We start from the raw sequence: 144,179 nt of genomic DNA, 5'->3' as shown, positions 1-144,179 counted from the left end.
CAGCTCACTAGCCTCTGCCTTTACCCCCTGCCCCTTTCCAGCCCACTACTCTGTCTCTACCCGCCTGCCCCCTTACCCCTTCACCAGCCCACTAGCCTCTGCCTCACCTGACTACTTAATTCTCATATGTGGGGCATGTGACTGTTTGTTTTTATATGGAGGCACATGGTGGTAATGTTAAAATGTCTTTTTCAGGCCATATTATTAATTTTTAATGGAATTATTGAGCTCCTGTACGTGTGTGTGTGTGTGTGTGTGTGTGTGTGTGTGTGTGTGTGTGTGTGTGTGTGTGTGTGTGTGTATATGTGTGTGTGTGTATATGTGTGTATGTGTGTATATGTGTGTGTGTGTGTGTGTGTGTGTGTGTGTGTGTGTGTATATGTGTGTGTGTGTATATGTGTGTATGTGTGTATATGTGTGTGTGTATATGTGTGTATGTGTGTATATGTGTGTGTGTGTGTGTGTGTGTGTGTGTGTGTGTGTGTATATATGTGTGTGTGTGTGTGTGTGTGTGTATATATGTGTGTGTGTGTATATGTGTGTGTGTGTGTGTGTATATATATGTGTGTGTGTGTGTGTGTATATGTGTGTGTGTGTGTGTGTGTATATATGTGTGTGTGTGTGTGTGTGTGTGTGTATATATGTGTGTGTGTGTGTGTGTGTGTGTGTGTGTATATGTGTGTGTGTATGTGTGTGTATATGTGTGTGTGTGTGTGTGTGTGTGTGTATATGTGTGTGTGTGTGTGTATGTGTGTGTGTGTGTGTGTGTGTGTGTGTGTGTGTGTGTGTGTGTATATATGTGTGTGTGTGTGTATGTGTGTGTGTGTGTGTGTGTGTGTGTGTGTGTGTGTATATATGTGTGTGTGTGTGTGTGTGTGTGTGTATATGTGTGTGTGTGTGTGTGTGTATATGTGTGTGTGTGTGTGTGTGTGTATATGTGTGTGTGTGTGTGTGTGTGTGAAGTTGAGTTGGAAAGAAGAGATGGGACGGGGCCCAGGTCCAAATTCCGCGTTGGGCCCAGAGGTTTGTAGCTATGCCACTGGTGACTGCTGTTTGCTGCAGGGGGGAGAGTGGCATCTGCTGTGGTTGAGAATGTTGCCATTGCGTGCCACTTTACAAAGCCGGCAGTTTGCCCTGGTGCTGGCATCCCTTTCCATGGTTGTACTGCATGTGTACAGTGAGTGTGTGTTAAAGATTTGCTGCTTTTTACATGTCGTCGAGCTCCATGTTTTATGTGGGGTAATGACTGCTGCATGTATTATTTTATGGTCTTAGTGGTTTCATTTGATATTTTGGAGTGATATTTGCAGCATTTGGCATTTTGGGGGCTCATGATTACTAAATACCATGTTAATACATGAACCAAAAGAAACGTGTGGGTTTCTTTCTAGGGGAGGGGAGAATGTTGTCTAATTACTTGTCTAATTACTTTAAGGCTGCTTTCACAGTGGGACGTTACAGGCGCACGTTAGAGCAGCCTGTAACGCACCCCCACCGCACAGTAATGAAAACTCAATGGGCTGTTCACAGTGTCCACATTGCGTTACACAGTAACGCTGCACCTCAAGATAACGTACTGCATGCAGTACTTTATACGTGGCTAAGCCGCGTTAGACTGTGCGCACATGCTCAGTAATGTTGGGGAGGAGGGGAGAGCGGCCAGACACATGGCTAATTAATATTCACTGCACGCTGTGACGTGCAGTGTTTACTTCCTGAAGCGCCGCTCTGTGCGACGATTGGCCGGCGGGACCACGTGATGCCACATGCGTCCAAGAGTACGCATCACGGACGCCAGAATGAGCTGCACAACGCGGCTCACTCTGACGTTCACATCCAAGAGCACCAGTCGTTGCGTTAGGGTCACGTTATGCGACCATAACGTCCCCTAAAACGCAACGTCTTGGTGTGTAACTAGCCTAAGGGACACTTTGCCTAACTAACTGTGTTATAGGAGGAAACTCAGACTCACACCCTGTCATTACCACATGCCACTTTTTTTTTTTTGGGGGGGGGGGGGGGGGGGCGCTACAGGTTTTCTTGCCTGGAGTGACAAAAGGGCTAGAAGCGCCTCTGCATTGTATAGTCATACAGGCACATGGTCGGGACCTGAGAATACTACTGTATATCAGGATTGGTCATACATTGTATAGTCATACAGGCACATGGCCGGGACCTGAGATTTATACTGTATAACAGGATTGGTTATACATTGTATAGTCATACTGGCGCATGGTCGGGACCTGAGGTTACTACTGTATATCATGATTGGTTATACATTGTATAGTCATACAGGCACATGGTCGGGACCTGAGATTACTACTGTATATCAGGATTGGTCATACATTGTATAGTCATACAGGCGCATGGTCGGGACCTGAGATTTCTACTGTATAACAGGATTGGTCATACATTGTATAGTCATACAGGCGCATGGTCGGGACCTGAGATTTCTACTGTATATCAGGATTGGTCATGCATTGTATTGTCATACAGGCGCATGGCTGGGATCCACAGACTGAGATTTTTACTATATCCAGAGGTTTACTATATCAGAGTTTAGGCAAAAAAAAAAAAAACAATCCTAGCAGGTTTAAGTGTAGCAGCAAGCAGAACCTTCAAAGTAGTGCAATTAGTAAACAGGTGCAGATTGCAAAGATATGGCCGATTGTTACAGGAGGACAATGCTTACACTATAGGTCACATGTAGTGTACTTGTACCAGGCTACAATCTCCTAAGAGCAGACCGTGACGTGGCCCTCTCGGGGAAAACGAGAGGTGGGGGCATCTGCTTTTATATCAACACCTCCTGGTGCTCCAACATATCCACCCTCAACAAGACCTGTACCCCAGAAGTTGAGTTTCTGGCCATAAACTGCAGGCCTCAATACTCCCCCAGGGAGTTCTCTTCCCTTGTCCTCGTTGGGGTCTATATACCTCCCGATGCATGTTCCAAGACTGCACTGCAAGCCCTCAGTGACTATATCTCGCGGTGGGAAACATCCTTCCCTGAGGCTCTAATCATCATCCTGGGCGACTTCAACAAGGCGAACCTAAGACATAAGCTGCCCCGCTACAAGCAGCACATAACCTGCCCTACCAGAAACTGTAACACCCTGGACCACTGCTACACGGTCCAGAAGAACGCATACAAGGCCACCCTAGGAGCCCCTGTGGGAAACTCCGACCACAACACAATCCACCTGATCCCTACTTACAGGCGGCTCCTGGAGACCTCAAAGCCCACTGTCAAAACCATCAAAAAATGGACAGCAGAAGCAAAACTGGAACTCCAAGCCTGTTTTGACACCACCGACTGGTCGACGCTGGAGGCACCCTCCCTTGATGAATGGGCCGAGAATGTCACCTCCTACATTAGCTTCTGCGAAGAGGTGTGTATCCCATCCAAGACCTTCAGGATTTTCCCCAACAACAAGCCTTGGTTTAACGACAAGCTCCGCCGACTTCGGAAATGCAAAGAGGAAGCGCACAGGTCCGGCTCCCCTGAGGAATATAGAGAGGCCAGGTACGCACTGAAAAGAGAACTGCGATCAGCAAAAAGGGGCTACTCCGACAAGCTGGGGCTCTGCCTCCAATCAAACAACACACGGGAGGTATGGAAGGGTCTGAGAGCAGCCACAAACTTCAAACCCGCACCTCAGCCTGCGACCCCGAGCCTTCAGCTGGCGGAGGAGCTCAATGAGTTCTACTGCAGGTTCGAGCAACTACCTAACCAGCAGGGGGACCAAACAGCCACGGCCAAGGTGAACCCCCCCTCGGATGAACTCGGCACCCTGGCTCCTGTTGCTGTCCATGAATTAGAGGTACTTCGGCACCTCCGTAAGCTGAATCCCAGGAAGTCTTCTGGCCCGGATGGAGTGTCATCGATCTGCCTGAGAACCTGTGCTGATCAGTTAGCTCCTGTGCTCACCACCTTATTCGAGCGGTCACTATCGGACGGTACAGTCCCCTCCTGTTTCAAGCGGTCTGCAATTGTACCAGTCCCCAAAAAACCTGGCAGCACTGAGCACAACAACTTCCGATCAGTGGCCCTAACCTCCAACATTATGAAGCTCCTTGAGCGGCTGGTCCTTGCCCACTTGAAGAGACACACGGACGCTCACCTCGACCAGCTCCAATTTGCTTATAGGGCAAACAGATCCGTGGAGGATGCCATCAATGCCAGCCTGGCATACAGCATGGAGCACCTAGACAACCCTGTCTCCAATGCTAGGATCTTGTTTCTGGATTTTAGCTCGGCGTTTAACACGATCTGCCCAGATATCCTGCTCACCAATCTGGTGCAGCTCGGAGTAGATCCCACGCTCCGAGCATGGATCAAGGACTTCCTGACCAACAGAACGCAACAAGTGAAGCTCGGCAGCTGCTACTCCAGCGTCAGAACCACCAATACTGGGGCTCCACAAGGCTGTGTATTGTCACCACTACTGTTCTCCCTCTATACCAACAATTGCATATCATCTGCTGACTCTGTGAAAGTCATCAAATTTGCAGACGACACCACCATCATTGGCTTAATTGGCAGCAACGGCGAGCAGGAGTACCGCAGCGAAGTTGAGCGAATCTGCAACTGGTGCAGAGCAAATAACCTAGTTCTCAACGCCGCAAAGACTGTTGAACTAGTCGTAGACTTCCGGAGGAACCCTCCCCCCCTCCTACCTATCCTCATTGGGGGTACCGAAGTCTCTAGGGTGACATCGGTGCGGTTCCTCGGCACGACTCTCACTAACAACCTGAAGTGGGGGCAGAAAACCTCCATAATACAGAAGAAATCACAGCAGAGGTTGTTCTTCCTGCGCCAGCTGAAGAGATTCGGCATGCCCAGGGAACTGCTGACCAGCTTCTATACTTCCACTATAGAGTCCATTCTCTGCTCCTCAGTCATTGTCTGGTATGCGGGCGCAACGGCCAGCGACAAACACAAACTGCAGAGAGTCATAGCTGATGCAGAGAGAATCATCGGGTCCCCTCTTCCACCTCTTGACTTCCTCCACTCCACTAGGATGAGAAAGAGGGCCACTGTGATCTCCCGTGACCCGTCCCACCGAGGCAGTCGCTACTTCAAGCTGCTCCCACTGGGCCGCCGCTACAGGTCCATACCATGCAAAACCACCAGACGGATGAACACCTTCTTCCCCCAAGCGGTTCGGCTGCTCAACTCCAACCTTCCCCCACCGGGTCCGCCTACCGGCATGCCCTAGCGGGGTCTCTCCATCAGCTCACACCCCTGCACGCCCTTGTTCTCACTGCCCAGAGACTGTACTGGGGCCACCATCACCATCATCTTTATTATTACTATTATTAGTATTATTGTTGGACTGCTCCTGCACGGCAGGAACGAACCCCTACCGTCGACCCAGTTTGTCATGTATATCATTACTGTAGTTGTAAATTGTCTGTGTTTGTGCTTCTTGTCCTCCTGTACTATGTCTATGCCATGTGTACCACAAAAAATTCCGAATATAGCATGCGCTGTATTTGGCGAAATAAATCTGATTCTGATTCTGATGTAATGAATAATCATTTTATTGCACAAATACTGCCTGTCAGGGAGTCCTCTCACCAGTCACCAGAGTCTGGGCTTTGCAATCCTCTGTGTTATTGCCAGTGTCCCTGGATAGGTCTGCAGAGCCTGTTACATGCACAGCAGGCTGCACAGAGGAGAGGAGGGTTGCACTGGCATCCCTTCAGCCCTCCCTATCAATTCAGACCCCAGTCAGAAAAGCAGCAGCCCCAGTCTCACCCATCCTCCTCCTGTCCCCACGCTGGTTCCCTGTTTGAAATGATGCTGCCGCTCTTCTTCCTTCTTCCTCCCCTCACCAGCGTGACTCAGCCAATCATCACGCAGCACAACAGAGGGGAGGAGTTGGAAGAGGAAGCAGCATGTAGCTGCCCCCCGTGCTGTCTCTTCTCCTCTCAGGTTTTTAACAGAAGAGGGGTGAGCAGACATATTCAGGCAATAAAGTTTGCTAATATAAGCACAATTGTGTTCTATGTAAGGGGGTAAGGTCTTCGACCTAGCTATGAAACTATACAATTAAAAGAGAAAGCACCACCTAAACAGTGGGAATGTTACAGGAACAAATAACTGGTGCAAAAATCCAAAGTATATGCAAATACTACTTTTATTGAGCCAATTACATAAAAAATATATAAAAACAATTTAAAAACAAGGCAACGCCGTGCCCAGCCAGCACATCCCTTGCATAATATAAATAACAAAATTTGTATGCTCTGCTATGAATGGTGAGACTGCGCAAACAGTGACTAATTGTTTATGGTTATGTCAATAGCATTATGCTAGATGTAGCATGTATAACCCGATAAGCAACACCAGTGTCATAATAATGGTATCTAGATAAATAATTGTGTAATAGACACTGTGCTGCTAAAGTCCACAGGATACACATGCAACAACAGCAAAACGCAGTTCAGATAGTAACAACTCCTGTACAGAGCATTGGTTCAAAAACGTGTGCTACCCAATCTGTGAATCATCATATACAATAGGACCTCATGGAGGATAATTAAAGTTTGATACAAACAACAATAGTGCAACTGACAATGGGTCAGAGACCACTACTATAAAGTGCAATGAAGTGAGTGGTGAAAAACGTGAAATAGAGCCGAGTAGAGGAGAAAGATCGCAGAGCTTACCGAGTAAATGGTATAAAGAGGGCTGGGGACGGCTGCAACGGCGCTCCTGCGCCCGTCCGACTAGTTCCGCCGAAGCTGCTGTGGGTCCCAGGATAGGTAGCCAGGGGGTATATGCGCCCAGGATAGGTAGCCAGGGGGTATATGCGCCCAGGATAGGTAGCCAGGGGGTATATGGGCCCAGGATAGGTAGCCAGGGGGTATATGGGCCCAGGATAGGTAGCCAGGGGGTATGTGCACCCAGGATAGGTAGCCAGGGGGTATGTGCGCCCAGGATAGGTAGCCAGGGGGTATGTGCGCCCAGGATAGGTAGCCAGGGGGTATGTGCGCCCAGGATAGGTAGCCAGGGGGTATGTGCGCCCAGGATAGGTAGCCAGGGGGTATGTGCGCCCAGGATAGGTAGCCAGGGGGTATATGGGCCCAGGATAGGTAGCCAGGGGGTATATGGGCCCAGGATAGGTAGCCAGGGGGTATGTGCGCCCAGGATAGGTAGCCAGGGGGTATGTGCGCCCAGGATAGGTAGCCAGGGGGTATGTGCGCCCAGGATAGATAGCCAGGGGGTATGTGCGCCCAGGATAGGTAGCCAGGGGGTATGTGCGCCCAGGATAGGTAGCCAGGGGGTATGTGCGCCCAGGATAGGTAGCCAGGGGGTATGTGTGCCCAGGATAGGTAGCCAGGGGGTATGTGCGCCCAGGATAGGTAGCCAGGGGGTATGTGCGCCGAGGATAGGTAGCCAGGGGGTATGTGCGCCCAGGATAGGTAGCCAGGGGGTACGTGCACCCAGGATAGGTAGCCAGGGGGTATGTGCGCCCAGGATAGGTAGCCAGGGGGAATGTGCACCCAGGATAGGTAGCCAGGTGGTATCTGTGCCCAGGATAGGTAGCCAGGGGGTATGTGCGCCCAGGATAGGTAGCCAGGGGGTATGTGCGCCCAGGATAGATAGCCAGGGGGTATGTGCGCCCAGGATAGGTAGCAAGGGGGTATGCGCGCACAGGATAGGTAGCCAGGGGGTATGTGCGCCCAGGATAGGTAGCCAGGGGGTATGTGCGCCCAGGATAGGTAGCCAGGGGGTATGTGCGCCCAGGATAGGTAGCCAGGGGGTATGTGCGCCCAGGATAGGTAGCCAGGGGGTATGTGCGCCCAGGATAGGTAGCCAGGGGGTATGTGCGCCCAGGATAGGTAGCCAGGGGGTATGTGCGCCCAGGATAGGTAGCCAGGGGGTATGTGCCCCCAGGATAGGTAGCCAGGGGGTATGTGCGCCCAGGATAGGTAGCCAGGGGGTATGTGCGCCCAGGATAGGTAGCCAGGGGGGATGTGCGCCCAGGATAAGTAGCCAGGTGGTATCTGTGCCCAGGATAGGTAGCTAGGGGGTATGTGCGCCCAGGATAGGTAGCCAGGTGGTATCTGTGCCCAGGATAGGTAGCCAGGTGGTATCTGTGCCCAGGATAGCTAGTGAGTGACAGGAGCGCGCCCCGCCGCCGACGCTCCCTCCTCCGCTCCCCCCTCACCTTTCAGCAGCTTCAGTCAGACCTCAATCAGCGGGCGACCCGACCAGGAAAAGGGCGCCGGACGCACCCGCTCTATATGCGGAAGTGATGTCACTTCCGCATATCAGTGCGGCGTGCTAGGTCCTAGCGCCCGCCCGCCTGATCGAGGTCTGATGACGCGGCGGCTAGAGGGAGGGATCTTGAAGCGGCGGCGGCCACAGGGGGAGAGCGGGGCCGGGCAGCGCCGGGCGGCGCCTCTCAGAGGCAGGCGCCTGGGTGCCTTGCACCCGCAGCACCCGCCCAGGCTCGGCCCTGTACAAAACATTCCAAAAATTAAAAAAAATTCATAAAGTATATCCCACCTCAGTGATAATAATTACAAATACCCTAGTTGCACAAGAGGCGTAGGCATTACATGTTAATATATCCAAGAGGGAATGTTCATACTCATTATGAGAATCTAATCATTACTCAAAAAACATACCAAATCGATGTCTGCATTCATACCCCCAGGTCTTAAAGAACCCATGTGGTGAATCCACCACATTTCTCTTCTAGACACTTCCCTAACCATGTCCCCCCCCCCCCCCCTCCTGTGCTGCTTTACCTTTTCTAAGCCACAGAACGATAATAAGGCCGGATTGGATTGGTGTACCGTGTACACCACGATACTGTGGGCCGATACTGTGTGTCCCACCAGACCCCTAGCCACATTGCGCAAATGTTCACCTATGCACTCTTTTAGGGGCCTGGTGGTCCTGCCCACATATTGGAGGCCACAAGGGCACCATAACATGTATACCACATTTTTTTCGTTGCATGATATAAATTGCCTTATCTTAGTAACCCTCCCGTTCACATTACTAACCACCTGTTTCGTTCTAACTGATGTCGCTTCTCGGCACCCCTTACACCTTCTACAGGGAAAGAAACCAGGTTCCTGCCACCCCTGGAATGTTGTGCCCCTATTCTCATCCCTCACACAACTAGGTGCAAGTATGTTCCTCAGATTGGGACCCTTCCTGTATATGAACTTTGGTCTGTCAGGCAGTATGGTTTTAAGATCCCTATCCGCCATCAATATATGCCAATACTTTTTGATTATTTCCTGCATGGACCGATATTGATTGCTATAATCAGAGATAAAGGCCAATTCATTGGATTGTTATTCCCCTCCATCACCCCTTCGTGTAGTGATAAGTGACCCCCTATCCAGACTCTTAACTTTATTCAATTCACCTTCTAAAAAAGAATCACTATAACCCTTTTCAGTGAATCTTTCCATCAATATATGCGATTGAGACTCAAACTCACTCTCATTGGTGCAATTACGCCTAAGGCGTGTAAATTGCCCCCTAAGGTACATTTTAATCCAATTAGGATGGTGCCCACTAGTGACTGATATATATCCATTACCATCAGTGCTCTTAAAGTGATTCTTAGTAACCAACACCCCTTCTTCAACCTGTATTGTGAGATCCAAGAAATGTACCTCCGTTTTACTCACTTCAAAAGTTAACCTAATATTCCAATCATTATTATTCAAAAATATCGAAAAAACTGTTAAGTGAATCCATAGTGTCCTCCCAAATAATAAAAAGATCGTCAATGTATCTTTTCCAAGTGACCACACCCCGTGCCTCAGTGCTGGCCAACACCCCTTCTTCCCACATACCCATAAAGGGCTCTTCTTAGTGTCCAGGAAGTTGTAGATAACAGTGGCAGATAGTTCAGCAACTCTGGAACTTTTGCATTATAGGTGACAGGTAATTTATTATGCAATATGGAGTGTAAAAGGGGATATTTGTCACCAGCTCATTGTCCTCCTGATGAAGCACCGATCAGTGTTGCTCGGATACCCCCAATCACAAATTCGCGTAAATCCGGCCATGGCAGTATCGAAATCCGGATATGCTGTGATCGCGATCTGGGTTTAAACTGGAGCTCCGAATTCGACTCGGATTTTAGCCATGATCGCATGTAGAATTTGACTTGACTTTAATGTTAGAACAACAAGTAGATTCCCAAATTAAAGAATATAGATATATAAAATATAACTTTTATTAGTCTATTCTAAAACCACATTTAGTATATTTCCTATATGAACTAAATGAGGTAGGTGTATTTATAATAGTAATCAATATATGACCTGCAGGTCCATATAATACTTGATTTCACCTAGTCCTCACTAGAGATTGCTTAACGTGCTATTTACAATTCCCCCCACCACAAATCCAACATGTTTCAACCCCCTCTAATGGGGCCGTCGTCAGGGACAAAAAGTGCTAAGTGCTAGGGTATAAGGTGCATAAAGACATCACATTGCAATCATTATATACAGAAAATAAAAAAAGAGAGCTGTGCTCTCAAGCTCAGTCAAGCATCAACTGAGACGTGGTGCTCTGCAGCCTTTTATACTAGTCAGGTGGGTGGGACTGTATGAATTTGTATCCACCCCCTAAGAAGATCCTTCTATTGGCTGCAGCATCAATCCATCAACCATTCCATTTCACTCATTGGCTGTCATATCCGTCGCAATGATGCGGAAAATTGCTATTTACAGATGCGTCACAGTTCCCAAAAGGCCAGGGTAGGATGAGCGCAGCTTCAAGATTCATATATCTTACCCCCACGCGTATTCCCCTAAAATCAGCCTATATCGGTAGACGCCGTCCTTTTCCCCATAGGGATTCATTGAACGCCTCCTATTGGTCAGGAGCTTATCGGTAGCCTCCTACGCCGCTGACGTCACAGGGCTACGCTCACCTCTCATAGGGTCACTCATAATCAGTTTCTATTGGAGTATTTCACTCCCTCTCTCCGCCCCTCCACCAATCAAAAAGCATTCCGCTCGTAGCTGTAATATTTGTAAACAAAGCCAATCTTCTTATGAACCCAATAGCTGATAGCCAGATAGAATAGGACCATTTGGGGGAATGATGCTTAACCACTTGAGGACCCACCCTTTACCCCCCCTTAAGGACCAGCGCTGGTTTGATTGATCTGTGCTGGGTGGGCTCTGCAGCCCCCAGCACAGATCAGGGTGCAGGCAGGGAGATCAGATTGCCCCCCTTTTTTCCCCCCTATGGGGATGATGTGCTGGGGGGGTCTGATCTCTCCTGCCTGCTGTGGGTGGCGGGGGGGGCACCTCAAAGCCCCCCTCCGCGTTGAAATTCCCCCCTCCCTCTCCTACCTGCTGCCTCCCCCGGTGATCGGGGCTGCACAGGACGGCTATCCGTCCTGTGCAGCCTGTGACGGGACGTCCCCTGTCACATGGCGGCGATCCCCGGCCGCTGATTGGCCGGGGATCGCCGATCTGCCTTACGGCGCTGCTGCGCAGCAGCGCCGTACAAATGTAAACAAAGCGGATTATTTCCGCTTGTGTTTACATCTAGCCTGCGAGCCGCCATCGGCGGCCCGCAGGCTATTCACGGAGCCCCCCGCCGTGATTTGACAGGAAGCAGCCGCTCGTACGAGCGGCTGCTTCCTGATTAATTAGGCTGCAGCTGGCGACGCAGTACTGCGTCGCTGGTCCTGCAGCTGCCACTTTGCCGACGCACGTTATGAGTGTGCGGTCGGCAAGTGGTTAATGCAGCCGCAGTATCCCATATTTTACAAGTAAAATCCACGCGCAGTGCATATATTCTTTATCATTAAGGTCTATACGCAATCCTAGATCATACCAATATTGATTCACAAATACAGTCAATAGGTTCATGCAGATAGACTATATTATACTACACTGAGCACTGATGATACATTCTGTTATAGCATCTCTATATATTAAACGGTGGTCATTATCATCCATCCACTCATTACATATGGTATGATGAGTAATACTGTGTGTTATTGTTTATCTTCTCCACATCACAATTATTACCAGTTCCGTTCATAGATCTAAGACTATATAGAGAGCTTATATTAGTAAATCACTACACACTTTAAATTAGTGGATGGTTGACAAACACTAATCTTTCTATCCTTACTGATCATTCTTACAGATTGTTATATTATTATATTGTACGGTGCCTGAGATATAGAGCCAACACTTAGTATGTATATATACTTATGACCACACATCTTTTTCAAGGTCCCTCCACAGGACTACCAGTCCCCTCGTCTCCTGCGTCTACCATTAAATAAAGGGAGTATATGTAAACCCCTCATTTAGACCCCTTGGGTTCAAAGTTCCAAGACGATATATCCACTTGGCTTCTAGCTGCCGAAGTTTTTGATCCAGATTTCCACCTCTAGGTCCCAACCTCCACTGTTGAATTACAAAGTATTTTAAACATGAGGTATCCCCCCCATGTTTCTCTCTAAAGTGGCGGGCTACGGGGGTATCTTTGGGGTTCTTTTTTATGTTTCCAACATGTTCCAGAATCCTCTGTTTTACCTGGCGAGTTGTCTCGCCTATATACATCATTGGGCATGGACATACAATCGCATAAACTACTCCCTCTGTTTCACAGTTATAGAAGTCCAATATCTCAAAATTCCTCCCATCTTTCGGAGCCACAAAGTTCCTGCAGCTGTTGACATTTACACATGCTTTGTATTTTCCACATTTAAACATACCCTTCAGGGGCGTATTTAACCATGTCTTTTTTACTGGTTTATTGGATATTGGTAAGTATGAATGTACCAGTTCATCTCCAATATTTCTCCCACGTCTGTATGTAAATCTAGGGTTGTTTGGCAGTATCTCACTTAATTGAGTATCAAGTTTCAAAATGGACCAGTGTTTTTTAACTATCCTTTTTATATCATCAGCCTGTGTGAAGAAGGTGTTAACAATACGCATTGTTGCCTCTTTTTGGATTTGATCCCTTTTCTTAGGGGTCATTAGATCATCTCTTGCAGTTTGCTTTGCCTTTTCTTCTGCCTCATTAATAATATTCTCTGGGTAGCCTCGTTCTTTGAATCTTTTATGCAAATTTGTACATCCAGACTCAAAATCCTCGGGGCTTGAACAATTCCTCCTTGCTCGTAAGAATTGACCCCTGGGGATTCCCTTTTTTAGGGGGAATGGGTGATGGCTTGACTTTAATGTTAACAGCAAAGTCCCTATACATGCTACAATCCCCAAAATTGCATGTATTATAAAGGTAAGAAGTGGCTACAACGTAAAAAAAAATTAAAAATAACTTTTAGTTTTTGAGAAAATCGATTTTAAAGTTTCAAACGAAAAAAAAGTATTCGTAATTAAAAACCTGCCAAAACCTGCCGACTTTAGCGGTTAATAGCAAAGCCCCCTTACATGCTAGAAACACCAAATTTGCAGGATATGTTAAAAAGAACAGTGGGAACAAGAGGAAGAAAAATCGATTTTAAAGTTTCAAAGGGAAAAAGTATACATGTAAACGTGGTAAATACATTAACTGTCATTTACCGCATTTAAATGTATATTTTTTTCCTTTGAAACTTTAAAATCGATTTTCTCAAAAACTATAAGGTCTTTTTGAACTTTTTTTTCTTCTTGCTCCCACTGTTCTTCTTAACATATCTGGCAAATTTGGTGTTTCTAGCATGTAAGGGGGCTTTGCTATTAACCACTAAAGTCGGTGGGTTTTCAGGTAATAATCACGGCCCGTGATAATGGCTAAATCCGTGATCATGAGCCGAATTTGGACCATGATCACGGGTGCATTCGGAACTAAATCCGTGATCGAGAGGCAAACACGAATTCGGAATCCGACCTCGTGATCAGGAAAAACAGCTCGTGATCACGGGTTTAAAAATTACTCTGGTTTTAATGATAAGAACGAATTTGCTGTATTTTTGGAAGAATATTAATATGATGCTTGCTCTGTCTCCTTCACCTTCCTCTGGGTTGTTTGGGTCACTCTACTAGGGTGTGATATGCTCCTTCCCTTTTACTGTTTTCATAATATTTCTCTTTCCACTTTCACATCCTCAGATTATTGTATACCTCTGAATGTAATATTGAAATATGTATATCTTTATGTAACAGCCTATGCTCCAGTCGGCTCGGTCTGTCCCCTCACCTCTGGCGGCGTATTCCTCGACTCCGGGGTATTTCCGTAAACACGGAGCCTCTCCTAGGTTACGCACCACCGCGTGATGATGCGCGATGTGTGCGCCTGGAGACATAGAGTCCTGGATGCGACGGAAGTATAGAGATGCGCTCCACTCTGGAGCGCGGATGTACTTACGCTTTATGCTGCGGGAGAAGGAGGGGGCAGGCCGGAAGAGTGGAGGATGGCCTGGCGTCCTTTTAACACCGGGCAGATCTACATGGCGGCGAGCTTCTCCCCGCCATGGAGCGTGTCTAAGAAAAAGCGCCAGAGAGCGCAAAACAATTGTCGACCACCTCACCATCTTCTCTGTAACCAACTGCTGCTACCTTGGAACGGTGATGTATTGCTAGTTCCATCATCTTTATTGTAATTGTAATACGTTTGGATTGAATGAAGCTTCATGATCTGGTGCCCACGTACTCTTTTCTATTTTGAATCAATGTATTGTCTTGCTAACGTGGAGGCACAGTAGTAGGAGCTTTTCCAGCATACATTTGGTTATCCCAGCGGAGGTTCATTGTGTGCGGAGCACTGGTCTTGTCTTGGTGAAAATTAACCACTAAAGTCGGTGGGTTTTCAGGTAATAATCACGGCCCGTGATTATGGCTAAATCCGTGATCATGAGCCGAATTTGGACCATGATCACGGGTGCATTCGGAACTAAATCCGTGATCGAGAGGCAAACACGAATTCGGAATCCGACCTCGTGATCAGGAAAAACAGCTCATGGTCACGGGGTTTTCTCTGATCACGAGCTCGTAAAGAGCAACACTAGCCCCGATCTGTGTGGTTCAAAACAGCTGTCAAACCTGCACCTGTCTGTATGCTTTCCTCTCCACTAAAAGCATGAGTTGCCTGTAATATTTTCAATTGCCTGTTAATTTTAACTGGATTTCAACAAATAGTCATTTAAGCAGAGAATGTGCACTTCTGCTCTTTATATTTGCTTATCTTCAGCTCTAAAACCTAATAAGCATTGTTTCCTCAGTTAGATAAAAATGTTTTGACTTCTATTATCAGGACATCGGGCCATATTCAACACGCTGTTTCGATTGGCTTATTTGTTTGCTTTAAGAACCATTATTGGGTGCTAGATCCCTGAGAAATGGTGAGGATGGTGAGGTATTATAAAGTGTTTACCTCTACTCTAGGACTCATAATTGCATGACATTCGTTACATCCACCTAGATATGCTTGAGGTATCCAGTTCAGTATGTAATCATCCAATTAGGTCAAGACACAAGAGTATTATTCTGAATGAATCTGTTAATATGTAGAAAGTTGACTGGCCTGTCTATAGAGGTATTCGAAGTAATTCTTGTTCTTATGGCAGTACATGGTACCGAGCGTGGTCTACAGTGGCTAATTGAAGGGTCCATATAATAATAGTATTTGACCACCATAATCAGGCTGGATGGAATCAAAGAAAAAGAAATATTGAGCAGAATCACACTTAAAGCTTTGGCAGTCTTCTTTGGTCGTTATGCTTTAGTGGGGAAGTATCAAATATTCCAGATATAATATGATAGCCTGGGGAATGGTGGAGGGGGGAATTAGTGGGATGAAGTAAGGGGGGCAGAGAAGCCATGCCCTAAATTATGCAATTATGAGTCGGCTGCGGGGCTTACCAGCTCCCTTCTTCCACTTGTAGGACATCACTGGTTCAGTTGAGGGTTCCTATGCTAGATGCCCCTGGAATCGGATGAGTGCATGGCACTGTGGGCCACTTGGGTGAAGAGGGAGCTTGGAGCTATGCGTCTAGTGGTATCAACTCCAGTTGTCATACACAGTCAACGCCTGTGTATGACTAGCTTTAGTCAGAGATTCTCAAATAATAATAGGAAATGAACAGCAAAAAGCCAAGCATAATAACAGGAAGTCAATGGCCCTCTCCATATTTCTCCCACTTCAAGTTTTCTTTAAACGACAACTGAAGTGAAAGGGATATGGAGGCTGACATATTTATTTCCTTCTAAACAATGCAGATTGCCTGGTTGTCCTACTGATCATCTGCCTCTAATACTTTTAGGCATAGACCCTGAACAAGCATATGTAGATCAGGTGTTTCTGACTCGGCAAAGGTAACCCCCTACACCATCCCTCGCAGCAAGTTCAGCCTCTGAGTGCTGCCAGCCTAGGCCCCCATGCTGCTGGTACCCCCCTCCCCCGATCACCCTGCTAAACTCTACTGTGCTCTCTGGGCCCCTGCATGATCGGCTTTGCATCTCACCTATCCCGGTACTCTGCTGCATTCCTGCTCCCCATTGTTATCCTGCTGCCTGCCTGTTCCGAGTGACCCAGTGCATGTTATTGTGTAATAGCAGGCAACGGGTCATAGAGAAGAGGCAGCTAGTGGGGATGAAGATGGAAAGCACAGGTGTAGCAGCACGCCGGGACAGGTAAGTCGCAATGCTGATCATGCAAAGGCCCAGAGAGCACAGTAGTGTTAAGGGGGCCGATCAAGGATGGGGGATGACAGTGGGGAGGGTGGGGACGGCAGCCCTCGGGGGACTTCGGGCAATTGTCCCCCTTGGCTCAATGGTGGCACCGGCCCTGAGCAATAGACCAGCAGGACAGCCAGGCAACTGATATTATTTAAAAGAAAAAAACATATGGCAGCCTCCACATTCTTCTCACTTTGGTTTTCCTTTAATTTCAAGAATGTGTAGAGGCAGGAGGTCAGTGCAGGAGATCAGTGCTGTATATCATGTAGTGTAGGCTCAGCACTGTGTAGAATGTCAAGAAGGGATATTAAACCGAAAGGAGCAGACCATGTGGTGGAGTGATTTTTAACATCAGCTGAAATGAGATACTAAAAGCTTTATACAACTGTTGAAAAAGCGCTATTTCTCCATTAAGATTATCCCTGGAGACTTTGTAAAAATGACATAATGTAAAGTATCCTCTGAATTTATAGAACCAATTGAAAATGGATTCTTTTTTAAGTATTGTGTGATTTACATTAGAATACGTACTTAAAAAGAGAGCAGGCGAGAGCTTCAAACTTTGATCAGGTAATAGCAAAGAATTTTGAATATATATATATATAGGGCAGGCTGATGGGGTGACTTGTGTACTTTCATGTTCAGTCTTCAGCTATGCAGAACCTTAATCAATGCTTGAGATGGTCAGTGAGATGAGAGTTATAGCCACTTGCATGTAAATGAAATGCAAAAGGTATGCAGCTTGGTATTGGGCCAGTTAAAGTAAAACTAAAGCCACCTGAAAAAATAAAAAGTTAGATACTCACTTACGGAGTGGAAAGGGTCTGGAGAGTCCAGAGGCTTTCATTGTCCTCGCCTATTTACTGACCCTCTGAACATATCTGACTTGTAACGTTCTCGCGGCTGCTGGCTACGCTCCCCACCAAGTGCGAATGCATCCATACTGCGCCTGCACAGTAAGCCAAAGGTGCTCAGCCACGAGTAGTGGTGCTCATCACAACCTCATAATTACGGCTATCTCGTAATTACCGGCTAATATGAGCAATTACAGTGTTGCAATCGCCATCAGTGATCTGCCGTGATTACGGATGGCGATTCTAAATGCATGCTTAATTGCATCCATATTCGACCCGTTATTCTGGCTTATGAGCTGTAATTACGACAGCCATTATATATATAATTAGCAGTTAATAGCAAAGCCCCGTACGTGCTAGGAACACCAAATTTGTGGGGTGTGTTAAGGAGGACAGCCCTTGTAGTTTTAGAGAAAATCGATTTTAAAGTTCTTGTTCTGAGTGAGGGAAACGTTTCAGCAGCCACCGACTTTAGTGGTTAATAGCAAAGACCCTGTAGGTGGGAACAAGAGGGAAAAACAAGTGATACAAGCTACAAGTGATTCCCCCCCCCCCCTTCAGTTTCTGCCCACCAATAGAGCTTTCTGTTGGTGGGCTCTAATCCCTGCTGGGCTGTTAGTTTATTGTTTTCTTTCTTTTTTTTTTTTCTTAATACATTTTACTATTTTTTTTATAATTATTATTTTTTCATCCCCTCCCTCCCTCCCTCCACCAGCCAATGCCAGCGATCGGCTCTCATAGACTTCAGCCTATGAGAGCTGATCACTCACTGAGCCAGCCAGGGAGACAGCCGAGTGTCACGGCTGTCCCCAGTACAGTGCTGCAGTAGATCGTAGCGCTGTACAATGTAAATAGACAGCGGTCTGCCGTCTAACAGTCTCCTAGCAGTGATCACCGCTGGGAGACTGATGACGGAGAGGAGCTCTGTCATTCATGAGGAGATGCGAGCGCATGGGCACGCGCGATCTCCTGCAAAACCCCACCCCCAGGACTACATGCCAATGGCGTTAAGCGGTCCTGGGGCTGCCTCTGTGTTTACGCAGCTATTTGCTGGTGATCTCTGCAGTCTTCACCAGGACCATATCATCATATAAAATAAGTCAGCAGTGTGAGTACATATTACATAGGCGCTAGGCAGTTGGGCGCAGGGTGAGTCGTATGACAGCTCTCCCTGCTGCCGATAAACTCCCCGGTGGCGTTAAATACTATTCCCCCTCCAGGTTGTCATAACTCGGAGGGAGATGTAATTTGGGGTCTGGTGATCGCTGGATCCCTGAATTACTCTTACGCGGGACGCGCATCATAGCATTGCTGCTATGAAAGCGCCCAGCTTTGGCACTCGCCGATGGGCACCGAAATGAACTGCTTTGCTGCAGTGTGGCATTGCATAGTCACACACAGGCAGGCTTGCAGGCACTTTTTGGCCACACAGTGGGTTGCTGCTGAATGTGATTTTAGTGAATCAGGCCCACTTTTTAAAAAGAGGCAATAATATGCTGTATAGCATAATTTAATATTTTATGCTAAAAGAGATACAAATGTGCAGAATAGACAGGCATATGGAATAATACCTACCGGGGGCATGCATGACACTTTCTATTTTCACTTTAACCACTTGATGACCCAGCCTTTACCCCCCCCCCTTAAGGACCAGCGCTATTTTTTGTGATCTGTGCTGGGTGGGCTCTGCAGCCCCCAGCACAGATCATGTTACATGCAGAGCGATCAGATCGCCCCCCTTTTCCCCCCCTATGGGGATGATGTGATGTGAAATTCCCCCCTCCCTCTCCTAACTGCTCCCCACCCGGTGATCAAGGCTGCACAGGACGCTATCCGTCCTGTGCAGCCAGTGACAGGCTGTCCCCTGTCACATGGCGGCGATCCCCGGCCGCTGATTGGCCGGGGATCGCCGATCTGCCTTGCGGCGCTGCTGCGCAGCAGCGCCATACAATGTAAACAAAGGAGACAAATGTCTCCTACGTTTACATTTAGTCTGCGAGCCGCAATCAGCGGCTCGCAGGCTATTCAAGGAGACCCGATTCGTGATCTAACAGGAAACGGCCGCTCGCGCGAGCAGCCTTTCCTGATTAATTAGGGAGGCACCTGGCGACGCAGAGCTGCGTCGCTGGTCCTCCAGCTACCACTTTGCCGCCGCACGGTATGAGTGTGCGGTCGGCAAGTGGTTAAATACAGTATCCAATAAGTTTAACGCATTATCAGCTTCAAAGGAATTGTCTTGTTTGAGATAAGTACACTGCTTTTAACCTTATCTGGCAGAACTCTTTGTGCTGTAAATTATTGGAATGCTTTGATGTCTCTCTGCTAGCAGAGGATATAGAAACTGAAAGCAGAAGTCCTCTGTTATTGTCTCACACTGTTTCCTAGTGGCTATAAATATAGTGGCAAGGAAATGTAATACATACGAAAGAAAAAAAAAATGTGCTAAAATAAATTGGCCTGGAGAACTTTCAAGCCTCAAGGGTTAAAAGATCCATATGTAGAAAAAAAAAAAAGGAAACATAAGGATGCATTATATGAAGCTGTCGGATGTAAGCCAGGCATAGGCAACACTGCAATTTTCCATATTTAGAGAATGAGAGCCAACGAAACTTAATTAAACAAAATATACAGCAGTGTATACTTGGTAACTGTACAATAACTATAAAAGTACAATACAATTTTTTTCTCTATTTATGGATTATGTAAATGGTGCATTAATTTTACCCAGCAGACACTGATTTACTTACTCAGATATGCAAATGAATGCCTATTTTCTTACAGCCCAACTTTGAAATGTATATTAATTCGTAGAAAACTGCATTGTAGCCGTACGGAGTATTTCCTCCGCATTTAATCAAATCGACAGAAGTGATTTCTTTGAGCGCTGCCCAGCCATCTTTCTACCAGATGCTAAAGCAGGTAATTAAATATTTCCGCCGCGTATTAAACATGTATTACTTTTTCATTGTAAGCATTATATGTTGCCATATGTTGGAATAAATCGTACACATGGTTATTCCATTTCTAACATTTTTTCAGTTGCTTATCTCAGAGTTTCCATGAACAATTGTTATTGGCACTTCGTAGTTCTACTATAAGAAAGGAGGTAATTTTAGCTTGGAATGCTAGTTCACTGCAAAACCAGGAACACATTTCTACTATATTTATTCAGTAACACATTTGGATATCACAGCCATGAAGCTCAAACTGAGCTTGTAAGGACTACCTGTAAGCATGTGTCACCCGTATCACAAAAGTTTCTCAATCCAGTTTCTCTGCTTTTATTGAGGCTGGATGCATTCATAGTGGAACTGAAATGACTATAAAATGTGCTCATAAAGCAAACCTGGAGTGAAAATAAACTTATGAGTAGGGATGCTCTTTTGGAATCCGCGGAATTGAAATTTCTGCATTTCCGATCAGAAATCAGCATTTCCAATCGGAATTCGGAAAACGGAATTCCTCAGAAATCCAATAATTTTAGTCCAGTCATGAACTTGGAAGCATTGGACCAATCAAAGAATGCAGATTTTTTTCACAATACTAAATAAAAATTAGTAAAATTTAATAGCACTTGTCACAGAGTTGGAGAAGTACCCATGCGAAAAGACTTCAGTGTGCCTTAACTCACGGTCACAGTACCATATGGCCCAATAACGATAGAGTCCACAGAGCTGGCACCACCAGATGAAGTAAAAAATGTTCTTTACTCAAATGTCATTAAAATGACATTCAGTCAGTAATCATAGCAAGAAATTGATCTTTAGTAGTTCCCCATCAGGTCCTCATCCCTTGTCAGGCCTTCTCATTGGTGGCAAAGATTTTAAACTCATTGGTTGATTGTGTAACTGATCACTATTTAAGGAAGGTGTGTGTCACGGTCAGTGATAGCAGTATGGCTTGACAAAGGACGTCAAGCCCGAAACAGCGGGCTGTCGCCATTGCTACAATTTCTTGCTATGATTACTGACTGAATGTCATTTTAATGATGTTTGAATAAAGAGCATTTTTTACTTCATCTGGTGGTGCCAGCTCTGTGGAATCTATCGTAAAATTTAATAGAAAAATAATAAAATACATATTTATAAAAAAAAAACATTGGGGGAACAATCAGACTCCACCAACAGAGAGCTCTGTTGGTGGGGAGAAAATGGGGGGGGGGGGGAGGGGAGGAGGGAAATTGTGTGCTGAGTTGTGCGGCCCTGCAGCGAACCCTTAAAGCTGCAGTGGCCCAATTTAAGAAAAATGGCTTTAGGGGGTTTAACACCGCGGTCCTCAAGTTGTTAAACAAAGACTATAACCATCGGTGTTACAGGCTACAGCCAGAAAACTTTTATCTTTTTAGAAGGTGGCCCACAAAGGTATCTTCTATGTCACATGTGTCTTTTATACCGAGCCCTGGCCCCAAAATTACTGCCTAGGTTTGTCCATTACTGGACCATAGTAAGATGGTAAGAGGATGGAGCAGTGAAAGTGGCTAGTCAGGATCACACCTTTTCATTGTAGAGTCTTCTGAAACCATGCAATGTCTCATGAAATGGAGTCTAAAAAAAAAATGTAAATGTCATAGAAACACCGTACTCCCCACTGTTTATTCTGAGATTATTCATTTTTATACTGAAAGATCTTTTTTGAAGCAGAGGCAATGACATAGGTGCCACAGTCGCAGCGGTCACCACCGTGACCCGACCCGTGCTCCTGGGGGGCCCGCTTATCTTTTCCACATTGCTCTCCTGAAGAGCACAGCGGCAGTGGGGAAGATTAAAGGGAGCACACACGCACTTACCTCTAACAGGTTCCAGGCAGAGGAGGTCCCTTCTGTCTTCTCTGCACCACCACTGCTTCGTACTTCCTGCTTCTCAATTTGGGCCCTAGTGCCTGATCTGAGAAACAAGAAGTACAGAGCATCAGTGGTGCAGAGTGGACAGATGAGATCTCCAGCGCATGGAACCTATAAGAGGTGAGTGTGTGTGCTCCCTCTAATCTTCCTCACTGCACTTTGTAAAGCTCAGGTGGGGGAGTGGGGGGAGATGTGACGGAGGGGGGCACAACTACATAACAGAGGGGGGGCATATGTAGCTAACATACTGGGGTGAAAGCAGGGCAGTTTCTAGGCGAAATGCACCCAGGGCGAGGGTGAAAAAATTGTGCCCCCTTCCCCCCAACCCTGTGGACTCAAGAACCCTTACTCTTTAGGGACAGCCACAGGTCACAAGTAGATCTGCCTACTTACTAGTGACCAGCCGCTCATCTAGGAGGAAGCAGGGATCAGGAGAACACACAGGCAAAGAGAGCTCGGAAAGTCGACTCCTCCATGGGCGGCGCGCACTGACAGCCTGCAGTACCGCTACAGGACACCAGGTGTCATTACGCGGTGGTGACGTGATGATGACTTGACGTCTGAAGCAGGCAGCCCAGGAGGAGTCAAGGAAGGTGATCAAGCTGGTAATCTTCTTTCTTCTTCCATTTGGCTGCATCACGCATCACCAGCTCCCTGGGGGTTATGGCCTTCTGCCGGTGCCCCCCTTCTTCTACTTGCCGGTGTGCACCCAGGGCGGTCGCCCTGCCCGCAATGCCCAAGAAACGGCCCTGGGTGGAAGGGGGTACATCTAGCTACCATACTGCAGTGGGGGGGGGCACATCTAGTTACCATACTGGGGTGGGAGGGAAGGGAGGGGGACACGTCTAGCTACTATACAGGGTGGGAGGGGTTGTGAGGGAGGGGGGCATATTTAGCTACCATACTGGGGAGGGAGGAGGCACATCTAACTAGTAGGGGGTGGGGGATTGTCTCGGTCCAAATTCCACATTGGGGCCACGAGGTCTGTAGCTACGCCACTGAGCAGAGGGTTAAACAAAATTACCAATACTGGCCATCTCATCTAACTAACGTATCATGTCTGTGGTCTATGGTCTTGATGATTTAAGCAAGAAGACGTAAGAAAACAGAGGCAGATTATCAGTTCTGATATTTCCCTATTATGAGCACAGAGAGAATTCAGATATGAATTAAATAATTCATAATGTAAATCCTACCAAAGCAAAGACATGAGAACATCACAGCTCTCCCTTGATCTATAATGTAATCAATAAAATATATTTTTCATGCCCTTCTGAGGAAACAACCAATTTCACGACTAAATAGAAATATGTATACGCATTTAAATTTGACATTATTTCTGTGATTATGTATTTATGTTTTCAAATGTATAATCATATTTAAAGAATTGATATTAATTTATGCTCTCAATAATGTGAACCCTAACAAAGGAGAATGCACACACATCCCCCAAATAAAATAAAAAATCTGTATGTTTAGAATGTTATTTATTCCGAGAACATATTAACAAAATCTTGTTCTCAACAAACAACACAATTTCCTGATAGCAACCCTGTATAAAAAAAAAGCCCACTTCAAAAAGAACAATCACAAGCAGGATAAACAAAGTTTCTTAGAAACAAATACAGAATCTGGCTTATTAACCACTTCCCGACCGCCCACTACACAGGGGCGGCGGGGAAGTGGAGCCCTGCAGGACGGCCTCACCCACAGAGGCGGCGGTCCATTTAAGGGCATGGGCGGAGCGATCGCGTCATCCGTGACGCGATCCTCCGCCGGCGCCTGTCACCGCTCGCTCGCCGCAACATCCCGCCGGCTATACGGAAGCGCCGGCGGGATGTTAACCCCGCGATCGCCGCATACAAAGTGTATAATACACTTTGTAATGTTTACAAAGTGTATTATACAGGCTGCCTCCTGCCCTGGTGGTCCCAGTGTCCGAGGGACCACCAGGGCAGGCTGCAGCCACCCTAGTCTGCACCCAAGCACACTGATTTCTCCCCCCCCTGCCCCAGATCGCCCACAGCACCCATCAGACCCCCCCCCTGCCCACCCCCCAGACCCCTGTTTGCACCCAATCACCCCCCTAATCACCCATCAATCACTCCCTGTCACTATCTGTCAACGCTATTTTTTTTTTATCCCCCCCCCCCTGCTCCCTGCCCCCTCCTGATCACCCCCCACCCCTCAGATTCTCCCCAGACCCCCCCCCAGACCACCCCCCCCTGTTTACTGTATGCATCTATCCCCCTGATCACCTGTCAATCACCTGTCAATCACCTGTCAATCACCCATCAATCACCCATCAATCACCCATCAATCACCCCCTGTCACTGCCACCCATCAATCAGCCCCTAACCTGCCCCTTGCGGGCAATCTGATCACCCCCCCACACCAATAGATCGCCCACAGATCCGACATCAGATCACCTCCCAAATCCATTGTTTACATCTATTCTCTCCTCTAAACACCCACTAATTACCCATCAATCACCCATCAATCACCCCCTATCACCACTTGTCACTTTTACCTATCAGATCAGACCCTAATCTGCCCCTTGCGGGCACCCAATCACCCGCCCACACGCTCAGATTGCCCTCTGACCCCCCCTTATCAATTCACCAGTGCATTAATTACATCTGTTCTTCCCTGTAATAACCCACTGATCACCTGTCAATCACCTGCCAATCACCTATCACCCATCAATCACCCCCTGTCACTGCCACCCATCAATCAGCCCCTAACCTGCCCCTTGCGGGCAATCTGATCACCCACCCACACCATTAGATCGCCCGCAAACCCGCCGTCAGATTACCTCCCAAATGTATCGTTTACATCTTTTATCTTCTCTAAACACCCACTAATTACCCATCAATCACCCCCTATCACCACCTGTCACTGTTACCTATCAGATCAGACCCTAATCTGCCCCTTGCGGGCACCCAATCACCCGCCCACACGCTCAGATTGCCCTCTGACCCCCCCTTATCAATTCACCAGTGCATTAATTACATCTGTTCTTCCCTGTAATAACCCACTGATCACCTGTCAATCACCTGCCAATCACCTATCACCCATCAATCACCCCCTGTCACCCCCTGTCACTGCCACCCATCAATCAGCCCCTAACCTGCCCCTTGCGGGCAATCTGATCACCCACCCACACCATTAGATCGCCCGCAAACCCGCCGTCAGATTACCTCCCAAATGTATCGTTTACATCTGTTATCTTCTCTAAACACCCACTAATTACCCATCAATCACCCCCTATCACCACCTGTCACTGTTACCTATCAGATCAGACCCTAATCTGCCCCTTGCGGGCACCCAATCACCCGCCCACACGCTCAGATTGCCCTCAGACCCCCCCCCCCCCCCTTATCAATTCGCCAGTGCATTAATTACATCTGTCCTTCCCTGTAATAACCCACTGATCACCTGTCAATCACCTGCCAATCACCTATCACCCATCAATCACCCCCTGTCACTGCCACCCAACAATCAGCCCCTAACCTGCCCCTTGCGGGCAATCTGATCACCCACCCACACCAATAGATCGCCCGCAGATCCGACATCAGATCACCACCCAAGCGCAGTGTTTCCATCTATTCTCTCCTCTAAACACCCACTAATTACCCATCAATCACCCATCAATCACTCCCTATCACCACCTGTCACTGTTACCTATCAGATCAGACCCTAATCTGCCCCTTGCGGGCACCCAATCGACCGCCTACACGCTCAGATTGCCCTCAGACCCCCCCTTATCAATTCGCCAGTGCAATATTTACATCTGTTCTCCCCTGTAATAACCCACTGATTACCTGTCAATCACCTATCAATCACCCATCAATCACCCCCTGTCACTGCCACCCATCAATCACCCCCTGTCACTGCCACCCATCAATCACCCGCTGTCACTGCCACCCATCAATCAGCCCCTAACCTGCCCCTTGCGGGCAAACTGATCACCCACCCACACCAATAGATCGCCCGCAGATCCGACATCAGATCACCACCCAAGCGCAGTGTTTCCATCTATTCTCTACCCTAAACACCCACTAATTACCCATCAATCACCCCCTGTCACTGCTACCTATCAGATTAGACCCCTATCTGCCCCTAGGGCACTCAATCACCCGCCCATGCCCTCAGACCCCAGCCCTGATCACCTCGCCAGTGCATTGCTTGCATCCATTCCCCCCTCTAATCACACCTTGAGACACCCATCAATCACCTCCTGTCACCCCCTAGCACACCTACCCATCAGATCAGGCCCCAATTTGCCCCGTGTGGGCTCCTGATCACTCGGCCAAACCCTCAGACCCCCTTCCGATCACCTCCCCAGTGCATGGATTGCATCTATTTTCCCCTCTAACCACCCCCTGAGACACCCATCAATCACCTCCTGTCACCCCCCTAGCACTCCTATCCATCAGATCAGGCCCAATACAACCTGTCATCTAAAAGGCCACCCTGCTTATGACCGGTTCCACAAAATTCGCCCCCTCATAGACCACCTGTCATCAAAATTTGCAGATGCTTATACCCCTGAACAGTCATTTTGAGACATTTGGTTTCCAGACTACTCACGGTTTTGGGCCTGTAAAATGCCAGGGCGGTATAGGAACCCCACAAGTGACCCCATTTTAGAAAAAAAAGACACCCCAAGGTATTATGTTAGGTGTATGACGAGTTCATAGAAGATTTAATTTTTTGTCAAAAGTTAGCGGAAATTAATTTTTATTGGTTTTTTTTCACAAAGTGTCATTTTTCACTAACTTGTGACAAAAAATAAAATCTTCTATGAACTCGCCATACACCTAACGGAATACCTTGGGGTGTCTTCTTTCTAAAATGGGGTCACTTGTGGGGTTCCTATACTGCCCTGGCATTTTAGGGGCCCTAAACCGCGAGGAGTAGTCTAGAAAACAAATGCTTCAAAATGACCTGTGAATAGGACGTTGGGCCCCTTAGCGCACCTAGGCTGCAAAAAAGTGTCACACATGTGGTACCGCCGTACTCAGGAAAAGTAGTATAATGTGTTTTGGGGTGTATTTTTACACATACCCATGCTGGGTGGGAGAAATTTCTATGTAAATGGACAATTGTGTGTAAAAAAATCAAACAATTGTCATTTACAGAGATATTTCTCCCACTTAGCATGGGTATGTGTAAAAATACACCCCAAAACGCATTATACTACTTCTCCTGAGTACAGCGGTACCACATGTGTGGCACTTTTTTACACCCTAAGTACGCTAAGGGGCCCAAAGTCCAATGAGTACCTTTAGGATTTCACAGGTCATTTTGCGACATTTGGTTTCAAGACTACTCCTCACGGTTTAGGGCCCCTAAAATGCCAGGGCAGTATAGGAACCCCACAAATGACCCCATTCTAGAAAGAAGACACCCAAAGGTATTCCGTACGGAGTATGGTGAGTTCATAGAAGATTTTATTTTTTGTCACAAGTTAGCGGAAAATGACACTTTGTGAAAAAAAACTATTAAAATCAATTTCCGCTAACTTGTGACAAAAAAATAAAAACTTCTATGAACTCACCATACTCCTAACGGAATACCTTGGGGTGTCTTCTTTCTAAAATGGGGTCATTAGTGGGGTTCCTATACTGCCCTGGCATTTTAGGGGCCCTAAACCGTGAGGAGTAGTCTTGAAACAAAAATGACCTGTGAAATCCTAAAGGTACTCATTGGACTTTGGGCCCCTTAGTGCAGTTAGGGTGCAAAAAAGTGCCACACATGTGGTATCGCCGTACTCGGGAGAAGTAGTACAATGTGTTTTGGGGTGTATTTTTACACATACCCATGCTGGGTGGGAGAAATACCTCTGTAAATGACAATCTTTTGATTTTTTTACACACAATTGTCTATTTACAGAGGTATTTCTCCCACCCAGCATGGGTATGTGTAAAAATACACCCCAAAACACATTGTACTACTTCTCCCGAGTATGGCGATACCACATGTGTGGCACTTTTTTGCACCCTAACTGCGCTAAAGGGCCCAAAGTCCAATGAGTACCTTTAGGATTTCACAGGTCATTTTGAGAAATTTCGTTTCAAGACTACTCCTCACGGTTTAGGGCCCCTAAAATGCCAGGGCAGTATAGGAACCCCACAAATGACCCCATTTTAGAAAGAAGACACCCCAAGGTATTCCGTTAGGAGTATGGTGAGTTCATAGAAGATTTTATTTTTTGTCAAAAGTTAGCGGAAATTGATTTTAATTGTGTTTTTTCACAAAGTGTCATTTTCCGCTAACTTGTGACAAAAAATAAAATCTTCTATGAACTCGCCATACTACTAACGGAATACATTGGGGTGTCTTCTTTCTAAAATGGGGTCATTTGTGGGGTTCCTATACTGCCCTGGCATTTTAGGGGCCCTAAACCGTGAGGAGTAGTCTTGAAACGAAATTTCTCAAAATGACCTGTGAAATCCTAAAGGTACTCATTGGACTTTGGGCCCTTTAGCGCAGTTAGGGTGCAAAAAAGTGCCACACATGTGGTATCGCCGTACTCAGGAGAAGTAGTATAATGTGTTTTGTGGTGTATTTTTACACATACCCATGCTGAGTGGGAGAAATATCTCTGTAAATGGACAATTGTGTGTAAAAAAAATTAACAAATTGTCATTTACAGAGATATTTCTCCCACCCAGCATGGGTATGTGTAAAAATACACCCCAAAACACATTATACTACTTCTCCTGAGTACGGCAATACCACATGTGTGGCACTTTTTTGCAGCCTAACTGCGCTAAGGGGTCCAAAGTCCAATGAGCACCTTTAGGCTTTACAGGGGTGCTTACAATTTAGCACCCCCCAAAATGTCAGGACAGTAAACACACCCCACAAATGATCCCATTTTGGAAAGTAGACCCTTCAAGGTATTCAGAGAGGGGCATGGTGAGTCCGTGGCAGATTTCATTTTTTTTTGTCGCAAGTTAGAAGAAATGGAAACTTTTTTTTTTTTTTTTTTTCCTCACAAAGTGTCATTTTCCGCTTACTTGTGACAAAAAATAATATCTTCTATGAACTCACTATGCCTCTCAGTGAATACTTTGGGATGTCTTCTTTCCAAAATGGGGTCATTTGGGGGGTATTTATACTATCCTGGAATTCTAGCCCCTCATGAAACATGACAGGGGGTCAGAAAAGTCAGAGATGCTTGAAAATGGGAAAATTCACTTTTTGCACCATAGTTTGTAAACGCTATAACTTTTACCCAAACCAATAAATATACACTGAATGGGTTTTTTTTAATCAAAAACATGTTTGTCCACATTTTTCGCGCTGCATGTATACAGAAATTTTACTTTATTTGAAAAATGTCAGCACAGAAAGTTAAAAAAATCATTTTTTTGCCAAAATTCATGTCTTTTTTGATGAATATAATAAAAAGTAAAAATCGCAGGAGCAATCAAATAGCATCAAAAGAAAGCTTTATTAGTGACAAGAAAAGGAGCCAAAATTCATTTAGGTGGTAGGTTGTATGAGCGAGCAATAAACCGTGAAAGCTGCAGTGGTCTGAATGGAAAAAAAGTGGCCGGTCCTTAAGGGGTAGAAAGCCCTAGGTCCTCAAGTGGTTAATTGATTATTACAATGATATTCTACTCTAATTAAATAATTGCAATAAACATGTTTCAGTGCCAGTGGTGTAGCAAATTACAATGGGGGGTGCAGAGGTTGCAACTGCAACAGGGCTTCTGTACCTGAGGAATCTTGGAAACTGCCATGTTGCTAAAGGTGGCCACACAGAATACAATCATGTGCACCTCATATACAGTACATGGATAGAATGGTAGTTATTTGCACTGCCCCCTTCCCTGCACAACTCCCACTTTACGCTCTATGCCTTTTCTGTACTGCTGTGCGCCAATTTGCCAAGACAGCATCAAGCATTGGAGCTGTGCAGCTTTCTACATGAAGTGATGTGTCAGGCACTATCCTCTTTTGCATTGATCTCTTTGCTGAAGAATAGTTTGGGGGTGGGGCTTGCCAAATGGGCAGGGGCACAAAGGGTTTGCATTGTTGTGGAGCAAACCACTGACACCAATACTGTTATGCACTAAATGAGATCCTAATATACCGGTAATCTATAATTGCAGACATGACACCCAAGGCACAAGCCATGCTTGCTATTCCTTTAGATCATGTGGATGTGTTTGGATGTGGCAGCAAATTTACCCCCAGTAGAAAATGATGGAGACTGCCACAGTACTGCATAAGAATGAACAGGATCATTGTTTAAGCAGTTGGCTGATGGTGTAATGGTTAAGGGCTCTGCCTCTGACACAGGAGACCAGGGTTCGAATCTCGGCTCTGCCTGTTCAGTAAGCCAGCACTAATTCAGTAGGTGACCTTTGGCAAGTCTCCCTTACACTGCTACTGCCAATAGAGCGCGCCCTAGTGGCTGCTGCTCTGCTCTGGCGCTTTGAGTCCGCAAGGAGAAAAGCGCAATATAAATGTTATTTGTCTTGTCTTGTCTTGTCTAAGCCTGTTTCCTTCTGGGAAAGACAACTATGGCTCAGCAAATGCTGTGGTTGTATAAAATGCCCCAGAAACTAATCTGTAAGGTTGATATAAGAGTTTTATCACATATTCCAGACAGTAGACCATGAGTGTCAAACTCAATCATGTAAGTGGCCGAAATCTAAAACCTAGTCTAGTCTACACGATACGATTTGTTGTAAAATTTGATTATGATTCTATTTATGATTCGATAAAATCCGACCTGTCCGCTCGGGATTCAATTCGATGCAATTCGATTTGCCATTGTTTTGCAATTGCAAATCGAACCGAATCGAATCCCGATGGGACATGTCGGATTTAATCGAATCGTAAATCGAATCGTAAACGAATCGTACAACGAATCGTATCGTGTAGATTGGGCTTAAGTCGTGGGCTGAATTGTTTGTTAAGATTTAACATTTATTCAACAGTTTTAAGCTAAGTGGTTGTAACTATAGCAGCCATAGGGGGTCCCACTTCTCCCCCCTCTACAGAGTGTCACTGTGGATCAGTTTAATATTTACCTGCCCCAGTGCTGCTTCGAGTCTCCTCTGATCTCCTCAGCAGCCACATGCTGTATTTGGCATACCTCTGGCTCCTGAGGCGTGTCACATGATTGGGAAGAGGACTGCCAGGAAGAACAGAAGAGACATGTGGCATTGCTGGAGCAGGTAACTATAACACTCCTCCACTGTTCTACTCTGAAATGTGAGAAATGGGTGTCGGGGGAAGTAGATGGGTTCGGACCCTAGGAGGGTGTCCCATCCTAATTTAGCTCGGGAGGTCCTGTGGATTGTTGCTGCACCCCAGCTCAAACTGATGTTTCACTCACAAACTCTGTAACTATTGTGCTGCTCTGGATTGGAAGGCAACATACTGCTGTTCTTTTATTTCTTACAATGAGGCCCATTTGAAGCTCTCTAGGGCCGCATAATATGGCAAGGAGGGCCACATTTGTCCCGCAGGCCTTGTCTAGGATAACCTGTGTGTAGACCAATATTATTTTGGAGAAGGTAAAAGAGAGGTAGTAATAAACATTTGTATAGCGCTTTTCTCCTGTCGGACTCAAAGCGCTCAAGAGCTGCAGCCACTGGGACGAGCTCAAGAGGCCACCCTACAGTGTTAGGGAGTCTTGCCTTGAACTCCCTTCTGAATAGGAAGAGGTGCTATACGTGCTACCTGAGAGCTACTGTTTGTCCTCTGTTTTATTGCCTGATGAAGAGGGCTTGGTCCTGCAAAACGCGTTGCATCTATTGGGGTACTAATAAAGTGTTTATTTATGTCAGACAAGTAGTCTAGTCTGCTTTCGGAGGTATGTCCACCACTGCCTCCCCAGCATATTTTAAAACTTTTAATTATTGTTTTTATTCTGCTGGCACCTCTGTTCATCAAAGTCCTTACTGAATAGGTACTCACCTAACCAGTATTTAAACCCTGTTCTCCCATGTCAAAGGCAGTGTCCTTAACCAGTACACTAGGTAGAATGGTTACACAACTGGGGGGTTACTGAGATGAGTGTGAAACCTGGCAGACTGCCCTTCATGAATAGGTTTAAAAAGAATAGAAAGCCTATGTGAATAACTGCCATGTTACATGTTAGATGAATAGTTAATACTGTACTCTTTGTGGCTAAAGTTTTATCATTCTGTTTTATCTACTTTCTACCACGATCCACCTCTGTTCTTTAATAAAAGTACATTGATAGGAAAAAAAAGAAAAAGAATAGATAAAACCAAGGAATGTCTGCGGCATCAATCACATAGGATATGAGAGTATTCGGCAAGAGGAGGTAAATTGCTGGTCTGGATGGACATGGGATAGGCAGCCACACTCAATAGCCTTTATTCAATAATAGTTTTCTCCTGAGTTTTCTCCCAGGAGATGATTTTACCTCTTCTCTTTAAAGGGACCCTGAGCAGTAGCTAAAATAAAAAAATTCTTAATTATTTGGCGAGGTCCCCCGGCGTCCTCCTGGCTCCTCTCTGGGTCCCGCTGGTGGCATCATTACCGGCGACACTCGGGCTGAGTGTCGGACCATCACTTCCTTGTTTTAAATGGAGAGGAGGCACTCCTTCCTGAAGAAATAGCGATGTGCCCAGGCAATCCGTTAACCAAACGGAGATCATTGAGTAGAGGATGAAGCCGGCACCATCTATGTATTCAGTATGCTCTTTTATTCAATCATGAAAAGTTACAGGCTGTCACACAAAGTGCAACGTTTCGGGGGACATCCCCTTTATCAAGCAAGTGACAGTCTGACATTAAACATCAAATACAACATTTATATCCATCCACCAGTGTGATAACCAATCACTGGTCTGAATAGTCAGACCAATCACAGGGCCTAATACTGCCAGCGGACCTGATGGGGAACTGGGAGATGGCGGTGATATGTTCTGACAGTATGAGGGTTAGTACCCGATGTCCCCATTGGCCGCTTCCTTTCTGATATAGTTCCCCATCAGGTCCGCTGGCAGTATAAGGCCCTGTGATTGGTCTGACTATTCAGACCAGTGATTGGTTATCACACTGGTGGATGGATATAAATGTTGTATTTGATGTTTAATGTCAGACTGTCACTTGCTTGATAAAGGGGATGTCCCCCGAAACGTTGCACTTTGTGTGACAGCCTGTAACTTTTCATGATTAAATAAAAGAGCATACTGAATACATAGATGGTGCCGGCTTCATCCTCTACTCATCACTTCCTTGTTGGGGATGCTCTGCGTCATCACGCCGGCCACTACGCGTCATCAGCATGACAGTCCTGCGTGTAGCGGCCGGCCTGATGACGCGAAGCGTCTTGAACTCAGCTGATTCAGAGTACCTGATCTGCTGCATGCTTGTTCAGGATCTATGGCTAACAGTATTGTAGGCAGAGGATCAGGAGGACTGTCAAGCAACTGGTACTATTTTAATGGAAATACATACGGCAGCCTCCATATCCCTCTCACCTCGGGTTCCCTTCAAAAGGCTTTTGAGCAGACAAATTGATCTGTCATAATTGTTACTGTATGATGCACGTTTTTTTTAATAAAACACACAACCTTTAAAAAATGAACATATCAATTAAAAAAAATACATTGCAGCAAATGGAGTGCAGAAAGCCATTCTTGCACAAACACAATTTTAGGACAAAAATGAATAAAGCAGTTTTAGATTATATTAGAATTTCCAATCAAAATACAAAACAATTATCAAAAATGAATATACATAAATGCGCTTCAGGGTGGCTAATGTGGCGTGATTGCTCTAATTCCAGTTACACTGTCTTTTGTGATGCAAAGTCAATTGTAATTACTGGCCCAAGGGGTATGCAATGCTTTGCTAAAGATCAGCAAAGCTCAGAAAGTGTAATGTAGTGAACCTGTCAATGAATGTGTTTTAGGCCAATTTTACAGCACTGCCTTGCACCACAGAAACCTGCCTTCATATGACCCTGTGCCACCATGTGGTGAAGGAGTCATATGTATAGCTCCGCCCCCCACCTAGTGATTGACTCCCTGCTGGGCAGAAAGTACATCACTGGGATTCCGTCGGTCACAAACTTATTACAGAATGATTTTCAATGCCATTTTCACTCTAAGGTCGAATTTCACATATATTTTTGCAAAAATGTATGCAAAAAGAATATCTTCATTTTCACTCATTACTGAATGGGAACATATGTTCCCCAAGCCATTCTAAGTGCCTAAATTATGACTGATCTCTGCTGTAACGAACAAAACAGATTATTCTTTGAAAATCAGTAAAAAAAACAACAACTCACTTTCACTTTCTTTTTGTAAAGAAATCTGTGATTCAGGTTACTTAGCATTAAATATGCCATCTAGTGGCCAAAATGTAATAGTGCACTAAACCACTAAAAACAAACAAACAAAAAATCCTACACATGAATAACATTTCCATTTAATACCTTTCTTAATCCCTTTTACTCTATAGTTACCAAACTCAAAAAAACTTGTGATGGCATTTTATAGAGAATACGTAAATTATTACATTGGAACTTAGCTTTTTATATATATGTATGCTAAGAGGGTATATTATTGTCAGTTCAGCAAATTAGGGCTTGTAATTATTTATAGAGTTAAATGAGAAAACTAAAAACACAAAATGGAAAAAATACACCTTAATTTCCAAATAAAATATTTTTGCCATACATTGTACTAGTGTCATCATTTAAATGTTGTAGTAACTGGTCCCAATGGGCAAATACAATGTGTGGGTTTTCTTTACAGTAGCACATATTATTTTAAAACTGTAATGGTTTAAACCTGAGAAGTTTTTTTTACTTATTCTTCTTATTCCCTTTAAAATGCATATAAAAAGAAAACCTAATTGGATGGGGAAAAACAAGATATAGATCATTTAGGTGTGATAAGTAGTGATAACATTATTGGCAAATTAATAGGAGGAGCACTAAAATGTGAAAATGACTGTGGTCCATAAGGTGAGCACAACCTGTAGTGGTCAACTGAGAAATATTTTTTTTCTTATTCCCTTTAAAATGCATATAAAGCAAAATAATTATTTGCAAGGAGTATCACCATAAGAAAGCTTAATTGGTGATCATTTAGGTGTGATAAGTAGTGATAACATTATTGGTGAATTAATGGGAGAAGCGCTGAAATGTGAAAATTGCTTTGGTCCATGAGGGGAGCACAACCTGCAATTGGTTAAAACACGTGGAAGTTACAGCCAGTAGATTCCTACTTACAAAACTGGGTTGCTAAGAGCCAAACACAGTAATGAGTGGGTGGAGAATTCCATTTCCATGCAGATCTGTCAAAAAATCTTCCTATGGATGTTGTCGGTTGCTCTTCAATGAAAATGGACTAGCCGACTAATGTCACATCCGGAGCCCTGATTAGAGGAAAACACTGGGTGTTTTTTTATACCCTACCTCTCATCCAAGGGAAGATTAATTATTATAACAATCGTTGTCATAAGTTTTTGTTGGGCACCCCCTACCATCCATCCCAGTGAGAACCAAAGCTTGTATTAATTTTATATATGAATTTATTCAACTTACAACTGGACCAATCAAATGCAGTAGATTATGAATTTGATCAGTTCCAAGCTAAATATAGTTGCATAAAATTAACATAAAAATTTTGAATTAGCTCAAAATTATTAGCATGTGTACACTTGATCCAATATTATCATCTTATACTTTTTTTTATATGATTCTGGTATAAAATAAGGTATGATCAGCATCAAAACCGCACACTTCTGCCATCTTCTTAATGTCATATTATGCTCACACATAGAGATGTTTACATGTGAAAGTTCACTAAATAAACCAACAAGAATAACTTGCACACTTTTTTTGTGTGCAAAACCTTTAAACCTAAAAATAAGGGTTAAATGTGAAAAATAGGGTTGAGTCATCAATGTGGTTTTGGTGACTGTGCTCAGCCTCAGTTAAATGGTGGTTGCCAGCATTGAGGTGAATGGGCCAAATTCCACTGGAGCGGTTGCGATTACCAAAATCGCAAATGCAGGACATGCAGCATTTTTGAGCGTTAGTGTTTCTGCAATGTGAAGTATATAAACGCTGGCATTATCACTCATCAAAACCTACACAGAGCGATTTTGCTGGCGTTTTTACATTACTGCACACTGTAAGAAAGTTAAAATTAATGGAAAGGACCAATCAGAATTAAAAACGCTAATCGCTGATCGCTATACAACTGCCGGCAAATTGATTACACTTTTTAAAATCGCTACCGAAAATGCCCAGGAAATCGCTTACAAAATGCTCATCCAAAACGCTAGCGATTGCGTTTAGCGATAACGTTTTGTAGTGGGTTTCAGCCCGAAGACTGGGCGGCACCTGCTCTGCATAAGAAAACAGTTATCAATGAAGAAGCAGTATTATTATTATTATTATTATTATTTATTGTATTTATAAAGCGCCAACATATTACGCAGCACTGGTAGAAGCAGCACTGGTGAGTGACCCTGAAAATTGAGTATGAATAGTTTAAGGGTAATAAAGGAGGATTAGGAGGTGCCTCGTTTTATTGCCTAGGGTTAGCAAGTTAAAGTCATGCATTAGTAAAGGAAATCAGTTTGAACAGGGGGGAATGCACCTGCGCTGGACAGGAAAAGAGTTATCAATGAAGAAGCAGTAGGCTTCGTACTGGTGAATAACCCTGAAAGGGGAGTATGAATATTTTAGGGTTAGATATAGGAAGGTTAGGAGGTAGTTAGTTTTATCGCCCAGGTTCAGGAAGTTAAAGACATGCATTAGAGATGGGGCTAGGGATAGGCACCAATGAGGGAAATTCATCTGGGTTTGGAGAAGTGGAGTGGTTAGGGTTAGGGAACAACTGCAGTAAAAGCACTGAATCAACCAAGTCAACCAAGGAAAACAACATCGTAATCTAAAATCAAAACCAAACAGTGTTGCTAAAATCTGATGAAAAGGCCACCGACACAAAATCAAATTCTGTGCACAAGCGAGATGTGACCTTAGTATTTTTTTTCTTACAGAAAATTAAACAAATTCACATCTCATTTGTGCAATGTGCACATGATCCAATTCCAGAAATATGAAAAAAAAAAAGTAATGTAATTTTTTTTTATTTATTCACCTCTTGATCCCAGTGCTATGAATTTCAGATTGATAAAAAAAATGTTTCTCATGTGTAACTCGAGAATATTACACTTCTCCTGGTCTCTTTCCTTCTCCGTCTCTCCTTCTCTAAACAAACACAGTAATATCACCAGGGGAACAAATCCGAGAACTGTGGAAGTAAATGAAGTCGGTTACAGCAACCTCTTCTTTTTACAAGTCATCTTCCATGAAAATAGTGCAGCGTGGCCTAAAAACATCTCATCTCGCCAAAGCCCATCTACTCTACGTCCGGTATGTATTGTAAATCCTAACAAAATAATATTCTGCCATTGTAGTAACTTTTATTGGGACAGGCTGTCAGGTTTAATATACCGGCTGAAGACCATATTCTACAGGGATGGCTCTGTGCAAGATATTTCTCAGCTCATGACAATTAGGGGAAATTGCATTCTTTATGGATTGCCATGACATACAATATACCACCACGGATCCTTTCACAACGAGGTTTCTTTTGAAGCAAGCAGAGTATCCCGAGGCTCTTTCTGAGCACAGTGGTATCATTAAACCAGGAGCAGAAACGAGATGATGATTATCTGAACAATTTGCATTCCTAGCAGCCACACTTTTATACCGGGTCTGGACAAAGGTTCACTCTGAATATAAATATATACAATAGGACACAGTCCTTTGTTATCTCTCGTTGTTTTACGGCATAGGACCTGGCCCGGCTTAAATCTCAATACACATAAAACAATATTTTGGATTGTTGAAAAATAATTCGTAGTAAACAAAAATTTGGGGGCTTTTCTTTTTATAAATGCTAATGTGGTTTCTGGGGTGATTTCCTCAGGTTTCTTCTGTTCAGATTAAATTCGGGAGTTCAGCGGTATTCTAATACCGTCTTTGACAGCAGACCTGGTGTTTGTTGATTTGTGTCTATAATTGTCTTCCCAGTTATAGTAAAGGTAGAGGAAAGGGGGCATTGGTTTGGTTATAGAGAACCACCAGGACATTTTGTAGTGTTATTAAAGATCACCTGATGTGAGAGGGATACGGAGGCTGCCATATTTTTTTTTCCTTTTTAACAATACAATAATACAATACAATAACATTTCTATAGCGCTTTTCTCAGATTCAGTAATTGGTAGTAGGATGAAGTATTCACACAACACAAGTTATATTTCTGCAAATGCCAAACTGAACAGGTGGGTTTTCAGTCTGGATTTAAACACGTCCAGGGATGGAGCTGTCCTGATCTGCTGAGGTAAGGAGTTCCAAAACGTAAGAGCAGCATGACAGAAGGCTCTGGGACCAAAAGTTTCCAAGTGGACTCTGGGTATGACTAGATTATTAGAACCTGTGGATCTGAGATTGCAGGGATTGCTATGCAGCTGTAACATATCTTTCATGCATCCAGGGCCCAGATTATTTAGGGATTTAAATGTCAGTAGGCCGATCTTGAATAGGACCCTCCATTTTATAGGTAGCCAGATGCCTGGCAGTCCTGATAATCCTCTGCCTCTAATACTTTTAGTCATAGACCCCGAGCAAGCATATGCAGATGTTTCTGAAAAGAAACTGACAAGACACACTGCATGCTTGTTTTAGGTGTGGATTCAGATTGTACTGTAGTCAAAGAGATCAGCAGGACTGCCAGGCAACTGGTATTCTTTAAAATGAAATAAATATGGCAGTCTCCATATTCCTCTCATTTTAGGTATCCTTTAAAGTGAACCTGAACTCAGAGCTTCATCTCTGCTTTACAGCATAATAACCATTAAAGGAAAACATGTCTTTGTTACAGCTAATACAAATCTGGCAATAAATATGGTTTGTGTCTACTTCCTGCTTTCATGGAAGCAGACATATTGTTAATATCCTGTGTTTACAAATGAGCTCTCTACCGTGGCAGTCAGCTGACACAGGGGAGATCAAATTACAACTTATGACAACAGATGAGGGGGAATTAGTCAGGCTGAAATCTCTCCATATATAGAGGGTGCATTTCTCTCTGTTTTCCTTCTGTCCTGTGCAAGAGTTCAGGTCCACTTTAAAGGGGTTCTGTGGAGTCCTGCAATAAACAAAAACAGACACTTACCTGCGGCTTCTATAGACCCCCTACAGCTGTCATGTCCCACGCCGTCTTCCTCCGATCACCCGTTCCCAACCGCCGGCACCAGTCAATTATTCATCTAACAAGACGAATAATGCTTGCTCGTGTCTCTGGGAGCTTACTGCAGAAGCAGTACGAGGTTTTCTTGTACTGGAGATGCGAGTGGGAGCATGGACGCGCACAGCCACAGACGCGTGACACGCGTGATTAGACCGGGACCGGCGGCGGGGTACGAGTGATCACAGGAGGACGCCGCGGGACATAACAGCTACAGGGGGCTGATAGAAGCCCCAGGTAAGTGTCTATTTTTGTTTAGTGCAGGACTCCACAGAACCTCTTTGAAGGAACTAAACAGGAACTTGGAGACTCAAGCACTTGAAAGATATAGTTTTGCTTACATATTGTCCTGTCGCAAGTGAGCTGGGTGCAGGATGAGCTGAATGACAGCTCACCCTGCTCCCGCTCATATCTACGGCGACGTTAACCTATTTTGGTTCCTGGATGTAGTTTCTACGTCTAAGAACCATGCGAGCTACCGCGCGCTCCCGCGGCCGATCGCGCACGTGCACGCGCACTCCCGTCCGAGGAATCGGTAGCCACGGAATCAATGTATCGGGCTATGGTGCCCGATCACTGATTCCTCTCCCCCGCTGAAAAAGCGACAGCTTCCCTCGGAAGCTGTGCTTTTTCTGGCTGTTCCCTCCCCGATGCGTCACTCTAAGCATGTGCTACGCTTAGAGTGACGTCATGTAAACAAACTCATAGCCACCATCTTGTGGCCAAAAAGTAATACTACACCTGAAAAAAAAAATTAACACACATTTACATTATAAATCTATTGTTTACCTCCCACCCTCTCAAAACTACCCAAATAAAATGTTTACTATAAAAAAAAAAAAACCATTACAATAAAAAAAAAAAACATGTAAATATTTACCTAAGGGTCTAAACTTTTTAAATATCAATGTAAAGATGAAATATTTCTATATATTTTTTTTTTATTTTAAACTTGTAAATAGTGATAGATGCAAAATGGAAAAAATGCACCTTTATTTCCAAATAAAATATTTGCGCCATACATTGTGATAGGGACATAATTTTAACGGGGTAATAACCGGGACATATGGGCAAATACAATACATGAGTTTTAATTATGGAGGCATGTATTATTTTAAAACTATAATGGCTGAAAACTGAGAAATAATGAATTTTTCCATTTTTTTTCTAATTCTTCCTGTTAAAATGCATTTACAGTAAAGTGGCTCTTAGCAAAATGTACCCCCCAAAGAAAGCCTAATTGGTGGCAGAAAAAACAAGATATAGATCAGTGCATTGTGATAAGTAGTGATAAAGTAGTGATAAAGTTATAGGCTAATGAATGGGAGGTGAACATTTCTCACGTGAAAACGACTGAACGCGAATGGGTTAAAGAAGGGGAAAAACAATTATGATATAATGATTTGTATGTGTAGTACAACTAAGAAATAAAACATTAGGAGCAGAGACATAAGTCTAATATTGTTTCCAGTACAGGAAGAGTTAAGAAACTCCAGTTGTTATCTTTGCAAAAAAGCCATTGAGCTCCACGACTTTCAAAGTCGCAGAGAGCTCTGTCTTCTGAAGCTTATTATCTCAAGTGTCAGTCACTGTATTTTATTTTTCTTTCCAGAGGACAGGTCAATAGTTCACAAGACTGCTCTGTAAAAACATTTAGAATGCTGAGTAGTGTGTAAACTGCAAATATTAGAGAATGATTCAATGTTATAAAAAAAACACTATATAACGGAAAATAAAAATATGAGATTATTTTCTTTGCTACTAATCTTCTAGTAATTATCCGTACTACACATACAATTCATTATATCATATTTTTTTTTTCACTTCAGGGTCTCTTTAAATACTATTCCTCCTCTAAGTCGTAGCAACTCGGAGGGAGATGTAATTTGGGGTCCGGTGACCGCTATAGCGGTGCCAAGCTTCAGCACATGGCATAAAGGTTTTGCCTGTGAACGTTTGAGCACATGCACAAATTTGAATTCCTGATAAGCCTAGAACAGCCTGCATTTACATGCTTCCCAAAATCCACAAAGAGGGAAACCCATGCAGGCCCATAAGTTCAAAGAGTGTAACTCTCACAGAGAACATCTCAGGGTGGTTGGCAAACATCTTGAAACTTCTTGTCTGTGAAAGACCCAGCCATTGGCCCAGTGCCTGAGGGAACCCTCTGGCCACAACAGATGTGAAGTATCTGTACACGAACATTCCCCATGATGACGGCATTGCGGCCTGTCATAAATATATTCAGGGTTCGAGCATATCTGTAGAGTCAGTTGCTAGACTGATGGAATTCATTTTCACCCATAATTATTTCATTTTTGGACAGGACCTCTACTTACAGTAGATGGATGTGGCAATGATCGAAGAGGAATACCTTGATGCATGTCAAATAAAACTCATGGCCTACTTTTGTTTTATAGATGATATTTTAATCATCTAGTCAGCAAGTGACGATCTTCACCAGTTCTACAGGGCCTTCAATGACTTCCATCCCGCAATCAAACTGAATCTAAGCTACTCTCACACGGAGATTAATTTTCTGTATACCACCATATACATCAGGGAAAACAACCTACAAACATCTATGTACAGCAAGCCAGCGGACCATCCCACATGCTTCAGGTATGACAGTTCCCCCCTCGAGCACATAAAAAACTCTATAATCTACAGCCAAGCTATGAAATGCAACCGGATCTGTTCTGACAGGGTGGACAGAGAGAAACACTTGGATTGCCTTAAGAATATTTTCATTAAACAAGGTTACAGCCCTCTTATGACTGAGGCCCAATCAGGAAAGCTAACATCATCCTGAGGGCTCCGGTCCTGAAATATAACCAAAACCAGGAAGAGGGCCGTATCCCAATGGTTGTCACCTACAACCCACACCTGGAAATCTTAAGAAGGATTGCAAAGGAACTTCATTCCCTTCTACACAATGATTACAGAATGAAAAAGATAATCTTTGTAGTTCCCTTCCTGGCATATTGACTTCCGTCGTCATCCCTTGTTGATGGCAAAAAGACGAAACCTGGTGGGGAGAGAGTAGAGTGGGCTATATTTTAAAGTACCAGAAACTTTTTTTATGGCATAAGGTGAACTTTACCAAGTGGTTTATGCAATACCTTATGGGCATTTAAATGCAACCAGGGTCCAGTGTGCATGGACCCTCAATGTAGATTGTTAAAATCTGACAGGTTTTGGACTAGTCCATCTCCTATTGGGGAATTCTCAGGGTTGTCTTTATTTTCAAAAACACTTGCTGAATGACAGTTGCTCAATCAAATTGACAAAATAAATTGGCAGGCTGGCCAATGTCTTTGTATAGGTCCTTTTGAAAGAATCCCTCATAGGGAAATGGAGTAGTTCAATTTATAGTATATTTTAATTTGGAAAAATTTACTTGTGTGTATGTATTTAAAATTTTACTTTTTTTTTTTTTTTTTTTTTTATAATAGTGTCCTTTAAAGAATATATTAGGCCTTTTCTCAGAAATGAATTTGTTCAATTAGACTTTAAAGGAGCTAAGCAAATATTATTCATCATATAATTAGAGATGATATTGATGTAATATCCTGCTGAGATGAGCAGGGTATTGGAAAATGAATATGTATTTACAGTCTGTATGTCCCAGTAGCATGTTACATCAATATTATTTTCTGTTTCATATTGAATAATTTTTATCTAGACCAGGGGTCCCCAAACGTTTTGGGTCAAGGGCTGGGTCAACATACTTCAGACTGCTGGGGGGCCGGAGTATACATAAAATGATGTAGAAGTCTTTGTGGGCCAGACAGTGAAGCATACTCAGGTGACAACCTGCAGTCCGATTGGACAGCAGTGTCTGTCAACTGATGTGGAATTTTATTGGAAGCCAGCGAATTACTGCTTTCTGGCTTCCATGCGGATGGATGGTACCAGCACTTCTATGCTATATGCGGACCACCAATATTTAAAGATGTAGCTGAGCACATCTATAAGTAATATACTTTGTGTGTGTGGGGTCAGTAAAAAAACCCTCAGGGGGCCACATTCGGCCTGCAGACCTTAGTTTGAGGACCACTGATCTAGACCCTTCAAAGTGCTGTTGTCAAACAATTTATTTTTCTTAAGATGGAATAATTTGGGGACAAGGGGCCTTGATGGTGTACTGATATATGTGTTATTTTAGACTTTAACACCCTGGTCAATAATTAAAATACAGTGGGTTGCAAAAGTATTCGGCCCCTTGAAGTTTTCCACATTTTGTCATATTACTGCCACAAACATGAATCAATTTTATTGGAATTCCACATGAAAGACCAACACAAAGTGGTGTACACATGAGAAGTGGAATGAAAATCATACATGATTCCAAACATTTTTTTACAAATAAATAACTGCAAAGTGGTGTGTGCGTAATTAATCAGCCCTCTTTGATCTGAGTGCAGGCAGTTGCCTATAGACATTGCCTGATGAGTGCTAATGACTAAATAGAGTGCGCCTGTGTGTAATCTAATGTCAGTACAAATACAGCTGCTCTGTGAGGGCCTCAGAGGTTGTCTAAGAGAATATTGGGAGCAACAACACCGTGAAGTCCAAAGAACACAGAAGACTGGTCAGGGATCAACTTATTGAGAAATGTAAAGCAGGCTTAGGCTACAAAAAGATTTCCAAAGCCTTGAACATCCCACGGAGCACTGTTCAAGCGATCATTCAGAAATGGAAGGAGTATGGCACAACTGTAAACCTACTAAGACAAGGCCATCCACCTAAACTCACAGGCCGAACAAGGAGAGCGGAGATCTACAGCTCAGGTGGGAGACTCTGTCCATAGGACAACTATTAGTCATGCATTGTACAAAGTTGACCTTTGTGGAAGAGTGGCAAGAAGAAAGGCATTGTTAACAGAAAGCATAAGAAGTCCCGTTTGCAGTTTGCCACAAGCCATGTGGGGGACACAGCAACCATGTGGAAGAAGGTGCTCTGGTCAGATGAGACCAAAATGGAACTTTTTGGCCAAAATGCAAAACGCTATGTGTGGAATAAAACTAACACTGCACATCACTCTGAACGCACCATCCCCACTGTCAAATATGGCGGTGGCAGCATCATACTCGGGGGGTGCATCTCTTCAGCAGGGACAGGGAAGCTGGTCAGAGTTGATGGGAAGATGGATGGAGCCAAATACAGGGCAAACTTGGAAGAAAACCTCTTGGAGGCCTCTTGCACACTGCAAGCAATTCCGATTCAGATTCCGCTTTTTAATCTGTTTTTACATCTGATTCAGATTCCGATTTGCAGTGTGCAGGGAGCAAACTACAAATCTGAATCTGAATCGGATGTAAAAACTGATTAAAAAGCGGAATCTGAATCGGAATTGCTTGCAGTGTGCAAGAGGCCGGAGACTGCAAAAGACTTGAGACTGGGGCGGAGGTTCACCTTCCAGCAGGACAATGACCCTAAACATAAAGCCAGGGCAACAATGGAATGGTTTAAAACAAAACATATCTATGTGTTATAATGGCCCAGTCAAAGTCCAGATCTAAATCCAATCGAGAATCTGTGGCAAGATCTGAAACCTGCTGTTCACAAACGCTGTCCATCTAATCTGACTGAGCTGGAGCTGTTTTGCAAAGAAGAATGGGCAAGGATTCAGGGGGACGAATAATTATGCACACCCCACTTTGCAGTTATTTATTTGTAAAAAATGTTTGGAATGATGTATGATTTTCGATCCACTTCTCACATGTACACCACTTTGTATTGGTCTTTCACGTGGACTTCCAATAAATTTGATGCATGTTTGTGGCAGTAATGTGACAAAATGTGGAAAACTTCAAGGGGGCCAAATACTTTTGCAACCCACTGTAGATTGGTGTGCTATATGTTTTGCTATGGTACGCTATGATATGCTATACAATGCAATATTGCTCTCTATTATGTTATACTATAAGGTAGTATACTATAATGATATTCTGCTATGTGGTGTGTACATGTCCATATCACTTGCATACATTCATCATTTCGAGTATTGTTGATATTAATTTGATATCTGAAAGAAAGTGATTTAGTGGTTGCCCTTGGTAACCACCATTCGGCACCAGCAGCCAAAATGACAGCAGCTTGACATTCTCACAGCTGCAGCAGATATTGATGCAGACAACAGACATTCAAGCAGTTAAAGTACCACTATCGCGAAAAAAGTAGGCAATTAAAATCTGACAGAGCCGTCAGGTTTTGGGCCAGTCCATCTCCTCATGGGGGATTCTCGGGGGTTTCTTTGTTTTCAACAGCATTTCCTGAACAGCAGTTGCAAAGTCTAACTGACAAAATAGTGTTCAAGTGAGTTGGGAGGCTGGCTGGTATCTTACTATTTTGTCAGTTAAACTAGTGTTCAGGAAATGCTGTTGAAAGCAAAAAAAAAAATCTGAGAATCCTCCATGAGGAGATGGACTGGCCCAAAACCTGTCGATTCTATCAGATTTTAACTGCCTACTTTTTTCTCAATAACGGTCCTTTAAGGAATTTTTTTTGGCTTTAATCAGAAATACAAGGTGCATATCTCGTCGGCATTCTTTGTTAAATCAGCAAAGCAAGAACTAAAATATCGTTGCAGGTCTTAGCGTTGCATAAGTCATCACTAGGCAACTAACCTAGGTTCAGCTTTAATTAAACTACGTGAAGCAGAGAGAACCTACAACAAAAGTAGGACTGTTAAGATGGAAAGAAAGACAGCAAGAGGGTGAAGAACCCAGGAAACTACAGTATGAGTCTCTGTGATATACCCCTTAACCAAGGGTTACGCCTTAAAGAGAAACTCTGACCAAGACTTGAACTTTATCCCAATCAGTAGCTGATAGCCCCTTTTACATGAGAAATCTATTCCTTTTCACAAACAGACCATCAGGGGGCGCTGTATGACTGATATTGTGGTGAAACCCCTCCCACAAAGAAATTCTGAGTACGTACTCCTGGCAGTTTACTGTCTGTGAACCTTGTTGCATTATGGGAAATAGCTGTTTACAGCTGTTTCCAACTGCCAAAAAAAAACTATGCAGCAGCTACATCACCTGCCAACAGTAAAAATGTCACCATGTAATAAATGTCAGAATGTAAATCAGGGATTTAAAATATTTTACAATGGGAAAACACTGACTAAATCATTTGTACAAAATTATTGTAAAAATGAAGCACTTTTTTTATTACATTATTTTTATAATGTCACACTGTGTTGTGTCTGTCAATCACATTAGGAGCTTGCTATTGGCTTCCATGAGCATATGACTGACAGGACACACTGCGCAGCCGTGAATGTTCCGATCCTTATTTGGAACTTCCTTCCGTATTACCACAAAACGTTGTTTATGTTCTCTGGTGTACTGTTTACGGTACATTGTGTACATCAAAAAAGGGCGTCGGGAAAAAAGGGCGCGTGGTGTAAACGATAAACAGTATTATCGTTTATAGAAATATTGTGTAGAATTTCGTTTAGAAATAGTGTTTTAAGAATTTATAAATCACTAAATAATGTGTATGAGATCGGCAATTCTTAAAACGTTAATCTTCCCTGTTTCTAAACTGAAACTTATATTTACGTTTGTTAAAAACCCTCCCTGTACCTATCCCTAACCCCTAGACCCCCTGTTGGTGCCTAAACCTAAGACCCCCCTGTTGGTGCCTAAACCTAAGACCCCCCAGTTGGTGCCTAAACCTAAGACCCCCCTATTGGTGCCTAAACCTAAGACCCCCCTGTTGGTGCCTAAACCTAAGACCCCCCTGTTGGTGCCTAAAACTAAGACCCCCCAGTTGGTGCCTAAACCTAAGACCCCCCTGTTGGTGCCTAAACCTAAGACCCCCCTGTTGGTGCCTAAACCTAAGACCCCCCTGTTGGTGCCTAAACCTAAGACCCACCAGTTGGTGCCTAAACCTAAGACCCCCCTATTGGTGCCTAAACCTAAGACCCCCCTGTTGGTGCCTAAACCTAAGACCCCCCTGTTGGTGCCTAAACCTAAGACCCCCCTGTTGGTGCCTAAACCTAAGACCCCCCTATTGGTGCCTAAACCTAAGACTCCCCTATTGGTGCCTAAACCTAAAACCCCCCTGTTGGTGCCTAAACCTAAGACCCCCCTGTTGGTGCCTAAACCTAAGACCCCCCCCAGTTGGTGCCTAAACCTAAGACCCCCCAGTTGGTGCCTAAACCTAAGACCCCCCTGTTGGTGCCTAAACCTAAGACCCCCCAGTTGGTGCCTAAACCTAAGACCCCCCTGTTGGTGCCTAAACCTAAGACCCCCCTGGTGGTGCCTTAACCTAAGACCCCCTATGGATAATAATGTTTTACAGACATTAATAAATAAAAAATGTAAATAAAAAAATGTAAATAATTTTTTGGGGTGGATAATAATGTTTTAGAAATGTTTTAGAAATAGTGATTTAGTATCTTTATAAACGTTATTCGTCACGGGCTCATTTTGTAAAGTTCATCACAAACATAGTTATAAATCCTTAAAAATCTCCGGGCGCCGTTTGTTAAAACGTTAATAATCTCCAGCGCCTTTTTTTCCCTGTTCGGCGCCCATTAAACGATATTTATAATGGGAGTGAATGGGGCGCCCTTTTTGTCCACTTGTCTCATGCGCCCAAATCTGCTGCTTCCGTTTACATTAGTCCAGACAGAAAGTCTGCCCGGAAGTAAGATAAAGGCCCAGAGGACCTTTCCTACAAAGCACGATGTACCACTAAAAAATCCTCAGAATTATGTTTCTCTCTAGAATGTCTTAAAGGAGAACTCTGTATAGAGTCTTCTTCTAAAGCAATGGTCCTCTAACTTAAATGAAGGACTCTACAGTGCAAGAATCTGATCACTTACAACAAAGATGGATTCATCTAGGGACACGGGGCCTTGATGGTGCACTGATATACGTTTTATTTTAGTCTCTAACATCTAGGTCAATAATAAAAATAGACTGATATACTATATGTTTTAATATGCTATACACAAGGAAAGGCACTTGTCAGTTTGAAGTTACCTTTATTATGGACATGTCCTAAATACAAGTTCGGCAGGCATCAAGTAGCTGACATGTTTCGGACTCAACCGTCCTTAATCATAGCTCCAAGGACGGTTGATTCCGAAACATGTCAGCTACTTGATGCCTGCCGAACTTGGATTTTGGACATGCCCATAATAAAGGTAACTTCAAACTGACAAGTGCGGACCTTTCCTTGTGTGCTGCATTCTTTGGTCCTGCCAAACAGGTCGAGCACAGCAGTTCTAGTGGTGGAGTGGAGCGGTGCTCACTTTGCAACTGAACTTTTGATATGCTATGCTATAGAGTACAATGCAATATTGTACTCTATTATATTATGCTACACAGTACTATATTATATCCTTATACTATAATGATATTCTACTATGTGGTGTGTACATGTCCATATCACTTGCATACATCCATCATTTCCAGTATTGTGGTTGATATTAATCTGATATCCACATTGACTGATTTAGCAGATTAAATGGATTAATTAACCAGTTCCCTCCCAACACATCAGCTTCCTGAGGAAGAGAGATATATTGGCTTGTTGATAGCTTCTGGTAAGCTTAGTTTCTGTTTCAGAAAAAAATCACAGTGGGCATATTTTGTAACAGGAAACCGGAGTTGCTGATTTGTCAAAGTCCCATTTCGGTAAGGCCATGTCTCTCCCTAATATGAGGGTATTCAGTAACACATGGATCATTTTACAAGCCGCCTATGCGGCAAAGAGATATTGAGGAAATCAAAGATGAACAGCAACAAGGGCTATGCGTGATGTGCTATAAAACTGCACCCAGACAGAGAAAATAAAGTGCAAAGAAATACTCTGGGGTGCAGGTTCTTTGACTAAAAAAGAATTTTCTTCTATCCACCATTGACTGAATCCTTCTGTTTTAATAATACATGTATGAATAAGAATGAGGCAGATGCTGAACACCAAGGAGCACAGGAACTGCTCGTTCACATTGGGAAGAAGCAGCTAAAGTGATTTAGGCATCTAATATCAGAGCTTGCTTGTCAGTCTCCATCTGCTGCTCCTGCAGGCATGCTCCACCATGTGGCATCCCCCGGGCTGCCTCTGATTGCAAGCTCTTGAGGGCGGGCCCTCCTCTACTTTTTTTTTTTTCGTTAGTTAATTGCTGTATAATGATAATCTTTATGGGTTTGTTTTGTGATTTCCCCAGACTGTAACGTGCTGTAGAATATTCATATAAAGAATTAAATAATGACAAAGATATGGCGTAATAGAGCTATGGTTAAAGCGGAACTCCAGTGAAAATAATGTAATAAAAAAAGGGCTTCATTTTTACAATAATTATGTATAAATGATTTAGTCAGTGTTTGCCCATTGTAAAATCTTTCCTCTCCCTGATTTACATTCTGATATTTATTACATGGTGATGTCAGTGGAAGGAGATTCTGCTTGCTTTTTTGGCAGTTGGAAACAGCTACAAACAGCTATTTCCCACAATGCAATGAGGTTCACAGACAGGAAACTGTCGGGACCATGGTCCTGACAACCCACTGTGGCAGGGGTTTCACCACATTATCAGCCATACAGAGCCCCCTGATGATCACTTTGTGAAAAGGAATAGATTTCTCATGTAAAAGGGGGTATCAGCTACTGATTGGAATAAAGTTCAATTCTTGGTCGGAGTTTCTTTTTAAGGAGTAACCCTTGGTTAATGGGTATATCACAGAGACTCATACTGTAGTTTCCTGGGTACTTCACCCTCTTGCTGTCTTGTGGAGGCAGAGCTTTGCACAGTAGCTCTGCCTCCTATCCAGTCAATCTCCACCGATCTCCGCCTCTCCCCGCCACTCTCAGTGAAAGAAGACTGAGAGGGGTGGGGAGAGGTGGAGATCGGCGGAGAATGACTGGAGTAACGGCAGACCTACTGCGTACAGCTCTGCCTCTACTCGGATAGAGGAACTGCGAGCCCAGGAACTTTGCTGGGCTATTTCTCTGCTACAAAACACTCATTCTATCGTGGGAATACAGCATATTTATTTAGAATTGAATGCTGAACAGGACTAAATAAGAAAATCAGGTAAAAAAAAGACTTCAGAGTCTCTTATGCTGGGAATACACTATGAGATTTTTGGGCAGATAGATGGTTTGATAGATAATTTCCGACAGGTCCGATTTTACTTTTGATTGTTTTTCTGATCAATTTTTCATAAAAGTAAATGGAAATCGATTAGAAAAAATATCGGAAAATCAATCGGACAGTAAATCTGCTGAAGAATCTCATTGTGTATTCCCAGCAGTAAAAAAAAAAAGTAACGTCTCCAGAATGTAGGTGATTCAAAAGGAAGCACAATGCATTTCACTTGGTATGTATTCTGATGTAGTCCATTTTAGTTTGGCAATTTCATTTGACCAATGATTTTTGTCAAACATGGAAGTTTGCAATTCCAACCATTGCTGTTTAGAGATGGCCCGAACAGTTCCCTGGCAAACTGTTCCCGGCGAACTTCGGTGGTTCGCGGAGAACCGCGAACTTTATGGTGGTTCGATCCGCCTCCTATACTACAGCATTAGGGTCAACTTTGACCCTCTACATCACAGTCAGCAGGCACATTGTAGCCAATCAGGCTACACTCCTTCCTGGAGCCCCCCCCCCCCCCCTTATAAAAGGCAGGCTGCGTCAGGCATTGGACTCACTCGTGTGCCTGCAGTAATTAGAGAAGGGAGAGCTGCTGTGCAAAGACCTATAGGGAAAGTTTAGTTTAGGCTCTTGTAGGCTTCTTAGCTTGCTGCTTGCTGATTCTTATTGCTAAAAAAGCACCCCTCAATAGCTCTTTTGTGAGCTAATCTTGTTCTTGTGATCTTTTTTTTTTTTTTGTGTGTGTGGCCCACTTGCATTATATACAGCCCTGTCAGTCAGTCGCAGCTGACCTTTGGCACCTTCATTCCTACACCGCCACTGCCAGGCCCAGCACATTCAGTGACTACCTGTGTGTGTAACAGGCAGTTGCAGATTTGTAATCCCATCCCAATCACTGCACCTGTTCACTGTTCAGCACACCTACCTACCTATACCTACGTGAGTGCACGCATTGTTAATACCACCAGTCATTGCACCTGTTCATGGTGGTACCTGTGTGTGTGTGTGTGTGTGTGTGTGTGTGTGTGTGTGTGTGTGTGTGTGTGTGTGTGTGTGTGTGTGTGTGTGTGTGTGACAGGTGCACATTTGTAATACCCATCACTGCATATACCTACCTGTTGTGTTCAGTGCACCCACCTACCTACGTGAGCGCACGCAGTGTGATATTTAATACCACCAGTCACTGTACCTGTTCATGGTACGTGTGGGTGTGTGACAGCTGCACATTGTATTGATACCAGTCACTGCATACCTGTTCACTGCACCTTTGTGTGACTGCACATTGTATTAGTCAAGTCAGTGCATACCTTTCACTTCACCCCCCCCCCCCCCAATATGGGCAAAACAGGCAGAGCCAGAGGCAGGCCACCCAGCAGGTCTGTTCGATGTCATGCTGTTGTGATTTCGTGCAGCCCTCGACCAAAGTACAGTGTTCAGAAGGCGCGTGCCATCAACCCCCAAGATTGTCAGGACGTAGTTGACTATTTAACACCTCATCTTCCTCAGCTTCCGCATGGAAGCGTGACATATCTTCCTCCTCCTGCTCTGATTCTGGCACCCCACTTAACACTCAGTCGGCCGCCACCACCAAAGTGCCATCACCCCAGGGCTCAGCAGTGTGGATATTTTTTTGTGTGTCTGCCTTAGATGAGAGCAATGCCATCTGTACTCTCTGCCACCAAAAATTGAGCTGTGGAAAGACCAAGACCCGCGTAGGAACAACCTCCTTACGAAGGTACATGATGACAAAGCACACACTGCAATGGGATGACCACCTGAGGGAAAGCAGCACACAAAAGCAAATCCACACACCGCAGTGGAAGATATGCAATTATTTCTCAAATAAGGCGATACCCAAACTGTACCGTGATGTTGAAAGGCAAGTGGTGTCATCTCTTGCACACAGCGTTGGGTCAAGGGTCCATCTGACCATATGGTCTGCAAAGCACAGTCAGGCCTGCCCGAAGACAAAGTCAGTCCCCACACACAGCATCTCTGCCTGCAGGTCGCTTGACTGCCTTCTCAGCCACCACCAACAGGGTCCAGAACTCCAGGCGGATTCCTGAATTTTTAAGGCCGCTGCTAGCAGCGGCCGCTATAATAATTTTGTCTGGTGCGTGTACATGCCTGCCTAATTTTTCTGGCTGCACTGCGGCTGCAACAACAAAACAAAAGGCATGTACATGTGCCAATTTGCCCTTCGTGATCATTACCTTGCCACGGTGAAGGGGCTTGCATATCACAATGAAGCAATGACCGACGGCTATATGAGTGTCTCGGTGGGGGGGGGGGGGCACACCCATGATAATAAGGTCTTTGCTTCATTGTAGACAGACCAAATTCGATCTGCTGGACAGTCACTGTTGTTCCATCATTGAGCTAACACAGCCTGGCGACCATATGGGCTTGACTGGCGACCATATGGGCTTGAAAACCGCCACGGCCTGCACTCTGGCCATGGTGCGCACCAGTCCAGCACGGCCGTCACTACACAAACAGCTGTTTGCAGTGCGTCACACAGTGAGTTTGATGTGTCAGTGTGAAGCAGTACTCTAATTACACTCCCTGATTGATGTATACACATGCAAGATGTTTTAAAGCACTTTAGGCCTGCAATTTAGCATTCAATGTGATTTCTGCCCTTAAAACGCTTCTTTGCGTCAAATCCAGATTTTGCCCCGGGACTTTTGACGTCTATCCCACTCATCCATGCAAAAACTCAGATGTTAGACCCCTTGAAACATCTTTCCATCACTTTTCTGGCCAGCATAAGTGTTTCTAGTTTTCAAAGTTCTCCTCCCCATTGAAGTCTATTGCGGTTTGCGGAAGTTCGCGTGAACCGAACCAAATATTGGAGGTTCGGGCCATCTCTGTTGCTGTTGCACATACTGAGGAAAAAAAGTGGTTTAATTAGAAACCACTATCTTCTCTCTGCACATGTACAGATTTGTAAAATTTCAAAAATGAATGAATGTTTTTCAGCTTTCAGCTGGAGATTGTGAAAGATGATGAAATAAAAGCGCTACAGAAAAAGCACAAGGAAACAAAGACACAGCTTTGGAAAGCACACCAGACCTCTTTTCAAATGACAGGAAAGTCACTAATGGGAGTAATTTGTCAATTACTAACTTATCATATATCATCAGCTGCGCCCGTCTCGTTTTCACATCAGCGCTGCTAGTTTTAAACAATAATCCTTGTCATTCCGATATCGCGCTTTACTCAACTGCAATTTCACATCCTGAATAGGTATTTAATACTAAAAACCCAACTAATTGAAAAGAGTTCTATTTGTTAATCTGTGCAGTAGAAATTGATACAAAGACAGGCTCTTATAGTGCAGAGCTCTAAATGTGAACAGGTTATTTAATAGCATAAGCTGAATTATTAATTTCGGACTAGTTCACATGAGCATCTGCATTAACAGACAGAGATGAGCTGTACAGCAGAATTCATAGGTACTTTTATCACAGTCCCATACTCCTATGTAGTGAACACAAGCAGGCATGCAAAAACTCTCTGATGTGAAAGAGGGCTTGCGCTGGCATGTTAGCAGTGGGCGTACATCTACTACCCAGAATGCACTGCCCTGGTCCATCCCACTCCAGCCTCAAGTAAACTTCCCTATTTCTATTTACATTTTTTATTTGCCAATATTTAGGATATGTAGTGTTCATTTTTTCATGTATTGTTACAGTATATCTAAAATGATTTCATCGGAAGTGTGGAGTATACTATGTTAACTCAGAGTGATAAGTGTTGAATTGTTAATGCTAAACAGTTATTTGTTATCCACTGCTGTTGGAAAATATATTTCTCATTGTATTCTATACCGGTTATTGTTCCCTGTATCTACCAAACTAATTCAATGTCTACTTGTATGCTATATTAACCACTTGAGGACCACAGTGGAAAACCCCCCTAAAGACCATTTTTGTGAAAATGGCCACTTCAGCTTTAAGGCTAAGCTGCAGGGCCGCACAACACAGCACACAAGTGATTCCCCCCTCCTTTTCTCCCCACCAACAGAGCTCTCTGTTGGTGTGGTCATATCGCCCCTGGATGTTTATTTGTAAAAAATTGTTTGTTTTTTATAAATTTTGCTATTTTTTTAATTTCTATATATTTCCCCCTCCCTCCCCCCGCTGGCCAATCCATGTGATCAGCTGTCATAGGCTTCAGCCTATGACAGCCAATCACCACCGACAGTCAGGAGGGGACAGCTGTGTCACACGGGTGTCCCCAGTACAGTGCGGCTGCTGATCGCAGCACTGTACATGTCAATAGACGGCGATGATGCCGTCTAACAGTCTCCCAAGCGGCGATTGCCGCTTGGAAACTGAAGGCGGGGCGGAGCTCCACCCCTCGAGAAGGAGATGCACGCGATCTCCTTCAGTAGCCGGCTCCAGGACCTGATGCTAATTGACGTTGGGCGGTCCTGGGGCTGCCGCCGCAGCAACATCCGTTGGCGTGGAGCGGTCCTAGCATAGTAAATCCAATAAAAATTAATGTTGACAAAATACAATAGAATTGCTGTTACCTTTGGTTATTGTAGATGTTACCATTTCATTACCATCCTCTGGTCTGTTTTTGTTATTCTATTCTTTTTATTCCAGAAAGCAATCACACTTTTTCCCGTACCCCCATCCCAATCCTCTTTTTATCACCCATGCAGGCTGGTATGGCCAGAATTTGGAGAATGGACCCCGTGAGGCTCCGCACCAAGAGCTACACCCGTCTGCATGATGCAGTAAATAGCAGGTGGCATGCATGTAATTAAGGGGCCGGGAAATTTTGGTACAGGGCAAAGCCGAAAAATGACTCACCCTGCTCCTGCAAAAGTCTCGGCGGTGGTAAGTACTATTATCCCTCCAGGCGCCTTGGCTGTTTTACAGTAATCTGGGCTCCGCCTTTTGACAGAGCCCAAAATACTGTCTGTAATGGCTATACTGTAGCTGTAATTCACATCACAGCCTATGGCAGTGCATGGTGTGCCCACATTTCCTGTGCCATTTTTTTTGCCTGTCTAGGGCTGGTGGGCTATGGAAGAGAGGGGCAGCAAAGCCTCCTACTCTAGCCCAAAAGCCCTACCTCTGGTGGTCGGAAGAAGGTAGGGGTAACGTCTCCCTTGTGTGCATTTACTTTTCTACGCTAATGAGTTTGGATAGGGGAGGGCAAGGGAGAAAGTGTGATTGCAGTGGTGTAGCTAAGAAGCCGTGAGCCCCAGTGCAAGTTTAGCATTGGGCCCCTCCAAGCATGCTATAGATAACAATTGATAGAACACACCAAAACCAATCAAGGACAACCGCAGTGTCAGAGGTGCGAGAAGTGGGTGGGAAACAGTGTGTTAATGATTACTACTATTCAAATCAACTATAGAAGTGAATATTATCAGCACAGGACCAATAAAGAGCTAATACTGTGTTTGAGGGGTGGGCCCCTTGAGGCCCCTCTACCCCAAGGGCCCCGATGCGGTCGCTACTCGCTACCTCTGCACCCCCTATTGCTACAGCACTGTGTGATTGTTTTCTGGAATAAAATGAATAGAAATTCAAAAACAGACCAGGGGATGGTAATTAAATGGTAACATCTACAATAACCAAAGGTAACGGCAATTCTATTGTATTTTGTCTCATTATGAGGCTCTACACCACATGCCTGCTGCAGATCTGTAACAAAATATAATTATTTTAACCCATTAGCAGCTTCAGTAGTTATATTGTTTGAGATAAGTGGACTACTTTTGAACTCTTGGAATGCTTTGATCTCTCTCTACTAGCAGAAAATATAGAAGCTGAAAGCAGAAGTTCTCTATTACTGTCTCGCACTGCCCCCTTGTAATAAGTGGCCATAAATTTACATTACAGCAGTACTAATTAGAAGCAGGGAAATGTAACAAATAAGAAAGAAAAAAATATACTAAAATAAATTGGTCTGCATCACTTGCAAGCCTCTAAATAAATTGGCTGCTAAAGGGTTTTAATACAAAATAACAATCCTTCTTTTAAACATTCCGCCCTAGAAAGCTTTGAAACTTCCCATGTCTTGCAATTAGATGATGAAGTGGCCTCATCTTTCTTTCCCTTCCATCACATGCTCCCTTCCCCGAGAAAAAAACTCTCTACGATTATTATATTACATAACGTTTAATTATTGAATTTGGAAGCGTAAGGAAGATGGCTCAGAGCACAATTATCTGCATTTGTTGGAAATAAAAATTAATTAGCACTAAAGAATTTCATTTATAATATTTAATAGTCTGGTATTCTTGCGAGCTGGTGTCATCTCTGCAGAGGGCATTCTCACTTGCCCTTCAGTTAAGCCATCAATGGTTGTCTTCAGGAGACTTCATTTGTCATAATTACTATTATCGATTTATATACTTTCATCTTATTCCGTAGCACTGTATAAAATAAGGAAACATAAATGGGTGCATATTACAGACATCAGTACATAATACAGACCTGGTCAGCTACATACAAATGATCGATACAGTGAGTCTAAAAACGCATACACACATCTACCCTTGCAAGCTTACAATCTAAATAGAGAAAAATGAGGCATAAAGAAATGAGTACGGGAAGTTAGAAGATCCCAAGTACAGAAACAAAGCTTTGTCTGAGGGTCAAAGGACTGGCTTAGGTTAGATTAACCACTTCAGGGGTTTTTCCAGAGCAATTTTCATATTGTCATGCTCTTTCCATTCATTCACAAATACCGTTATTGCTACTTATCACACCAAAATGATCTACACCTTTTTTTGCCACAAATCGGGATTTCCTTGGGTGGAACTTTGCTACGAAAAATATTTTCTTTTATATGCATTTTAACAGGAATAAGAAGAAAAAAACATTATTTCTTAGTTTTTTTTAGGCATTATAGTTTAAAAATAAAAAGTGCTACTGTAAATACAGTAAAATCCACAATTTGTCCATTTGTCCTGGTTATTACAACATTTAAATTTTGTCCTTTGTACAATGTATAGTGACAATACTTTTGGGGAAATAAAGGTGCACTTTGTCTGTTTTATGTGTTTTACATTTTCACTGTACCTTATTAATAATATGCCCTCATGGCATGCATATTAAACAAGCTTAGTCCCTAAGGTAACTATTTTTTTTTAATCCTGTCACTTTTTTTTTCTTTTCCAAGTTTTATTTTGATAAATATGGGGAGGAGGGGGGGTTAATTACTAATGGAATTTTTTTTAATTTTTTCATTTTAACTTCTTAAAGACCACTCCACGCGGCGGCAGTCCCACCTAACGCAAATTGTCATGCAGTCCTGGGGGCGTGTTTTGCAGGAAAGCGTGCATCTCAGCTTGAATGACGGAGCTCTGCTCCGCCATCAGTCTCCCAGAGGTGATCGCCGCTAGGAGACTGTTTGACAGCGAAACTGCCGTCTATTTACATAGTACAGCGCTGCCCCCCGAGACACACAGGAATGATCCGCTGTCATAGGCTGAATCCTATGACACCTGAAGCACCTATTCAGCAAGGATACCTTGGGCAAGACTCCCTAACTTTGCTACTGCCTATAGAGCGTGTCCTATTGGCATCAGTTCTGGCACTTTGAACCTGCCAGGAGAAAAGCACAATATAAATGTTCTGTGTCTCATCTTGTCTGTTTCAGTTACTTGCTGAAGGATTCAAAAATATATCAGCCTCTTAGTGTGTCCCCATTCGGCAGCATCTGAGCTAATATTATTGTGATTCAACTCCAAGTTAATTAACGAGATTATTACAGCTACTGGAGTTTCACCTCTGCATAAGCCACAAGGCCAGCATGAACTACACGCAGTCGTGCACCTTGTACAAGGTGCTGTAAGTGCTAACCGCCCTTTGCTGGGGGTAAACTGTGCATTTTACAGTTCAAACCTCAGCTGAGATCATTTACCAGGCGTGCTTTGGATGCAGTGAGTGCCGGGTAATGGGCTTACAGCAATGTGCATCTGTCTACTTCAAATACCTTGTTTTACTTTCATTAATAAAAAGCTTATAGTGTCGTCTGGCCTCTGTCCAGTTTCAAACAAAGAATCCATAGTTGGAGCCGGACCCCGGGGTTAATCCAACATTACCTTGCTGAACAGAATGAATTTAAACAAAATCAGAGATGAATTTTCACGATAGCTTGGTCAAATATGATTAATAAAGCACATATTTTTTTGTTTAAGCACCACTGTACCTTGTCCCTTTAGCCTGAAGGTAAAATTTAGCTTAATGCTGCTTAGCATGCGCTATGTCTGAATTGTGTGTCCTTTCTTTGCCTTCCGTGCTCACGCTGTTTCATGGACATATATGGGCATATCTAGCCTCTATATTTTTCTTAGATCAGTCCATTATTTTAACCTACCTGTGACTGTGTCTATTTAAATGCAAACTACGGGATTACTTCTATATGAACCAATGTTTTAAAGAGGAACTCCAGTGAACATTTTACTGTTGGCAGGTGATGTAGCTGCTGCATGGTTTTTGACAGTTGGAAACAGCTATTTCCCACAAAAGTTCGAACTTTTCTTGTGGGAGGGGTTACTTGTGGGAGGGGTTTCACCACAATATCAGTCATACAGTGCCCACTGATGGTCTGTTTGTGAAAAGGAATAGACTTCTCATGTAAAAGGGGGTATCAGCTACTGATTGGGATGAAGTTCCATTTTTGGTCGGAGTTTCTCTTTAAGGTGTACCTGAGACAAATGGATAAAAGGATTTATACCTACCTGGGGCTTCTTCCAGCCCCTGTAGTCCATCTGCTTCCTCATCATCCTCCCTGTCCCTTTGGTTGCACCACTGTCAGCCCCATGTTTTTGACTCTGAGTGAGTTGAGGACTACTGCATGTGCGCAGTTCTGGCCAAGCGCACCACCCAATCGCGGTACTGGAGAGTTTGTTAAGGCTGTAACTGCGCTTGCACAGAACATTTTCGAATATGAAGGGTTTTGTGTGTGGCCAGGACTACGCTTAAGTAGTGGCCTGAAATCAGCTGCATCGCAGACTTAAAGTAAACCTCCAGGCTAAAAATCTACTCAGCAGCACTAAAAAGGCTTGGTGTTTCTTTAACAGTTTCACGGCATCAGAACTTTGTTTTTCTTACCCAAGCCTCATTTTTAGCTGCACAGAAGCTAAGCTCTACCCCATCAAATAAATCTGCCCAGGAATTTTTCCCCTGATGCTGTACAAAGCACGATGGGATTTCTGATGTTGTTGTTCTTGTTACCTAGCGCACGCAGCTGGGAGGGGTGATCAGGACACAGGACAGTTGGAACTGTGTCTCATGCACTTGTCACATCCTTTCAACCAAAAAGATGGCTGCCCCCATGAAATTACAAACATTTGCCTATTCTTTTAAACCAGGGTGGGTACGAGATTATATTACCTATCTATTTTAATTAACATAACTAATGTAACTTAATGAAAGTATGTATGTTTAGGCTGAAGTTCCTCTTTAGCAGCAGCACAACGGAAGCGACCAGGAGGATGGTGAGGGAGCAGATGGACTACAGGTGGACAGGAGGAAGCCCCAGTTAAGTACGAAACCTTTACTCCCAGTTGTCTCAGGTTTACTTAAAGCAGCAGGGCTGGCCATACTATACCAGGGGAAAAACACATATATAAGTAGATGAATACTTGTTATACATACATAACATATGTATTATACTGTCCACATTTTGAAGAGAAAACGGTTTCAGGCATTTTCCATCTTTACTGCCTCTGACTGAAGCCAATCCTGGTGTAATTTCCTCCCTTACTCATTTACTTTCTCCTAGAAACTGCACTGTTACATCTAGCTTGCTTTGTAAACACATGTGAGCACAGCATAGATTGTATTTCAGCAGTTTCTGCAGAGGAGTGAGGTGTATTCCCCTTCATAGCTTCATGTCACACTGAACTGCCCTCAGCCAATCAGTGAGGAGCAGGAATGTGGGAGGGGAGACAACAAGCTTCCCTCTCCTCACCAAATAGAGCCAGGAAGACCGAGATAAGATTTATTACAGCAGAAACCTTAATGATTTTATTGGAATGCTTGCAATGCAGGGTCAGGTTGTAGACTGCATAATAACCACAGGGCAGTGGGTAAATGGGATTTGATTTTATGGCTGACAATCCCACTTTAAAGTGATAAATATCCATCATTTATAGCATAAGTATATCAATTCCTGGTCGGCGTTAAGTGGAGAATTCACTGAAGATTCAAATCTCCACTAACATGAGAAGTGGAAGTGGCGGTAATCAAATCAAAGTGAACAATCATTTAGATTTAATAATTAATTGAGACATATTCTATTTATCTCTCACTGCATCCCTTCTCTTTCCCTCCCTGTCCATTTATTTCTGTGATTACTAATAAATAATAAGTAAAACATTTCTACTATTGATTGAACTCTGTAGATGCAGGGAAGAAATTAAATTCAGTCAAAGCCTCCAGCCTCTAGCTGATGATTATTCATTCATCTGCCACCTAAGTAATCAGCAGTTACCGTATTTTTTAGACTATAAGACGCTATCAGACACAGCACCAGCAGGCTCCATGTCCTGTCTTCTTGTTACTTTCTGGTCTAACACCCTCTCCGTTTGTAAAGGTGGCAGCTACTTTTATGGCAACTTCTAAGTCCCACCTGCAGAGGTATCGGATGCAATAGTCACGCAGGGTAGTTTTTCCATTATAGAAGTAGAGGCAGGGATACGGGAGAGCATAGACCACAAACTCAGTCCTACAGATTATATAGTCTTAAATCTGAAAATCTACTTTCCCCAGTTTCACATTTGTGGTCCTTCCTTACTATGTGGCAGCAAATGGGCAATGCCCACGTGGGAAGCACCCCCATAGTCCTCTGACCACCTAGCCATATTGTGGCCTGTGGTCTAATAAATGTGCTGTATGTTAGCATAGAGCCCACAGTGAAACCTCTGCGGAAGGCTAATACTGGTGATTGCAGCACCCTAGTGCCAGACCTGTATCTTGTTCGAGAATCTGCCAATTCCTACGTATTATTTCCTGAATCCTATCAGATTTAGGTGAGTAGTCAAACCATATTTTGTTTTTTCTCTTTGCTCTCTAGTAGATCTACCCTCTTTACTTATCTCACCCTTGCAAGTGACTTATCTAAATTATTATCTTCCTGTGCGGTATGCCTAACACTGTGTCAGGCAAAAAAAATTGAGCTGACAGCCATATGCCTGACACAGTGTCCAGATGCAGTTTGAGGCGCTTCCCATGTGTCTCACACTCCCCCATGTGTTTCCTCTGCCCTCGTTTATGCTCTGCTCCTCACATTTGTGCTCCGTTCCTGCCTCCCTCCCCGTGTGTTCTCCTCTGTGACCACCGCTGGAGCCGTTCATTAGGTGAGTCAAGCTGCCACTTATTACAATCGGAAGTGGCAGCTTGGCTCACCTAATGAACGGCTCCAGTGGTGATAACAGACCTCTCCTCTCCTTCACTGCACCTCTAGTGCTGGCTTCCACTGATGACGCGATCAAAAGAAGCCGGCAATAGAGGAGCATGCGGGAGAGGAGGGGTCTATGATGGCCATGGGAGCTGTTGATCAGATAAGCCAAAGTGCCGCTTCTGATTGTTATACATGGGGACAGAGGAGGACGCAAGGGGGGGGGGGGGGGATAGCACAAAAGGGCAGAGGAGGACACACAAGGAAAGAAAGGAACACACTGAAGACGGAAGGGGTCTCATGAAAATTAATCGGATCACTGTTTGTACAGAAATCCAGCAGAAACTGTACGTCAAGGAGGTTATAATAGCCAAAAGTGACTAGTTACTGCACCAGTGCCTATGTAGCTTTGGATCTGTGTCTTAATTTGTGGGCACAGTCACACAGAGGTGCTACATCCTTCTCAAAACGGTTGCAGTCTTGCTATAGCATTCAAAAAATCATTATAGGGAGCCTGAGATATATCAATAGTATCAAATGTATTAATCACTTATAAAAAAAACACAATAATCTCCACAGGGTTAAAACCAATTAAAACTCAAATTACTATAGCCACAGCTACCAAACAGGATACAAAGATTAGGCATATTGACTAGGCCCCCTATAATGATTTTTTGAATGCTCTATATATTTGATAGGTGAGACAGAGATTAAATTAAGTTTAGGTAGATATCCTGCAATTTTGTTGTTTTTTAATTCAGTCTTGCTATAGCCCCTAAATTTGTAAGGCCAGTCTTGCTTTTTTCACCAGTTGTATTGCTAGCCACTGGTGTGTGGCAACATGACCAATTATGCTTTAGATTTGGTAGCTCCATCTTCCATTGTGAAAATCCCCATATCTTCCACACCACCTTCTGCTTAGTACAGTATATTTACATTTACAGAGAATAAGATTGTATATTTACCGCAAAGACCATGTGCATATGCTTCAATTGGCATTCATAGAATCCAACCTCAAACCATGAAATACTGTAGGCCACATAGTACAATGTTGTGACACTGCATTACACATGTATTCTGTTCTGTAATCGTTCCTAAGCGAACAGGCAGAATATTTATTACTTTCTAGTGTAATAATAAATACCGTATAACTAAACAGACAAACCTATTAATTACAGCAGTAAAATAACTAATTAAACATAGCAAGTAAATCAATAAAGCCAAAAGGTAAGTTGGGTTTGCGAAAGAAATAAATTACTCTGGCGTGAGCTATTTATTGAATGAATAGAGTCATCTGATGAAGATAATTAATAGAAATAAATACAAAACACAGAGAAGTAAAATGCTTAGGCTTTACAGAATTAATGAATGTTATTATGTGCTATTAGTATTAGGGAGTCTGAATGCTTGTATGTTATATTGCTAGCCAAGTATTCGCCACCTAGGATATAACTTAGTAGCGCCATCTATGATATAACATAGTAGCACTTTGCATCAATTTAAGCAAGATGATTTAAAATAGATTTACAGGTTTAGAGTTTGCAAAATAAGGCTATATATCAACCAATGTTTACATCTTTTTTTAAAAATCCAAAATGTTAGCTGTCCTAAAAATACTGTAAAATGGAGCCTCTAGGGTTAAGGTTTACAGTATAATAATGAGATAGTCTGCTCAGAAGGTTCAGAGGAGGGGTCACAAACTAACATCATCAAATGCTGTTTAGAAGATACAGAGGAGGGTTCACAAGTTGACATCATCAAATGCTGTCCAGAAGGTACAGGGGAGGGTCCACAAGCTGACATCATCACACACTGCTCACGGGTCCCTAAGATGACATTATTACAAACTGATCAGAAGGGACAGAGGAGGGTCCACAAGCTGACATCATTCCATTGGTCCATAAAGTGACATCATCATACAATACTCAGAAGGTTCAGAAAACAGGTCCATAAACTACAAAGCCTCCCCCTCTCCTACAGATCCCGTGTCCATATAGAAAAGGTGCTCTTCCCCACCGCCGGTGCTAAGGAGTAGGTGGGGACTGGGGGTGAATAGCTCCTGGTAGATTATGCTGAAATTGGGGGGTTTCCTTATTGGGTGGTTTCCTTTAATAAGGAAACCCCCAGGTGTCTGTCCCCTTCCAAGCAAATAGGTATAGAGCTTCAAATGTGAGCTTATACCTATATACTGAATAAAGGGCCCTTACATTTTATCAAAAGGAGGGGGGGGGGGGCATTCTGTATTCTTCTGTTTTTCACCTGTCACTCGTTTCTTCTTTTAGTTCTGCTTCTTTCTTCTCATTTCTCCTTTAATTCTTTATAGAAGGATCTATTCCTAGCAACCACTAATGCTGTACGTTTTAATGCTACATTCACATCAGCGTGTTAGCACTGCGGTGCGATGAATACATTGGCATAACGTCATGTATGCAGTGCTGTACCACAAAACATGTGCATTAACAGCTGCAGTGAAGCATACTTTGAACTGTATGTACAGTATGTATGCATACGGTACATGCTTCTCTGTATGCATTGCACCACAGGCATAAAGTGCGATGCAACTTTTACCCTCTATTTTTTCATGCCCAATTGTGAAAGTAGCCTAAATGAACAAATTCACAATATCCAATAAACTTAGTGATGCTTGTAATCAGCTAATTACAATTGCGTGAAATTTTGCGTACATTTTTGCAACTATGCCCATACGTAATTACGATTTGTAAATTCAATTGATTTTGTGTAATTATTCGAAATTTTGCATAATTTTTTTTGTAATTTTGTGCCGACTTTAGCAGTGAGTAGCAAAGCTCCCAAACATGCTATTGTCACCCACATATGTTAAGGAGAATAGTGGGTATATGTCAAAAAAAAATTTTTTTTTAAAGCATTGTAGTTTTTGAGAAAATCAATTTTAAAAATGCAGAGGAAAATGGTTTTTAAACTTAGAAATATGACAGTTTATAAAACATTTTTCCCGTGAATTTTTAAAATCGTTGTTTTTTTTTTAAACTACAAAATGTACGCAAAAATTACGCAAAATATAAATGCTTACAATTACAGAATACATTTTGATTCTTCTCAAAATTTCGCATTACGATTTTGCATAATAATTGCAAATCTCAATGGCAAATTACATCTATGCGAAATTTATGCTCATCATTAAATAAAATCAAGAAAGAAAAAAATTCACTATCACAGGGAAATTGCCATTTTTCTGTTAATAGTGTGGTGAAGCAAAAATTATCAACTTCAGTCATCTTTAATCCTTGCTATTAATTAAATCATTCACTCAAAAAGATATTGAATTTGTGACATGACTTAGTGACTATAGTGGTTCAGTTTGAATCCATGACCTGGGAAAAACTTGTAGGAGGTGCCCAATGAGTATCTTAACTTTAAGTCATAAGGTAGAGAAATAATTAATTCTTACCTCTATCAATGAACAAACCATATAGGTAGAAATAATTTTAATGATGCACAAATATTTTAATAATTGTCATTTTGTGCATTATTAAAATTATTTCTACCTACAGTGGGTTGCAAAAGTATTTGGCCCCCTTGAAGTTTTCCACATTTTGTCATATTACTGCCACAAACATGAATCAATTTTATTGGAATTCCACATGAAAGACCAACACAAAGTGGTGTACACATAAGAAGTGGAACGAAAATCATACATGATTCCAAACATTTTTTACAAATAAATAACTGCAAAGTGGTGTGTGCATAATTATTCAGCCCCCTTTGATCTGAGTGCAGTCAGTTGCCTATAGACATTGCCTGATGAGTGCTAATGACTAAATAGAGTGCACCTGTGTGTAATCTAATGTCAGTACAAATACAGCTGCTCTGTGAGGGCCTCAGAGGTTGTCTAGGAGAATATTGGGAGCAACAACACCGTGAAGTCCAAAGAACGCACCAGACAGGTCAGGGATCAAGTTAATGAGAAATTTAAAGCAGGCTTAGGCTACAAGAAGATTTCCAAAGCCTTGAACATCCCACAGAGCACTGTTCAAGCGATCATTTAGAAATGGAAGGAGTATGGCACAACTGTAAACCTACCAAAACAAGGCAATCCACCTAAACTCACAGGCCGAACAAGGAGAGCGCTGATCAGAAATGCAGTCAAGAGGCCCATGGTGACTCTGGATGAGCTGCAGAGATCTGCAGCTCAGGTGGGAGACTCTGTCCATAGGACAACTATTAGTCATGCACTGTACAAAGTTGGCCTTTATGGAAGAGTGGCAAGAAGAAAGGCATTGTTAACAGAAAGCATAAGAAGTCCCATTTGCAATTTGCCACAAGCCATGTGGGTGACACAGCAACCATGTGGAAGAAGGTGCTCTGGTCAGATGAGACCAAAATGGAACTTTTTGGCCAAAATGCAAAACGCTATGTGTGGCGGAAAACTAACACTGCACACCACTCTGAACACACCATTCCCACTGTCAAATATGGTGGTGGCAGCATCATGCTCGGGGGGTGCATCTCTTCAGCAGTGACAGGGAAGCTGGTCAGAGTTGATGGGAAGATGGATGGAGCCAAATACAGAGCAAACTTGGAAGAAAACCTCTTGGAGACTGCAAAAGACTAGAGACTGGGGCGGAGGTTCACCTTCCAGCAGGACAATGACCCTAAACATAAAGCCAGGGCAACAATGGAATGGTTTAAAACAAAACATCATTATGTGTTAGAATGGCCCAGTCAAAGTCCAGATCTAAATCCAATCGAGAATATGTGGCAAGATCTGAAAACTGCTGTTCACAAACGCTGTCCATCTAATCTGACTGAGCTGGAGCTGTTTTGCAAAGAAGAATGGGCAAGGATTGCAGTCTCTAGATGTGCAAAGCTGGTAGAGACATACCCTAAAAGACTGGCAGCTGTAATTGCAGCAAAAGGTGCTTCTACAAAGTATTGACTCGGGGGGGGGGGGGGGGGAATAATTACGCACACCCCACGTTGCAGTTATTTATTTGTAAAAAATGTTTGCAATGATGTATGATTTTCGTTCCACTTCTTACATGTACACCACTTTGTATTGGTCTTTCACGTGGAATTCCAATAAAATTGATGCATGTTTGTGGCAGTAATGTGACAAAATGTGGAAAACTTCAAGGGGGCCGAATACTTTTGCAACCCACTGTATATGGTTTGTTCATTGATAGAGGTAAGAATGAATTACTGTATTTCTATACCTTTTGGTTTAAAGTTAAGATACTCTTTAGGCGCCTACTATAAGTTTGTCCCAGTTTATAGTTAACCCTTGGGGGTAGTGTATTGTACACTATGGCCCATATGCAATTCACTTATTCACCTGAGTTTCCTACGTAGTGATAGTTTTTCAACGTCTCTTGAAAATCAGCATTTTACAATTGAAAAAATACCAAAAGTAGTAGTACGAGTACTATCGAAATGATTTTGTGTATTTTCTTGCTTGCTGGATGTATAATATGCATTTTATTGACAAGGTGTGAAAATATCAACTTGGTGAAAACTATGGAGGAATAGTTAATTGCATATAGGCCTAGGTGTCCAATCATCCAAGGAGAGCGACCAGCCAGCACCTGCCTAGTGGAATACCGAACGAGAACGGTTAATTTCCCGTAGGCTCTGTTGGTGTTTTCAGGAGTGCAACCCACCCTTGTGAGTATAATTTGCTACTCAACTCTTACCCATTTTTTCTTAACGATACTACACCATTGAGCTGAGCTCCTGGTCCCTCTCATTTCAGAACCTTGGCGGCTGGAAGCACAACCACCAGGAGTCTCTAGTTTGAATGCACATCAAGTTCATTGAAACGGTTCCTCCTATTATTAAACAATATTAGTGGTGGGCAGAAATTACGCATTGTAATTCTCAATTACGCCATGCGTGTGCAATATACTAGCTGGTGAACGCAATTTTTTTACGCATATGAACACATTTTTTGTATTGAATATTTAAATAATAGCCACACATACTCAGAACACTGGCATATAGATGCGAATATTTTTATGCATTGAACACAAATTACGTGTAATTGCATAATTACAGGCATAATAACGATTCATAGTATGCTGTATGTAACGTAATCGCGAAACATTACGCAAAGTTTCGAGTAATCGTAATTTATCCACTACAAGCACCACTACACAAAATGTTTCCATCTGTACAGAAAGTGCACTTGTTCTATAACCGAGTCTCCTTGAAGGGTTTTAGCCCAACATCCACAGGGCAAATACAGCCCTGGTAATCTGCTATATCATATCCGTTTGATTCTAACGATAGTCCTTACACAAGCCAAACAGATACTCCATATCACACAATGTCTTCAGTGTCTTCCATTGATATTGCATTGTACACTTCTTTTTTCATCTGACCTCTGAGGAACATCATGCAGCATAATTTCCAAGCCTTTGAAGTTTTGTTTTTAATAGGATTAACTTTTTTTAACAATACGTTATTTAATTCCCCACATTCCGTAGGGCAAACATCGATTCCTACCTATAATCCTTTCTGTAAATACCGGCAGCCTGGAGACCCAATGCTGGGCTTTCTTTTCTTTTCTTATTTATTTTTTTTTTGCTCTTTTGCTTTCAGTGCAGTAAACAAATTACAAGCATAAAATTAGTGTTGATAGTGTTTAAAATGTGAATTGTTCATAAGGCTTAACTCCATGGCTAAACTCGCAGGTAAAGTACACTGAGCGACAAAAAAATTAGAGACACCCCTTATTTGAAAGTAAACTAGTCCAACGTTGACGTAGAGTGACGTAACAACGCAGATTTGCTTATATAAGGAATGCTCAGCTTCTGATGCTGTAGTTATGTTAAAAAAAATGGGTTAGACGAAAGATTTAAGTGACAGCATGTGCTAGCATCTCTGAAATGACGGCTCTTTTAGGATTTTCTCGCCCAACAGTATCTCAGCTGCTTTGAGAGTGGCAGTTAAGAAAAAAAACTTCAAGGGATAAGGACTATTCTAGTCAAAAAAGGCAGGTAAACGAGAGAGGTGAATGGCGAGTAGCAAGCATAGTCCACAGCAACAGATTTTTTGGTCACTTAGTGTATATGTTTGAACACACATGTTAATTCAATATAGACTCACCGCTGCTCTGAGGTGGTGTGTAAACCCAATTCCCACACAAATTAATTACACATGCAAACAAAGGTCCCTGGTGTCTAGTGCTTTCCATAAGATTATGTTTTATGACATGCAGTAAATTCAAGAATATGTCAGTAAGTGTGACTTTATGTGCAGTTCGTTAACTCTAGGCGCAGTCTGCCCTATTGTGGTGTCCCCTCTGTGTTCCCGTATTTAGGAACTAAGCCGACAGCACCTGGAACGCACTTGGAGCGCTGGCAGCGTGACGTCACTACCGGTGGGCGCAGAAGGAGACGAATCTAGTGTCTCCTCGTGAGCCTCGATCTTCTGAGTGGTTGAAGGGCCGTTTTTCACCTAGGAACTGAGGCGATACAATTGTGGAGGACATTATCTACATCTGGGAAGTATTGCAAAACATACTCTCCACAGAGGTACTGTTTCATATTGTGATCAAACAACTGATCAACTTTTGACACCATTTACAGCCAGGAAGCACTGCACACTTACAGGCTTCCTTAAGAGGTACTGTGTGTAACTCCGTTTATGTGTGCCATTGTGCTATATGGTTTTTGAGTGCCAGGTACTCCAGCTTTTTATTGATTTCTCCATGTTTTGGGGCTTGAGGACTGGCCCTGAGCTCACCAACAGTGGTGCTCAGCAAGATTTCGGATATCCGAACTACCCAGATAATCCGAACTTTTTCCACTATCCGAACTTTGAATAGCAAGTCGGATATTTTTTAAAATCCGAATAGACTATCCGAGCCAACTCAGATTTCCCATCTGAAATCCGAAATCCGGGCGGATAGCTTCTTCAGATATCCGAGCAGAAGCTAAAATCACTTTGAATGGCAAAAATCCCTTTCAAAGGCAGTCAGGCAGAGAGAGAGAGACTTCCGAAAGGGGTTTTTGCCATTTGAAGAGACTTTTGGAAGAATTTGAAGCCATTTTCAGGTCACTTCCGGTTTTCTATCCGGATATCCGAATCCGGACGGATATCCAGGATATTGGGTTCGGATATTCGAGTTTACTCAGATACCAAAAAGTTCAGATTAGGATATCCGATTCGGATCTGGATATCTGGGTATCCGGATCTGAATCAATTCAAATTTTAAAAAGGGGTATCCGATCACCCCTGTTTACCAAGTCTGCTCACATTGTCCATTTGTGCACTACTGCTTTGTTTTGAAGCATGAAGGAAACCTGCAGCACTGAAGCAGATAAATGTTATACCTTTCCATGCGCTACTCTGCATGTGGGTGGGGAGAAGGAGAAAGAGCAGGCCCCTGCCATCCCTGGGCCCCCCTGAGACCACAGGGGTAACGTTATGACCCTGTGTACAAGGCCTGTGTTTTGGGATACAACTTTTTTTTGTAGAATGGGAGTATGGTCTCTATTCCCTTCCCCCATCTCTCATCCTTTCATTTCACCAGGGCAGTGACCAACCATCATTTATTGAATTTAATTGTAATTCATAGAGGACAAAACAGTTTGCTGAAGAATATATAAGACTTTCCAAGGAAACAATAACATAACCACCTGCAAGGGCCCCAGAGAACTCTGATTAATAAACAGCTGTCATTATTAAATTAAACACAAGTCAATGGTTTATTAAAACAACATTTACAGCACATTTTCCAGTTAGTTATTAGAAATATATGACATAGCATAATGGGAAACTATATTTATAGAACAATGCTATATTGTACGTTTAATGATACCGTGCCAATTTTGTCAAACAAGAATGAAAAGTGTTCAGCTGAAAAGTGTCACTTAACAAATGGCGGTAACCATGTGTGTGTACAGCAAAGGATTGTGGGAGCCAATAAAGGACTTTTATTTCAGGCAAGATGGGCATGTTAATTGTGCTCTAATCAAAGGGTAAGGCTGAGTAAATTGAATGATTTCTGGCTCAGTACATCAAAAACAATTGTGTCAATTTACATGATTTAAATGAGAACTGAGGTAAAATAAAGAGAGCAATTTAGCATAAAGCAAAGACACAGCGTTTACAGTGGTTTAAGTCTTACCTTTGAAAATGACACCATTTTTTAAATATTGGTCACAATTCACTAAGCTTATCTCCTGTCTTTAATAACGATTCTGTGCTGCTTTTACTGTTAACACCATGGTGATAAAGCATTTAGTATTCACTAAGCAATTCACCTCATGCTGTCCTTAAAATAAGTATTCTTCCCTTACTTCAGGAGTGATTTCTAAAGTTAAGGTTTCAATCCTTAAGATAACTCCAGAATTCTAAACTTAAAGACAGGATTTTAACTCACAGAAAAGAATGCAAGTGATAACAACTGTAAAGTGTGTGAGGAATTGTCACCTGGACCAAGCTATCATTAAGTGGAGTATCACTGAGACTGCAATGTAAAGGACATACACACGCCATATTTGTACTGATCTGCTGAGTGGATCCGTCAAAAACAGTCTTATCAATCTGCCGACAGCTTGTACTACTGTCTAGTGTTGGGCGAACACCTGGATGTTCGGGTTCGGGCCGAACAGGCCGAACATGGGCCAGATGTTCGGCATGTTCGGCCCGAACGCCGAACTCAATGGAAGTCAATGGGACCCCCGAACATGCCCATTGTGGGGGCCCTATGGGGTCGCAGGCATAAGGGGGGAGCATGCCCCGATCGCGGGGGGGGGGGGGGGGTGGAAATTCCCCCCACCCCCTCCGCTAGCGCTCCCCCCTCTGCCCGCTTCCCCATAAAAAAAGTTTAAGGCAAGTTAAATAGTACTTGGTGGCTGGCCTGGCACTGGCAGTGGAGTGAGGAGGAGGAGGAGTCCGAGTAGCAGAGTGACGCGTTGAGGACGGGCAGCGGGCGGTTCAGCGGTAGTACCCTTGTGGTACTTCCGCCCTTTCTCTGACCTCACGTCCTCTACGTGATGACGCATACGAGGGTACGCGTGACGCGTACCCTCGTATGCAGAGGACGTGAGGTCAGAGAAAGGGCGGAAGTACCACAAGGGTACTACCGCTGAACCGCCCGCTGCCCGGCCTCAACGCGTCACTCTGCTACTCGGACTCCTCCTCCCCCTCACTCCACTGCCAGTGCCAGGCCAGCCACCAAGTACTATTTAACTTGCCTTAAACTTTTTTTATGGGGAAGCGGGCAGAGGGGGGAGCGCTAGCGGAGGGGGTGGGGGGGAATTTCCGACCCCCCCCCTCGATCGGGGCATGCTCCCCCCTTATGCCTGCGACCCCATAGGGGGGCCTTATTGCGGCATGTTCGGGCGAACAGGGCCCTGTTCGGCCGAACAGGGGCCCTGTTCGGCCCTGTTCGGCCCTGTTCGGCGGCCATTCAGTAGTTCGGGGCGAACCCGAACTTGAAAGGCCGAACACCATCAGGTGTTCGGCCGAACTCGAACATCACCCGAACAGGGTGATGTTCTGCAGAACCCGAACAGTGGCGAACACTGTTCGCCCAACACTACTACTGTCGGCAGAATGACCGCCCCATGGGAGGGCCTGACTGACCCGTCGTTTGTAAAAATATGGCATGTGTACGCGCCTTAAGTAAAGGATTCTGACCTGTTTGCTTAATTTTTTAGTAGTTTATGCAGAAGGGGACTGTGTATAGAGAGAAATACACAGCAGGCACACAGGAAGGGAGGAAGAGAGAGACATCAAGCATATGTATACACACACACACAACCACCAGACACAACCACAAACAGGCACATGCTCTCTGTCTCTCTCTCCTTCCCTGGCCACCATACACAGCAGCACAGCCTGGCTGTAATCATGCTGACAGTCAGAGGAGACAGCAGGTTGGTTAGAGTTGCATCCTGCCTGCGTATGCTCCTCCACTCCCTTTCTGTTGCATGTAAGATTAACTACAGAGGTGATAACTTAAAGCGGATCCGAGATGAAAAACTAACTATAACAAGTAACTTGTCTATATATCTTATCTAAAGTTTAGATAGTTTACACAACAAATCTAGCTGCAAACAGCTTTAATAGAATATGATTCATTCTTCTTGTGATACAATGACAGCAGCCATGTTGTGTGTAAACATAACACAGAGGAAGGCTTATCTGCATCTTGAGCAAAAAAACCTAGTCCCCCTCCGCCTCCCCTCTGCCTCTGAAATCTCTGGCTAGTAATGCCTCCCCCTCCTCCTGCCCAGACTGAGCTCCCATGAGCCCTTGCTACTGTCTGAAAGTGCCTTGGCTCTCTGAAAACCTGTGGGCGAGGCTTGTTTAGTTTATAGGGAATTACAGTATTAAAACAAAAACAAAAAAGTATTTGGCTTGAGGAATGCCCTATAAACAATAGGAAAGGAACACAATTATGCAATGTGTAAAAGTTAATCTCGGATCCACTTTAAGGACTGGAGTAATAAGATAACACTCTCACTGTGAAAATGTATCACTACATGTTAATAAGGCAAGCTTCTTTCGTGATTTAACACTGAAAATACAGATTGATGTGTGATTTTCACTTCCACAGACATTCATCTGCATATCTGACAATCATCTGCAGATCTGAAGATCCATCCTGGTGGATCTGATCTGCGCGCATATGAATGTCTGTTAAACTGTGAAGAAGCGCGGAAGAGCCGCCGCCATGAGTCAGCGGGAGGCGGCTCTTTCCGCGCATGGTGTGGCAGAGCACGGAGAGGCAGCCGCCTCCTCTCAGTGTTAGGCGGCTGTCTCCGTGCAAGGCATGGCGGAGCGCGGAGAAACCGCCGCGTTGGACGCGGCGGTTAGCGCGCATGGCCCCACTTCGGAGACACCACAGAGCGGTGCTGGTGTGGCTGGGACACGTAGTCCCTCTAGCTTTAGAGTGACGCGCGTGCGCGCAGAGAGGCAGAACTTATATGGCAGTCAGAAAAGGGTCAGCTGACCAAGCCGGTCAGCTGACAACCCTGCTTCGTTTCATTGGTCCAACACTTAGGGAGGGGCTGGAGAGTGTTTTGGTATATATACTGCTGGCTGTTCAGTTGCTGGTTGTCTGGCGTTGCGAACACATACGTGGGAGCACTCAGACCTGTAGTCAGATCTTTAAGTGTGCCGGGACCAGCTGGAGCTGTAATCCTACACTTAGCTAGATTCTGTTGATAGCTTAAAGTACTAGTTTGATTGTGATTATCTGTTATGATCCTTTGCCTGCCCGACTATCCTCCTGAACTCTGATCTTGTACCTTGCCTTTCTGATACTCTGTTGCCGAACCCCGGCTCGTCCTTAGACTCTGCTTCTGCCTCCTGATTTTGTACCTCGATATATCTGATACCCTGTTGCCGAACTCTGCCTGTACCTTGACTCCGCCTCCGTCTTCTGAATCTGTACCTAATCTGTCCGTGTGTTTACGACCTGGCTTGTCCGACCTCGAGAACTGACCTCAAAATTAGAGGCGGTTCCCTGTCTTGTTAGTGACACTACCTCCAGAGTGTCACTCTCAGATAATCCTTCCTACTCTCAGCCTGACTCCTCCCGCCTTGGAGAGTGCAGGTCTTCGGGAGGAATCTGTGCGGTTCTCCTCACTGCTCTGAGGCCTAGTCCTCTTAAGTGTTACTGTTACACCAAACACTTCACTCTACTCAGGTGAACAGAGGTTAGCTGGTATATAGGATTATCGGTGATACTGCAGATCACTTATAATCTGGTATACATCTGTATTCCCAGTGATACTGCTGATCACCGGTAATCAGATTCTCTCTGTGCTTCACCGTTCGTTACAGAACGCCAGACCATAACAAAATGGACCCACGCACTGGTCCTCTGGGGGAACTTGCCATTTCAGTGGATAATGTCAATCGAGTGCTGGGTGAACACAAAGCATTGATTGAGGCCCTGTCAGGGTCGGTACGAACCCTTCAGACATCAGTGGAAGAGGTGCGGTCCCCTCCTAGCATGGACATACATATGCCCGTACCCGAGAAGTTCTCAGGCCACAGATCTGACTTCCGCAATTTTAGGAGTAGAGTGTTATCATATTTTGAATTAAGACCCCGATCCTCTGGTACTCAGGCCCAGAGAGTCACGTTCAACAAAACTTTACTGGCTGGAAGGAGCAGAGCACACAATCACGGTTTTTACGGACCACAAGAATTTAGAATACATCGAGGGAGCTAAGAGATTAAGTCCCCGTCAGGCCCGATGGTCTTTATTCTTTACAAGGTTCAGATTCATAATTACTTACACTCCAGGCAGCAAAAACATTAAGGCAGACGCTTTATCCAGGTGCTTTGAACTAGAGACAGCACAGCCCTCCGTCCCTGAGACTATTGTTCCGCAGAAATTGGTGCTGGCTGCAACTGATACTTGGGAAGACTGGAAGGAGACGTTGAGCCCCTTCCAACAGGACATCCCGGAAGGGAAGCCTGAAGGGGTTATGTTCATTCCCTTGCCCTTCCGTCTCCAGATCCTAGAAATGTTCCATGCACATAAAAATGCTGGACATCCCGGAGCCGCTAGAACACAAGATCTTGTAGCCAGGTGTGCCTGGTGGCCTTCCCTGTCAGTTGATTGCAAGGAATTTGTTAGGGAATGTGCAATATGTGCAAAGAGTAAACCCTCCCGGCTGGCACCTGTCGGTACCTTACAGCCTTTGCCCGCCCCGAGTGAACCATGGACCCACTTGTCCATGGATTTCGTGGGTGAGCTCCCCAGGTCTGAAGGCATGTCGGTCATTTGGGTGGTAGTCGACCGCTTCAGCAAGATGGCCCATTTCGTGCCCTTGAAAGGACTCCCCTCGGCCCAGGAATTGGCCGACCTATTTATCATCCACATTTTCCGGCTGCATGGCATTCCGGAAAACATAGTGTCTGATCGGGGAGTCCAATTCATCTCTGGATTCTGGAGGGCATTTTGCCACCAGATGGGCATGAAGCTGTCTTTCTCGTCAGGCTACCACCCACAGACCAATGGGCAGACTGAACGGATTAATCAGTCTTTAGAGCAGTTCTTAAGATGTTATGTTGCGGAGGCACCGAACGACTGGGTAAAATTTCTGGCCTTCGCAGAGTTCGCACAGAACAATTTGAAGAGTTCTTCTTCTGGTTTTTCTCCGTTCCAGATTGTGACAGGGAGTTCGCCCAAATTCTCCCCCTTGCCAGTTGCCTCTTCTCCGTTTCCAACCTTGGAAGCCTGGCAGAGGACATTTAAAGACATCTGGGGGACGGTGAAGAGTAATTTGGAAAGAGCATTCCAGAGTCAAAAAGGTCAGGCTGACAAGAGACGCTCGTTGGAGTGGAAGTTCCAGCCAGGAGACTTGGTCTAGGTGTCCACACGTCACTTGACCCTGAGACAGCCCTCAGATAAATTGGGTCCCAGGTTTGTGGGTCCGTTCTCGGTAGCTAAGAAGATCAACAACGTTACTTATTCCGTTGATCTTCCCGCCAGCATGCGTGGGGTGAGGTCCTTTCACGTATCCCTGCTTAAACCAGCAGTTCATGTGGGCCCCACTCCTCCTCCTCCTCCTGTGATGGTAGATGAACGACCTGAATACGAGGTAGAGAAAATTTTAGATTCACGCATTGTACAGAACTCAGTACAATATCTGGTGCATTGGAAAGGGTATGGCATTGAAGAGAGGCAATGGGTACCTGGGAGCCGCATGCATGCGGACGAATTAAGGAAGGAGTTTCACAACCTACATCCCGAGAAACCTGGTAGGAGTTGTCCGGAGTCCACTCATCGGGGAAGGGGGGGGGTACTGTGAAAAAGCGCGGAAGAGTCGCCGCCATGAGTCAGCGGGAGGCGGCTCTTTCCACGCATGGTGTGGCAGAGCACGGAGAGGCAGCCGCCTCCTCTCAGTGTGAGGCGGCTGTCTCCGTGCAAGGCATGGCGGAGCGCGGAGAAACCGCCGCGTTGGACGCGGCGGTTAGCGCGCATGGCCCCACTTCAGAGACACCGCAGAGCGGTGCTGGTGTGGCTGGGACATGTAGTCCCTCTAGCTTTAGAGTGACGCGTGTGCGCGCAGAGAGGCAGAACTTATATGGCAGTCAGAAAAGGGTCAGCTGACCAAGCCGGTCAGCTGACAACCCTGCTTCGTTTCATTGGTCCAACACTTAGGGAGGGGCTGGAGAGTGTTTTGGTATATTTACTGCTGGCTGTTCAGTTGCTGGTTGTCTGGCGTTGCGAACACATACGTGGGAGCACTCAGACCTGTAGTCAGATCCTTAAGTGTGCCGGGACCAGCTGGAGCTGTAATCCTACACTTAGCTAGATTCTGTTGATAGCTTAAAGTACTAGTTTGATTGTGATTATCTGTTATGATCCTTTGCCTGCCTGACTATCCTCCTGAACTCTGATCTTGTACCTTGCCTTTCTGATACTCTGTTGGCGAACCCCGGCTCGTCCTTAGACTCTGCTTCTGCCTCCTGATTTTGTACCTCGATATATCTGATACTCTGTTGCCGAACCCTGCCTGTACCTTGACTCCGCCTCCGTCTTCTGAATCTGTACCTAATCTGTCCGTGTGTTTACGACCTCGAGAACTGACCTCAAAATTAGAGGCGGTTCCCTGTCTTGTTAGTGACACTACCTCCAGAGTGTCACTCTCAGATAATCCTTCCTACTCTCAGCCTGACTCCTCCCGCCTTGGAGAGTGCAGGTCTTCGGGAGGAATCTGTGCGGTTCTCCTCACTGCTCTGAGGCCTAGTCCTCTTAAGTGTTACTGTTACACCAAACACTTCACTCTACTCAGGTGAACAGAGGTTAGTTGGTATATCGGATTATCGGTGATACTGCAGATCACTTATAATCTGGTATACATCTGTATTCCCAGTGATACTGCTGATCACCGGTAATCAGATTCTCTCTGTGCTTCACCGTTCGTTACAGACCATAACAAAATGGACCCACGCACTGGTCCTCTGGGGGAACTTGCCATTTCAGTGGATAATGTCAATCGAGTGCTGGGTGAACAGAAAGCATTGATTTAGGCCCTGTCAGGGTCGGTACGAACCCTCCAGACATCAGTGGATGAGGTGCGGTCCCCTCCTTGCATGGACATACGTATGCTCGTACCCGAGAAGTTCTCAGGCCACAGATCTGACTTCCGCAATTTTAGGAGTAGAGTGTTATCATATTTTGAATTAAGACCCCGATCCTCTGGTACTCAGGCCCAGAGAGTCACGTTCATCAAAACTTTACTGGCTGGAAGGAGCAGAGCACACAATCACGGTTTTTACGGACCACAAGAATTTAGGATACATCGAGGGAGCTAAGAGATTAAGTCCCCGTCAGGCCCGATGGTCTTTATTTTTTACAAGGTTCAGATTCATAATTACTTACAATCCAGGCAGCAAGAACATTAAGGCAGACGCTTTATCCAGGTGCTTTGAACCAGAGACAGCACAGCCCTCCGTCCCTGAGACTATTGTTCCGCAGAAATTGGTGCTGGCTGCAACTGATACTTGGGAAGACTGGAAGGAGACGTTGAGCCCCTTCCAACAGGACATCCCGGAAGGGAAGCCTGAAGGGGTTATGTTCATTCCCTTGCCCTTCCGTCTCCAGATCCTAGAAATGTTCCATGCACATAAAAATGCTGGACATCCCGGAGCCGCCAGAACACAAGATCTTGTAGCCAGGTGTGCCTGGTGGCCTTCCCTGTCAGTTGATTGCAAGGAATTTGTTAGGGAATGTGCAATATGTGCAAAGAGTAAACCCTCCCGGCTGGCACCTGTCGGTACCTTACAGCCTTTGCCCGCCCCGAGTGAACCATGGACCCACTTGTCCATGGATTTCGTGGGTGAGCTCCCCAGGTCTGAAGGCATGTCGGTCATTTGGGTGGTAGTCGACCGCTTCAGCAAGATGGCCCATTTCGTGCCCTTGAAAGGACTCCCCTCGGCCCAGGAATTGGCCGACCTATTTATCATCCACATTTTCCGGCTGCATGGCATTCCGGAAAACATAGTGTCTGATCGGGGAGTCCAATTCATCTCTGGATTCTGGAGGGCATTTTGCCACCAGATGGGCATGAAGCTGTCTTTCTCGTCAGGCTACCACCCACAGACCAATGAGCAGACTGAACGGATTAATCAGTCTTTAGAGCAGTTCTTAAGATGTTTTGTTGCTGAGGCACAGAACGACTGGGTAAAATTTCTGGCCTTCGCAGAGTTTGCACAGAACAATTTGAAGAGTTCTTCTTCTGGTTTTTCTCCGTTCCAGATTGTGACAGGGAGGTCGCCCAAATTCTCCCCCTTGTCAGTTGCCTCTTCTCCGTTTCCAACCTTGGAAGCCTGGCAGAGGGCATTTAAAGACATCTGGGGGACGGTGAAGAGTAATTTGGAAAGGGCATTCCAGAGTCAAAAAGGTCAGGCTGACAAGAGACGCTCGTTGGAGTGGAAGTTCCAGCCAGGAGACTTGGTCTGGGTGTCCAGACGTCACTTGACCCTGAGACAGCCCTCAGATAAATTGGGTCCCAGGTTTGTGGATCCGTTCTCGGTAGCTAAGAAGATCAACAACGTTACTTATTCCGTTGATCTTCCCGCCAGCATGCGTGGGGTGAGGTCCTTTCACGTATCCCTGCTTAAACCAGCAGTTCATGTGGGCCCCACTCCTCCTCCTCCTCCTGTGATGGTAGATGAACGACCTGAATACGAGGTAGAGAAAATTTTAGATTCACGCATTGTACAGAACTCAGTACAATATCTGGTGCATTGGAAAGGGTATGGCATTGAAGAGAGGCAATGGGTATCTGGGAGCCGCATGCATGCGGACGATTTAAGGAAGGAGTTTCACAACCTACATCCCGAGAAACCTGGTAGGAGTTGTCCGGAGTCCACTCCTCAGGGGGGGGGGGGTACTGTGAAGAAGCGCGGAAGAGCCGCCGCCAAGAGTCAGCGGGAGGCGGCTCTTTCCGCGCATGGTGTGGCAGAGCACGGAGAGGCAGCCGCCTCCTCTCAGTGTGAGGCGGCTGTCTCCGTGCAAGGCATGGCGGAGCGCGGAGAAACCGCCGCGCTGGACGCGGCGGTTAGCGCGCATGGCCCCACTTCGGAGACACCGCAGAGCAGTGCTGGTGTGGCTGGGACATGTAGTCCCTCTAGCTTTAGAGTGACGCGCGTGCGCGCAGAGAGGCAGAACTTATATGGCAGTCAGAAAAGGGTCAGCTGACCAAACCGGTCAGCTGACAACCCTGCTTCGTTTCATTGGTCCAACACTTAGGGAGGGGCTGGAGAGTGTTTTGGTATATATACTGCTGGCTGTTCAGTTGCTGGTTGTCTGGCGTTGTGAACACATACGTGGGAGCACTCAGACCTGTAGTCAGATCCTTAAGTGTGCCGGGACCAGCTGGAGCTGTAATCCTACACTTAGCTAGATTCTGTTGATAGCTTAAAGTACTAGTTTGATTGTGATTATCTGTTATGATCCTTTGCCTGCCTGACTATCCTCCTGAACTCTGATCTTGTACCTTGCCTTTCTGATACTCTGTTGCCGAACCCCGGCTCGTCCTTAGACTCTGCTTCTGCCTCCTGATTTTGTACCTCGATATATCTGATACCCTGTTGCCGAACCCTGCCTGTACCTTGACTCCGCCTCCGTCTTCTGAATCTGTACCTAATCTGTCCGTGTGTTTACGACCTGGCTTGTCCGACCTCGAGAACCGACCTCAAAATTAGAGGCGGTTCCCTGTCTTGTTAGTGACACTACCTCCAGAGTGTCACTCTCAGATAATCCTTCCTACTCTCAGCCTGACTCCTCCCGCCTTGGAGAGTGCAGGTCTTCGGGAGGAATCTGTGCGGTTCTCCTCACTGCTCTGAGGCCTAGTCCTCTTAAGTGTTACTGTTACACCAAACACTTCACTCTACTCAGGTGAACAGAGGTTAGTTGGTATATCGGATTATCGGTGATACTGCAGATCACTTATAATCTGGTATACATCTGTATTCCCAGTGATACTGCTGATCACCGGTAATCAGATTCTCTCTGTGCTTCACCGTTCGTTACATAAACAAGGTGTGTATGAGGATCTGCAGATATCATAGACTATGAATGCATTTTGCAGGAACGGATCTTTTGCAGGAACAGATCTTTTGCAGATACTGATCTTTTGAATGTGTACAGCATCTTTGTGTGCAGGATTTTGCAAAGATTTTTATCTGATGGGGAGTTCAGCTCCATAGAATAGACTGTGTAGGTATGGCTCTCATACTACATGGATGGGGGTAAAAATGGTCTGATATCTTTCATTAATCTATCACAGTGTGTACACACCATAACTCCAGGCAAAAATGATTATTTAGGTCTGAGTAGGCACTAAGTGATAGAGCTGCTTTTACATATGTATAACCTTCTTGATTAGCTGGTCTGGAATAAATTACTTTGGCTCTACCTGGATTTTGATGTAGTATTTTGATGTAGTAACCTCTTCCAGCAGCACAGCCTACCAGACCTGCAGCTTGTAGTCTTGACCGATACCTTATCTCCTTAAAGGACCTCTGTCGCGAAAATCTGAACATTTAAAATACATGTTATAATATATGTGGAGGAGAGAGATGAGATAGAGCCAGCACTGCAATTCGGGTTATTTATTCAATCAATAAAAGCAGAAGCACTTACAGTCAGCAAGGTCGGATGCAGAGCGGAAAGGTGGGCGCCAGGTCTATGTCCCTTTGCGGACGTCCGTTTCGCGCCGCTGGCGCTTGTTCACCGCAGTGGGGAGAGTTGGGGGCGGGCCGCATCAGCGTGGGTTACATACCCACGTAACGGCGGCACTTACGCCTACGTCAGCCTGCCACGCCCCCGGTTTCTAGAGCAACCAATGACGCCCACCTCCTCCGCGAAGAGGACGGAGTGCGTCCTTGTAACTAGGAAAATGGAGGACCTGCGCAGCGGCGCCACCCACCGTACCAATGAGAGCCCAGCTCAGGTGCCGCAATGTAAACAAAGCGTGGAGGCGTACAAATGTAGCGTCCAAGTGTACAAAGATAAGCTTACTGTATTAGAAGCGTGAAGGCAGAAGAGCACAGGCAGTCACAGGACGGTCAGAGGCACCGGCGCGCGAAGACCCCACTCCAATACAGTTGCACATAAAAACCAACTGAAGTTTAACCTAAAGGAGGAGAGGGAGGGGAGGGAAAGTTCTCTGTTCGAGCTAGGACAATAGCTTGAAGTCTTCTAGCATGGTTAACGTGTTCCTCTTCCCATTCCTCAACAAACTCCTTGTCCTCTCTGTATTCCGAGGGCTCCCTGTAGTGTCTAAATCCACGGGCAGCGATCTTATCGTCCTCGTATTTCTGCAGTGTGGCTGCCGTCCAAAAGAGTTTCACCTCCTTCTCCCTCTCTCTCCAAAGCTTCAGTTCTAAGACTCTGGCGCCCACCGTTTTGTTGTGGGGACAGGAGTTCTCCTCTTTTATGGATTATCTCAACCTCAATCAGGTCAACATGAAATTTACATCAGAGTTAAGCACAAGCCAAATTAACTTTCTTGACCTTGAAATTGTGATACAGGATGACCATCTAGTGACAAGAGGTTATCGAAAGAATACGGCCACTAATTCAATCTTGCACGGAGGGAGTTTCCACCCGCCTTGGGTGACGAAATCAATCCCCTATGGACAATTCTTGCGGCTCCATAGAAACAACAGCGAGGACTCCAAATACCTTGAACAGGCAGGAGAATTACAGTTACGACTACAATTTAGAGGCTATGACCCTTTACTACTTGAGCAAGCGAAAGATAGAGCTTTAAAGAGACCCAGGAGCAAGCTAATCAAGAGAAGACGCCAATATGGGACCCCTAGGAACCAGTCGGGCACCAACACCAGACAGGTGTTTGCATTCGAGTATTCGCCAATGGCGAATGCTATTAAAGACATTATTCGTAAAAATTGGCATGACTTACAAGAAGATCCACTCCTCACCGACGTCACTTCAATGCCCCCTTTAGTAACCTTTAGGAGAGCCCCAACTTTAGGCGATGTGTTGACCAGCAGTGAATATAAGGGATCGCAATCAGCCAACTGGCTGAATACCCTTAAACAGCCAGGCAACTATCATTGCGGCACATGTGGCATCTGCAACCAGATCCTTAAACACGGATCGCAGCCTCTGGGAGGTATACCGGTCAGGATCAAGGACGTTCTGTCATGTAGATCTAAATTTGTAGTCTATTGTCTTCTATGCCCCTGTAAGAGATTCTATATTGGCCAAACCACCAGAGAATTGCAGACCAGGATTAAGGAACACTTTCGCTCACTAAAGTCTAAGGACAAACATACGAGGTTGATAGAGCACATGGCCCAGTGCCACAATAGAGATCCTGACTGTTTGAGATTCTTTGCTTTAGAAACCATATCCTTTACAACTAGAGGTGGTGACAGAGAACGCACTCTGCTACAGCATGAGGCCCGATGGATCATACGAACCAATGCCCTTGGACCGCTTGGGTTCAATGATAAAAATTAGTTAGCCTGCTTCTTGGAGAAGTAATCTTTCAGTGATCTCTGTGTCCCCTGCCCATGCCCACCTCTTTACCTGCTTTAACAGGATGTATGTGAGATTGTATACCTGCATCCTTTGGGACTTCTGGGTTCCTGGGTCGCTGAGTCCTCTGCCTCCACAGGTTTTCAGCTGCCCCTTTTCGCCCTGCATTCTCTCCTCTTTTGGGGACCATTCTGGGCCTTATAATGTATCCTGCGCTCCTCACATGTGTATTCCTCTCCCTTTCTCCCTGTCTCCTTTTGGCTCTCTCGCATGTCTTCTCCTCGCCCCTCCTCCTTCCCCCTCTTTTGTATTTCCACCTCATTAACATCTTTCCCTCCCCTCCCTCTCCTCCTTTAGGTTAAACTTCAGTTGGTTTTTATGTGCAACTGTATTGGAGTGGGGTCTTCGCGCGCCGGTGCCTCTGACCGTCCTGTGACTGCCCGTGCTCTTCTGCCTTCACGCTTCTAATACAGTAAGCTTATCTTTGTACGCTTGGACGCTACGTTTGTACGCCTCCATGCTTTGTTTACATTGCGGCACCTGAGCTGGGCTCTCATTGGTACGGTGGGTGGCGCCGCTGCGCAGGTCCTCCATTGCCTAGTTACAAGGACGCACTCCGTCCTCTTCGCTGAGGAGGTGGGCGTCATTGGTTGCTCTAGAAACCGGGGGCGTGGCAGGCTGACGTAGGCGGAAGTGCCGCCGTTACATGGGTATGTAACCCACGCTGATGCGGCCCGCCCCCCAACTCTCCCCATTGCGGTGAACAAGCGCCAGCGGCGCGAAACGGACGTCCGCAGGGGGACATAGACCTGGCGCCCACCTTTCCGCTCTGCATCCGACCTTGCTGACTGTAAGTGCTTCTGCTTTTATTGATTGAATAAATAACCCGAATTGCAGTGCTGGCTCTATCTCATCTCTCTCCTCCACACAAGTTTGCCTGCTGCTATATAGCCTGTGCACGCTTTTTCCAAGGGAATTACTTTGCCACAGTCCAATGCCAGGAGTCGAGTCCAGTCCCCTGCTGTAGTCTTGAGAGTGCTGGAGTCTCATCTTTGCTACCTTCCACCCATGTTATAATATACAAATAAGAAGTACGTTTCTTCTGGAGTTAAATGAGCCATAAATTACTTTTCTCCTATGTTGCTGTCACAGTAAGCAGTAGAAATCTGATATTACCAACAGATTTTGGACTAGCCCACCTTCTCATAGGGGGTTCTTAGGGCTTTCTTTATTTTTAAAAGCATTTAGTGAATGGCAGTTGCTCCGTCCAACTGCCAAAATAGTGTACGGGGAGCAGGGAGGCTGTCCAGTATCATTGTATAATTCTTTTTCAGGGAATGTCTTTATAAAGAATAAAGGCCATGCTGAGAATGCCCCATGAAAAGATGGACTAACCAAAAATCTGTCAGTAATTTCAGATTTCTACTACTTACTGTAAGTGACAGCAACATAGGAGAAAAGTCATTTATGTCTCATTTTACTCTGGAAGAAATGTACTTCTTATTTGCATAAGTTTTACATTTTAAAATTTTCTAGATAGTTCCTCTTTAAGCTTAGTACAACCATCTAATCTTGATTGGCAAATGATTGATCAATCTTAGCTCTTCCATAAAGTATAAGGGCCAACAGATTTGGAACAGATTGTATAGCTAAGCTCTCATACTACATGTAGGTGGTAAAATTGGCTAGTCATCGACCAACCAAGATTGGATGTGTGTACTTGGCTTTATAGTCTGAACAAAGTGATGGTACTGAGGCCTGCTCACAGGTAGGAGTAAGTAAGGTATAAAAGCAGAAGGAAGGGAGTGAGAATTCCTGTAATTCAGTTTAAAGTTCTTTCAACCCTGGGGTGACCTGTATAGCCAATCCCAGCTACCACTTCTTCTCAATATACCTGAGTTTAGTTACCAGCATTTCACCTGCTCACCTAGAGACAGAGCCATATTCAAGTTTACTACAATATTTGTGTATATATAGAAGTTGGGCACAGGGGAATGCTTTACTTTTCTATAAAAGCTGGATTATATTAAATTATGCCTGATATTGTCTTAACTCATGATATATCTATTCTGTATTATGCAGAGCCTCTGTTTGGGTTCAAGGTGCGTTTGCAGTCTCTGGGAGGGCTCAGCGCATCTCTAAGCGGAGGCCATTCGGAGACGGCCTGGTGATGCGCTGATCCCACTTTTTGCGCAATTTTCAATTTTACTTGGTAGCGCGCCCAGGCTATGCATAGGTAGGATTTAGTTAGTGTTAGGTCCCCTCCCATGGAGGATTGACTTCTTCGCAGTGGGAGGGTTCGAGTACTTAACAAGTTGCATGCAAGCTGTTACAGGAAACCAACATCCTCCAGTGGTAGACAGGTCATGTGTATGCTCAGTGTGTATTTTATCCCATAAGTGGGGCTTGCACTCTTTTGCAGGTAGGCACTCATCTGTTTTTAAGTAGCGCTGTTCATTTCCTTGCTATGTATCTATTCTGTATTGTCCGATTAGAACAGTGCTGTCCAACTTCATGGGCATGGAGGGCCTTTTTTTTTAGACCCCATGGTGGAGGGCCGAAGGTTCTTGCTGGAGCCGCAGCCCCCCCCCCCCCCCCCCCGCCCCCGCAATAAAAAAATGCAATTAAAGGACAATTAGATTGGCAGCACTTTCCACAAAATGCAATGCAATTGGCAGCAGATCCCCACAAAATGCAATTCAAGAGGTCATTGAAGCTGTGTAGCGCGCGCAGCACGCTGAAAAACAAGGGTTCCGTTCTGCGTAGAGCGGTGCGCGTAGCTGGTGGTGATGCTGTGGTGTGGCCAACTGAGGTAGTGACAGGTGCCCCCCAGTTAGATAGTGACAGGTCCCCCCCCCAGCTGAGGTAGTGACAGGTGCCTCCCAGTTAGATAGTGACAGGTGTCCCCCCAGCTGAGGTAGTGACAGGTGCCCCCCAGTTAGCTAGTGACAGGTGCCTCCCCAGTTGAGGTAGTGACAGGTGTCCCCCCAGCTGAGGTAGTGACAGGTGCCTCCCAGTTAGATAGTGACAGGTGTACCCCCAGCTGAGGTAGTGACAGGTGCGCCCCAGTTAGATAGTGACAGGTGCCCCCAAGTTAGATAGTGACAGGTGCCCCCAAGTTAGATAGTGACAGGTGCCCCCCAGCTGAGGTAGTGACAGGTGCCCCCCAGTTAGCTAGTGACAGGTGCCTCCCCAGTTGAGGTAGTGACAGGTGTCCCCCCAGCTGAGGTAGTGACAGGTGCCCCCCAGTTAGATAGTGACAGGTGTACCCCCAGCTGAGGTAGTGACAGGTGCGCCCCAGTTAGATAGTGACAGGTGCCCCCAAGTTAGATAGTGACAGGTGCCCCCAAGTTAGATAGTGACAGGTGCCCCCCAGCTGAGGTAGTGACAGGTGCCCCCCCCCCAAGTTAGATAGTGACAGGTGCCCCCCCCCCCAAGTTAGATAGTGACAGGTGCCCCCCAAGTTAGTTAGTGACAGGTACCCCCCAGCTAGATAGTGACAGGTGCCCCCCAAGTTAGATAGTGACAGGTGCCCCCAGCTAGATAGTGACAGGTGCCCCCCAAGTTAGATAGCGAGGTGTCCAGTCCCCGTTACCTTTCATCAGCGCTGTCCTCTCCCGTGTCCCCGCTGGCGCTGCCTCAGCTCAGACCTCACAGATCGCGGCGACTGAAGAGAGCAGAGTGCGCATAGCACCCGCGCGGAGGAACTTCACATGCGGAAGTGACTAATGATGTCACGTCCGCATGTGAAGTACTCCGTGTATGCGGGTACTACACATGCGCACTCTGCTCTCTTCAGTCGCCGCGATCTGTGAGGTCTGAGCTGAGGCAGCGCCAGCGGGGACACGGGAAAGTGCACGATATGAGGTTGCAGGCATGGCGCCTATAGCGGAAGCCATGCCTGCAACTCAGGGAGACGAGCTGGAGGCCTGGCGGGCCGGATGCGGCCCGCGGGCCGCCAGTTGGACAGCACTGGTTTAGAAGATCAGAAGGAAGTCTAATCCAACCTCTATGCAAGTCTTTGGTGGATCATACCATTAGTATTGGCTTAAATATGGAGATTTTACTTAAAGGGATACTGTAGGGGGGTCGGGGGAAAATGAGCTGAACTTACCCGGGGCTTCTAATGGTCCCCCGCAGACATCCTGTGTTGGCGCAGCCACTCCCCAATGCTCCGGCCCCGCCTCCCATTCACTTCTGGAATTTCTGACTTTAGAGTCAGAAAACCACTGCGCCTGCGTTGCCGTGTCCTCGCTCCCGCTGATGTCACCAGGAGTGTACTGCGCAGACACAGACCATACTGGGCCTGCGCTGTGCGCTCTTGATGACATCAGCGGGATCGAGGACACGGCAACGCAGGCGCAGTGGTTTTCTGACTTTAAAGTCAGAAATTCCAGAAGTGAACCGGAGGCGGAGCCACAGCATCGGTGAGTGGCTGCGCGGGCACAGGATGTCTGCGGGGGACCATTAGAAGCCCCGGGTAAGTTTAGCTCATTTTCCCCCGACCCCCCTACAGTATCCCTTTAAAGTAATCTATGTATCCACATAAAGCCTGGAAAACTTGAGTGCTTAATTTTACAACCTAATAATTAAAGGTGCTGAAAGTCCATTGCTGAACAGCTATAAAGATAATGTGCTCTAAATGGATCAAAAATATGACCACAAGTTTAAAATAACATATCCAGTGTTGGCATATCTTTCAGCACCAACAAAAGTGTAAAATTTAGAAGAAAAAAAGGTGTAAGGTTCAGTAAAGAGACCTTATGGTTATACATTTTGTATCCCTGCATGAATCTTTTTGCCTTTATTACCAAGTCTAAATCACTCACTACCCGATGGGCCCAGCGACATTCCCTTGACACAGAGAGTTTGGCGATTCCTCTTCCTGCTCGCAAGTCATGCAACATTACTCAATGGCACATGACAGGCGCGAACGGGAAGTCAAGCAATCGCGGTCCTTTACGTGGAGTCCTCAGGGATCTAATGCTGGGCATACACGGATAGATTATGCGCCGGAATCGAGCCGCTCGATAGATTCCGGCGCGTCCCCGCTCGTCCCCATGGGCACCCGGATCGATTCCCGCTCGTCCCCGCGGGCACTTCTTTTCTGCCGCTCGTTTTCTTCCATTGTCCACCCGCGGGGATCAAGCATGGAATCAATCCGGCGCGGTGATCGGACACATTGGAAATTATCAATCGAGCCATCAGCGGCTCGATTGATAAGAAGAAACTATCCGTGTATGCCCAGCATTAAAGATCCAATCTGCTGTGACAGTCGTTATCAGCGTGCATCGCTAAACATCATTGGTGTGATCATGTGCCTGTATCCATGTCGTGAGATCATGGAAGCGACTGCTTGTCACACAAAAAAACGATGGTTGCCGGAAAAACATTGCGAAAATTGTGCGTTGGGTACGGCCTTAACTGTAAACTCCGTGTATTTAACATACTCTTTCTAGACATGGACATGTCTTCCGGTCACATGGCCTGGCCAGTTCTATAAAGAAAGGAGGAGCTGGATCAGTCTGTGCCATATCCTGCAGACATCAGTACTGTAATTGTGCCTCAAGTGTGGACTGAACCTTAGAGAATGCAGAAGAGCAAGAAGATGATGAACCCTTCTCCAGAGACTTTTAAAAGCAAGATAGAAGACTTCAAGCAACTCAAGAAGAAGATTTCTGTCAACAAGACAGGAGCCATACTGCAATCAAGGCTGTTTATGAAGACAGGGGTTCCAGAGTAGAACCCCAAAGACTTCAGAGTAATATACACCCCTCGTCTGTACTATTGGGTCATATGCAGAAAGGTCCAGTAAAGTTGCCGTGCACAAGGAATGCACAGCAATTGTACTGATGACTACACTGACAAGTTAGTGTGTGCTGCTTAATTAGCACAATTAGGGCAGGGGGCTTGTCTGATCACTCAAAACTTGGAGTGATCAGATAGCTGCATAAAGCCTCGTCCCCATTATTGAGAACCCCACCAGGCACTGAGATAGGATCCGAGCTCCTGTGGACTAGAAGGGGACTCTAATGAAAACCTCCAATGATAATCCTTCCGAGTCACTGCCCATGAACAAGCATGCAGATAAGGCAAAGTCGAAGGTAAGTCAGAACACATTATTTTTTATGCTTGCTCCGGGTGAGTAATTTAGAGGATCAGTAACATTACAACCAGGAAACTGGCATTTTTAGAAGGAGGCTGAGATGGTAGCCTCCATAAGTCTAATGTGCAGCGCTTTTTTTTTTTAGATATACGTTCAGATTGTTCACTAGAAGAATTTGCAGAAAAATATTTAAAATGTGAAGAAAGGATTGATTAGCGGAGACTTTGATGCTAGAGAAAAAAAAAACTGAAAGAAAGAGGAGAAGGGGGGCAGCAGAGGCCAAGATGAATAGACAGCATTCATGGAACTCTGCATATGTTCATGCAAGACCTTACAGAAGCAAAGGTAGATAGATTTGCCTAGAGTAATAAAGTTCATGGGGTCATGAAGAGTTACTGACATAAATCCCTAGCTAAGGTGTATGGCCTTGAATGCATATTTTGAGGACTATATTATAATTCACAATACACACAGTTTCATAAGTTGCACTTAATAGATCTTTGTCGCAAAAATCTAAAAATGTAACCACTTCACCACTGAGGGGTTTTACCCCTTGAGCACCAGAGCAATTTTCACCTTTCAGCACTCCTTCCATTCATTCGTCTATAACTTTATCACTACTTATCACAATTAAATGAACTATATCTTGTTTTTTCCGCCACCAATTACGATTTCTTTAGGTGGGACATTATGCCAAGAATGATTTTATTCTAAATATGTTTTAATAGGAAAATAGGAAAAGTTTTCGGCCATTATAGTTTTTAAATAATGCATGCTACTGTAATTAAAACCCATGAAATGTATTTGCCCATTTGTCCCGGTTATAAAACCATTTAAATTATGTCCCTATCACAATGTTTGGCGCCAATATTTTATTTGGAAATAAAGGTGCATTTTTTTCAGTTTTGCATCCATCCCTAATTACAAGCCCATAGTTTATAAAGTAACAGTGTTGTACCCTCCTGACATAAATATTTAAAAAGTTCAGTCCCTAAGGTAACTATTTATGTATTTTTTTTAATTGTACATTTTTTATTTTTTTTTTAATTACAAAAAAAAAAAATAATGGGGAGTGTGGGAGGTAATGAGTTAATTTATTGTGTATAAGTAATATGATTGTATGTTAAAAATGCTTTAGGGTGTAGTTTTACTATTTGGCCACAAGATGGCAACAGTAACTTTTTTTTTAATGCGGAAGTACTAGGAGGCTGGTAAAGTTGTTGTTTTTTTCACAATGATCGCACTGCTTAATGGGATAAGCAGTGGATCATTGCGGGGCTTAGATCAACGAACGGGAATGGATTTTCCCATTCATTGATCTCCGGGCGAGCGGCGGGCGGCGTGTTTACCCGCGGGAGTGCGCGCTAGAGCGAGCGGGAGCGCGGGCAGCGGCGGGAGCGCGGAAAATACAGATTTCTCCGTCCCTGGGGGTTAAAGGATGGAAAAAGGGATGGAGAAATTCGTACGGGCGGGGGTAAACTGGTTAAGATACCTGTATATGTAAACAGATACAATTAAGAAGTACATTTCTTCCAGAGTAAATTGAGCCATAAATTACTTTTCTCCTATTTTTCTGTCACATACAGTAGGTAATAGAAATCTGACAGAACCGAGGTTTCGGACTAGCCCATCTCCTCATGGGGGGTTCACAGGGATTTCTTTATTTTCAAAATGCACTTAGTGAATGACAGTTGCTGTGTCCAACTGCCAAAAAAGTGTACGGTGAGGAGGGAGGCTGGTCAGCATCTTTGTATAAATCTTTTTCAGGGAGTGTCTTTGTAAAGAATAAGGGCCACAGTGAGAATCCCCCAAGAGGAGATGAGCTGGTCCAAAACCTGTATGCAATGTCCGATTTCTACTACTTTCTGTAAATGCCAGCAACATAGGAGAGAAGTAATTTATGGCTCATTTTACTCAAGAAGAAACATACTTCTTATTTGTAAGTGTTTTAAGGTTTAGGATTTTTGTGACAGTTCCTCTTTAAACTAGATTTTCACTATTCCCTTTTATTACCTGCTTGGCTGGGCTTGCATCACTCACTTCCTGTTTTGAATGCAGTTTAAAGCTTGGGTAGACTAAATAGCAGTCCTTTCTTATGTGTTGCACCCAAGTCATGCTCAGTAGCAGAACGCAATGGACGTTAAGGTAAGTGCCTGTTTTTAATCTTAGGAGGTGGGTGCGGACGGCCCTCCCCGGCGTTGGCCACGCTTGGGGGGTCGCCTGCACTACCCAGCCTCCTCCTCCGGGGTGCCGCTGTGGTCTCCGAGCACTGAGAGAGCTTGGGGCCCCGCAGCAGCCCGGTTGTATTGGGGCATTGGGAAGCCTCCCCGTGGCGCTCCTGGATAGTGCTATTGCAGCATGAACTAATTCCCGCAGGGCGACCGCTTTGCGGTATTGGTTTTTGACCCTGCATGATTTGGCATGTGAAAGTAAATGCATATTTGCATGAGCATTGCCTCATGAATAGCCAATAGGGCCAAATTTGCTAAGCCAGATATGTCAGGTGTTCACTTGGTGTGTAATGCACACATTAAACTCTCTGTGGAAGCACTAAATAGCAGTCTGACTCCTCCCCCAAGCCATCACCCCCCACAAAAGGTAGTCAGGGAGGAGCTTGGAGGGGTACCAGTCAGCCTTTTCCTTTGAATACAGAGCTAACCCCACCAACAGAAGAGTGAGGGTTAAGCTAGATGAGGTCAGGTAATCTAACTTATCAACCACACTTTACACACAGGTCTCTAGATCACGTGACTGACTTTTTCAATGGGAATTTTCCTGGAGTGGATGTATCAAATATAGAAACAGTGTGTTGTGGCATAGTTGCCTATTCACCATAACCAACAATGGAAAAGGAAAATCTGGAAGTGTGAACTAGGCCTTGTCTAATGAGAGGATATTATATAAATTCACTTTGTCCTTTTGCCTATTTGATTTTTATCTCTAACCTTTTACATAAATCCAACCCAAACTACACCTCAAAAAATCTCTAAATGGAATGTACAGCATAATCTAATTATACCATTAATGTAACCTGACATGTATCACTAACCCTTAAAGGAAACCCAAAATGAAAATAAACTTATGAGATAATAATTTGTATCTATAGTAGAAGTGTTTTTAAATAGAACTTTTCTTACTTCCAATTTAAAGTGGATCCGAGATAAACTCATTGCATAATTGTGTCCCTTACATATAGTTTATAGGGCATTCCTCAAACCAAATACATTTATTGTTTGTTTTGTTTTAATACCCAAATTCCCTATAAACTAAGCAAGACTTGCCCACAGTTCCTCCAGTGCCTAGGCATTCTGTGTACATTCTATGTAGCAAGTGCTCATGGGAGCTCAGTCTGGGGAGAAGGAGGCTTTTCCCAAAGTAGGAGGAGGAGGGGTTGCCTGTGTGAAGTGTAAACAGCAGCAGTGCCATTGTGATTTAAAGAGAAATAATTATCTTTTGATCTGTCCAGCCTATCCTGCTATCAGGAGTCTTTGTTCATCCAAGTGTTTTGGCTTTTATTTACTTTTCAGGTGATCAGTCACTGTATTTGACTGTTAGTCCACTGTCTTATTTGCATAGACAAAGCATTGGTGTATTAACCCAAGCAATTAAGTAAATAATAAGTAAAACCAGCCACGTTCTAAGTAGAACTGGTTTATTACTGGTCAGCAATCTGACCAGGTTTATCCCATCGTTAACCGCTGCCGGACCGCGGTAATTGAAATTTACGCCCTGTTTGTGGCTGCTTGTTCCTGCCAGGGCGTAGATTTCAATTATTGTGCTCACACAGACCCGCTGCTACTGCTGATCGTGTCACTCTTCCGTCGATACAGGCCCCTCGCTCTGCCGTTGTTATGGTGGCAGAGCTCTGTGAGCCAGTCAGGAGCTAATTTCATTGGCTCCTGACCCGTGATCACTGTGAGCCAATCAGAGTGTTTTCCTTGTGTCTTGTGCAAGAGTTCAGGACCAGAGAGTCCTGTTAACTGCTTCAGACACATCTCTGAACCCTCAACTGGGGGAAAATAACTGCTTCACCAACATTATATTACAGCACAAAAATAATAATTATACAAAACTGCAGCTTTAATTATAATCATTTGCTTTAAAGATTATTTTCCAGCCATGTCTCGAATTTCCACTTCAGTGGAGAGCAGGAAGTTTTGAACATTGAGCTGGAATAAGACAAGCTTCAAGGCGAGCGTGAAAAAGGTAACAGATAAGGCAGCTTTTATCATCCAGTATTGCAATTCTCTTAACTCTGACTTCTTACATTCTTTAATGTTTTCTTCCAGCGCATTAGAGTGAGTCTGAGGACGCAGTGTGATCTATACCGTAATTGACAAGAGTTGGAACTTGAAACAGAGGATGTAACTAAAGTTCATTGTTCACATCTGGTGATTGCAGACTTATTTTATCTTAAGCTGTTCAGATACCAGTCAATCTGTTCTTTATTTTAAAGCAATTCATATGTAATAAAAGCACAAGGCATCTGAAGTGTACTCAGAGCAATTTATTACAGTTTAATGCCCTGAGGACATGTAGTAGGAACCCTCCCACATGCAACCAACATTACACAACCTTATTTGTGCTTTTGGAGTTGTATGGTGAAGAGCAGTATCTACAGTATGCAACGCTGACTTCACTGTATATTTTCATGGACAATTTACTAAATGGATAGCTGAAAAGTTTGGAGAGCCATTATAATTATTATTGTGTACTTACATAGCACTGACATCTTTGCTCTCGGATCAAGGACTTCCTTACCAATAGGACACAGCTAGTTAGAATTGGCAGCTGCTCCTCCAGTGTTAGAATCACCAACACAGGCGCCCCGCAAGGGTGTGTACTGTCCCCAATTCTTTTTTTCTCTGTACACTAACAGCTGTACCTCATCTGCTAACATTGTTGAGGTCATCAAGTTTGCGGATGACACTACTATCCTAGGACTAATTGATGAAAATGGGGAACATGAATATCGCAGTGAGATTGAGCGGATCAAGAGTACAAGAGTAACAAACTTGTACAGCAAGAACAGTAGAACTGATTGTGACTTCACTTCAGAAGGAGTGCACCATCACTCAGCCTGGTCTCTATTGATGGAACTGAGGTCTCCAGGGTACACTGCGCTTGGTTCCTAGGTACCTCCATCACTGAGAACTTGAGATGGGATGTGAACACCACCATATCCCAAAAGAAAGCCCAGCAGAGCCTGTTCTTCCTGAGGCAACTGAGGAAGCTTGGAATGCTTGTGGAGCTACTGACCAGTTTCTGCACTGCCGCTACTGAATCTGTCCTATGCTCATCCATCATTGTCTTGTACTTAGGAGCAAATGCAAGGGGCAGGCACAAACTCCAGAGAGTAAGCAGTGCCACGGAGAAGATCATCCTCCATGCATTTAGAATGAGGTCCAGGGCCAACAGGATTACACATGACCAGGGGCGTTCCTAGGGTCCTTGGAGATCGGGGGCACCTGTGGGCACAAGGTGGGGGGTGTATGCGGCGCGCGCAGCGGCAAAAAATGGGCGTGGCCACACAGTGAGTGGGCGTGGCCATGTGTGGGGCCACATTTACATGAACTTAGCAGTGGTGTAAGCTACAGATAACGGGCCTGCCCATCAAAATATTGGATGGAGCCCCATGTCATTTATTTAGATAATTTACAGTCAGTATAGGCATAGATCAAGTATACGCACATACAATTTTGATTGGTCAATCACTGACCAATTTTACCACCCCCATGCAGTAAGTGGGCCAACAGACAATGAATTTGACGAACAGAGCTAAAATTGGCTAATCAAAATTGTATGTGTGTACCACGCTTCACAGCTAAAACTGTACATATTATAAGTAGCAGGGATAAACACACACTGCAGCTAGTTTACTATCAGTACAGGCACAGAGTAACAGCTTATGCTGTAGATACTGGAGGCAGCAGAGATCAGCACACACTGCAGCTAGTTTACTATCAATACAGGGAGAGAGTCACAGCTTATAATGTACATACTGGAGGCAGCAGAGATCAGCACACACTGCAGCTAGTTTACTATCAATACAGGCACAGAGTCACAGCTTATAATGTACATACTGGAGGCAGCAGAGATCAGCACACACTGCAGCTAGTTTACTATCAATACAGGCACAGAGTCACAGATTATAATGTAAATACTGAAGGCAGCAGAGATCAGCACATACTGCAGCTAGTTTGCTATCAGTACAGGCCAAGAGTAACAGCTTTTACTGTACATACTGGAGGTAGCAGAGATGAACACACACTGCAGCTAGCTTACTATCAGTACAGTCCCAGAGTAACAGCTTATAATGTACATATTGGAGGTAGCAGAGATCAGCACACACTGCAGATAGTTTACTATAAGCACATGCCCAGAGTAACAGCTTATAATGTACATGCTGGAGGTAGCAGAGATCAGCACACACTGCAGCTAGTTTACTATCAATACAGGGACAGAGTCGCAGCTTATAATGTACATACTGGAGGCAGCAGAGATCAGCACACACTGAAGCTAGTTTACTATCAGTACAGGACCAGAGTAGCATACTGGAGGTAGCAGAGATGAGTACACACGGCAGCTAGCTTGCTATCAGTACAGGCCCAGAGTAACAGCTTATATTGTACATACAACAGCCTATACTGTACATACTGGAGGTGGAGATCAGCAAACACTGCAGCTAGCTTACTATCAGTACAGGGACAGAGTCACAGCTTATAATGTACATACTGGAGGTAGCAGAGATCAGCACACACTACAGCTAGTTTACTATCAATTCAGGCACAGAGTAACAGCTTATACTCTACATATTGGAGGTGGCAGAGATCAGCACACGCTGCAGCTAGTTTACTATCAGTACAGGCTCAGAGTAACAGCTTATAATGTACGTGCTGGGGGTAGCAGAGATCAGCACACACTGCAGCTAGTTTACTATCAATACTGGCACAGAGTCACAGCTTATAGTGTACATACTGGGGTAGAAGGGGTCAGAACATCCTGCAGCTAGTTTACTATCAATACAGGCACAGAGTAACTTATACTGTAATGGGGCATAGAAGATTGGGCACAGACACACGCAATGGGGCACAGAGGTTGGGGCACAGATACACACATTGGGGCATAGAGAATGAGGCACAGAGCTTGGGGCACAGATACACACACTGGGGCATAGAGGATGAGGCACAGAGCTTGGGGCACAGATACACACAATGGGGCACAGAGGTTGAGGCACAGATACACACAATGGGGCACAGGCACACACAGTGGGGCACAGAGATTGGGGCACAAACACACACAATGGGGCACAGAGCTTGGGGCACAGATACACACAATGGGGCATGGAGGTTGAGGCACAGATACACACAATGGGGCACAGAGGTTGGGGCATAGGCACATGCAATGGGGCACAGACACACACACAATGGGGAACAGAGCTTGGGGCACAGAAGTTGGGGCACAGATACACACACACAAAATGAGGCAGACAGACACAAAATAAGAAAGACACACACATACAACATTACACAAACACACACTCACAATGGGGAACAGAGAATGGGACATGGACATACTACCTCCTCCCGGTCTGGAGTCTCTGCACTGCAGTGTGGCACACACAGGGTTAGCACTAGCTGCTGCGGCTGCATCCTGCCTGTGTTCTGACCTCCTGGCTGGCTGTGACTGTTCTGCCGACTCCCCCGAAGTTTGAAGCTCCACAGCAGAGGCTCTCTCAAATGCTTCTTGTGCCTCTCAAGTCCCGGTAGAGCCTTTGATTCCATTCCGGCGCGTTGGCACCTAAGATGTGAGGCAGGTCCATCTGTGGCTGTGCCTGTGGGGGTACGGAGCCCAGCGCAGCTGCAGGCTGAATTGCACTGCCAGTCTGCCATGCGGAGGGTCAGCGGCAGCGGGCACCAGGCGGGCAAATGGCATCTGGTCTTCTCTACACGTGCAGGGGGTGGAGCTACTCACGCTCTTTCCAGCCCCCTGCCTTTGCAAATCAATCTCACGCCCCCTGCCTGGTGCTCCTGATTGGGCAGGGGGCGGATGGACCAGGGCAGCTGATGTTTACAACCGCCGAGTGCCGCCCACAACATGGCGGCCACCGTATCACGCAAACGGCAGCCGCGCTGAGTAAAATATTCGGGGCACTCTCGTTGGGCACCGCCAGAGACATAATTAGGGGCACCCCAAAGCCATATCCGTGGCACGGGCCATGGACATGTGACGCTAGCGACGCCCCTGCACATGACGCCTCCCACCCTGGCAGTCGCTTCTTCAACCTCCTCCCCCCAGGTTGCCGCTACAGGACCAACTACACCAAAACCTCAAGGCAGGGACACTTTCTTCCCCTAAGCAGTCATCCTCCTCAAATCAAGCCCTCTCCCCAGTGATATCCCTTAGTCTCCTCCAGCTCCTCTGGTGCCCTAGCGAATGAACACACACCCGTAGATCTGACTCTCACGTGATGCACTGCAGCATATGTTGTTATGGCTTGTTTGTTTGGCAATATCTGCATTATGTCAATTGCTTTGTGTTCACAATAATTCCGGGTGCAGTGTCTGTCGCACTTGGTAAATAAAAGTTGATTCTAATTCTTCTGCAGCAGTTTACAGAGTATTATTATTATTATTTATTTATAAAGCGCCAACATATTCCGTGGCGCTGTCAATGTAAGAGAACGGTTCCCGGCGAACTTCCGGGGTTCGAGATCACGGAGAACCGCAAACTTTTCCGGAAGTTTGATTTGCCCCCATAGTACATCATTAGGGTCAACTTTGACCCTCTACATCACAGTCAGTAGGCACATTGTAGCCAATCAGGCTACACTCCTTCCTGGAGGCCTTCCCCCCTTATAAAATGCAGGCAGCGTCAGGCATTGGACTCACTCGTGTGCCTGCAGTAATTAGAGAAGGGAGAGCTGCTGCAGACTCTCATAGGGAAAGCTTAATTAGGCTCTTGTAGGCTTGTTAGCTTGCTCCTTGCTGATTCTTATTGCTAAAAAAAAAACACCCCTCAACAGCTCTTTTGAGAGCTAATCTTGTTCTTGTGATCTATTTTTGTGTGTGTGTGTGTGTGGCCCACTTGCATTATATTTATATACAGCCCTGTCAGTCAGTTGCAGCTGGCCTTTGGCCCCTTAATTCCTACTGTGCCACTGCCAGGCCAAGCACATTCAGTGACTACCTGTGTGTGTGACAGGCAGCTGTAATCCCAATCACTGCACCTGTTCACTGTTTAGTCCACTTACCTACCTACCTACCTACCTACGTGAGCGCACGCATTGTTAATACCACCAGTCATTGCATCTGTTCACGGTACATGTGTGTGTGACAGGTGCACATTTGTAATACCCAGCAGCACTGCATATACCTACCTACCTGTTGTTCAGTGCACCCACCTACCCACATGAGCGCACGCAGTGTGATATTTAATACCACCAGTCACTGTACCTGTTCACGGTACGTGTGTGTGACAGGTGCACATTTGTAATACCCAGCAGCACTGCATATACAGTGGTGTGAAAAACTATTTGCCCCCTTCCTGATTTCTTATTCTTTTGCATGTTTGTCACACTTAAATGTTTCTGCTCATCAAAAACCATTAACTATTAGTCAAAGATAACCTAACTGAACACAAAATGCAGTTTTAAATGATGGTTTTTATTATTTAGTGAGAAAAAAAAAATCCAAATCTACATGGCCCTGTGTGAAAAAGTGATTGCCCCCCTTGTTAAAAAATAACTTAAAGGTGGTTTATTACACCTGAGTTCAATTTCTGTAGTCACCCCCAGGCCTGATTACTGCCACACCTGTTTCAATCAAGAAATCACTTAAATAGGAGCAATCTGACACAGAGAAGTAGACCAAAAGCACCTCAAAAGCTAGACATCATGCCAAGATCCAAAGAAATTCAGGAACAAATGAGAACAAAAGTACTGTAATTCAAATCTATCAGTCTGGTAAAGGTTATAAAGCCATTTCTAAAGCTTTGGGACTCCAGCGAACCACAGTGAGAGCCATTATCCACAAATGGCAAACACATGGAACAGTGATGAACCTTCCCAGGAGTGGCCGGCCGACCAAAATTACCCCAAAAGCGCAGAGAAAACTCATCCGAGAGGCCACAAAAGACCCCAGGACAACATCTAAAGAACTGCAGGCCTCACTTGCCTCAATTAAGGTCAGTGTTCAGGACTCCACCATAAGAAAGAGACTGGGCAAAAACGGCCTGCATGGAAGATATCCAGGCGCAAACCACTTTTAAGCAAAAAGAACATTAAGGCTCGTCTCAATTTTGCTAAAAAAAACATCTCAATGATTGCCAAGACTTTTGGGAAAATACCTAGTGGACCGACGAGACAAAAGTTGAACTTTTTGGAAGATGCGTGTCCCGTTACATCTGACGTAGAAGTAACACAGCATTTCAGCAGAAGAACATCATACCAACAGTAAAATATGGTGGTGGTAGTGTGATGGTCTGGGGTTGTTTTGCTGCTTCAGGACCTGGAAGGCTTGCTGTGATAGATGGAACCATGAATTCTACTGTCTGCCAAAAAATCCTGAAGGAGAATGTCCGGCCATCTGTTCGTCAACTCAAGCTGAAGCGATCTTGGGTGCTGCAGCAGGACAATGACCCAAAACACACCAGCAAATCCACCTCTGAATGGCTGAAGAAAAACAAAATGAAGACTTTGGAGTGGCCCAGTCAAAGTCCTGACCTGAATCCTATTGAGATGTTGTGGCATGACCTTAAAATGCGGTTCATGCTAGAAAATCCTCAAATAAAGCTGAATTACAACAATTCTGCAAAGATGAGTGGGCCAAAATTCCTGTAAAAGACTCGTTGCAAGTTATCGCAAACGCTTGATTTCAGTTATTGCTGCTAAGGGTGGCCCAACCAGTTATTAGGTTCAGGGGGCAATTTCTTTTTCGCACAGGGCCATGTAGGTTTTGAGGTTTTTTTTATCACTAAATAATAAAAAACATCATTTAAAACTGCATTTTGTGTTCAATTATGTTATCTTTGACTAATAGTTAACGGTTTTTGATGTGCAGAAACATTTAAGTGTGACAAACATGCAAAAGAATAAGAAATCAGGAAGGGGGCAAATAGTTTTTCACACCACTGTACCTACCTACCTGTTGTTCAGTGCACCCACCTACCTACGTGAGCGCACGCAGTGTGCTATTTAATACCACCAATCACTGTACCTGTTCATGGTACGTGTGTGTGACAGGTGCACATTTGTAATACCCATCACTGCATACCCACCTGTTCAGTGCACCTACCTACCTACGTGAGCACACGCAGTGTTATATACCACCAGTCACTGCACCTGTTCACGGTACCTGTGTGTGACAGCTGCACATTTCTATCACACGACTTCTGTCTTGCCCTGCCTCAAGCGTCCTGTCAGAAAGGACCTTCAGCGCAGCTGGAGGCATTGTCACCGAGAAGAAAAGTCGCCTAGGTCACAAAAGTGTTCAGTACCTCACCTTTATCAAAATAAATGAAGCATGGATCCCGGAGGGCTACTGCCCGCCCGAAGACTAAGTCAGTCCCCACGCAGCATCTCTACCTGCACGTTGTGTGACTGCCTGCCCCATGACTAAGTCGGTCCCCACACAGCATCTCTGCCTGCAGGCCACTTGGCTGCCTTCTCTGCCACCACCAACAGGGTCCAGGACTACAGGCGGATTCCTGAATTTGTAAGGCCGCTGCTAGCAGTGGCCGCTATAATTATTTTTCTGGAGCGTGTACATGCCTGCCTAATTTTTCTAGCTGCACTGCGGCTGCAACAACGAAACAAAAGGCATGTACATGTGTCAATTCCTCTTTGTGATCGTTACCTTGCCGCAGTGAAGGGGCTTGCGTATTACAATGAAGCAATGACCGCCGGCTATATAAGTGTCTCATGTTTTAAAGCATTTTAGGCCTCCAATTTAGCATGCAATGTGATTTCTGACCTTAAAATGCTGCTTTGCGTCAAATCCAGATTTTTCCCCGGGACTTTTGGCGTGTATCCCACTCATCCATGTAAAAACTCAGATGTTAGACCCCTTGAAACATCTTTTCCAACACTTTTGTGGCCAGCATAACTGTTTCTAGTTTTCAAAGTTCGCCTCCCCATTGAAGTCTTTTGCGGTTCACAAAAGTTCACGAACGTTTGCGGAGGTTCATAAACCCGGTTCGCGAACCTAAAATCGGAGGTTCGGGCCATCTCTATAGCAGATGTAACATGATGACTAAAATGCATAAATGTATAACAGAGTGCAAGCAATTAAAATAACATTTCATGACACAAAAGGTTGAGAGCCCTGCCCTTGCGAGCTTACAATCTAAAGGAATGGGGTGGAAGCAAGAGGTGGGGGAAGTATACAGTATATGTACAGGCAGTGCGTTATTAGGTTATTTAGTGAGGAGTAAATGTAGATGCGAGGTTGAAGGGTGCATGGCCTAAGCTAGAGAATATGCTTGTCGGAAAAGGTGGGTTTTGAGGGAGCGTTTAAAGATTTCAAAGGTGGCAGAGTGGCGGATGTGCTGTGGAAGGGCATTCCAGAGGAGGGGTGAGGCACGTGAGAAGTCTTGTACCCGTGAATGTGAGGATAGGGACCCAAGAGTATTTACACTCTTGGGTCCCTATCATAGACTAAGGCACATTTTGGGGAGAATTTAATTTACTTATCTGCATGTATTTTTGATGTGGGAAGAAACAGAGGAAACAGAAGGAAACAGAGGAAGTGTGAGGAGAACCCACAAACTCCGCCTCAATTGCGTCCTGCCCCAGATCTAGATTTAATCAGGGACCTTAGTACTGCGTACATACAACATGGGAGACATGGAAATTTGAGCAAAAGAAATAACCTCTAGTAGAATATGGGTAAAATAACCTGTTTTGTTCCAGCATTCAGGACTGCATCACAGCAGCCAGACTTCCTGGAGAACACTAGGAAAACCCTTAAACCGTTACAGGAGAACTGTAAAGAGAAGAATATGGAGGCTGCCAAATTTATTTCCTTTTAAGAAATGCCAGTTGCCTGGCTGTCCTGCTGATCCTCTGCCTCTAATACTTTTAGCCATAGACCCTGAACAAGCATGCAGCAAATCAGGTGTTTCTGACCTTATTGTCAGATCTGACAAGATTAGCTGCATGATTGTTTCTGCTGTTATTCGTACACTACTGCAGCCAAACAGATCAGCAGGACTGCCAGGCAACTGGTATTGTTTAAAAGGAAATAAATATGGCAGCCTTCATATTCTTCTCACTTCAATTGTCCTTTAAAGAACAAACATTCAGAAAGCATCTTCTAACTATGAGACACTGACCGTGATGAGTTTTCCACCACTCAATAATTGCAACGCTGAAAAAATGCTGCTTATGTATGGTATGTGTGCTCTGTCCAATGGTACTATATGATATTACTACTAGAACACTAAGACACTCATTTTCCAACCAATGGTTTCTCAATGGGAAAACAGGCAGGAAACTGAGCATGCAAATATGGGTTTGTATTGGAAAGCATCTACCAACAAGACAGAAGCTGTCACTTGCATGCCTGAAAATTGACTTTTTCAGGGCTTGTTCACACTAAGGGTGTCCTCGGCTTTTTTTCAAGTACGGGTGATTTTCAAAATCGCGCACAAAACGCTTGTGCAATGATTCTCTATGAGAAGGTTCATATCAGCGCGTTTCGTCCACTTTGCACTCCGCAAAGCGGTGCCTGTATCATTTTGGGGGCGATTTTGTTCTAATGGAAAGTATAGGAAGAGAGCTAAACACTCACAAAATCGCTTTGTGCAGCGATTGCGTTCGCAATTTTAAGAATAAATACATTGTATTTATTCTTTTCCAGGTCAAAGAGTTCACTTCCTGACTTGCGTCAGGGAATGAATTAAAAAAATCGCTCTGCAAAAACGCTTTAGAAAAGCGCTTTAAAAAAAAACACAGCGTGTAGGCAAACGGAAGGCGTTAAAAAAATTGCGCACAAAATCGCAAATTGCTTGTGTTGGCAATTTTGATTTTAGATTTGAACAGAGCCTCAGGCATGCAAAATAAACAAAGTTAAAAAGCCTGGTTATAAACCACTTCACCACTGAGGAGTTTTACCCCTTGAGCACCAGAGCAATTTTCACCTTTCAGCGCTCCTTCCATTCATTCGTCTATAACTGTATTATTACTTATTGCAATGAAATGAACTATATCTTGTTTTTTTCGCCACCAATTAGGCTTTCTTTAGGTGGGACATTATGCCAAGAATTATTTTATTCTAAATGTGTTTTAATGGAAAAATAGGAAAAAATGTGGGGAAAAAATCATTATTTTTCAGTTTTCGGCCATTATAGTTTTCAAATAATGCATGCTACTGTAATTAAAATCCATGAAATGTATTTGCCCATTTGTCCCGGTTATAAAACCGTTTAAATTATGTCCCTATTACAATGTTTGGCGCCAATATTTTATTTGGAAATAAAGGTGCATTTTTTTCAGTTTTGCATCCATCCCTAATTACAAGCCCATAGTTTATAAAGTAACAGTGTTATACCCTCTTGACATAAATATTTAAAAAGTTCAGTCCCTAAGGTAACTATTTATGTGTTTTTTTATTGTATTTTTTTTTTTAAATTACACAAAAAAAAAATTGGGGAGTGTGGGAGGTAATGAGTTAATTTATTGTGTAAAACTAATGTATTTGTATATGTAAAATGCTTTAGGGTGTAGTTTTACTATTTGGCCACAAGATGGCCACAGTGATGTATTGTTCATGCGACCTGTAAGCGTCCAGAAGGACGCTTACAGGAAGCACTATGAGGCTAGAAAAATCACAATGATCGCGCTGTTTCTTGTAGAAGCAGCAGATCATTGCGGGGACTTAGATCAACAAACGGGAATGGATTTTCCCGTTCATTGATCTCCGGGCAAGCGGGCGGCGGCGTGCACGAGCGGTGGGAGCTCTCGCACGAGCGGCGGGAGCGCGGACAGCGGCGGTAGCACGGAAGGTATGGCTTTCGCCGTCCCTTGGTTTTATAAGGATGGAAAAAGGGACGGAGATATCCGTACCATGGGGGGTGAAGTGGTTAATATGTTTTTCACTGTACATACACATGTTTATCACATCATGTCACATACCGCCTCAAGTACACTTTAAAGGAAACATGAGGTAAAAAAAGTTTTATAAATATATAGTTATCTTGATGTTCTAGAAACGCCTCAGACACCAACAGGCGACTAATAATTCCATCAGCCATTCTTCTGATTCTTTCCAAACTCTGCATGCCCAGGATGCTCTCGGGCACAGCTGCTGTACACAGTCATGAGGAAGCATAATACACGGGGCATGCAGAGTGTACTGCGCATGATCTGGGCTCCAAATGGTCCCAGTTGCAGACAGGAACAGCAGCAGACTACTGCACATTGCGCAGTTAGCACAACCTGCGTTACATGGGTAACAAGAGCATTGCTATGGTAACATGAGCTAAAGAGGAACTCCAGTGAAAATAACATAATGAACAAAAGTGCTTAATTTTTACAATATTTATGTATAAATGATTTAGTCTGTGTTTGCCCATTGTAAAATCGTTCCTCTCCCTGATTTACATTCTGACATTTATCATTTATCATATGGTGACATTTTCACTGCTGGCAGGTGATGTCAGTGGAAATAGCTGCTGCTTTCTTTTTTTGGCAGCTGTTATTTCCCTCAATGCAATAAGACTCCCACTGTGGTCCTGACATCACACTGTGGTAGCCTTATTGCATTGTGGGGGGGGGGGGGTCACCACAATATCAGCCATACAGAGCTCCCTGATGTTCCGTTTGAGAATAGGAAAAGATTTCACATGGAAAATGGGGTATCAGCTACTGATTGGGATGAAGTTCAATCCTTGATCACAGTTTCGCTTTAAGAAAAACTCAAAGTCAAAGCCAGCACCTGACCTAGATGGTGGCCGACTACGTGGGGTCCTTCAGTGGGCTTGACACCGGCGAGGAGCCTGTGGACCCCTTGGAGTACTGGGTCAAGGGCTTGCAGATGTGGACTCGGAGTAAGCTGGCGCAGTACGCCCTGGAAGTCCTGTCTTGCCCCCCTTCCAGCGTGCTGTCCGAGAGGTGCTTCAGTGCGGCCGGAGGCGTGGTCACGGAGAAGCGCTCTCGTCTGTCCACAGAGTCCGTGGACAGACTCACATTTTTGAAAATCAACCAGGCCTGGATTGAAGGCACATTCCAGGCACCTGTTGTCGGTGAGAGCAGGACATGAGGTGCCTGGGAATTATTTTTTCACAACATCAACCTTCAGTCCCCTGCTAATTTGGCCTGGTTTTTCTGTAGGTGCTGTGGTACCACCGCTAGGGACCATGGCCCGTTACATTGCCTGCTGCCACACGGCACTCCCCCTCCTGCTGCTGCTGCTGTATTTAACCTCCTGCTGTCTGTGTTCCCACTACCAGGGTCCACAGAATTTTGTGCTGCTGCCATGCGCCACTAGCTATTACGCCACTACAATAGCTACATTTTGTTGTAATATATATATATATATTTCTGAGGTGTCTGGGTTGAAAACTGTGCTGTCCCAGTTGTGTATTGGACACAATGTGGGCTTCACGACTGCTGTCCGGAACCTCCTGCTGTATGGTGTTTATTATTACAGCCGTGGTACCAACGCTAGGGACCATGGCCCGTTACATTGTCTGCTGCCACATGGCACTCCTCCTCCTGCTGCTGCTGTATTTAACCTCCTGCTGTCTGTGTTCCCACCGCCAGGGTCCACAGAATTTGGCACTGCTGCCATGCGCCACTAGCTATTATGCCACTACAATAGCTACATTTTTTGTTTAAAAAAAATATGTTTCTGAGGTGTCTGGGTTGAAAATTGTGCTGTCTCAGTTGTGTATTGGACACAATGTGGGCTTCACGATTGCTGTCTGTAACCTCTTGCTGTTGGTGTTAATTTACAGCCGTGGTACCAACGCTAGGTGCCATGGCCCATTACATTGCCTGCTGCCACACGTCACTCCTCCTCCTCCTCCTCCTTCTGCTGCTGCTGTATTTGACCTCCTACTGTCTGTGTTCCCATCACCAGGGTACAGAGAATTTTGCACTGTTGCCATGCACCACTAGCTATTACGCCACTACAATAGCTACATTTTTTGTTTAAAAAAAAAATATGTTTCTGAGGTGTCTGGGTTGAAAATTGTGCTGTCTCAGTTGTGTATTGGACACAATGTGGGCTTCAAGACTGCTGTCTGGAACTTCCTGCTGTTGGTGTTCATTTACAGCCTTGGTACCAACGCTAGGTGCCATGGCCCGTTACATTGCCTGCAGCCACACGTCACTCCTCCTCCTCCCCTCCTGCTGCTGCTGTATTTAACCTCCTGCTGTCTGTGTTCCCACCGCCAGGGTCCACAGAATTATGCGCTGCTGTCATGCGCCACGAGCTATTACACCACTACAATAGCTACATTTTTGGTTTAAAAAAAAATATATTTCTGAGGTGTCTGGGTTAAAAACTGTGCTGTCCCGGTTGTGTATTGGACACAATGTGGGCTTCACCACTGCTGTCTGGAACCTCCTGCTGTTAGTGTTTATTTACAGCAGTGGTACCAACGCTAGGTGCCATGGCCCGTTACATTGCCTGCTGCCACACATCACTCCTCCTCCTCCTCCTCCTCCTGCTGCTGCTGTATTTAACTTCCTGCTGTCTGTGTTCCCACCGCCAGGGTCCACAAAATTTTGCACTGCTGCCATGCACCACTAGCTATTCGTCCACTACAATAGCTACATTTTTTGTTTAAAAAAAATATGTTTCTGAGGTGTCTGGGTTGAAAATTGTGCTGTCTCAGTTGTGTATTGGACACAATGTGGGCTTCACGATTGCTGTCTGTAACCTCTTGCTGTTGGTGTTCATTTACAGCCTTGGTACCAACGCTAGGTGCCATGGCCCGTTACATTGCCTGCAGCCACACGTCACTCCTCCTCCTCCCCTCCTGCTGCTGCTGTATTTAACCTCCTGCTGTCTGTGTTCCCACCGCCAGGGTCCACAGAATTATGCGCTGCTGTCATGCGCCACGAGCTATTACACCACTACAATAGCTACATTTTTGGTTTAAAAAAAAATATATTTCTGAGGTGTCTGGGTTAAAAACTGTGCTGTCCCGGTTGTGTATTGGACACAATGTGGGCTTCACCACTGCTGTCTGGAACCTCCTGCTGTTAGTGTTTATTTACAGCAGTGGTACCAACGCTAGGTGCCATGGCCCGTTACATTGCCTGCTGCCACACATCACTCCTCCTCCTCCTCCTCCTCCTGCTGCTGCTGTATTTAACTTCCTGCTGTCTGTGTTCCCACCGCCAGGGTCCACAAAATTTTGCACTGCTGCCATGCACCACTAGCTATTCGTCCACTACAATAGCTACATTTTTTGTTTAAAAAAATATTTTTCTGAGGTCTCTGGGTTGAAAACTGTGCTGTCCCAGTTGTGTATTGGACACAATGTGGGCTTCACAACTGCTGTCTGGAACCTCCTGCTGTTAGTGTTTATTTACAGCTGTGGTATCAACGCTAGGTGCCATGGCCCGTTACATTGCCTGCTGCCACACGTCACTCCTTCTCCTCCTGCTTCTGCTGTATTTAACCTCCTGCTGTCTGTGTTCCCACCACCAGGGTCCACAGAATTATGTGCTGCTGCCATGCGCCACTAGCTATTACGACACTACAATAGCTACATTTTTTGTTTAAAAAAAAATATCTTTCTGAGGTGTCTGGGTTGAAAACTGTGCTGTCCCAGTTGTGTATTGGACATAATGTGGGCTTCATGACTGCTGTCTTGAACCTCCTGCTGTTGGTGTTTATTTACAGCTGTGGTATCAACGCTAGGTGCCATGGCCCATTACATTGCCTGCTGCCACACGTCACTCCTCCTCCTCCTCCTGCTGCTGCTGTATTTAACCTCCTGCTGTCTGTGTTCCCACCGCCAGGGTCCACAGAATTATGCGTTGCTGCCAATATAAATTTAAGTAGTTCAGGAATGTTTGTAAATTCCCATATTACATCCTGTGAATCCTTGTGTTCCAGCCCAGTGACCACCAATGATTTATTACAGGCCTGTTTTTTGGTAGCCACTCCCATCCACATGGAAATCGGATGGTCGATCAGCTTCCAAGTCGCCTGATGTATGGCCACCTTTAGTTGTATTATTCGCACCTGTAAAGTATAAGAGGCTGTTTAGCGACTTAACTAATGCTTCTAGAATAAGGCTGATTAGCGTTTTTCTGTAATTATACACATAGCAAAAGATTGAAAGAAATATCACTATATAAGTAGCGTATATCAATATCAGCAAATATGCGTCTCATCATTCACTAAGCTGTCTTGCATAATCCTATATCCTTCATGCAAGAACAGAGAGAGACGTACTTACCAATCATCCAGGCAATATATTAAAATGCTTATCATTAAGTGATAAATTATATTAAATTGAATTACATTTCACATATTGTAAATGAATGGCTTCTATTATTAAACACATGGTTAACACATGGATTTATAAATGCCCCATAATTCTCGCATGCATAATGGAGGACCGAGCCCCACGTCCGAGGCTGCTGAAAGTGATACTGCGAGAGTTCTCTTAAACAAAAGCAGATTTCATCCTAGAGATCCCAACAAGTGTTTAAACAAATTGTGAGATTTGACAAGAACAATGTTTTACAGCTACAACCGATGTCCATGGTTTAACAGCTCCACCGCCACTAGAAGCCAACAAATCTTTCAAAATCCATTCCGTCTTTGATCTGTGAGTGTCTAACTAGAGCAAACGTACCTATCTGAAACTATTACCTTCCTTGCTGTACTGCATAGTCTGCATTTGGAGGAACATCATAACGCTCATGCTATAATGTAGACTTCATCAGAAATAAAGTTACAGCAAACCTAATGCGAACATAAAATGATGAGATAATATTGTTATCCAGTACAGGAAGTTGAAAAACGTCAGTTGTTATTTATGCTAAAGAGCTTCTCTGAGCTATTCCACCCACTGTGTTGAACACAGTCCTGTTTTCTGAAGCACTTAAAACAAACCTGAAGCAAAAAAAAAAAATTAGTAGTAGTATGGATAAAGAATACAGCATTAGTAGCAAAGAAAAGACCCTCATTTTTTATCATTTTTTATTTTCAGTTATATTTTTTTTTTGTATATAACATTGCATCATTCTGTCACAGTTGCAATTTTAAAAGCACACTCTGGTCCAAATACAATGAACTTTTTTATTTGAGTTATCTTCTAGAAGATAACTTTCATCTTCTCTTCAACTACTTGACAACTGAGGCGTTTTTCCCCTTGTGGACCAGAGCAATTTTCACCTGTCTGCGCTCCTCCATTTCTTTCGCCAATAACTTAATCACTACTAATCACAGCGAAATGATCTATATCTTGTTTTTCTCGCCACCAATTAGGCTTTCTTTGGGAGGTGCAGTATGCTAAGAATTATTTTATCCTAAATGCATTTTAATTGGAATAATAAGAAAAAAAATTAAAAAAATGCATTATTTCTCAGTTTTTGGCCATTATAGTGTTAAAATAAAAAGTTCTACTGTGGATAAAAGCCACACATTTTATTTGCCCATTTTTCCCGGTTATTGCAATGTTAAAAAATGTCCCTAGTACAATGTATGCCGCTAATATTTTATTTGGAAATAAAAGTCAATTTTTTTCAGTTTTGCGCCCATCACTAATTACAAGCCCGTAAATTAAAAATTTATAGTAATATACCCTCTTGACATAAATATTTAAAAAGTTCAGTCCCTAAGGTGTCTACTTATAAATTTTTTAATGTAATTTTTTTTTCTTATACAAAAAAAAAAAAAAATTCGGGTACTATGGGAGGGAAACAGTTAATTATAAAACTCAGTGTGGGCATTTTTATTAAATAAAAATGAGTTTTGGCGCAATTTACTATTCGGCCACAACATGCTTACGTACGTGAATCGGAAATGATGACTGAAGACATGCGTGGTGCTTAACAATAGAGATGGCCCGAATGGTTTGACCGCAAACTTATTTGCACGAACTTTGGTGGTTCGCATTCGCGGTGAACCGCGAACTTTATGTGGGTTCGACCCGCCCCCTATACTACATCATTAGGATCAGCTTTGACCCTCTACATCACAGTCAATAGACACAGGGCAGCCAATTAAGCTACACTCCCTCCTGGAGCCCCCCCCCCCCCTTATATAAGGCAGCTGCGTCGGCCATTATCTCACTCGGTGTGGCTGCGGTAATTAGGGATAGAAGGGAGAGAGGTTGCTGGCTGCTGCTGCAGAGAGATTAGGGAAAGCTTAGTTAGGCTGTTGTTAGGCTTGTTAGCTTGCTCCTTGCTGATACTTATTGCTAAGAAGCACCCCAAAACAGCTCTTTTGAGAGCTAATGTTCTTTTGATGTGTTTTTTTTTGTGTGTGGCCCACTGACACTTGCCCTGTAGTCGCATCTGGCTATTGGTAATTGCTACACTGTGCAAGGCCCAGCACATTCAGTGACTACCTTTTCACTGCACCTGTGTGGGACAGCCACATATTTGTAATACCAGTCACTGCATATCTGTTCATGTGACTGCAGCACACAGTGTTATATATACCAATCACTGCATACCTGTTCACACCTGTGTGTGTGACAGCTGCACATTTGTAATACCAATCACTGCATACCTGTTCATGTTTACTGTACCTGCGTGACAGCAGCACGCAGTGTTATATATACTAGTCACTGCATACCTGTTCATGGTACCTGTGTGTGTGACAGCTGCACATTTGAAATACCAGTCACTGCACCTGTTCACGGTACCTGTGTGTGTGACAGCTGCACATTTGTAATACCAGTCACTGCATACCTGTTCACGGTACCTGTGTGTTTGTGACAGCTGCACATTTGTAATACCAGTCACTGCATACCTGTTCATGTTTACTGCACCTGCATGACAGCAGCACGCAGTGTTATATATACCAGTCACTGCATACCTGTTCACGGTACCTGTGTGTGACAGCTGCATATTGTTTTGATACCAGTCCGTGCATACCTGTTCACTTTATCTGTGTGTGTGACAGCTGCACATTGTATTGATATAAAGCACTGCATACCTGTTCACTGCACCTGTGTGTGTGACAGCTGCACATTGTATTGATACCAGTCCATGCATACCTGTTCACTGCACCTGTGTGACAGCACACAGTTTTATATACCAGTCACTGCATACCTGTTCACTGTACCTGTGTGACTGCACATTGTATTAGTCAAGTCAGTGCATACCTTTCACTTCACACCCCCCAATATGGACAAAACAGGCAGAGCCAGAGGTAGGCCACCTGGCAGGTCTGTTCAAGGTCGTGCTGTCATGATTTTGTGCGGCCTTGGACCAAAGTACAGTGTTCAGAAGGCACGTGCCATCAACCCCCAAGATTGTCAGGACGTGGTTGACTATTTAACACAGAACACCTCATCTTCCTCAGCTTCCGCAGGGAACCGTGACATATCTTCCTCCTCCTGCTCTGATTCTGGCACCCCACTTAACACTGAGTCGGCCGCCACCACCAAAGTGCCATCATCCCAGGGCTCAGCGGTGTGGAAACTTTTTTGTGTGTCTGCCTCAAATGAGAGCAATGCCATCTGTACTCTCTGCCACCAAAAATTGAGCCGTGGAAAGACCAAGACCCGCGTAGGGACAACTTCTTTACGAAGCCACATGATGACAAGCATCACAAAGCACAAACTGCAATGGGATGACCACCTGAGGAAAAGCAGCACTCAAAAGCAAAGCCACACACCGCAGTGGAAGATACCAGGCCACAATTATTTCTCAAAAAAGGCGATACCCAAACTGTATCGTGATGTTGAAAGGCAAGTGGTGTCATCTCTGGCACACAGCATTTGGTCAAGGGTCCATCTGACCACGTGGTCTGCAAAGCATGGTCAGGCCTGCCCGAAGACTAAGTCAGTCCCCAAACACAGCATCTCTGCCTGCACGCCGTGTGACTGCCTGCCCCAAGACTAAGTTGGTCCCCAGTCCCCACACAGCATATGTGCCTGCAGGCCGCTTGACTGCCTTCTCCGCCACCACCAACAGGATCCAGGACTCCAGGTGGATTCCTGAATTTTTAAGGTCACTGCTAACAATTTTTTCTGGTGTGTGTACGTGCCAGCCTAATTTTTCTGGCTGAACTGCAGCAGCAACAACAAAACAAAAGGCATTTACATGTGTCAATTCTCCTTCGTGATCGTTACCTTGCCGTGGTGAAGGGGCTTGCGTATCACACTGAAGCAATGACCACCAGCTATATGAGTGTGTCGGGGGGGCACACCCAAGATAATAAGGTCGTTGCTTCATTGTGGACAGACCAAATTCGATCAGCTGGACAGTCACTGTTCTGTCATTCAGCTACCTCAGCCCGGCGACCATATGGGCTTGAAAACCGCCATGGCCTGCACTCCCGCCATGGTGCGCACCAGTCCAGCAAGGCCGTCACTATGCAAACAGCTGTTTGCGGTGTGTTACATTGTCATTGTGAAGCAGTGCACTAATTACACTCCCTGATTGATGTATACACATGCAAGATGTTTTACAGCACTTTAGGCCTCCAATTTAGCATTCAATGTGATTTCTGCCCTTAAAACGCTGCTGTGCGTCAAATCCAGAGTTTTCCCCGGGACTTTTGGCGTGTATCCCACTCCGCCATGCCCCCCTCCAGGTGTTAGACCCCTTGAAACATCTTTTCCATCACTTTTGTGGCCAGCATAAATGTTTCTAGTTTTGAAAGTTCACCTCCCCATTGAAGTCTATTGTGGTTCGCAAAGTTCGCAGGTGTGCGAACTTTTGCAGAGGTTCGCGTTCAAGGTTCGCGAACCTAAAATCGGAGGTTCGAGCCATCTCTACTTCACAACAGGAAGATACAATGAATGCAGGTATCTCGGGGACTTAGATTTATGAATGGGAACTGAGTTCCCATTCATTCATCTCCCCGCTAACCGACGGTAAAGGCGGTGCACTCATGTACGCGTGCAGGAGCAAGCGTCGGCTGCACAGTGCTGTAGACTTGTATTCACGGCCCTAGTGCAACCTGTGAACTTTGCAGGGCCGTGAATATACTGCACGGTGTGCAGTAAGTAATTAAACTAACTTTTCAGCATTTTTTTTTTTTTTTTTTTGCTTGCTGGTGGCTTAAAAAGAATTTTATGACAAGTTGTGAAAATATCACCTAGGAGAAAACTCAGGAGAAAAAGTGAATTGCATATGGGTCTAGTTTTCTCTGCACTGGCATTACTGAGAAAAAATGTGCTCGAACATGATGCCCCCTTCACATTTCTGACTGCCCCCTCATATGTGTCTTTCTAGAACCGGCCCTGATCTGATGGAAACTTTAAAGGGGAACTGAAGAGAGAGGTATATGGAGGCCGCCATGTTTATTTCCTTTAAGCAATACCAGTTGCCTTGCAGCCCTGCTGATCCTCTGCCTCTAATACTATTAGCCATAGCCCCTGAACAAGCATGCAGCAGATCAGGTGATTCAGACTTTAAAGTCAGATCTGACAAGACTAGCTGCATGCTTGTTTCTGGTGTTATTCAGATACTACTGCAGAGAAAGAGACCAGCAGGGCTGCCAGGCAACTGGTATTGATTGAAAGGAAATAAATATGGCAGCCTCCGTATACCTCTTTCTTCAGTTTCCCATCTGGCAGTGTGGAAAGTGCTGTTGTTCGAAAGACATCCTGGCACTTGTCTTATGAACAGCCTTTATTTATAAATAAGACCTTTCAGCGTTCCTCATTGAGAAGTAAGGTAATCCTGTGTATAAGGCCTCTTTCACAGTGTGACGTTAAAGTCGCACGTTATAAAATACTTTAACGCAGAGTAACGCACAGCAATGCAAAGTCTGTGTGACATTCACAGTGCACACATTGCATTAGTGTTGAACGTGTAGCGTTATTAAAAAGTGCTGCATGCTGTGCGTTTAGCAATGTATCTGCTGCGTTATGTGTGTTGCACATGCTCAGTAATGTTTTTGTTTTGTTTTTGCAAGCGTCCAGGAGCTCCAAACAATGCTCAAAAGCAAGCAGTTGGTGTGCCAAGGTCCTCACCCCGGTACCTGGGGGTCACAGCAATGAATATTCCACGAAGGACCGGCACCACACAAAGTAAGTATAGCTCTTTAAGGCTTTATTGATGCAGGCATGACGACAACAACAAACAGTTGTTTCGGCCTCCTCAGGCCTTTCTCAAGTTGTAAAATGGTCATATAAAGCATCATACATCAAACACACATATTTATAAGAAAGATCCACCCCTGTTTTGTTTTTTAAATGTAACGCATGCGCCGTTTTTGTTCCATCAGTATGCGATGAAAATGGCGCACCAAGAGACACATAACGCAGTGCAAAACAACGTTCAATTTCATAACCTACATGCGCTGCGTTAGGGGCACGTTGTGCAACTTTAACGTCGCATCAAACGCAACGTTCCACTGTGAAAGAGGCCTAAAAGGAAGTTCAGGCAGCAGCAGTCATTTATAGGGCTGCAGTGAAAGCAAACTGTACTTTGCAGTCAAGCTTCATACTGATGAGCTTATATACACGGCTGGATGGCTCCATAACGGCAGCAGTTGCAGCCTCTCTGGGTAAAATTCATGGCTTGTTTAATCCAGCTGAACAAGTAGCGGGCTCCATAACTGTAAAATGTAATGTGAGGATGCATGGCACAGTTAAATATTATGCTGTACAGAGCCCGAGTGTACGACGATATGAACTTATTAATATGGAGGAAATGCTGACACCGGGTCATAGTTTTCTCAAATGTAAGTGCAGTCGATACTGATAATTACTCTTGTGTGGATATTGGGTTGTAAATGACACAAATATATAGGCCATTCTGCCTTTTATATTAGCCACATGTACAGTAAAGTACAGTATTCGGAGAAGCAGAGCAGAATAGCAAAGATTTCCAGGAGACTTGCTTGGGCTCTGGTGCCCTCCAATGGTGTTTGAGGAAAAAAGTTTGAACTTGTCTCTGCTTAAAGAGACATTGAAGCGGAAATAAAATTATGATATAATGATTTGTATGTGTAGTACAGCTAAGAAATAAAACAATAGGAGCAGAGACATAAGTCTAATATTGTTTCCAGTACAGGAAGAGTTAAGAAACTCCGGTTGTTATCTATGCAAAAGAGCCATTGAGCTCCACGACTTTCAAAGTCGCAGAGAGCTCTATCTTCTGAAGCTTATTATCTCAGGTGTCTCTCACTGTATTGTTTTTTTTTTTCTACAGAGGACAGTTAAAAAGTTCACTAGCCTGATCTGTTAAATCATTTAGAATGCTGAATAGTGTGTAAACTGCAAATATTAGAGAGTGATGCAATTTTATAAAAAAAAAAAAAAAAAAAACCTATATAACTGAAAATATAAATATGAGAATATTTTATTTTGCTACTAATGTTCTTATCCGTAATTCTTATCTGTAATTATCCGTACACAACCATTTAATGATATCATAATTTATTTATTTTTGTTTTAGTGTCTCTTTAAAGGATACCTGAAGTGAAAGCATCGCTCCCAACCGTCCCTCTTTCAGGAGGACAGTCCCTCTTTGTGAACCAATTCCCTGTGTCCCTCTCTCTTCCCTATTTGTCCATCTTTCAGGACTGAAGTACAGATCTGTATATGATATATGAACTGAATCTAAACGTTATTCCCGTTATTTAAAGGACAACTGAAGTGAGAAGACTATGGAGGCTGCCATAGTTGCCTGGCAGCCCTTCTGATTTATTTGGCTGCAGAATTGTCTGAATAACAGCAGTAACAAGCATGTGGCTAATGTTGTCAGATCTGACAATAAGGTCAGAATCACCTGATCTGCATATGCTTGTTCTGGGTCTGTGGCTTAAGTTATTAGAGGCAGAGGATCAGCTGGATAGCCAAGCAATTGGTATTACTTAAAAAGAAAAAAAATGTCAGCCTCCATATCCCTCTCACTTCAGTTAAATTTACATATGAAGCCAACGAATGAGCGGCACGCTGCGGTTGTGAGAGGCCCGCAAGTGAAGATGTTTGTGGGGACCAGAAACGGTCCTAAGCCCCTCTGATGATGCCCAAAAACGACATATGGGTGAAACGGCTGTAAGGGCGACCGACCTGGAATCACCCTAGTGCCACTCTTCTCTGCCCTGTCCATGACCTGCCACCACAATTGGTCACGCAAGTATACCTGCACTTCTCCTCTGTCGCTCTTCGCATGCTTCCTTGCTTTGCTTCAAGCTGAGATATGATGCTATGTGATGTTGAGACTGTACACAAAAGGGTCACAAGTTTGCCGAATGGCATAGATGTGATGAGTGTCAGGTTCCAATAAAGTGGTGTTAACTCTTATCCAGTTTGCCTGCCATTTTTTCCTCTTGTTTTGAAATTTACATATGTGTAAGGCGTGACCAGCTATACTTGCAGCTCAGCTCTTATGCCCCAATCTCCACTACCGTCTTCACCTTATGTGGCGCGTCCCCGCTTGAGCAGGAGGTGAGGAAGTAACACCTGCCTGACTTTGCTTACACCCAGGCCTTTAACAGTGCAAAGTATAAGAGCTGAACGTAGAGCAAATGTATACCCAATCAGAGCCAAACAGAGGTAGTCCAGAACAATCCAAGGTCATACACAGGTATCAGAAGTATCGCAGTACAGAAGGGTTAGGCAGTCTCTTGGTCAATAGGGTATCCAAGGTCGGTCCAGGCAGCAAACAGAGTGGTCAGAAAACAGGCAGAGGGTGGGTCCAGGCAGCAACCAGAGTGGTCATATAACAAAGCAGAAGTTCAGTCCAGGCAGCGATAAGGGAAATCCAGATAACAGGCAAGGGTCAAATTCCAGGTAACAATCCACAAGTCACACCTAACTAGGAGCAAAGCAACAGCTATCACGGGATATGATCAAACAGACAAGCCAGGTTTAAGTACCCCTTTCATCCAATCAGTGGCCAGCCACTCACACAGCAACCAATCAGCAACAGCCCTGCCTGAGTGTCAGCTGACTAATCAAACAGCTGACACCAACACAGCAAGCCTACCTACGTGTCAGCTGACTAGAGATGTCAGCTGACACTACCTCAATCGCCGCCAGAGCAGGTACAATGTGGCTGCCCCTTTGCAACCATGCAGATGCCAGGACTCAACGACCGCGTAGCCAGGGGAAGTCAGCTGCCGGACGCTGGAAGTTCGGGGAAGATCGCGGGTGTGTACGGAAGGTGAGTTCATTACAATATGTCTTATTTTTGAATGCTAAAATGACACAAAACTATTCATGATAGAGAGGACTTGTGTGGTTTCAATGATAAAACTACACTTTTCTTTTGGCTTTGAAATTCTTTGTAATATGCATAGTGAGGGTGTGGTGAGGGCATGGATAGAGGTATGGCAAGGGTGTGTCTTAAAGTGTCCCTTTATCCTATCTCAAAATGTTGGGTATGCTGAAAGAGATATGAAGGCTGACATATGTATTTCCTCTTAAAGTGGAGCTGTCAGCCATACTATCTCAGAAAAAAACACATATATAAGTGGATAAATACTTGCTCTACTTACATAACATATGTATTGCACTGTCCATGTTTTGATTTTAGTGATTTTTCGATAGTAAAAAAAAGAGAAAATCCTTCTTAGGATTCTCCATTTTAAATGTGTCTATCTTGAAGCCAATCCTGATGAAATTTCCTCCCGTACTCTCCTCTGCCTGATTGTGTATGCATTGCCCGCCCTCCTCCCAGTCTTCAGGCACTCCCACCCAGCTCTGCAATAGAAAGTGCATTGTCTCAGCATAAGAAATATTGGCCAATACAAGAGGAACAGAGGTGTGGGAGGGAAAACAGGAGGTAAAGAGGCTTCAGCCAGACTGGCTGCATTAGTTAAAGGGACACTATCGATTGACATGTTATTTTCAATTGAGTTAGGAAATGTTTGGGAAGTGCTGCTAAGTGTTGGTGCATACAGCTGAATCCTTCTCTCTCTGTTTACTGTTATCTAATCCTTTTCACACTTTTCTGATGCCAGTTCTGACGGCAGACTCAGCCATGAGGGGAGGGGTGTTTCCCTTCACAGTGCATCATTAACTCTATGTGTGCAGAGAGCTCAGGCAGAGATTGGCAGAGCTTTCTCTCACAGAGAGCGGAGGAAATGTATCTTATGTGCAACATAAACATCTGTTGTGTGTGTGAAACCTGATATATGAAAACAAAAGCCTGTCAGGTAGTCTGCTTCAATGCATGCTTGTTCAGGGTCTATGGCTAAAAGTATTAGAGGCAGAGGATCAGCAGGATGCCAGGCAACTGGTATTGCTTAAAAGGAAATAAATATGGCAGCCTTTATAGCCCTCTCAGTTCAGGTGTCCTTAAAATGAACCCTGAAATAGAGCTAAGTAAAATAATCTACTACTATATCCTGAAAGAGAGTGATTACTATAAGCACTGATACTGTTTCTTACCCTAAAAGATAGTAATACAACAGTCTAACAATTGGACATTAATTAGGACATATCATTGAGGCCTTTTGAGGTCTTGTGTATTTTGCTTATCATCAGCACACTTTTAGGTGTTAACCACAATCCGTCCCTTTCTTTATGGAAATAGCAGTTTTATAAGAATTCTATACAAATTCCATAAAGCAAATGGTCTATGGTGCCCCTTCTTGCCTGATTTGCCTATGTCTAAAAATGGCCCTGGGACAGAATGACTCCTTAGAAGGATGTAAGTGAGGAAAGAGCCCCATTGGCTCAAGGACATTTAAATAAGTTATTATCAGGTTCCTTGCTGTAGTTCCGATCAGGGGCGTAACTAGAAGTCACCAGGCCCCCCTGCAAGAATCTTGATGCCCACCCCACCCCGGGGTGCCTGCTCAGGGCCGTTTTGGGGGGCAGGAGGGGCCGCAGAATGAGGGGAGAGCATTGCACATTGGCGGGGAGAGGGGAAAGTCCCCCCGCTCCCTCACCTCTGGCCCTCCTCTCAGTGCTCCCCTCCTGCATCTATTACTGGCAGCGGCGACAGGCAGGACACATACCTCCATCCACCGCTGGAGGTTCTGATCTATAAGTGCTGCATGCTACTTCCTGTTTAAACAGGAAGTAGTGTGAAGCACTTAGAGATCGGAGACCTCCGCAGTGGATGGAGGTATGTGTAGCTGCCGCCACTGCTGCCAGTAATAGATGCAGGAGGGGAGCGCTGAGAGGAGAGCCTGAGGTGAGGGAGGTTGGGGACTGTCCCCCCTCCCCGCCGATGTGCAATGCTCGCCCCTCATGCTGCAACCCCTCCTGCCCCCCCCAAACGGCCCTGAGCAGCCCCCCCCCCATGGTTGCAGTGGCTGCTTCCCCTATTGTAAGGCCCCTGGTTCTGATCCTCTCCCGGGTGCCAATGTGTGCTTCAAAAGATCCACCAGAACTCTGGTTTATTGCACATGTGCAGGTCCATCCATGTACCCCCTTAATTGCACTCATTGCTGGAAGCTTTCTGCACATGCGCAATATAGGCCTTTGTGAACTGCACACGCACAGAATGCTCCCAACCACAAGTGCTTGATCAATTGAGAGTGCAGACGGGCCTGCGCACAGGGCCGGGCAGAGGCGAGAAAGGCTCCAGCCTCAGGGTGCAGCGTAGGAGGGGCACACAACTCACTAAGCTATCATTCCCCTATTGTGTTTGAAGCAGAGAGAAATAAGAAAAGGGGATACATGGCAGTGACTGCAAGCCAGATAACTACTAGAGATCAAGATGTTGGGGGACCTGAGGCACCTCTTATTCTAATAGCAATCAGTGTGTGACGGCTGGGGTGGGAGGGATGGGGGCGCACTTTGGTTTGTCAGCCTTGGGTGCTGGAGGTGGGAGACCTTGTCCCGCCTCTGTCTGCGCATGCACAGTAGCCACGACCAGAGTTCTAGTCAGGATCTTTTAGCGTCACCATGGAGTGGATCAGAACTACAGCAACCTGATAGATCGCTGGGGGCTAGAAGAAGCCCCGGGTAATAAAATCTGAACCCCCCCAGGATGCCTTTAATATTGCAAAAAATATATATACATCCACATAATACATGTCCACATAACGCATAAAGTTTGCCCATGCCCAGTTCCAACCTTCACGCAATTTTCTCCATTCTCCATGCCAGGTGGAATGCTTTGCATCTCCTTGACCTTCTCTAGTTGCAAGGAACAGCCTTTATGCTTTTACACTGTAGTGGACGGCATTACTAGACGCTGACAGCAGCCATGTTGCTCCATTGCCATGTGAAACACTAAGGGCCTGATTCACAAAGCGGTGATAACTCAGTTATCACGCCTAAAAGACTTTAGGCGTGATAACCTTTGCACTAGCAAAGTTATCTCCGCTTTGTGCTGTAACTCGCACGAAGCTCCCGCGCGCAAAGTCTTGTGCGCGCAAACGCGCAGGTGCACGTGCAAAGTCCTATAAGGCTTAACGGGCGCTGCGCGCACAAGACCACGGGAGCTTCGCGCAAGTTACTTCAGATCACGCCTAAACTAAGTTTAGGCATGATAAAGGGCTTTTCACAGGCGTGCAAAGTGTTTGCACCGCTTTGTGAATAGGGTTGCCAGGTCGGCTGATGGAGAAAACCGGACAGGGGGTGGAGTTAGGGGTGGAGTTAGGGGCGGAGTCAGAAGCACACTTTTATGTAGAGTGGGGCTAAGCAATGGGCTTTTTTTAAAAAAATGTATAGTATTTATATCGCACTGACATCTTCTGCAGCACATTACAGAGTACATAGCCATGTCACTAACTGTCCTCACCAGTAGTACTGGTCCAGTGCACATAAGAGACAGTTTTTCACCAGTAACTGCACATAAGAGACAGCTTTTCACCAGTAAATGCACATTATAAGAGACACCTTTTCGCCAGTAAATGCACATAATAAGAGACAGCTTTTCCCCAGTAAATGCTCAAGAGACAGCTTTTCACCAGTAAATGCACATAATAAGAGACAGCTTTTCACCAGTAAATGCACAAAAGAGACAGCTTTTCACCACTAAATGCACATAATGACAAACAGCCAGTGTTCCCAGTATATGTAGCCAGGGATATATGTGCCCAGTATATGTAGCCAGGGGGTATATATGTCCCAGTATATGTAGGCAGGGGTGTAAATGTCCCAGTATACGTAGGCAGGGGTATATATGTCCCAGTATATGTAGCCAGGGGGTATATGTGCCCAGAATAGGTAGCCAGGGGGTATATGTGCCCAGAATAGGTAGCCAGGGGCTATATGTGCCCCTGAATAGGTAGCCAGGGGCTATATGTGCCCAGAATAGGTAGCCAGGGGCTATATGTGCCCAGAATAGGTAGCCAGGGGCTATATGTGCCCGGAATAGGTAGCCAGGGGGTATATGTGCCCAGAATAGGTAGCCAGGGGCTATATGTGCCCAGAATAGGTAGCCAGAGGGTATATGTGCCTGGAATAGGTAGCCAGGGGCTATATGTGCCCAGAATAGGTTAGGTAGCCAGGTGCCCCCCGCCCCCCCCCCCCCCCCGCAGGAGGAGAACAGTGCAGCAGAGAGAGAGCTGGGAGCAGCGGTGGAGAAGGGGGGCAATCTCCCCCCCCTTCCCTCACCTTAGGGTGCTCTCTCTCCCCCGCTGTCTCCTCCAATATGATGTGCAGGCTGGCGGGTGGCTGCGGGCGGAACTTACCTCTGTGTCGCAGGCGCCGGAAGTTCGGGTCCCGCAGCCGTTGAGATTCGACTCAAAAAAGATCCGGATCAAAGATTCGAATCATTCATGAGCCGGACAACACTATTCAGACTGATTAGTGTTGTCCGGCTCATGAATGATTCGGATCTTTGATCCGGATCTTTTTTGAGTCGAATCTCAGCGGCTGCGGGACCCGAACTTCCGGCGCTGGAGCGACACAGAGGTAAGTTCTGCCTGCAGCCACTCGCCAGCCTGCACATCATCCTGGAGGAGACAGCGGGGGAGAGAGAGCACCCTAAGGTGAGGGAAGGGGGGGGAGATTGCCCCCCTTCTCCACCGCTGCTCCCAGCTCTCTCTCTGCTGCGCTGTTCTCCTCCTGCGCTGCGGGGGGGGGGGGGGGCTCTAAACCGGACAACTTAATTGTCCGGTTTAGCATGCCTTTTTGCACCGGACACAGCGCACAAAAACCGGACTGTCCGGTGTAAAACCGGACACCTGGCAACCCTATTTGTGAATCAGGCCCTATATGTAGCATTTCAGAAAAACATAGATGCATTTGCTAGCAAGGTTATTATCTATAACATAAAGGCACAGAGGTGATTTCCCACCAATAAGCATGTCACTGTCATGGGAATCATCCATGTGCCACTTGCCACGGAAGTGTCCCGGGGCAGCAGCAAGAGGCATTGTCGTCAGACACATTGGAAGATTGGAAGTATCGATGATATCAGCCACCGAGTCATCCAGCAGCAGAGAAACCTGCATTGACCTGTCACACTTTACTAGCCAGGAATTTTCTCATAGCTAGCCTACACATCCTGTAGGAGAGAAGTGTACCACTTTCTAATCCGTCCCCTGGGTACTATGCTCAAATGTACTGAGTTCCTCATTAGTAGAAGCAAGTGAGGAGAGCCTCAGTACATGAGTCCGGAGCCCAGGGGATGGATTAGAGAGCTTTAACTGTGCACTTACGCTTTAAAAAATATAAAGAGCTTTTTAATGTTAAATCATAAGATGAAAATTTTATTATTGATAATTAATGAACTGAATAATAACGAACAATCTGTAAAAGACGTTTTGTAGAAAGTCTTGGAAAACAACCATTCATAATTTCAGAATCACTTCCTTCTAAATAATAGTATTATCAATGAAATAATACAGCTAAAAACAGTTAAAAATACAATTGTCCCACATCTAGAAAATCTAAACTGGGCACAATGAAAAAAGTAAATAATCAGATATTACTTGCACTGGAAACTGCAGGGCAAAGAAACCGGTAGTTACAAAGATATTGGCTACTCAACTAATACACAAAGTTGCACTGATCTACTTGGGCTGACCCATTCCTCCACCTAATTTATTACTTCTTAATCCTTAAAGCAAACCTGTGAAAGTAAACTTATTCTAATTCTAAATAGTTCTGATTCTAAATCAGGGGCGTAGCAATAGGGGGTGCAGAGGTAGCGACCGCATCGGGGCCCTTGGGCCAGAGGGGCCCCGAAGGGCCCTCCCTCAACTACAGTATTAGCTCTCTATTGGTCCTGGGCTCATAATAATCACTTCTATAGATACTTTGAGTAGTGGTAATCACTAACAAACTGTTCCCCATCCCCTTATTACACCTCTAACACTGTAGTTGCCATTGGAAGGTTTTGGTGCACCGTATTAATTGCTATGTATAGAGGGCTTGGGGGGCCCCATTGTAAAACTTGCATCGGGGCCCAGAGTTCCTTAGCTACGCCACTGTTCTAAATAGAACATTCCTGGATTCTGTCTTCTTTTGTGTTTATAATCCAAAAAGTTTAACACTGTTGCTATCTCACCTGAATGACACCAGATTCTAATGTATTACAGCTCCCACATCGGGTTGATTGGAACAGCCGAATTCAGATTCCATCGGAATCGTAAGGTTTCGGAAGGTGTTCCGCAGGCAAATTCTGAGTTCCAAAGTTCCGTGTTCGGCAAGCATTTTCTATTAAATTCAATGGCTGCTATTTTTGCAGTTTATAGCAAAGCCCCCATACATGCTATGGTTACCAAACTTACTATATATGTTGGAGTGATCATTAGGAACATGGTGAAGAACAAAAAAAGTGAAATGACCACATCATTTTTGAGATAATCGAATTTAAAGGGAACCTTAAATCTAAAATAAAATGAGTTTCACTTACCTGGGGCATCTACCAGCCCCCTGCAGCCATTCTGTGCCCTCGCAGTCCCTCAAGGCTCCTCCGGTCCCCCGCCGCCAGCTAGTTTTGTTTTTGCCAACTCGGAGTAGGCGGGCTGCTAAGCATACCTTTAAACGCATTCCCGCTGGTGCAGGAAGTTATTACGGACATTCACACGTACATTATTACGTGTGGCAGGTGCAATGCACCAGCGGGAATGCATGCAAAGGTAAGCGTGGTGGCCCACCGACGAGTCTGCAAAAATGAAACTAGCTTGCGGCAGGGGACTGGAGAAGCCGTGAGTGACTGCAAGGGCACAGGTACTATTTGTAGGAAATAAATCCATAAAAAGACACTTTGGAACACGAATTTTTGGAAAACAGTGACCTCAACAAAATGGGTACCGGTTAATCCCTGGTGGTCCCCGGAGGCCACCCACGTTATAGTGGCAGAACGAGAGATTTCCCACATGGATTGGGGGGGGGCAGGGGAGGGGATGCCCTTGTCCCCCTATCCATATGGGAAACCACTCGTTCTGCCACTGTAACGTGGGTGGCCTCTGGGGACTGGGAATTTTCTGGTGGCCATTTTGTTGACGTCACTGTGTGCTGAAAATTATTTTTTTGGAAGCCAAGTTTCAGGTCTCAGCCTTATTTTATACACAGGGGGTGGGATAGGCAGCCATTGGTTGCTACATTTGTTGCTAGGGCCTGTGATTAGTAAAAATGTTCCAAGTTCTGCATTCAAATCGGAACACAGAATATGGCCATTCGTACTGCCGCTGGGCGGCAGATCACCCGGCGGGAATACTGTTTGTTGATGACATAAAGTGTAACGGGCATAAAATCAAAAAACAATTCTTTATTTTTATCTGGTAAACAAGTAATTAAGATGCCAACCAGGCAATTCAAAAGTTAAAAAAAATCACTATTACTTTTCTTGTTGATAAATGATCAATCATTCCCCAGTTTACCTGACTCTTTTTTGATACATTGCCACACAAAGGAAGGTGCAGGGCACGCTGGGTTGTCCTTTTTTGCTTCTTTACTTTCCCCTCAGACTTAACTAATGCAGCCTGATTGGCTGAAGCTTCTTCACCTCCTGTTTTCCCCTACCACACCTCTGTTCCTCTCTGATTGGCCAATATTTTTCATGCAGAGGAAATGCACTTTCTACTGCAGAGCTGGGTGGGAGTGCCTAAAGACTGGGGGGAGGACGTGTAATCCATACACAATCAGACAGAGGAGAGTTATGGTGCCTATATATGGTACAATTTTATTTTTTTTTCCGATTAGATAATTTCGATCAGTTATTCCGTTAGCTCGAATATAATGATTTTTCCAACATGTCCAATAGGACATGAAAAAAGGGATGATCGTCTGTTTTTCTTGATAGAAAAAAATAGATTCTTTGAAACTTTCATTCAATTTGATTGTGTTGGTCGAATAAATGGGAAAATCGAACATTTTCATTGTACCGTATATGGGCACCATAAGGGAGGAAATTACATTAGCAATGGCTTCAAGATAGACACATTTAAAATGGAGAATCCTAAGAAGGATTTTCTCTTTTTTTACTATAGAAAAATCACTAATATAAAAACGTGGATAGTACAATAAATATGCTATGTAAGTAAAGCAAGTATTTATTATCTACTTATATATGTGTTTTTTTTCTGAGATAGTATGGCTGACAGCTCCTCTTTAACATCACTGTTTGAAGAAGATTCATGTTTCAGAAGCTAATTTTTGCATTTCCAAGCTATACAATCCAGATTGCAGAGACTGTCTATGGCCATTCAAAGACAGGACTTCGGCTGGTGCACGGGACCTCCTCGGAGGATACTAGTGCTGAATGGACTTAGATAGCCACTGCATTTTGTATTACATTGGCTGAAAACCTGAAATTTGGCTTCAAAAACAATAAGTTTTGGCACACAGTGATGTCAACAAAATGGCCGCAGAGTAATCTGCAGTCTGCGGAGCATATACTAGAAATGCAGAGGGAGCTATTTTTCACATGGATGTGGAGTCCAGGGGAGCAGTGCAGGGGCTGCCCTGAATGATCCCACCATTGATGGAAAAAATGTGCTCTTTTTTGCAACTTTACTGTGGCCTCCGGAGACTGGGGATTACCCTGCGGCCATTTTGTAGGCAACACTTTAATCCGAAAATTCTTTGCCATTGCAGGCCATCGTTTTAAGCATATTTTTTGTTGAAAATTCCTGTTGCTGGATGCCAATTTTTCCTGGAATGCAGTACTCGGAACTGTGAAAATTCTGAGTTTTGCGATTTGACTTGAAAGACCGAAATCCGATGCGGATCGTCAGAACTGGGAAATGTTCCGATCCAAAAGCTCAACCCTACTCCCACAGAAAGAGATTTTCTTCAACTATTCCCTTTATTTATTACTGTGCTCAGCAATGTCTCTCTGCCATGCAACATTTTTTGGCTTGTAATTAGTTACAGTAAACGTTATACTACTATTTAACTCTAGTCAAGTCTGACTGCAGAGAAAGTGTAATTTACAGCCCTGGATTCTTAACCCTTACAGCGAGAAAAGAGGAACTAAGCCTAGTTCTATGTAGGACTGAAACTGTACATACACATGTTACATCAGTGCGTTGCAGGTCACTTTAGGTGTCCTTTAAAGTACACGTAAATGGAAAAAAAATGTACAAGGTGGCCATTCTAGGAGCTTTTCTCATGACCCTATAAACTTCTTGGTCCTTTAGCTTCATCTGCCTCCCCACCATGTACGAGGATTGCCTACAAACGCCCACCGAACCACATCGCAACGCAAGTGTGCTGGCTGTCGCAGCTGTCACTTCTCCCTCACTTTCCTTGCCCGTCATAGGTAGCTACAGGTGCTCCTTAGTATTAAGTAGCCAGAGGTATCCTCAGTATTAAGTAGCTAGTGGTCCCCCTGACTGAAGGGAGATCTCATCAGTGGAATGCCGAGAGCTGGATGAGCAACCTCTCATTTACGCTCTGCTTGGGACTCTGCAAAGAAGGGAGTGAGCCGCCTTTCCATCAGCCGCCTGTAGGCACAGGCCTAAAATGCCTTATGAAAAATATATATATACAGTGGGTTGCAAAAGTATTCGGCCCCCTTGAAGTTTTCCACATTTTGTCACATTACTGCCACAAACATGCATAAATTTTATTGGAATTACACGTGAAAGACCAATACAAAGTGGTGTACATGTGAGAAGTGGATCGAAAATCATACATCATTCCAAACATTTTTTACAAATAAATAACTGCAAAGTGGGGTGTGCGTAATTATTCGGCCCCCTGAGTCAATACTTTGTAGAACCACCTTTTGCCGCAATTACAGCTGCCAGTCTTTTAGGGTATGTCTCTACCAGCTTTGCACTTCTAGAGACTGAAATCCTTGTTCATTCTTCTTTGCAAAACAGCTCCAGCTCAGTCAGATTAGATGGACAGCATTTGTGAACAGCAGTTTTCAGATCTTGCCACAGATTCTCGATTGGATTTAGATCTGGACTTTAACTGGGCCATTCTAACACAGATATGTTTTGTTTTAAACCATTTCAATTGTTGCCCTGGCTTTATGTTTAGGGTCATTGTCCTGCTGGAAGGTGAACCTCCGCCCCAGTCTCAAGTCTTTTGCAGTCTCCAAGAGGTTTTCTTCCAAGTTTGCCCTGTATTTGGCTCCATCCATCTTCCCATCAACTCTGACCAGCTTCCCTGTCCCTGCTGAAGAGATGCACCCCCAGAGCATGATGCTGCCACCACCATATTTGACAGTGGGGATGGTGTGTTCAGAGTGATGTGCAGTGTTAGTTTTCTGCCACACATAGCATTTTTCATTTTGGCCAAAAAGTTTCATTTTGGTCTCATCTGACCAGAGCACCTTCTTCCACATGTTTGCTGTGTCCCCCACATGGCTTGTGGCAAACGGCAAACGGGACTTCTTATGCTTTCTGTTAACAATGCCTTTCTTCTTGCCAGTCTTCCATAAAGGCCAACTTTGTACAGTGCATGACTAATAGTTGTCCTATGGACAGATTCCCCCACCTGAGCTGTAGATCTCTGCAGCTCATCCAGAGTCACCATGGGCCTCTTGACTGCATTTCTGATCAGCGCTCTCCTTGTTCAGCCTGTGAGTTTAGGTGGATGGCCTTGTCTTGGTAGGTTTACAGTTGTGCCATACTCCTTCCATTTCTGAATGATCGCTTGAACAGTGCTCCTTGGGATGTACAAGGCTTTGGAAATCTAAGCCTGCTTTAACTTTCTCAATAACTTGATCCCTGACCTGTCTTGTGTGTTCTTTGGACTTCACGGTGTTGTTGCTCCCAATATTCTCTTAGACAACCTCTGAAGCCCTCACAGAGCAGCTGTATTTGTACTGACATTAGATTACACACAGGTGCACTCTATTTAGTCATTAGCACTCATCAGGCAATGTCTACAGGCAACTTCCTGCACTCAGATCAAAGGGGGCCGAATAATTATGCACACACCACTTTGCAGTTATTTATTTGTAAAAATTGTTTGGAATGATGTATGATTTTCGTTCCACTTCTCATGTGTACACCACTTTGTGTTGGTCTTTCATGTGGAATTCCAATAAAATTGATTCATGTTTGTGGCAGTAATGTGACAAAATGTGGAAAACTTCAAGGGGGCCAAATACTTTTGCAACCCACTGTAGCTCAGGGATATATGTATACCCATTGATTCTTTGGCACAGGGACTCAAATGGTCGGTGGCAGCAGAGGCAGATGACAGGAATGAATGGCAGCAGGTGAGTATTTTGTGAAACGTACACAGTGAGCAGCCTACCTAGAACAGACAATATCCACTCTCATAGGCTAGCATTAATTTTGTCAAGCTACATTACCATCCACTTCATCTGCTTGATCCTTAAAAATCGTATCCCACACAATCTTGCATTCTGTTCACTGAAATGGACCAGAGAGATCTGTTAAGAACAGACTGATGTGAATGAAACCTTTTGTTTTGTGTTGGGATCCATTACGTTCAGTTCCAATAAATGGAACATTTTTTACTTGCAGTGTGAACCAAGCTTTTTACAGGGTGCAAATCCTGCATTTCCAGTAGGAAAGTGTGACTCTGAAGCCAATTGAATTGGTGTTGTGTTTGTTTTTCTGAGGGAAAGGGGGATGGAGCGCACTCTTCATACATAACTGATCAGATTACATTATGACATGATCTGATGCTACATCCGGGCCATAAACCAACTCTCACAGCTTTCAAGCTGTGTTATTTACTGCAATCAGTAAACATGAAATATTAATAGGCAATATCTCACATTTGCACGAAGGCCGCAGATACACATAAAAACATTAAACTAATAAAACAGAGATTGTGGGTTCCACATTTCCTCAGATACAAGGCCACGCACCAGAACTGCAGAGATGCCAATCTTATGGGATGGTGGGCAACACATTATACTCTATAAAAACATGCATATAAGCATACTTTTATTGGCATAAGAAATGTCCATTATTGTTGTATTTTAAAGTTTAATATTTACCAGTCACTAAGATAGACATGTGTATGTACAGTACCTAGCACACAAATAACTATGCTGTGATCCTTTTTTTCTTTCTCTTCCTGAAAGAGTTAAACATCAGGTATGTAAGTGGCAGATCCAGTCTGAGTCAGGACTGGGTCAGACTACAGTGTGACCCTCACTGATAAGAAATTGCAACTATAAAACACGTTCCTAGCAGAAAATGGCTTCTGAGAGCAGGAAAGAGATAAAAAGGGTCAATAGCTCATAGATTTTAGCTTTGGCATACTTCAATGAAGGTGTCATTGAGCAAAAACAATAAACAGTAAAAACTTAAAAAGTAGATTCAAATATAAAAGAAAACTGTGGGATATCTTAAAAAGTCATTTTAGGAGAAGGAGGACAGATACAATTGTTTATTTCATTAGTTTATTTTCACCTCAGGTGCCCTTTAAACTTCATAAGTCAATGCAATAAATAATATTAACAATAATACTGCCTGACCACCACATCCCAGGCAGCCCATAACTTAAAGAGGAACTGTAGTGAAAATAACCAAATGAATAATATTTTTTATTTTTAAAAATATTCATTTATAAATGATATTGGCCTCAATTCACTAAGCTTATCTCCTATCTTTAATAACAATTCTAGAGTTATCACCATGGTGATGAGGCATGTAGTATTCAGGAAACAGTTTACCTCAGGCAAAACCTAAAATGAACTCTTCTGTCTTTAAGTTAACTCTTCAATCCTTAAAATAACTCCAGAGTTAAAGACATGTTGTTAATTAACTGCATGTGAAAATAACTACAGAGGAGGTAACTTAACCACTTGCCGACCGCCCCCAGCCGATGGGCGGCGGCAAAGACTGGGCCCAAACGACCGCAATACGCCCATCGGCGGGGGCGGCTGCGGGAGTGGCTATGCGGCGATCGCGTCATTCGTGACGCGATCAGCCGCCGGGGACTGGCTCCGCCCACCGCTCGTAGTAACCCGCCGGCCGTTCGGAAGCGCCGGCGGGTTACTAGCACCCGGATCGCTGCATTTACATTGTATAATAGGCTTTGTAATGTATACAAAGCCTATTATACTGGCTGCCTCCTGCCCTGGTGGTCCCAGTGTCCGAGGGACCACCAGGGCAGGCTGCAGCCACCCTAGTCTGCACCCAAGCACACTGATTTCCCCCCCCCCCCCTGCCCCCTGATCGCCCACAGCACCCCTCAGACCCCCCCCTCTGCCCACCCCCCAGACCACTGTTTGCACCCAGTCACCCCCCTAATCACCCGTCAATCACTCCCTGTCACTATCTGTCAACGCTATTTTTTTTTTATCCCCCCCCCTGCCCACTGCCCCCTCCTGATCACCCCCACCCCTCAGATTCTCCCCAGCCCCCCCCCCAGACCCCCCCCCCCCCCCCGTGTACTGTATGCATCTATCCCCCCTGATCACCTGTCAATCACCCGTCAATCACCAGTCAATCACCCCCTGTCACTGCTACCCATCAATCAGCCCCTAACCTGCCCCTTGCGGGCAATCTGATCACCCACCCACACCAATAGATCGCCCGCAGATCCGACATCAGATCACCTCCCAAATCCATTGTTTACATCTATTCTCTCCTCTAAACACCCACTAATTACCCATCAATCACCCCCTATCACCACCTGTCACTGTTACCCATCAGATTAGACCCTAATCTACCCCTTGCGGGCACCCAATCACCCGCCCACACGCTCAGATTGCCCTCAGACCCCCCTTTATCAATTCGCCAGTGCAATATTTACATCTGTTATTCCCTGTAATAACCCACTGATCACCTGTCAATCACCTATCAATCACCCCCTGTCACTGCCACCCATCAATCACCCCCTGTCACTGCCACCCATCAATCAGCCCCTAACCTGCCCCTTGCGGGCAATCTGATCACCCACCCACACCAATAGATCGCCCGCAGATCCGACATCAGATCACCTCCCAAGTGCAGTGTTTACATCTCTTCTCTCCTCTAAACACCCACTAATTACCCATCAATCACCTATCAATCACCCCCTATCACCACCTGTCACTGTTACCCATCAGATTAGACCCTAATCTACCCCTTGCGGGCACCCAATCACCCGCCCACACGCTCAGATTGCCCTCAGACCCCCCTTTATCAATTCGCCAGTGCAATATTTACATCTGTTATTCCCTAAGGAAGGATGCAGCCGGCACCATCATATGCTCTTTCAAAGATTTATTGACAGACTGTCATATAGTACAAAAGTACATCATGCGACATTTCGGAACGATAACCTGTTCCTTTATCAAGCCAATGTCAGTCACAGATACATACATACAAATCGCCATTTTATAGTACATCATACAGTTCAAAGTATCCAATCACGGCCCTCAATATACCAAAGGCCAATCATTGTCCGCTATATCATGAGCGGACCTAATGGGAAACAGTTTCATAGAGACTTGAACCAATGGAAGTGACTCACTCACCTTCACACTCCCTCCCATGTCCGCACGTCTGTTGTGTCAGCCCTCAGCCCAACGTCACACTGGATGTAACCTCCCATCGGTCAGACGGACCTGATGGGGAACAGTGTGTACAGTGGGCGGTGCCAGTAACGTCAGAGACGTTACCTGGGAGACACGGGGGAAGCAGGCGGAAATCCGTCTGCCTCCGGAAGGCAGGGCGCAAAGCGTCACTGCCATACGCCGGCCGATCACGTGGAAGAAATCCACGTATCGGTCAGCCCCGCGTCTCCCAGCTAGACAGCAGCGATAATGAGTCGCACTGTCATGGCAACAGGGGTCGACACAGCGTGCAGACTAAAGGGGGGAATTCTAGCTGTATAAAATGCATATAAATACATATAGAACCTCTGCATCAGCCAGCTCAAATGGGGTCTGAACAAAACATATATCTAAAAATGTAAATTTCAAAAAATTACAAAGGGTAACTAAGCATAGAATATGCAATTTATGCAATATATGGGGGCATAACTACAAGAGTGGTAGCAAATTATATTCACGATTCATACCCCTTGGTTCTAGAGTATCCAGTGTTTTTATCCAGTGTGCCTCGCGGAGCAGCAACCGCTTATGTCTATCACCACCTCTTTTCAACATTGGCACGCTGTCAATAATTTGGCAGCGCAGTTGGCTAACATTGTGTTTGTTTTGTGCAAAATGACATGCAACAGGCTGCTCGACGAGGCGTTCACGGATAGCGTGTTTGTGAGCTGATAGCCTCTTTTTGAATTTTTGAGTAGTCTCACCTACATATAATAAGCCGCATGGGCATTTGAGAATATAAACAACATATTGTGAATCACAGTTATAAGTACCCCTAATATGAAATTTTTTGCCTGATCTCGGGTGGGTAAAGACATCACTCCTCACCACAGAGCTGCAGTGGACGCAGTTGAGGCACGGGTACATTCCCCTCCTCATTCCCTCAGGGGGCCTAACTAGTGTACTCATCTCAGCATGAGTGAGTTTGTCCTTAAGTGTAGGAGCTCTTTTATAAGAAATAAGTGGAGGGAGATGAAACTCCTGGATCTGAGGGAGTGACCGTGCAAGCGCAGACCAATATTTTTTAATAATTTTTTCGATGTCCTTACTTAGGACATTGTATTGTGCAGGCGGAAATCCGTCTGCCTCCGGAAGGCAGGGCGCAAAGCGTCACTGCCATACGCCGGCCGATCACGTGGAAGAAATCCACGTATCGGTCAGCCCCGCGTCTCCCAGCTAGACAGCAGCGATAATGAGTCGCACTGTCATGGCAACAGGGGTCGACACAGCGTGCAGACTAAAGGGGGGAATTCTAGCTGTATAAAATGCATATAAATACATATAGAACCTCTGCATCAGCCAGCTCAAATGGGGTCTGAACAAAACATATATCTAAAAATGTAAATTTCAAAAAATTACAAAGGGTAACTAAGCATAGAATATGCAATTTATGCAATATATGGGGGCATAACTACAAGAGTGGTAGCAAATTATATTCACGATTCATACCCCTTGGTTCTAGAGTATCCAGTGTTTTTATCCAGTGTGCCTCGCGGAGCAGCAACCGCTTATGTCTATCACCACCTCTTTTCAACATTGGCACGCTGTCAATAATTTGGCAGCGCAGTTGGCTAACATTGTGTTTGTTTTGTGCAAAATGACATGCAACAGGCTGCTCGACGAGGCGTTCACGGATAGCGTGTTTGTGAGCTGATAGCCTCTTTTTGAATTTTTGAGTAGTCTCACCTACATATAATAAGCCGCATGGGCATTTGAGAATATAAACAACATATTGTGAATCACAGTTATAAGTACCCCTAATTTGAAATTTTTTGCCTGATCTCGGGTGGGTAAAGACATCACTCCTCACCACAGAGCTGCAGTGGACGCAGTTGAGGCACGGGTACATTCCCCTCCTCATTCCCTCAGGGGGCCTAACTAGTGTACTCATCTCAGCATGAGTGAGTTTGTCCTTAAGTGTAGGAGCTCTTTTATAAGAAATAAGTGGAGGGAGATGAAACTCCTGGATCTGAGGGAGTGACCGTGCAAGCGCAGACCAATATTGGACCCTTGACCAATTCGTTGGACAACTACATGACCAGTGTGCGGCAATCAGACTTACCTCACATGTTGATGAAAAGATGGTTCATTTTTTAGATACCAAGGTCTTTTTGACCAATGGTTGCTTGCACACTGATCTTTATGTTAAGCCAACGGATAAAAATGCGATTCTTTCTTATCATAGTTTTCATCCGATTAATACATTGAATTCTATCCCTAAATCTCAATTTAGTAGGGTTGGTCGGATAGTGGGCAATGAAGAACTACGGGAGATTAGATTTAATGAAATGTCACGAAAATTTTTACAAAGACATTACCCTGACCGCCTGGTTGCGGAGGCACGCAGCGGGGCTATGGATACAACCCGTAGATCTGGGGGGAGAGCCGGCAACCGCATACCTTTTGTGACACAATACAATGTCCTAAGTAAGGACATCGAAAAAATTATTAAAAAATATTGGTCTGCGCTTGCACGGTCACTCCCTCAGATCCAGGAGTTTCATCTCCCTCCACTTATTTCTTATAAAAGAGCTCCTACACTTAAGGACAAACTCACTCATGCTGAGATGAGTACACTAGTTAGGCCCCCTGAGGGAATGAGGAGGGGAATGTACCCGTGCCTCAACTGCGTCCACTGCAGCTCTGTGGTGAGGAGTGATGTCTTTACCCACCCGAGATCAGGCAAAAAATTTCATATTAGGGGTACTTATAACTGTGATTCACAATATGTTGTTTATATTCTCAAATGCCCATGCGGCTTATTATATGTAGGTGAGACTACTCAAAAATTCAAAAAGAGGCTATCAGCTCACAAACACGCTATCCGTGAACGCCTCGTCGAGCAGCCTGTTGCATGTCATTTTGCACAAAACAAACACAATGTTAGCCAACTGCGCTGCCAAATTATTGACAGCGTGCCAATGTTGAAAAGAGGTGGTGATAGACATAAGTGGTTGCTGCTCCGCGAGGCACACTGGATAAAAACACTGGATACTCTAGAACCAAGGGGTATGAATCGTGAATATAATTTGCTACCACTCTTGTAGTTATGCCCCCATATATTGCATAAATTGCATATTCTATGCTTAGTTACCCTTTGTAATTTTTTGAAATTTACATTTTTAGATATATGTTTTGTTCAGACCCCATTTGAGCTGGCTGATGCAGAGGTTCTATATGTATTTATATGCATTTTATACAGCTAGAATTCCCCCCTTTAGTCTGCACGCTGTGTCGACCCCTGTTGCCATGACAGTGCGACTCATTATCGCTGCTGTCTAGCTGGGAGACGCGGGGCTGACCGATACGTGGATTTCTTCCACGTGATCGGCCGGCGTATGGCAGTGACGCTTTGCGCCCTGCCTTCCGGAGGCAGACGGATTTCCGCCTGCTTCCCCCGCGTCTCCCAGGTAACGTCTCTGACGTTACTGGCACCGCCCACTGTACACACTGTTCCCCATCAGGTCCGTCTGACCGATGGGAGGTTACATCCAGTGTGACGTTGGGCTGAGGGCTGACACAACAGACGTGCGGACATGGGAGGGAGTGTGAAGGTGAGTGAGTCACTTCCATTGGTTCAAGTCTCTATGAAACTGTTTCCCATTAGGTCCGCTCATGATATAGCGGACAATGATTGGCCTTTGGTATATTGAGGGCCGTGATTGGATACTTTGAACTGTATGATGTACTATAAAATGGCGATTTGTATGTATGTATCTGTGACTGACATTGGCTTGATAAAGGAACAGGTTATCGTTCCGAAACGTCGCATGATGTACTTTTGTACTATATGACAGTCTGTCAATAAATCTTTGAAAGAGCATATGATGGTGCCGGCTGCATCCTTCCTTATTCTGCTGCCTGGGTGGTGACCGGGCTTGCCGTGGCACATCAGCCATTATACACACAGGAGTGTGCAACTCTGCATGTTCTATACATCTGTTATTCCCTGTAATAACCCACTGATCACCTGTCAATCACCTATCAATCACCCCCTGTCACTGCCACCCATCAATCACCCCCTGTCACTGCCACCCATCAATCAGCCCCTAACCTGCCCCTTGCGGGCAATCTGATCACCCACCCACACCAATAGATCGCCCGCAGATCCGACATCAGATCACCTCCCAAGTGCAGTGTTTACATCTCTTCTCTCCTCTAAACACCCACTAATTACCCATCAATCACCCCCTATCACCACCTGTCACTGTTACCCATCAGATTAGACCCTAATCTGCCCCTTGCGGGCACCCAATCACCCGCCCACACACTCAGATTGCCCTCAGACCCCCCCTTATCAATTCGCCAGTGCAATATTTACATCTGTTATTCCCTGTAATAACCCACTGATCACCTGTCAATCACCTATCAATCACCCCCTGTCACTGCCACCCATCAATCACCCCCTGTCACTGCCACCCATTAATCAGCCCCTAACTTGCCCCTTGCGGGCAATCTGATCACCCACCCACACCAATAGATCGCCCGCAGATCCGACATCAGATCACCTCCCAAGTGCAGTGTTTACATCTCTTCTCTAAACACCCACTAATTACCCATCAGTCACCCCCTATCACCACCTGTCACGGTTACCCATCAGATTAGACCCTAATCTGCCCCTTGCGGGCACCCAATCACCCGCCCACACCTCAGAACGTCCTCAGACCCCAGCCCTGATCACCTCGCTAGTGCATTGCTTGCATCTATTTCCCCCCTCTAATCACACCTTGAGACACCCATCAATCACCTCCTGTCACCCCCTAGCACACCTACCCATCAGATCAGGCCCTAATTTGCCCCGTGTGGGCTCCTGATCACTCGGCCAAACCCTCAGGTCCCCCTCAGACCCCCTTCCGATCACCTCCCCAGTGCATTGATTGCATCTATTTTCCCCTCTAATCGCCCCCTGAGACACCCATCAATCACCTCCTGTCACCCCCCTAGCACTCCTATCCATCAGATCAGGCCCAAAACATCCTGTCATCTAAGAGGCCACCCTGCTTATGACCGGTTCCACAAAATTTGCCCCCTCATAGACCACCTGTCATCAAAATTTGCAGATGCTTATACCCCTGATCAGTCATTTTGAGAAATTTGGTTTCCAGACTACTCACAGTTTTGGGCCCGTAAAATGCCAGGGCAGTATAGGAACCCCACAAGTGACCCCATTTTAGAAAGAAGACACCCCAAGGTATTCTGTTAGGTGTATGATGAGTTCATAGAAGATTTTATTTTTTGTCAAAAGTTAGCGGAAATTAGATTTTTATTGTTTTTTTCACAAAGTGTCATTTTTCACTAACCTGTGACAAAAAATAAAATCTTCTATGAACTCACCATACCCCTAACGGAATACCTTGGCGTGTCTTCTTTCTAAAATGGGGTCACTTGTGGGGTTCCTATACTGCCCTGGCATTTTAGGGGCCCTAAACCGTGAGGAGTAGTCTAGAAAACAAATGCCTCAAAATGACCTGTGAATAGGACGTTGGGCCCCTTAGCGCACCTAGGCTGCAAAAAAGTGTCACACATGTGGTATCGCCATACTCAGGAGAAGTAGTATAATGTGTTTTGTGGTGTATTTTTACACATACCCATGCTGGGTGGGAGAAATCTCTCTGTAAATGGACAATTGTGTGTAAAAAAAATCAAAAATGTGTCATTTACAGAGATATTTCTCCCACCCAGCATGGTTATATGTAAAAATACACCACAAAACACATTATACTACTTCTTCTGAGTACGGCGATACCACATGTGTGACACTTTTTTGCAGCCTAACTGTGCTAAGGGGCCCAAAGTCCAATGAGTACCTTTAGGATTTCACAGGTCATTTTGATACATGTGGGTTCAAGACTACTCCTCACGGTTTAGGGCCCCTAAAATGCCAGGGCAGTATAGGAACCCCACAAGTGACCCCATTTTAGAAAGAAGACACCCCAAGGTATTCTGTTAGGTGTATGATGAGTTCATAGAAGATTTTATTTTTTGTCACAAGTTAGCGGAAATTGATATGTATTGGTTTTTTTTTCACAAAGTGTCATTTTCCGCTAACTTGTGACAAAAAAAAAAATCTTCTATGAACTCACCATACTCCTAACAGAATACCTTGGGGTCTCTTCTTTCTAAAATGGGGTCACTTGTGGGGTTCCTATACTGCCCTGGCATTTTAGGGGCCCTAAACCGTGAGCAGTAGTCTAGAATCCAAATGCCTCAAAATGACCTGTGAATAGGACGTTAGGCCCCTTAGCGCACCTAGGTTGCAAAAAAGTGTCACACACGTACTCAGAAGAAGTAGTATATTGTGTTTTGGGGTGTATTTTTACACATACCCATGCTGGGTGGGAGAAATATCTCTGTAAAAGGACAATTGTGTGTAAAAAAAATCAAACAATTGTCATTTACAGAGATATTTCTCCCACCCAGCATGGGTATGTGTAAAAATACACCCCAAAACACATTATACTACTTCTCCTGAGTACGGCGGTACCACATGTGTGGCACTTTTTTGCACCCTAAGTGCGCTAAGAGGCCCAAAGTCCAATGAGTACCTTTAGGATTTCACAGGTCATTTTGCGACATTTGGTTTCAAGACTACTCCTCACGGTTTAGGGCCCCTAAAATGCCAGGGCAGTATAGGAACCCCACAAATTACCCCATTTTAGAAAGAAGACACCCCAAGGTATTCCGTTAGGAGTATGGTGAGTTCATAGAAGATTTTATTTTTTGTCACAAGTTAGCGGAAAATGACACTTTGTGAAAAAAAACAATTAAAATCAATTTCCGCTAACTTGTGACAAAAAAAAAAAATCTTCTATGAACTCACCATCCTCCTAACGGAATACCTTGGGGTGTCTTCTTTCTAAAATAAGGTTAATTTGTGGGGTTCCTATACTGTCCTGGCATTTTAGGGGCCCTAAACCGTGAGGAGTAGTCTTGAAACCAAATGTCGCAAAATGACCTGTGAAATCCTAAAGGTACTCATTGAACTTTGGGCCCCTTAGCGCAGTTAGGGTGCAAAAAAGTGCCACACATGTGGTATCGCCGTACTCAGGAGAAGTAGTATAATGTGTTTTGGGGTGTATTTTTCCACATACACATGCTGAGTGGGAGAAATATCTCTATAAATAGACAATTGTGTGTAAAAAAAATAAAACAATTGTCATTTACGGAGATATTTCTCCCACCCAGCATGGGTATGTGTAAAAATACACCCCAAAACACATTATACTACTTTTCCTGAGTACGGCAATACCACATGTGTGGCACTTTTTTGCAGCCTAACTGCGCTAAGGGGCCAAAAGTCCAATGAGCATCTTTAGGCTTTACAGGGGTGCTTACAATTAGGCACCCCCCAAAATGCCAGGACAGTGAACACACCCCACAAATGACCCCATTTTGGAAAGTAGACACTTCAAGGTATTCAGAGAGGAGCATAGTGAGTCCGTGGCAGATTTCATTTTTTTTTGTCGCAAGTTAGGGCTCGTTTCCACTAGTGCGGCGTGCGTCTCGTAGACGCACGCCGGCACTGAGCGGGTGGGCGGGATCGCAGGCGATTCCCATCAGCCGTGCCATGCACGGCTATGGGAATCGCAGCCTCCGCCGCGAATTCTGTGGGGGTTTCCGGCCGAATCGCTACTGCAAGCGATTCGGCCGGCGGCGCCGTTATCCCCTATGGCAGAGTTTCCCCGCGCGATTTGCCTGCGGGGAAACTCTGCGGATTCGCGGCCGTTTCCGCGAGAGTGGAAACGGGCCCTCAGAAGAAATGGAAACTTTTTTTTTTTCTTTTTTTTGTCAGGAAGTGTCATTTTCCGCTAACTTGTGACAAAAAATAAAATCTTCTATGAACTCACCATGCCTCTCACTGAATACTTTGGGATGTCTTCTTTCCAAAATGGGGTCATTTGGGGGGTATTTGTACTATCCTGGAATTTTAGCCCCTCATGAAACCTGACAGGTGCGCAGAACAGTCAGAGATGCTTGAAAATGGGAAAATTCACTTTTGGCACCATAGTTTGTAAACGCTATAACCTTTACCCAATCCAATAAATATACACTGAATGGTTTTTTTTTTTTATCAAAGACATGTAGCAGAATAACTTTCGCGCTCAAATGTATAGGAAATTTTACTTTATTTGAAAAATGTCAGCACAGCAAGTTAAAAAAGTCATTTTTTTGCCAAAATTCATGTATTTTTTGATGAATATAATAAAAACTAAAACTCGCAGCAGCAATCAAATAGCAGCAAAAGAAAGCTGTATTAGTGACAAGAAAAGGAGGTAAAATTCATTTAGGTGGTAGGTTGTATGACCGAGCAATAAACCGTGAAAGCTGCAGTGGTCTGAATGGAGAAAAAGGCTCTGGTCCTTAAAGTTAACCTTAAGTGTCCCAAAAAAAATGAGTTTTACTCACCTGGGGCTTACCTCAGCCCCCTGCAGCTGATCGGTGCCCACGACGAGTCGCTCTGATGCTCCGGGTCCCGCTGGCGGCCACTTCCGGTTTCGCCGTCAGGACCCGTCAGGCTGGGGAACGCGGCTGATACTACGCGTTCCCAGCCAAAATAGCACCCCTATGCGGCCATATGTCCGCATACGGGTGCCTATGCGGACATATGGCCGCATAGGGGTGCTATTTTGGCTGGGAACGCGTAGTATCAGCCGCGTTCCCCAGCCTGACGGGTCCTGACGGCGAAACCGGAAGTGGCCGCCAGCGGGACCCGGAGCATCAGAGCGACTCGTCGTGGGCACCGATCAGCTGCAGGGGGCTGAGGTAAGCCCCAGGTGAGTAAAACTCATTTTTTTGGGACACTTAAGGTACACTTTAAGGGGCGAAAAGACTGTGGTCCTGAAGTGGTTAACTACAGAGGAGGTAAATTAACTACAGAGCAGGTAACTAAAGGAATGAAGAGATAAGATAACTCTCTCACTGTGTGGAGGTAATTTTTCTCTTGCTTTATTATCTCCAGCATGAGCTTAGTGAATTGAGGCCATAGTCAGTATTTACCCCGGTGATCTGTGCATCTATTCATTACTGAGAGTTCTGTGCACAAAGGGAGATACTGCTTGCTTGGCAGTTGGAAAAAGCTGTTATCTCTCACAATGCAATGAGATTCACAGACAGCAAAATGTCAGGGCCATGGACATGACATCAGGCTGTGGGAGGGGTTTTACCACAATTACAGTCACACAGACCCCCATGCAAAACTCATCAGCTCCTGATGAGTCCTTGTGACAAAACATGTCGGGCGGGGCTTAGGCACGGAAGTGAGAGTCGCAATAAGATACATTAGGTGTGGGAACACGGAACGGCGCCCTGACCGAGACCGGGAGCGGTGACTGCTGTGTCCTCCTGGTTCTAGTGCTTACCCGCTTCCAGGACCCGAGCTGCACAGTGCCAAGTCTGGATGGATATTTATTGGTTTCTGGACCCGCCTCCCCCTTCCCCGCCCCAAAGTAGCAGGGATTGTTACGCCCCTGGCTGGGAAGATGGAGTGCAGCATGATTCGCAACGGCAAGTATCTGTGATTCAGGTAACGTAACCCTCTTGCCATGGCTTCCTCCTCACACACAAGTGGATACAGCTTACTGAAAAATTTTTCTATCTCATCCCTAATTATTTCTCCGTAGTATTTCATATTTTCCTAATCTAAAATTAAATATAAATCAAACAGTTTTACAAGGAAGTAAAATAAAAATATATAAATCAATAAATAAAGAGAAAGCATTCTCTTAAAAGGAAAAGCGTGACTTAAGAGCGGCACAATCCGCCTTACTTCCCTATTATTGTGGATTTGTAAACAAAGAAAATGTCAATGAATGCAAATGTATTATTGCTCACTAATGCTAAAAAAATATGGCAGTCCAGGTTTTCAGTGTTTCAGATTATTTATCCAAGAATTAGTGCATTGATTTGCTCTGGAAGTCGTCAGCTTTGCAAATAATCTCCTGTAAGCTGAATACTACAGGGACCGGCATGGAGAGATTTCAGCAGCAAGTTTCACATCGACTCAGCCAAGTCTAAATATCAGCACAGCCCAGTTGGAGAAAGTTACTTAAAATAGATGGATAAGAAATGTGCATCTTATCCAAAACTTGTTTTATGAAGCATTTCATTCCTCCATATTAGTGTTGCCATTCATTTTTGGGTAATAGTGAAATTCATCCCAAATATTGCCTATTTGATTTGAGAACAGTTTAAAAGGAACAGAGAACCAAGAAAATGTTTTCATTAAAGGGGCACTATGGTGAAAAATGTTTAAGTTTAAAATATGTGCAAACATAGACAAATAAGAAGTACGTTTTTTTTTCAGAGTAAAATGAACCATAAATTACTTTTCTCCTATGTTGCTGTCACTTACAGTAGGTAGTAGAAATCTGACAGAAGTGACAGGTTTTGGACTAGTCCATCTCTTCATAGGGAATTCTCAGCAAGGCTTTTATGCTTTATAAAGATATTCACTAAAAAGGATTTAAACAATGATGCTGGCCAGCTTTCCCTGCTCGTTACACAGTTTTTTGTAAGTTGGACAGAGCAACTGCCATTCAAGTGCTTTTGAAAATAAATAAATCCCTGAGAATCCCCTATGAAGAGATGGACTGGTCCAAAATCTGTGGCTTCTGTCAGATTTCTACTACCTACTGTAAGTGACAGCAACATAGGAGAAATGTAATTTATGGCTCATTTTACTCTGGAAAAAACGTACTTCTTATTTGCATATGTTTGCACATACTTTAAATTTAACAATTTTTTGTCATAGTGCCCCTTTAAAGAGAAGCTGTCAGCCATACTATCTCAGAAAAAAAAGAGAAAATCCTCCTTAGCATTTCCCATTTTAACTGTGGCTATTTTGAAGCCAATCCTGATGAAATTTCCTCCCATACTCTCCTCTGCCTGATTGTGTATGCTTTACCCGCCCTCCACTATAGAAAGTGCATTGTCTCAGCATGAGAAATATTGGCCAATCAGCAGAGCCGGGACAAGATCCTCCAGCACCCAAGGCTGGGACTCCAGAGTGTGCCCTCCCATCCCTCCCACCCCAGCCGTCACACACTGATTGCTATTAGACTAAGAGGCACCCCAGGGCCCCTAACACCTTAATCTCTAATTATCTGGCCTGCAGTCACTGCTCTGTATCCCCTTTTTGTATTTCTCTGTGCTTCAAACACAATAGGGGAATGATAGTGGAGTGAGTTGTGGACTGGAAGCAGTGAGAGACTGCAGGGGGTCTGGAAGAATCCCCAGGTAAGTAAACCTGAACTTTTTCTGCCCGCCTTGGATTTTCTTTAAAGTGTACTTGAGATCAGGACACTAGGCATCAGGGCCGGGCCGAGGCATAGGCTGGAGAGGCTCCAGCCTCAGGGCGCAGTGTAGGAGGGGGCGCAGAATTCATTCAGCTGTTATTCCTAATTGTGTTTGAAGCAGAAAGAAATAAGAAAAGGGGATACATGGCAGTGATTGCAAGCCAGATAACTAGATATTAAGGTGTTGGGGAGGTTGTGGGCCCTGTGGCGCCTCTTAGTCTAATAGCAATCAGT

At 44.7% G+C, this 144,179-nt stretch overlaps 2 long non-coding RNA genes across 2 annotated transcripts; one reads left to right on the top strand and one right to left on the bottom strand.

Annotated features, from left to right (window-relative positions):
• The first annotated feature begins 37,657 nt into the window (after window positions 1–37,657).
• On the top strand, window positions 37,658–116,968 carry LOC137570426 (uncharacterized). The gene is made up of 3 exons (XR_011031040.1): window positions 37,658–37,747; window positions 114,776–114,890; window positions 116,263–116,968. It is a non-coding gene; the product is annotated as an uncharacterized lncRNA (long non-coding RNA).
• LOC137570425 (uncharacterized) lies at window positions 56,985–59,212 on the bottom strand. The gene is made up of 2 exons (XR_011031039.1): window positions 59,101–59,212; window positions 56,985–57,151 (listed from the first exon to the last, which is right to left on the bottom strand). It is a non-coding gene; the product is annotated as an uncharacterized lncRNA (long non-coding RNA).
• Window positions 116,969–144,179: the final 27,211 nt, after the last annotated feature.

The sequence above is a fragment of the Hyperolius riggenbachi genome, chromosome 4, assembly GCF_040937935.1.
Source record: "Hyperolius riggenbachi isolate aHypRig1 chromosome 4, aHypRig1.pri, whole genome shotgun sequence".
Lineage (NCBI taxonomy): Eukaryota > Metazoa > Chordata > Amphibia > Anura > Hyperoliidae > Hyperolius > Hyperolius riggenbachi.
Note: the sequence above shows the minus strand (reverse complement) of the source record. Positions and strands in the feature narration are given on the sequence as shown.